At 40.4% G+C, this 144179-nt stretch overlaps 3 protein-coding genes and 1 long non-coding RNA gene across 6 annotated transcripts in view; 3 read left to right on the forward strand and 1 right to left on the reverse strand.

Annotated features, from left to right (window-relative positions):
• The first annotated feature begins 1187 nt into the window (after positions 1 to 1187).
• LOC122643674 (sister chromatid cohesion protein PDS5 homolog B-like) lies at positions 1188 to 79068 on the forward strand. The gene is made up of 33 exons (XM_043837275.1): positions 1188 to 1340; positions 12065 to 12268; positions 12381 to 12562; positions 19510 to 19636; positions 19799 to 20017; positions 27392 to 27608; positions 27715 to 27860; positions 27959 to 28104; positions 32793 to 32942; positions 33074 to 33122; positions 33200 to 33391; positions 33503 to 33685; positions 42261 to 42415; positions 42499 to 42625; positions 42835 to 42984; positions 43079 to 43138; positions 43359 to 43495; positions 43623 to 43740; positions 44060 to 44194; positions 44282 to 44478; positions 45896 to 46052; positions 46166 to 46309; positions 59635 to 59715; positions 59827 to 60492; positions 60589 to 60699; positions 62154 to 62233; positions 75535 to 75586; positions 75680 to 75766; positions 75880 to 75929; positions 76127 to 76195; positions 76292 to 76446; positions 78132 to 78520; positions 78621 to 79068. Exons 1-33 carry the CDS (start codon positions 1248 to 1250, stop codon positions 78654 to 78656), a joined length of 5064 nt encoding a protein of 1687 aa, XP_043693210.1. The 5' UTR covers positions 1188 to 1247; the 3' UTR covers positions 78657 to 79068.
• An 8396-nt stretch (positions 79069 to 87464) lies between these two features.
• LOC122644031 (probable ribosomal RNA small subunit methyltransferase B) lies at positions 87465 to 104227 on the reverse strand. 2 transcript variants are annotated; one of them, XM_043837626.1, is made up of 18 exons: positions 103961 to 104227; positions 103542 to 103589; positions 103106 to 103260; positions 102518 to 102631; positions 102134 to 102199; positions 101470 to 101553; positions 101288 to 101374; positions 93759 to 93850; positions 93604 to 93664; positions 92130 to 92189; positions 91462 to 91522; positions 90161 to 90268; positions 89097 to 89215; positions 88939 to 89010; positions 88716 to 88801; positions 88315 to 88411; positions 87723 to 87862; positions 87465 to 87606 (listed from the first exon to the last, which is right to left on the reverse strand). In XM_043837626.1, exons 1-17 carry the CDS (start codon positions 104187 to 104189, stop codon positions 87731 to 87733), a joined length of 1671 nt encoding a protein of 556 aa, XP_043693561.1. In that variant the 5' UTR covers positions 104190 to 104227; the 3' UTR covers positions 87465 to 87606; positions 87723 to 87730. The 2 variants fall into 2 exon arrangements, with proteins under 2 accessions (XP_043693561.1, XP_043693560.1); XM_043837625.1 differs by having other exon boundaries at positions 87465 to 87577; positions 103542 to 103601.
• Positions 88313 to 95648, forward strand: LOC122644032. Its single transcript, XR_006330218.1, has 3 exons — positions 88313 to 88440; positions 90424 to 90426; positions 95636 to 95648. It is a non-coding gene; the product is annotated as an uncharacterized LOC122644032 (long non-coding RNA).
• A 19419-nt stretch (positions 104228 to 123646) lies between the features above and the next one.
• Positions 123647 to 144179, forward strand: part of LOC122641797 (E3 ubiquitin-protein ligase UPL1-like) — a 20957-nt gene continuing 424 nt past the window's right edge. The window contains exons 1-16 of one of the 2 annotated variants that reach the window (XM_043835097.1): positions 123647 to 123767; positions 129014 to 129109; positions 129194 to 129400; positions 129777 to 137822; positions 137895 to 138212; positions 138825 to 139026; positions 139121 to 139407; positions 139493 to 139785; positions 140030 to 141167; positions 141261 to 141407; positions 141653 to 141733; positions 141940 to 142165; positions 142245 to 142384; positions 143325 to 143431; positions 143548 to 143733; positions 144087 to 144179. The exon at positions 144087 to 144179 is cut by the window's right edge and continues 424 nt beyond it. In XM_043835097.1, coding sequence (XP_043691032.1) covers positions 123735 to 123767; positions 129014 to 129109; positions 129194 to 129400; positions 129777 to 137822; positions 137895 to 138212; positions 138825 to 139026; positions 139121 to 139407; positions 139493 to 139785; positions 140030 to 141167; positions 141261 to 141407; positions 141653 to 141733; positions 141940 to 142165; positions 142245 to 142384; positions 143325 to 143431; positions 143548 to 143650 — 11424 coding nt within the window. In that variant the 5' untranslated portion in view covers positions 123647 to 123734 and the 3' untranslated portion in view covers positions 143651 to 143733; positions 144087 to 144179. The remainder of the gene's footprint in view (positions 123768 to 129013; positions 129110 to 129193; positions 129401 to 129776; positions 137823 to 137894; positions 138213 to 138824; positions 139027 to 139120; positions 139408 to 139492; positions 139786 to 140029; positions 141168 to 141260; positions 141408 to 141652; positions 141734 to 141939; positions 142166 to 142244; positions 142385 to 143324; positions 143432 to 143547; positions 143734 to 144086) is intronic. The other variant, XM_043835098.1, reaches the window with a different exon arrangement.

A 144179-nucleotide genomic window follows, 5' to 3' on the forward strand; every position in this document is an offset into this window, starting at 1 on the left:
GTTGGATTAGGCTGTATATTTTTATGACATTAACTTTTTGTTGGGTTGGGCTTGATGTATTGGGTATATTTTTATGAATTTTTTTAGCTTAAATTTATATCATGGGACAGGTGCCAGCATGAGTTGCACTATTTCAGTGTATGTCTAATGATACGGTCATGTTCGAATGGTTGAAATATTCAATTTAATGGAGAAAGACAGAAAAGGGTGGCAAGATAGTGCAACTCTTTGTAAAATTAAAGTATTCAGTTTTAACAGGCTGCATCATTTAAAGCCCATTTATATCTAAACAGGCCCATAGTCCGGGTGTGCACCGTTTAAGGCCCGGCTAAGGACCGATTATATGACATGATTATAGCCCGAAGCCCGACCAGGGCCGATCCAAATACTTAAACTGGTAATCATGATGTAGGCTTTAAGCACCGTGAAACCCGGTTAAGCCCGACCAAACCCGACCGGTTAACACCACTAACCATTCCTAACAGATTCCGTTTACTTAAATCATGCGATAAGCATAGAAAATGCGTGGTGTGGTTCCTCTACATGAATTCACTAGAGTCTAAAATCTTAGGCTGCACTTGGTATGCATTTTGAGATGATAAAAACATCATAAAATTGATCTTATGATGTATTCCAAAAAGGTATAACAAACACAGCCACTTATGTCTAATTAAACACGACACCCCAATGATGTGTTCGTGTAGTAAGTACAGGTAGACTAGCGAAATAGGCGGCCATCTTCTCCAAAGTCCAATCATTTTCTGAATGCCACGTGGATAGAAAAGGGCGTTGAGCTGACTAAATTTTGGTAACTAAACTTTTTGGGTAATTCAGCTAAATTCGGGTGGCTATGTGTAGTTTTTAAGTTTTGAACTCAGAAACTCAAATTGATAGCGTCGGTTGTCGAGTTCCGACAAGGTGAAGCCCTATAAAATACAAATAGAACTGCACGGTGGCGCACCTGACTACCTGACTCATGAGATGAGACCGTTCTTCCGTTATTGTTTCAGAAACCTGGATTTTGGATAAACTTCTCACTTCTCCCTCTTTATAACTTCAATCCAAGTAGTAAATTTCATTTTAATTTCACCTCATTTCGATTTCAGTTCGCCCCTTCTTTCAAAACCTGCGAACATCCCAAGCCTTCTCGCAAGCTTCGCTTGGTTTAACTTTTAGGCTCCGTTTCAATCAGATGCTTCTCCGAGAAATCTCCGAGTGTTGAGTCAAGTTGCGTTTCAGCTACGGATATGGCGACGAAGCTTCAGCAGCAGCTGAGGGAAGTCGGATCCAAGCTCGAAAACCCTCCGACTTCGAAGGATGTTCTAATTAAGCTCTTGAAGGTTGGCATTTTTTTCCTTGTCTGCTTGATTGAACAGTCAATTCACTGGAAAAATCTTCCAGAGCTCTCTCCCTGCCATCTCTTTCTTACTTCTGCATATGTGCTGGCACTCTAGCTCAAAGTGTTTTGTCTTGTTGAACTCAGACGAATATGCTACGTTAGAAAATTTGATTTGTTTTTTTCTTTTCTAGGGATACTGTATCCTCCAATTTCCTTTCTTGTTGAGAATTCGAGTGAATTTGTCTGTCCCCGTGCGTGTGCTTATGTGTCTTGGGTGGGAGGTGATGGCGGAAGTTGCTTTTCGCAGCTAGATTGGTTTTGACCCTCCTCTCCCCCCCTTTTAAAAATTTCTTCTTGTTTGGAGCTTCGTCTAGTTTATTTTAAGTGTTTTGGGAGAAGTGTTCATTTGAGGGTTGCTGTTGCCTGTTTCATTCTGATTAGAAAGAGGAATTGATTGAAGTCTGTTAGTTGAGCTTACGCGTAATGGATAAACCACAGGTTTAGTATTTCCGTAAATGATCCTGACTCTAGCCTGTAGGGCTCTAGGCTTGGGAATATTATAAAGTTTCATTGAATCAGGAACACGTATACCATGGATGAGTGATGACTTACCAATCATCACATTCTGAACTCGGAAAGGTTAGCAATTACTTGCTTAATTGGATTGAATTAGGACGGTTTGTACTGCTATATGGATGGTGGTCACAGTTGAGCAGAATGTACCCATTCTGGCTTCGTATGTTGAAGAATGGATGTCCTCGGTATGTTTGATTCTACAATTCAGAAGATCATGCTTGCACTAGTTAAAAAACTGTCTAAAAATCTTCTTTGTGGAACCCCTTCTCTCTCTCTCTGTTGTGTGTGTGTGTGTGTGTGTCTCACTTTCTCTTTGAATTGAGTGGAGGATTGTAGAGTGGCTTCAAAGAGAGTTGCATGAACAGGGTTTTAGATGAACTAATTATATGCTAAAAAAGAGCTGGACTAGTCCAAAAGTTAATGGTTTTGATTGGAGTTGTTTTAGACTTTATTGATTTTGTTGCGAAGTTCCATAGGTAAGGGTAAAGGGCTCCGTCCATGGCTTGCATGTGGTTCCAACTTCCAAGGACTGTTTTATCATTCTGGTTTATGGTGAACCGAAGTAGTGGGTAATGGGACCTGTCCATGGGGTTATGTAAACGGGTCTAAGATCTGATATAGAGTCTTCAGAACAAACAATAATTGAACACAAGAAGAGAAACCCTAGTGAAAGTGGGATGGAGATTTTGAGTCGCCCGATTGGAGCTAGGGGTGGGAGTGTTCCCAAGTTTTGGGCCATCTAGAAAAAGGGCATCCACCATCCATGCAGTTTGGAGACCTGAAAGAACTGTATCCTTTCTTTTATGTAAATTGGGGTGTCCAGAGTGTGCATAGATATGCAAGTCAAATAACCAAAATTTTGAAAATTTGGCTTAAAAAAGTGGAGTTTCTTAAATATGTCATCAATTCGCTTTTTGAATATCAATCTGATTAGCATCTTGGAACTATTAAATGCGAATAAAGGCTAACTATTAATTCTGTTCAGAAATTTCTCTTCATAGCTCTCACTTAGGTTAGCTCCTAACCTCACAAATTCATATCTCAACTGTGGGATAGGCTATATATTATACGCAAGGTGCTGACCCCACATAACAGTCCTTTATGTGGTATTGCAATGTGAAGTGGGGGAAAATGGAAGGGTTTGATGTATTTTGATTACAGGATCTAAGGTAAAGTAGGAAAGGCGGGTGGCAGGATCCATACTCTTAGCTGGAGACCCAAAGGCATAGGCTGTGGGTCATGGGCTTCTAAGGCCAACTGCCATATGCTTTCATGTTCTCATCCAACTGCAATGCTTTTGTGATGTTATCTTTGTGAGATGCTAAAGGGGAACAGATTGTTCAGCATAACTGATTACGATCTTGGTTAGTAAGAACATTGTTTTGATGGGGCTCCAACTCTAATGTTCTTATTGTACTTCCATGCAATGGTGATATTGGATGGAGGTAATAGGTGCATGATCAATATTCTGCTGAAGCAGGTAACGCAGGATGATGCAGTAGAACTAAAGAGTAAGGGAGGATAGAAAGATTAAAAATAAGGAAGCACAAAGACTAAACATTTTGGAGTACAGTTTAATGTGCTTGATATTTTTCCTTAGAATTGAGAATAATGGCTTGTGACTTTATGATCACAGCCCCTCTTTATTTATAATAGACGAGAGAACATTCTAGAATAGGTACAAGGTCAGAAATACCTCTAGGACAAAAATACACTTGAACCCATTTTACAACACTCCCCCTCAAGTTGGTGCATAAATGTCAAACATGCCCAATTTGCTAACAATAGATACAAAATTTTTACTAGTAATACTCTTAGTAAGATTATCAGCTAACTGATCACCAGACTGAACATATAGGATGCATATTACTCCTTGCTCCAGCTTCTCCTTGATGAAATGATGATTGATCTCAATATGCTTAGTACGATCGTGTTGCATTGGGTTATGAGAAATACTTATTGCTGATTTGCTATCACAGTATAGACGCATAGGCAGCTCAATAGGAACACATAAATCATGAAGAAGTCCTTGCAGCCAAAGGAGCTCACAAATACCACATTACCATGGGCCATAACTTGAAATTCCGCTTCTGCACTGGATTGGGCAACAACAACTTGCTCTTTGCTTCGCCAAGTCACTAAATTCCCACCAACAAAGGTACAATATCCCGAGGTAGACCTCCTGTCATCCAGACATCCTGCCCCATTTGCATTAAGGTAGGCCTCAACTCGTAAGTGACCCTAAGGAGAAGAGAGGACACCTTTCCCGGGATCAGACTTCAAATATCTCAAGATCCTATATGCTGCCTCTAGATGAGTAGAATGAGGATCATGCATATACTAGCTCACCACACTAACTACAAATGCTATATCGGACCGTGTGTGGGATAAGTATATCAAATGACTAACCATTCTCTGATAGCTGCCTTTATCCACAGGATCTCCATCTTTACCCTTTAGGTGAGTATTTGGCTCCAAAGGAGTATCTGCAAGCTTACATCCCAATATTACTGTTTCAGATAACAGATCAAGGGTAAACTTCCATTGTGAGAGGAAGATACCTTGAGCTGAATGAGCGACCTCGATCCCAAGGAAATATCTGAGTTTTCCTAGATCCTTGATCTCAAATTCTGTCCCCAAATAGGTCTTCAATGTACTTATCTACCTCTCTTCTTGATTAACAAAGTGTGATCAACATTACTTTATTTGCAGCCAATCGACACCATAGCTCTATGGAAATGTCCAAACCAAGCTCTTGGGGACTGTCTTAGTCCATATAGAGCCTTCTTGAGGCGATTTACCTTGCCCTGGGTTTCTTTAGTGGCAAAACCCGGAGGGATGTCCATGTATACCTCCTCTTCAAGCTCCCCATGAAGAAAGACATTCTTCACATTCAGTTGTTAAAGATCCCAACCTTAGTTAGCTGCACAAGAGATGATGACTCTGATAGTATTCATCTTTGCTACTGGGGCAAAGGTTTCTTGATAGTCGATTCCATGTGTCGTAGTGAATCCTCTAGCAACCAATCTTGCTTTATATCATTCCATTGTTCCATCTGCCTTATGTTTGAGTGTGAAGACCCACTTGCAATGAACCAATTTCTTTCCTGGAGGGAGACTCATCGAGTCCCACATGTCATTTTTTCTCACTGCCCTCATTTCATCATTCATTGCGTCTTTCCATCTTGAATTGGCCATTGCTTTCTTTTAGGTGTTAGGGATGGAAACAGAAGACAAGGTGGATACAAAATCATGGAAAGATGGGGAAAGATAATCATAAGAAACGACATTAGAAAAGGGATGCTCAGTACAAGTTCTACAAGGTTTACGAATAGCAATCGGTAAATCCAGATTAGGATCCAAAGGAGACTTACTAGGAGAAATAGGTGAAGAACTTAGATCAGAGAGCAACGACTGGTTAGGTGCAGTGGTGGTGGTGTTGTCAACTTGCTTCTGTTTATGCCTCATTCCTTTGGTAAAAAACCTTCAAGGTGTCAGATTTCCAGTCTCCCCTTGGACCTGAGATTGCTCCTGTTCCTGCCCCGTTATTCCATCCTTGAGTTCAACCGATGTGTCTTCTACCATGGGAACATCTAGAGAAGTAATCAAATACACCTCTTCATTGGTAAACTCTCTCGGAAGAGGAGCATGAGATGGAAGATACGCCTGTCTCCCGAACAACAACATCCTTGGTGACAATCAATTTTCTGGAGGAAGGATGATAATACTTATATCCCTTCTGGGTAGCAAAATAACCAAAAAAATGCAACGGAAAAACCACGCACCCAAAAACTTTGGGAGGCATCACAAAGTCGATGAGCCCAATAACACTTCAGTAGGGCAGCGGGATGCCAACACCCTAGAGGGCAACTGATTAATAAGGTATGCTGCTAGCAGTACAACATCACCCCAAAACCAAGGTGGAACAGTCATGGCAAACATTAGGGATCTTGCCACTTCCAAGAGATGTCGATTCTTCCTTTCGGCGATGCCATTTTGAGCTGGAGTGTCCACACAACTTGTTTGGTGGATAATACCATGGGTGGACAAATATGCCTGAAAAGATCCATCAATATATTCCTTCTGATTGTCAGACCGGAGAATCTTCACCTTTACATCAAATTGGGTTTGGACCATTTTGTGGAACAATTGATAACAAGAAAATACATCACTCTTTTGTTGCATAAGGTATACCCAAGTGGTACAACTAAAACAATAAATGAAAGTTACAAACCATCGATAACTAGAAATAGAAACACAACGGGCAAGACCCCATACATCAGAGTGAATTAAACTAAAAGAAACCAAACTTCGATTATCAGAAATAGGATAAATTGTCGAGTTTGTTTTGTAAAAGTACAAGCATCACAAACAAAGTTGGGGTTACAAGTCTTCACTGAACTGGGAAATAAAATAGATAAAATGCCTAAAGAGGGGTGGCCCAAACAACAATGTCACCGATGTCATTCAGCTAATGCAGATGCAGACGAATTAGCTTGGGAAATCAATGCTGATGGAGAACTATCAAGCAAGTAAAGACCACCAGCTAGCTTACCATAGCCAATTGTATTTCTTGTCACCAAGTCCTGAAAAAGACAATGATCAGGAAAAAAGTTCCTTTGCAATTTAGGCCCCGTGTAAGACTACTAATAGAAAGTAAATTAGTAGAAAACTTGGGAACATGCAAAACAGAAGAGAGGGACAATGAGGGAGTGCATTTGATGTTGCCCTTCCTAGAAACAGAAGTGAGGGAACCATCATCCACTTGCACTTTGGTATTACCTGACAAAGGAGAGTATTGGGAAAATTGAGTAGGAGAACCGGTCATATGATCAGTAGCCCCTGAGTCAATTATCCAGGAATCAGATATGACAGAGGAACTATGGCCACAAAAAATACTTGGATGGTTAGACGAAGAAGAAGAAGGTGGTTCAGAGGTTCTTGGCAGGGAGGTGGCCGAGGCTGTAGATGGAGCCGGGGAAGAAGATGAGTCCAACCGAGTCACCAAACTACACAGAGTATGGAGAGCCTCTTGAGAAAGAAATTGGTCTGCAGCAGTGTCTTCAGATGAAGTATGATGTGCTCTGGCAGAAGAGGGATGACTTTGTCCATGACCCCAAGTATCAGCGGGACGCCCATGCAATTTCCAACACTTTTCACGGGTGTACCGTTCCTTGCCACAATAGTCGCACTTCACTAGAGCCTGATCAGAAGCAGGACGATCACTAGTTCCACGAGAGAGTCCACCATAAGATGAATTTTGCGAACTAGTGGACATGGCTGATCGTTCCTGAGAAACTGGGTGAACCATGGCATTACGACGACTGTCCTCTGATTGTACCATGGCATAAGCCTGCTCAAGGGTTGGAAAGGGTTCCCGATTCAGTACATAAGCCCGAATCTGATCAAACTCAATGATAAGTCCTGCGAGAAAATCGAAGACACAAAGACCATCTTTCTATTTTTTTAAATGCAGTAGCATCAGTATCACATGTAGCGGTAAAGGACCCATAAAAATCTAACTGTTGCGACATGCTACGCAGAGTTGAATAATACTGGGAAAGAGATAACTCCCGTTGTTTTGTAGCATGGATTTTCTGTCGAAGTTCATAACACTGGGCAGCATTACTGACCTGGGAATACATGTCTTTGGCTGTCTTCCAAGTTTTGGCAGCAGTGTGAAGAACTAAATAGCCCCCGGCTATGGTAGCCTGGTAGGATCCATGGAGTTGATGAGATAGGACATCACAAGAAAATTAGATGTCATCTATTTGTCTTGGGCAGGACCAGCAGCAGTAGGCATAACAACAGCTCCGGTAAGGTAGCTGGAAAGACTACGAGCACCAACGGTAAGGAAGCAAGATCACGCTCACATCAAATAATTGCTCCCATTTAATTTAAAGGAGCTAACAGGGAATGGAAGAAGATCGTGTTGATTGACTCCTTCCTGTCCAGTAGATGCAGAGGAGATCTCGGAATTCCTCATGGTTGTTGGTCAGAGAAAAATCACCAATACATCAACACGACGTGGATCCGAAAGAGAACATCAACCTCTTAGGGTCAAAAGAGAATCAGACCATGGAATGGTCAAAAAATCCCCTTGGTGGGAGAAAAACTCACCACAAAGGGTGAAATCGAGAGAGAGTCGAGAGTGGTGGAGCAGCTAGAAGAGGTGGGAGGCAAAGGCGGTGGTTGTTGTAGGTGGTGGAAGCGGTGAAAGGTGTAGGTGGAGGAGGCGGTGGTTGTTGGAGGTGGCGGTGGTCGTGGCTAAAACCGAGAAGAGAAGGGAGAGAGAGAGATGATGATGGTGGTGATTGGTGCTTGCGGCGCAGAAACCGAGAAGGGAAAGAGAAAGAGAGACTAGGATTTCAAGATGAGAACCATTAGGGTTCGGATCCCCAAGTGGATCCCTGCTCTGATACCATATGGAGAATTGAGAATAATGGCTTGTTACCTTATGATCACAGCCCCTCTTTATTTATAATAGACAAGAGAACATTCTAGAATGGGTACAAGGACAGAAATACCCCTAGGACAAAAATACCCTTGAACCCATTTTACAACAAAATTGAATTACAGTAATGATTATACTAATACGTTCCCATAAGAACTTCCATCTCAAATTCTGGCTATGATATGGAGTTTCTACCTACCAGTACTATCTTGGGAAAATAGGCTAATTCCTGGGCTAAACTTGTATGGTCAAATGGTTACAATTTTCGAATAGATGCTCATATTGACCTCGTCTGCAATTAGGAAACTACTCGTATGAAAACCAATCTAGTCTCATCCGAATTGGGCACAATCCTAACCATATGGTATACCCTCCAGTCAGACCCACTGGTCAGAGTGAAGGTTAATCAACTGAAATTTTGAATCAAAATGGGAGTCCAGTTTGTTGATAATATTGCTTTCAGCTTAAAGAGAATTCTAAACATATTGTGTCCTCCTTGTGGATCCTTTGGAAAAATCCAAGTCAATTGGGTTTGGTTTTTGAATGATGATGAGAGTCTGGTTTGTCGACTGTATTGAAAGCCACTTATAGAAGTCCAATTCTAAATGCTGGGAATAAATTCCGATTAATTGAATATTTTTACATTCATAAATTAGCTTCATAACTCTTAAGGGTTTAGATACTTCACAATTGAATAGGTGGTAGGTGTTGGATTAGTCAGTGCTTGTTATTGTAATGAATAAAGCTGAGGCTTGGGAGCTTATCCTGATTCCTGATCACCTTTGGGTTTGTAGTAAGCCGTTATAATCACTAAAAACTTAATGTTGATAAAATTAGGATGACGAATCAAAGTTTCCATAAATGCATGTGGTGGCAGGAAAATGTGAGGTTGATTATGTAGGTGACTGAAATAGAGTTGAATCAGCTGATGGAAGAGAGCCTGAAGTGGTTCTCATGGATAAAAATATTTAAATAGCAGACCATGACTATGTGTGAGAAAAGTGAAATCTGTTACTGTGGGTTTTGACCTGTTCTTCTTCAATAGTGGCTGTTAGAGTCACAGCTACGGGGTATCATTATGTTGGTCTGGCTTACTACATTGATGATTTGGGGTCTTCAGAAGAGAACTCATCAAACCTATTAGTTTGTAGCTTGCTTCCTTTTTGGTGTGCTGGAGGCCTGGAACCTTCAGAAAGAATGGAAAACGAATATTCAGATGACATTTTTTCTATACTAGGGTGGTGATCTATACTTTTCCTCTTCTATTATTATTGCTGTCATTCTTAAGGAGTTTGAAGTATCAAGGCCTTATGGAAACTTGGGTAAGAGTTGTAAATGCCACGACTGGCATTGTTCCAGGATACTTGAGGTGCTTTCTTCTCTCTTCTCATCTTTCCCTCCCCCTTTTTGAGTGGGGTGGTACCTTCTTTTTCTGCAGTGGGGTATCTCTGTCCTGTTTTATCGTTGAATTTTTAAAAAATAAAAAAAATAAAAAAAATAAATTTCCTTCCTCTTTTTGCGGATTGAAGAAAAAGTAAAAGAAGAGGTAAAGATTTGAACCAGTAGATGGACTTGCGATCTGCATGAGCATACAGTTACTGGTTCGCAGTTTGCTTCTGATGATTTGAACTGATGGATTTTAGTACATTCCTTGCTGGATTTGGGGTGAGAACTGCAAACTGGCAGGCTGGTGCTGAGGTCATGTGACCCTTTGGAGATGGTGTTCTTGTTTGCATGGGGTGTTTCAATAGACTGCACATAGAACCATTACTGAAGTAGAGAGAACACTGTAGTTGGGCCACTAAATCAGAATGTCGATATATAGGATATTTAATAGGAAATATGTTCCAGCGTACCCTCACCTGAAAGTAGATCAGCATTCCCTGTGTTCTTAACCACGTGGAAGAGTGGTGTGGCAATGCTGACTGTTGGTGGTTTTAAAAATGAAGTGGATTAACCACAAGTCAAATTTCATACCAAAATTTTAGTTCAGTACATCCTATCATATGCAGGCATTCCCTTATGTGTATGTCCATGCAACCTGTAGTAGTCCTTTGGTATTCCCTGATTTTTCAATATTTTCTTTTGCCACTTGGGAAACTTGGATTAGACTGAAACTTGACACGTGAGCACAGAGGACCTTATGGTTCACCTGTAGAGAAAATTTCAGCCCAACCTGTTGTCCTGAACTGCCATGTGGCAGTTATTAGAGGGCATCCTGTTCTACTTCCAAGAGGGCATGCCAAGCCCCCACTCCAATATTTAATAACAAAATGTGGATATAAATAATTGTGAGAGGACCAGGTTAAACGATGGAATGTCATAAACAGTTCCTCGTGTGTTCTTCAATGCTTTAGTGTCCAGCCTTCTGTTACCTTTAGTTGATAATTTGCCCATTGCGTAAGGGCATTATTACTGGATACTCATCGCAAAAGCTTGCAAGTCTGCAGGTGGCCATTCATGAAAACTTATAGTTAAATGTTACCATGCAGTACCTTATGAGCAATTAATTCAGCTCATGGGAGTCTGGAGTCCTTCTGTTGAGCATCTCGGTATAAAGCCTGTTATACTCAGTGTTTTGCTGGAATGCCTTGACAGTCTCCTGGTTGTTGTTTGGGACACTTAGGTGGAATGATCCCCGAGTTAATTAGTGGCTTCTTGAAGAAAATGGTCTCTTTTTGCTTGGATGGGTAACCTGGGCGTTTCAGATGGTAGACTGTTCAAAACACCTTATAAGCGTGGAGGGGGCTGTATTTCCCTTTCTAGTGTCCACTTATCCAGTGCTGCGCTGGGGGAGATGTTGGGATTGCCAAACCCTGAAGGTTATCTTGGCACAGGAACTCAGCGATAGAAAAGAAAAGATTGGATTTGAGTTAGCGAGAGATGTGTGAGTGTATGGACCAACCGAGTTGGAGTGCATCAGTTTGTAATCAGTTGAGCTCCTTCACAACAATCAAACCCTCTTTCCTAATCTCATCACGTTTAGTGTCAAATCCTCCTTTCTCATTTCTTTTTTCTTAAAATTCTTCTACCTGCAATTCCTCCATTACCCCTGAGCTGTTTTTTCTTTTTATCAAAATTTTAAATTGTTCTATTGCATCACCATCTTTGAAATTGTTGGGATGTAGTTTGAGATTGTGGGACTTCGTATAGCACCCTTGAAATTTGAATCTTGTGGGGTGATTCTGTTTACAGAACTGGTTACACGTTTTCTATGTGCTACAATAAAGCCTCTTTTTTTTCCAAAATATTTATAGATTTTGATTACCTTTTTGTTGGTAAAGAAAGCTGCTAATATTGTGAAATGTGCTATGTCAACCAAATTGAAAACTTATTCGTTTAAATCTGGCTTTTGAGTTAAATGTGGGTTTCTTGACATGTCATTACACCCTCTTGCATGGGCTTCTCCTATTTGGCTCCTATCATAGTCTATGGGAGTTATTACTTTCCTGTTTCTGTTTTGGAACAGAAGTTGCTGACTTTTGGTTTAAAACCGTGCTTTGATGATTATTTCCTCTTCAATTTCATGTTCTGAAACCTTTCCCACCCCCTGTTGACAACCATGTCAGCCTTATGCTTATAGTTAACAATGATTGTTATTTTTCTTTGAAGAAAAATCTTGGTTTTAACTGTTTTGAATAATACAAGCTTATATTTTGTGTAAAGTTGTTTATATGCAATCTTTTGGACATGCAGCAAGCTGCAAATTGTCTTTCTGAGTTGGATCAATCACCATTGCCGCCAATGTTGGAGTCGATGCAGCCTTGTCTTAATGCCATAGGGAAGCCTGAACTGCTGAAGCATCAAGATAGAGATGTCAAACTTCTAGTGGCAACCTGTATTTGTGAGATTACCCGAATTACTGCACCAGAGGCTCCATACAGTGATGATGTTCTAAGGGTACCTTTCTTTCTTGCCATTTGGCCTTATTTATGTGGTGCATCACATTTTAAATCATCTTTGAAATTGAAAAATGCACCTCCATCTGATTGGAGTGGAATCTGTTATGCAGGATATCTTCCACTTGATTGTTGGTACCTTTGGTGGATTACGTGACATTAGTGGTCCAGCATTTGGGAGGATAGTTGTCATATTGGAGACTCTTGCGAGATATCGGTCATGCATTGTGATGTTGGATCTTGAATGTGATGACTTAGTGAATGAAATGTTCAATACATTTTTTGCTGTAGCCAGGTGGGTTTGTTTCCCCCTAATCTTTGGCAATTTATGTGATTTAATTGATGCAAGATTTGTTTCTGTTGGTTGTTGGCCTTATGTTCCTGCACACCTTTCGTTCCTCTTGGTTGTAGCTAGCTTCTATGCCTTATTTTATCACTTTGTCTTGGTTTGCTGCCAGGCTCTCTCAGCCTTTCTTTTATTTTGTTCTTCTTTAGAAAATAAAATCTTTTGATCTTTGAATAAAAATGATTTTCCTTTGAAGTTGTCAGTATTTTCATCACTGATTTTAAAATATTACTCCTGTTTTTCAAATCAAAATATTAATCCTAGTCATTCTCTAATCTCTATACTCTTATTTATCCAAAGAAAAATTTACCTATATTCTTGATTTCTGTATGATTAAACTTCTTCTAGAAACCCCTAGAGGTTGCAGCCTGTAATAAAAACTAAAAAAAGGCACATTTGATTGCATGCTGTTGTTTTCAGTTATGCAACCACCTCTTGAGAGGTTTTGTAATACCTGGCTTATGTATCTCTGTGTGTGTGTGTGTGTGTCTTTTCCCTCCCCTACCAAAATTGTTGTTGAAGAAAGGTATTCTTGTCATGAAATTACAAAACCTTTGATGGCTTCCTTTGAAATGCTGGTATAGATACTTTAGTAACAGATAAGGTGTTCAGATTTCTCACTCTCTCTCTCTCTCCCTTTCATTTTCTTCTCCTTGCCAATAACAGGGTTATCTCAGTAAGTTGAATAATGTACGAGATAATGTATAGTTCCAATATGCATGCCTTTACATGCTGTAGATGCTGATTCTGTTTTTTGTTTAACCCTTCAATCCTTCGTTGCCTGGTTACTTGCAAAGTGTGATGCTATAGGGAATTTAATGTTTTCTGTACTTTGCCCAGTGAATTTTTGGGCTTATGAGTAATTTGAAGGATCTATGTCTTGGCTCTAAAGGAAAAGCTGTTGTAACTGGTTCGGGTGGCAGTAAATTGAAGTTTGTAAAAATAAAAGCCAGGACTTTTCATGAATGCGCAGAACTGCTTTTGCATTTTTTGAGAGTGGCAGGCAAAGTATATTTAATCTAGCCCTTGGTTTTACTTGGCACTTCTACATGGTCTTGGAGACTATGTTGTGGTGAGCTTTTGTCTTCTGCCCTTGTCCAAGGTCAAGTTCCTACTTCTTTAAAGATTAAGCCAAGTGAAAAGGTGGTTGATTGGATGTCTTGGTTGTCAATTTGACATGCCGCAATATGGTCAGCAAATTATTTCCAGTCACTGTTTTTGTAATTTTTTTCCTATTATTTTTACCTATGCTGTTCTGCATTATTTCATCTTCACATGTGGAATTGGGTTGGGTTGGGGGGGGGGGTTAGTGCAAAGACACCCAATAACCCCTTACCCAACTGTTGGAGGGTCTGAGCATCCGACCCTAAACCTTAAGGCATTAGGTGGAGCTAGCTCCTCAAGTATATGGAGGCACCAAGGACAAGGACCAGAAAAAAAACGATGTGAGGCAATAACTCTATAACTCCCCACATCTCAACACTCCTCCTCACGTGTAGCTTTGGCATATCTGGCTCTACACGTGGACAGGCAACTAAGGGAGGTTAAGAAAGGGTCCTGGGCTCTGATTCCATGTTGGAGGGTCCAGCCCAAAACCTTAAGGCAACGGTGGAGATAGCCTAAGGGTATATTAAGGCACATCCAAGGTCCCAGATAACCGATATCAGACTATACCTCTATAACTTGCAATATCTCAACATTCCGCAAGTTTAGCTTCGGCATACACGTGGATATACATCTTAAGGAGGACAACAAGTGGACCTGTCTCTGATGCCATGTTGAAGGGTCCAACCCAAAACCTTAAGGCATTAGGTGGAGGGAGCTCCTCAAGTAAATGAATGCACTAAGGACCAAAACAAACTAATGCTTTTGGTGCCACTAATCACCATATTTGGATGGAGCGTAACCTCAGAAGATTAACCTCCAGTTCTAGATCCTTCCAACAGATTTGGGACTCTATTCTCTTTGATGTCATAAGCAAGTTGTCTATTCTCTCTAGTGGGGCCTGTTGGATTTATGTGTCCATCAAATCCGGTTCGGTCCCGTTCAATCCGGTTTTACTTTGTATTGAATCTTTATATATTTTGGTTTAATATTATCACATGCGATATAAACTTTTTGAGCATTATGTGTCCGTAAGTATTACTTAAAATGGTAGTCACAACTAGGGTTTGGGCTAGGCACCCTTATCATATGGTCGTCGCATTGGGTATGCCTAGACATGTGATGTCAGGGTACGAATGTGAGTACTCACATGATCGATGTGTGTATTGGTGAAGAATCTACTTTGTCGATTCCTTCATGTATTACTGCCAGATGTAGGAAGGGATAGACATGTGTCACCGAGGCCCTGTACCTGAGGGGACCCTGTCACTACAAAGTGTGACCGCATTCTTTGGTTCATCAATGACTGCGGCTCAAGTGAGTCAAAGCCGGTGTTCTGGGAATGCGTGAACACTTTGTGAGTGAAAGAGTTACTCAACATGGTCACCACTGCCTGATTGGGGAACACCGAGATTGAAGTTGTCCGTGTATGGTCGGATCGGAATCTGGATCTAGTGCTGTTTTGGAAATGGTTTTTGCAAAACCTATTTTACATAAAATAATAGATTATATACAGTTATTTGGTTAAAGTGTTTTATCGAGTTTTGCGGGACCCGATCAATTACACAGACACTCTTATATGGACATGTACTATGGAATGGGGTTTGGCAGTACAAGTGTACATGCCCTAGATTCCATAATGATGGTGTTGATTAGTAGGGGGGTTGTACATGATAATTTATTATCATGTAGGGAGTTATTTGGAATTTGCTAAAATAATTAGTTCTTTATTTAATTAATGGATATGGTGCTAATTGTAATTATTCATAAATTAAAATAATTAATTAATTATAACATTCCCTATTAGATTCTGCTTCTTCACCAATTAGAAGCACTTTGAGTTTAAACAGGACAACCAAACAAGGAGAGAGAGAGTCTGACTCTTACTGGGATTTCTTTTTCCCATCTAGGGTTTTTGGAAACCCTAGTATTATTTAATAACCACAAACGCAGAGGGGGGCAGCAATGCTCCATGTTTTTGGCTGCCCCCCCTCTTGGATGGTTTTTTTTCCCCTCTCTCTCTCGTGATCTCTTCTTCTCCTTCTTCTTCCTCTCTACTTTGTTTGAGAGTTAGGGTTTTGGAAACCCAGATTTATGCTTAAAGAACTGAAGAGCATCTAGGATTGGCTTGAAGAACCTTGGCTGCACCATTGGAGGTTCGGATCTGTTTGCTTGGAGTGCTCATCGGAGGAAGAACCATTGTCTATTGGAGGAGCAACACTTGAGGCTCATCAGGTTAGCAATTCTATGTTAATTCCTGTTGATTTAATTATATTGATTATTCATGGGATGTGAAAGTAACCCGAATCGATTATTTTCCGCTGCGCATTCGGGTGTGGGATGGATCCCTCTATCCATGAGATGGAATAGGGATGATTATTCTCTATGACATGGATCCCAATAATTTTATGGGACATCAAAGAGATGGACTGGGCATTGGTTTGTCATACCAAACCCTAATAGGGTTCTAGTAGGGCACCATGGGCAACCATGGAAAACCCTAAAATTGAAAATAGGATGCCCTAGGGACAACCCTGGAGTTCCCTAAAACAGGGAACTCGAACTTATATTATTATTGGTTTTCCAAGGTGAACCACCATGATCCCATAGACTGTAGGATCGACCTACAGGGCCTCCCCCACTGGTGCTTCTTTTGTTTTTTGTTCCCCCTTCGGTAATGAATTTTTACTCACCCTCTCAAAATCTCAATACCAACCCAATAATCTGGTGTGAACTGCAAGGAACTTTACCACCAGGCTGAGGTTGGCACCCCACGTGTGGAATATTTGATTCAAATTGTTATAGAGTGTACCGTGGGGGTACAATATTTATGTACCATGGGGGTACAACAGTTGATGTGTAACTAACGACGATAGGGGGAGTGTCCCTGTTGTGTTATATCTTATGTAGTGGATGCATAAGTTGAAGCTCCTAGCGGTCCTTGATAATCTTCAGGAAGGTCCTACTGCCACATGACATCATATTGTAGACATGGTCTTTCATCATGTCCACAACGACATACAATTATGGTCGTCTGTGCTCACATGAATCTATCATGGTTCAGCTCCTTCTTCTCTCCTCCTATCCTTCAAGCTCTTGTGCTGATTGGTTGTTAGTTTCTTCATTGGCACAAATGATCCTAACATTGAACTTTCAATTATAGAGTGATGGAGAGATAGACTTGGCTAACCAGGATTCTTGTATTTCTATATGGAAATGCTGTCAAATGTAAAAGAGTTCATATTTATTGGAGAAAATATGGATTTACTGGAGGAAAATCTGTTCCTCCATACTGGAATATATTTGCGTGTAGAATAAGCTCTTGGTTGCTTCTTTATGCAAAACTGCATGTACAGATTAAGAACTAATATGACCTCTGAAATGTGCTACGGTTTCTTGATTTGTTGTCTTTTTTCTTTTTAAAAGTTAAAATGAAAACCATCTTTGAAGTTGTTAGGATCAATTCTATCTTCTAGATTTGAAAAGTGGAGGCTTGTGTCTGGTCTGTCTTTGAAGGCTAAAAAGAATCCACCTAGAGATTGTTATTTTATTTGCTTATTGATTTTTCTGGATCTATGTGTTGTACTTAAATACATGCATGAAAGCTTCTCTTAAATGGTTTCGCGTCGAAGGTTGAAACCATGGTCCATTGGCATAGGTGCTCCTTGTTATCGGTTGAGATCTTGAGAATTTCGAGTATCTTGACCTTCTCGAAACGAAATGCAACTTCTAAACCAAAAAATGCAATATTTCGACCAATATTTCGGTCATTTTGCGAAATTTCGAGTTTTTGTAACATCTCGCCGAAATATCGGCAAGATGTTACAAAGTCACGTTATAAATATACAATGTCTTGTGACTCTCGGTCAAAATTTTGACCTAGAGCTCACAAGACTGCATTTTTTGGAGTTTTTGGTCATTTTGCTTCATTCTTTACTCATTTTTGGTGATTTTTGGTTTGTTCTTCGAATCTTCGCCGCATCTATGCCAGAAGCACTTGGAGAACACAAGATTGAACCTTCTTAGCACATTTGTGAAGCCTTTCCACTATTTCAGGTAAAACCATTTTGGGTACGACTCCCACTCATAGGGATGTAGTGGATCGTCTTTTGTTGATGACATCTTCTCTTACCCAATCCACCAGCAATACCCGTACATACTCTCAGAGCCGTCATATCACAGTGGATCAGTGGGTAGTCGTGGTTCTTCATAGTTTGGTAACCCATATCCTAGGATAGGTTACGTTCAACATGTTGATGATGCAATTTAAATGGCAACTACAAATGACTACACTCGTTTCTTCTCCCAGACTATGATGTGGCATTCATATGTTCTACAGTCGGAGAACAATGCACGTCGGCTCTATCGGACTATGAGTGGGGTTGATCCTGGATGGCGGAGTAATTATTATTAGAATATTTGTAAACATATGAGTCACTTGATGACTATTTGACTTGTATTGGGAATTTGGGATATTGATATCATATTGTTATTGACTTATTGTACTTAATATTATGACTTACGTTATGAGTCATTGACTTTATGTTTCCAAGTGAATTTACTTGTTTAAATTTCTTATTAATTATTAACTTATTATGTCCTCTAGTACTTAAAGTCTTAAACAATGTGTATGCGTAATTGACTAAGTTATACATTAGGATTCGACCGTATACTACCAATCAATGGTGCAAATCCAAAACACCACTTTGGGTGACTATATTTGCAATTTGAACATTTACATGTGTTTATATAGCCTAAAATAGGATTTCTATGAAGTTTCAGGCCTTAACTTGGCCTAAAACCCACCAAAATGACCTACCGAAACCTTGCAGAAAAGTACAATATTTCGACCAAAATACTGAAACAAAATGAGATTTTAAACCTTGCTTTTAAGTGATGGTAATGTATTGGGGCTGAGTGTCAAACAGGGTCAACGCCTTACTCCTATGAGAGGATAAAGATGGCCGATATCTTAAATTTAGTGGTTAATGGTCATTCTAATATTGTTTGCTTTTCTTGCAAGAGTTGGTGCTCTTAGAATCTGTTCAAAAAAAGGGCATACCCAGTGCACGAGGCTCCCGCCACTGCGGGGTCTGGGGAGGGTCATAATGTACTCAGCCTTACCCCTATTTTCACGGAGGCTGTTTCCAGACTCAAACCTGTTCAAAAAAAGGGCGTATCCAGTGCACGAGGCTCCCGCCACTGCAGGGTCTGGGGAGGGTCATAATGTACTTAACATTACCCCTGCTCTTAGAACCTGTTCATATTATCATAATAAAACTGGGCTTCGTGTCTTTCTTTACCATCTCTTTCTTGGAAGTACCAAGGTTAATTCATAATGTGGTTAATTTGTAGCCAAGAGTTGAGTTAGCAGGATTCTCTATTATGATGTGAGTTTGCCTTGATTTTATGTCCTCTTTCTTCATTTTGTCCAAATAATTTTTCTTTCGTTTTGGATAAGGCTCCTCTACCAAAATAAAAAGGAACTCTTACTGACAGTTTGCAGGTAGGAAGCTTGGAAAAGGGCAGGTTGGATATCAGGTTTTTGTGTTGTATGTGGTTATGTGTCATTGATGTGGCTGAGGGACTGTGATATGTTTTTTGGCTTAGGTGTCATACATTTCACAGCTCCTGGAATAGAACTATTTCTTTTTTCATTTTAACAGTAATTATTTTTCAATTTCCTGCTATGGTGGGATGTTTTTTCACTATTAGGAGGCCCCCTTCCGGCAGATTCGGTGATTGTGTTGTCTTTATCTTCACTCTATATATTGATACTTTCTTATGTGCAGTGATGACCATTCAGAAAGTGTAATAACATCAATGCAGACAATCATGGTACTTCTGATAGAAGAGAGTGAGGATGTTCAAGAGAATCTGTTACTTGTTTTGTTGTCTGTTTTAGGCCGGGGAAAAAGTGTGAGTATCTGCTCACTTTGCTGATAATGTCCCTTGTCTTCTCATCATTGCCTAGGTGCAGTGCCAGTGGCTCATGTTTCTCTTTCTGTTTCCATCATGTCGACTTTACTTTGCTGCACCATTTTTTTTCAAGAGTTGATTTTTTGGAATTTCTGACGCTAGGATGTTTCTATGGCTGCACGGAGGCTTGCTATGAATGTTATAGAACATTGTGCAGGAAAACTTGAACCTGGCATAAAGCAGTTTCTCATATCATCAATGTCAGGAGATAAGAGTTCTTTGAGTAGTCAACTTGACTATCATGAAGTTATCTATGATCTTTATCGCTGTGCTCCTCAGATCCTCTCTGGAATCATCCCATACCTTACAGGAGAACTATTGGTAACTAAACCTTCCCTAATTTCCATTTCTTCCTTTTTCCTGGTAACATTGTGGTTATTATTCATTAAACTTGAATCAATATTCTTATACCTGTTACTATTGGTAGCTAAACCTTCCCTAATTTCCATTTCTTCCTTTTTCCTGGTAACATTGTGGTTATTATTCATTAAACTTGAATCAATATTCTTAAGTAGTTCCTGTGAATTTATCTGGACAATAATGTTATGTATGCATGTCTCTGATCTCTATGGGTCAGGTCTGGAAATGCCCAACTGAACTCCACTTGCATTGCTCTGTCCCACCCCCCCCCCCTCCCCAAAAAAAAAAAAAAAAAAAAAAGAAGAAGAAGATGCTGTGTGGGTATGATTGGAGACGACACCAACCTGAATCCGGCCCTAATTGAAACTGCATTGGGTTTGTCCAACTGAAACACAAGGAGGACCAATATGTTGGGGTGGTTAGGCATGTTGAGCCATGAATTGTGCCCTGGTGGGCTGTTAGTTTCTTATCCATAGGCATCTAAAGCAAATCTAAAGCACTTTCTGGAAATGCAGGTCCGAAAAATTTTCTTTTCCCTTGAATGCAAATAGAATAGTTTGTCATCTCTATTTCTTTAAACTCAACTCAGCATTATCCCAACTAAATGGAGTTGGCTACATGGATCCTTTTCCATCAATTAGCTCTATTCAAAGTCATAATTGATACAAGGCCTAAGCTATGCATGTCTTTCCCCCACCATTTCTCCCAAAGTCATTTTAGTGCTACTCCTGTCTCTTTGAGCTTTTTCTCGTAGCGTATTATGTATTGGAGCTACTACCAAATCAGCTCTAATCTATTTATTCCTTACTTTATCATTCCTAGTTTTACCACACTTCCATCTCAGTTCCAGCTCCACTGAGTTTACCTATATAGTGTTTCTTAACTGCCCAACATTCCGTACCATTCATCATAGCCAGTCGGTTCTTTTTTTGGCTAAAAGATCATATGTATTAAGAAAAAGAAGAGGGAAAAAAGAATATGCAAGCTGGGCCAGACACCAGAACCGTAAACAAAGATGCAAGCAGAATGAGGCTACCCCCCACCTTTGCACTAGGCCATCAGCAGGGGTAGGACTCACCTACCACAACAACAAAACTACAAAAAGCGAAATCTTGGTCTACACTGAGCATCGACCCACAGCTCCATTGTGACCAGCCTGTTTTGCCAAAAAATCGGCTATGGGATTAGCCTTCCTGTAGCAGTGAGTAATTTTCCAACGAATATGATGGAGAATCTAGGAGGGATTCTTGCAGGATCGATTCTGGAGGACAACCAGATTAAGGTCAGGTTGTGTAGGACCAAAGAGGGATAGAAGGGTTGCAAGCTAGGGAAGATGAAGAGGCACCTAGCCGCAGTTTGAGTTTAAGGTGGTTTGATGGAAGGTTGAAGATGATGGAGATGATGGTGATTGATGGAGTTGAAATTAAGAGAAAGAAGATAAACAGAGAATAAAAGATAGCTTTGGCAGTCTAGAGTCCCACTAGTTGCCCAACTGTCGGAGTTCCACCGAGGTCACGATTGAAGGAGTCCCACCTTGATGCCACTTGAGTCTCACAAGCAAAAGTTCTATATATGGAATTCCCAACACCTAGAAACCAAACCTAATACATAGGAAATAAGTCCTAGACATAGAAACTAACCCCAAGAAATAGAAAATTTTCCCTAGACTTAGGAACTACAAAACAAGATTGAATAATGGAAAATATTTAATACTGCTTAGGAATACGAAAAGACACAAGACTAAAAGAATAATTAATACTACCTACCTAGGAAAATAAATCCCACTACATTAATTAACCTAGGAATGAAAATAAGCTACTACTAAACCTAATCCCGTATGCCTTCTTTGTACCCACATTGTAGGCCCATTAAAGTGGCCCATTACAAAGAAAACACATGGAATCAAAGGCCCAATGTATACATAACCCCACCCAAGGCTTATTTCCAATAAAACAAGCCCATTATGTGACTTATCTGCATCAGAATATCAGCTAGATAAGGCTGCATAAACCGCCAATTTTGCATGACACACCAAGGAATCCTATCACTGTAGATTGCAAATGTCACAGCCAGCGAATTGATTCAATCCAAAGATTTTGGATTCCCAGATGATTTGCAGTCAGAATACCTTTAATCAAACTCTGGAACTCTGTCTCAGTTTGTTTTTATTCCAATGAAATCACTAAAACATGAGACAATTCTCGAATCATGGTCGTGAATCACGTCGCCAGCCCCCATTCTTCCCGGGTTTCCAAGCGAACACCCATCCATATTTAATTTAAACCATGGATAAGAAGGAGCACACCAGAATATTTCCAGGATTCTTTGCGCCCTATAGGTGCGAATAGGGACCCCCAAGCTTACAAAAAGGCAATTGTTCCTTTAACACACATAGCACCTGCCGCATAACTAATTCCGCCCGCATCATCTTACCCTCGAATCTTCTTGAGTTTCTTTGCAACCAAAGGAAAAAAAAAGGAACTAAAATTAGGCCTGCAAGTCAAACTTCTTTGAGCCGAACCTTAGCCTTCCACCAAACCACAAACAGAATCCTGGGGCTGCCATACAACATCGAAAAGAGAAACATACTCCCTCCAAACTGCTACGGAAAAGCAACATTCCATGAAGCAGTGCTGCATCGACTCTGCTGAATTTCTGCATAAATCACATCTAGAGGCAAGCTGGATACCTTTAGATTGAACCACCTCATCAGTAGCAAGTCTACCACACATCTACTTCCACCCAAATAAAGGTTGACGAGGAAGCAGGTTATTTTTCCAGATCAATGCAAACCAAGGGACAATTGTATTTTTCCTACGAATCTCCTCCCAAGCCGACTTGATCAAAAAAGTTCCTGACAGATCCGGGCTCCAACATCACGTCCTCAACCTGATTTGGTGGAAATTTAACTTCCCTCACCTTATCAAAAAAATATCTCGCATTGAGATAGATTGAACCTGCGGCAAAACCCAAGAAGAATTCCCAATAAAATCTTTAACCAACCTATCCAAAGGAAACAAAGATGACTCAACACCCAATTGTTCTTCAATGGATCGGTCCTCTATCCACCTATCCTTCCAGAAACGAATGCAATCACCTTTCCTTGGAGGCAGTGAACTCTCACACTTTTTTAATTCCAAGCCAGATAGAAGAAGATTTATATGTTCCTCTATTCTCACTTGACTTTGGTAAAAATCTTGTGCAGAAAAAATTCCCCATCAGATAATCCTCATGCTTAACTTGCCAGGCCTACTTACTGAGGAAAGCTTTATTAACATCCCAAAGTCATCCATGACCCAAACCCCCCTCTTTCTTAGGTCTGCAAACCATGTCCCAGTTTACAGTGATCTTTTTGGTCGTATCAACGTCCCCTGTCCAAATAAAATTCCGCATCCACCTCTCTATAAGCACAATCATTGAGGAAGGCCATTAGTAAATCACAAAATTATGCAAGGGAATGCTAGCGATCACAGAGCGCACCAACTCAACCCTACCAGCTATAGATTTTTCTTTCCAGCCAAAAATGCGCCCTTTAATTTTATCCATTAGGGGTAGGAGAGGGTCTCTCCTCACCCTTCCCTTAAAATTTCCATCCCTAAATAACGGGTAGGAAAACTGCAACTGGGAATCCCCAACTCTAGAGAAATCCACTCCCTTCTCATCGACACCACCTTCCCAAAGAAAATTTTGCTTTTTTCAAGACTTATTCTCTACCTTGAATAATCTTGATACTTCTCAAGAAAATCTTTCAACTGCTTAACATATCGGATTGACCTGTTCATAAAAATAAAAATATCGTCTACGAACAGAAGATAGCTTGGTATCTTCACATCACGAGGACCGGGGAGGCTTAATTTTTCCAGAATCTACTAACTTTTGAAGCTCTCTACATAAAACCTCTTCAGCCAAACTAAATAGGAGGGGGGGGGGGAAGAGGATCACCTTGCTGAAGACTTTTAGCAATAAATATATATATATATATATATATATATTTTTTTTTGGATGAATAAAAATTTAAATTACGAAGAAAGGGGTTTTTAGCAATGTTTTACCATATTAAAATTTATAGAATTTTTAGATTTGAGAAAAACCCCAACGTTTAAAAGTTGAAAATTGCACCTATTGCTGAAAATCCAGTTTTTGTTCTTGAATTGGGGGTTGACTTTTTATCCTTTTGGAATTTTTTTTTTTAAACTATTTTTATTGGATTCAAATAGGGGGCATTTGCTTAATTATGAATAATATCTTAAAACATTACTTAAATGATATCTGTCTTGGTTTCTGGCATAAATAACTGTCTGTCCTGGTTTCGAGCCAGGTTTCCTCAAGTTTCGATGAGCATGAGTGTCGAAACTTGCGAAATATGGCTTGTTTCTGTCGAAATTGGTCGAAACCCATCGAAACCTGTGACTTTTTAAACTCCACTCATATCTCATCTCGGTATCTTGCGAAACCAAGATTTAGAACCATGGTTATTGCATTTCTAAACATCACCTTTATTTTTATACCATAGTGCTTCTCCTCCATTTATCTGGCATTTTCCTTGTGTTCATAATCATATTAAAAATCTTGGTTTGCCCAGATAAACCACATATTCTTAAGCTCTTCCACAGTTCTATTGGACCCCATTTGGACTTTTAGTACCTTACCTACTTCTATACGAAAAATTAAGACCTTCATTTTTCGTATATATCTACGACATGTGGTGTCTTGAAGGGTAATGCAGCCTTCCAGGAGACTATTACTCAAAAATGTCTTCATTTAGTATGCTGTAAAAATAATTTTTCCATCTCTCTTAAATGTTTTCCGCCCTTATTAGTACTTTGTCATCTTCAATTTTAATACATCGAACGTTGTCGAAGTCTTTAATCTTCATTTCCCTCATTTTAGTTATCTTATAGATAGCCCTTTCCCATTCCTTTGTTCTCAAATTGTTATAAAGATCCTCATTTTTTTGCACCTTGCTTTTCCCATAATCTTCTTAACTTCGTTTCTGGCAAACTCTACCAATGTTTTGCTGCCGGTCCCAAGCCTGGATAAAAGAGGAGGATTGGTGCATCAGATTGGCACTTGGCACCATAAAAACTTTAGCCAAACCCTTTTTGCATGGATCTCTACAACAACAGTAACAAACTCAGCCTTATCCCAACTAAATGAGGTTGGCTTTCTAGATCCTTTTCAAAACAAAGTAGGGAAAATTGAGGACCTCACAAAGGAACACAAAAGTAAGGGGATGAAGAAATGACATAGGAAAAGTGAGAAATGGGAAATGAAAGATGAAAAATCAAACATAAAAAATCAAAGTAAGTGGAAAGAGGATAGCCCAGGAAATCAGGAAAATCTCAGCTAATGGTGTCGACAACATGGATCCTTGCCCTCCAATAGGTTTTATGCCCCTAGCTCTTTTAGCTCCTTCAATCGGGATCAGATTGGTCCTCCTTACTGGGGGCATCCCTAGGCCTCCGTTGCACATGGCCAATCCACCTTAGACGACATTCTCGGAGCTTGTCGTTGATCGGTGTAACTCCCACATCAGCTCTAATACGCTCGCTCCTCACTTTATCCTTCCTAGTTTTTCCGCACATCCACCTTAGCATCCTCATTTCGCAACACATGGCTTCGCTATATGGCACTTCTTGACTGCCCAACATTTCGCCCCATGCATTATAGCTGGCCGGACAAAAATCCTGTAGAATTTTCCTTTTAAGTTTTGAAGGAATGTATTGGTCACACTACTCCGGTCGCACCTCTCCACTTCAACCACCCCACTTTAAATCTTTGTGAAACATCATCATCTATATCACCTTCTTTGTTTATGGTAGACCCTAGATATCTAAAGTAGTCACTTGGCGGTATCTCTCTCTCCTCAATTTTCACCATGTCGTGATCCATCAAAGAGTGACTTACACATCATATACTCCGTCCTTGATCTACTAATCTTAAAGCCTCTTGTTTCCAAGGTTGATCCCCAGATCTCTAACTTAGCATTAATCCCTACTTTTGTCTCATCCACCAAAATGATATCATCGGTGAAGAACATACACCATGGTACATCGTCTTGGATGTTCTGGGTTTATTCATCCATGATAAACGCAAACAAATAAGGGCTTAGGGCTGATCCTTGATGTAACCCAACCATAATTGAGAATTCCTTGCCTTGGCCTCCCACAGTTCTCACACTAGTCGCCACACCCTCATACATATCTTTAATTACATCAATATATTTACTCGACACCCCTCTCTTCGCAAGAACATGCTGGATTAAATCTCTAGGGACTCTATCATAGGCTTTCTCCAGGTCAATAAAGACCATATGGAGATCTTTTTTGCTAGCTCTATATCTTTCCATGAGCCTCCTCAGTAGGTAGATAGTTTCTGTCGTGGATCTACCTGGCATAAAACCAAATTGATTCTTCGAGATATAATTCTCTCTTCTCAGACGGGCTTCAATAACCTTCTCCCAAAGTTTCATAGTATGACTCATTAATTTTATGTTTCTATAGTTATTGCAGCTCTAGACATCACCCTTTTTTTTGTAGATCAGAACTACAATACTTCTCCTCCATTTGTCTGGAATTTTCCTTGTGATCATAATCTTGTTAAATAACATGGTTAACCAATATACCCCACATACTCCTAGGGCCTTCCACATTTCTATTGGGATCTCATCCAGGCCTAGTGTCTTGCCTACATTCATCTTTCTTAAGGCTTCTTTAACTTCCGGCACACCAACCTTTCATACATTTCCATGATGTGTTGTGTCATGATGAATAATGCAATTAACCGATTCAATCATACCTGAACTATCTCCTTTTAGTAATTCACAAATATAGTCATCCCATCTCATCACAATGTCCTCATCCCTTATCAACACTCTTCTATCGCCCCTTTTATACATCTCACTTGGTCGAAATCTCTACTCTACCTTTCTCTCATTTTAACTATTTTATGAATAGCTTTTTCCGCTTCCTTTTTGTTTAAATTAATATAGAGCTCTTCATATTTCCTCGCCCTAGCCATCCCCACCATCTTCTTGGCCTCGTTTTCTGCCTCAATATACCTCTTTTTATCTTCTGTTTCTTTAGTCTGTTGCCATGTCTTAAACCTCTCTTTGTTGGTCTTGATGGCTGCTTGGACCTCCTCATCCCACCACCAAGTCTTCCTAGGGGCCTGACGCTTACCCTTTGCTTCCCCTAGAACTTCTTTTGCGTGTATCTCTATTTCTTTAAAATGATTAAAAAAAAAAAAAAAAAATTCTTATGTTTTCTACTTCTGACTTCAAGAATTGTGAGGTTGGATTAGCAGGTTCTTACTTTGAAGTTTCAACTTCTGCAGACAGATCAAGCTGATATTCGTCTCAAGGCAGTCAGGTTACTTGGAGACCTGTTTGCTCTTCCAGTTTCTGTTATCACTGAAGCATTTCAGCCACTCTTTTCTGAATTTCTTAAAAGGTTGACTGATAGAGTGATAGAGATTCGCATGTCTGTTATTGAATACGTTAAGAGCTGTTTGCTGTCAGATCCTTTCAGACCTGAAGCTCATCAAATCGTAGGTAAAGATGTTCCGAGTACTTGGGTAGTGCATATTACTTGACATTTAGGTTGCTAGGCAGTACGGGACATATATACTAACCTTTGAGGTGAATGAATATTTTGTAGCTGCCCTCTCTGACCGGCTGTTAGATTATGATGAAAATGTTCGGAAACAAGTTGTTGCCACAGTTTGTGATGTGGCGTGTCATTCCTTGAAATCTATTCCAGTTGAAACTACAAGACTTGTTGCAGATCGCCTTTGGGACACATCTGTACTTTCACCTCCCTCCCCTCCTCCCTGTGAGTGTGTTGCTTTCTTTTGCTAATTAATTTACCAGCTATTAACTTAATCCTGATAATTCTTTTCCAGCTTCTTGTTAGAAGATATACAATGGAGAGGCTAGCTGAACTTTACAAATTTTACTACTTGAAGTCTTCTGATGATTCAAGCAACTCCAATGAATATGACTGGATCCCTGGGAAAATTTTGAGATGTTTCTTTGGCATAGATTTCAGGTAAAATATTTTTGTAGCTCAAGTTACACAAGATTCACTATTGTAGTTCATGCATATATTGTCATTATTCCAAATTTCGAAGCAAGAATCATATGACTTCTCCCTTTGGTTTTTTGTTTTGTTTTGTTTTGTTTTGGGAGCTATCATTGCATCATTTATTTTGGGTCTGTTTTTGAATGGTCAGAAGTCACCTGTTTGGCGTGATTTAGGTGCCATTTGGAAGCTTATTGAGTTATCTTCCCTACAAGAGCAAGATCTTGCCAATTTATTGGGATGGTGACAGTCTGTGATGGGATTTTTATTCCAACAAGCCTTGTTGGAGTTTCTAAAATTTTACTTCGAATCAAAATAGTAAGTTTTAGTGTAGGTTCAAGAACCATAAACAGGTTTCTAGTTTGACTGTAAGGAAGTTTAGTACTTTAGGATTTTATAAATTCTCTGTTTTTCTCGTAATAGTTGGGCTCAACATGTTTTTGGGGAATTACTAATTAAGGGATTATCAATGTTCAAAACATTGTAGCTTATAGAAAGACAAGGGGGTTGGGTAAGTAGTTATTTTATTTGCTACATTGAATTGAAGTTGATTTGTCGCAGTGCTGTGCTACTCTTGTGGTTCTGGTTCTACTTGTACTTTGTACTAAATCCTCAATCCTCAATCACGTATTATTTATTATCTCTGTTTTCTAGTTGTTTTTTGTCTTTATTTTCTAATATGCCATCCCATACTGTACCCATATCCAGCCTTCATTCTTTCATATTCTGTCTGTTAAATCACCAGTAAAACCTCACCCATAACCAGCATATCCAAGCCATAAAGAACCCTTATAGCCATCTTCTACCTTTAGTCCTTTATAGAGCCCTGGCTCAATCATCATTAGCAAAACCCTAATCCTATTTTCACCTTCACTAGATATTTTACTTTATCTTTGGCATTTGCTTGCATGTAAACAGAACCTTTTCATTGAAAGCCATGTAGCACCGGCTAGCCAGGCTAGGAATTAGCTTTTATGCTTTGTTAGTCTTTTTATAGTGATCGTTCTGTTTATCCAAATACTGCTTCCACCTGGAAAGCTATCTTAAGAAAGATTTTTCTCATCAATAGAGAAGTTTTCACAAAGAAATTTGAGTTCCAGTTTGATACTTTGTCCTTATACTGGTCGGCTGAAATAGAAGTTGAGTGGAAGAGCTATTTTGAAGGTCTTCTTTGGCCTTCACTTTGATAAACAAGGCTTGATGAAATTTCATTGTCTTTGGTACACATATAGATGTTGAAGAGATTATTTTATGTCATCTTTTAGCCCATCAATTTGGGCTGGGGCAACATGGGGGTGATCCGTGATCGAGCCAAAACTGATTTTCAATCGGGCTGGGTTAAGGGTGTGGCCTTGGTTCAGCCCAATCCAAGCCTGCTTATATATGTTTTATAACAGTAGATATATGATATAGGATATTTTATAAATTATTTTTAGTATAAATTTCATGTTCATGGGTCATTTCATCCATATCATTACATTGTAAATCATGCTGACCGAACTCAATTTGGAAAAATTGGGTTTCTCAGATTGCTCAAGGCAAGGCCTGCCTGATTGGGCTGTTGGGCTAGTGAAGTAGATCAAAGCATGAAGAAGAGAAGAGTCAGGAATTACTGTTTATATGGTACTGTTCACGTGAACAGTGTCACAGCCCGTAATGCCTTGATGGGAATCCTTCTAGAAGACCCAAGTTGAAGACTAAAACACTGTTCACGTGAACAGTGTCAGCCAAAATTTGCCTTGTTTGGGATTGATTTTTAGAAGATCTTGTGGGCCCATCAAGTGGAGAAAGATCCTATCCTAATGGTGCCAAAGTTTAGTTTCTATTTTCAGTTTTTGAAAGTTTATTTTATTTCATTTAGGTAGCTTCTAATTTTAGTTAGTTTCTAATTTTGATCCTTGCATGTTGGCTGACCTATAAAGCCTAGTTTCTATTTTCAGTAGGTTTCTATTTTTAGAAGTTGCTATTTCTTTTAGAAAGTATTTTCTAAGTTTCTAATTTTGTAAGCTGACCTATTCCATTAAATAAGCAGCCCCTTTTGTAATAGAAACAGATTTTAAAGAATAGAATTTTCTGGCCAAGCTTGCCATTGATTGTGAGAGTAATTCCTTGTTTCAACAGCTGGGATGGTTGTGGTGAGAGACCCAGGCTGAGAAGGCCATTCCCCTACCCCCTTTCTTCTATCTTCTTCTCTTTATCTTCCTATTCTTCCTACCCTGTTCTATCCCCTTTATTGCTGCTGCCATTCGAAGGTTATTACAAGTGCTGTGAGGACCTCTTGAAGATCAGAATCAAGTGACAAACAAGGTCCAGATCTGTTGTTGTTGTGACCAATCGATTAAAGAGCCCTGTGCTGCTCCTGCGAGTTGAAGGTTGCTGCAATATCTGAGTCTCATAATTTCACATCCATCCACCAGAACCTGTTGAGAGTGCCAAATCACAACACCAATCATCCCACTCGATCCCTGTTGCAGGCCATTCTTTTGGATGGATTGCTCCATACCACCAAACCTTCTAATTTCATTCGCATCCCATAACTCCACCTCTGTCCATCAGAATTGTTTCATATTTGCAGCAAAGCCTCACCTCTACAAGGCCTACACTCGATCCAAGGTTAGGAAACCCGAACTGGGGCCATATTGCAATTGCATGTTTGCAATCCTGAGTTGGGCTGAGCCCATGGTACAAGATCTCGGCGAGATCTCGCCTACATCTCAAAATTATCTTGGTGTCGTAACTTTCGTTAGGACTTGAGACAAGACCAGTGACGATACAGAAAAATGACAATATCTTGGTCGAGATCTCGGCACTTATCTGGGTCTCGATTCGACTCAGGACCAAACTAAGCTATAAAAAAGCACCCTCTCGGCGAGATTTCAACCTCAACTCGAAATCTCGCCTTTGTCTTGCTTCTTTTGCTCTGCTGTGAAGGAAAAACACTTGGAGATGAGGGTTTTGGTGTTTTTTTTTTTTTTTTTGGGAAATCTCACCTCTACTGAAGATTAAAGTTTGGAGATTCAAGATTGAAGCTTCAACATCAAAAGAGGGAGCTGCATTGCATCTCAAGAACAGTTTTAAGTACACTTGTATTTGTTTAATCTATGTCTCTTTCCAAGTTTCTAACCATTTTTAACAAACCATCACCATGTGTGATTATGAATATGATGCCTAATGCTTAAATGGTTTGCGGTTTGATGTTTTTAATTCGTAATGCTTATTTGAGTTGTTTTACACCTCTACTTTAATTATATGTGTTCTAAATATTGTGTGGAATAGCCTAGGGTAGACCTCACGTACGTCGTAGACTACCAACCTAAGGTCTGAAGTCAAAGTACCACTTTGGGTTTGAATTTGTAAAAATTAATGTTTCCATTGTGTTTAGAAGGCCAGACTTTGGGGGGATGTCAAGTTTCAGGACCTACCTTGGCCATATGGCCACTGAAACCCACCACCGAGTTGAGACAGGAAAAAATACACCATCTCGCCGAGATCTCGGCAGAACTCGGTTTTCTGGCTTGGCGAAACCAGGGGCAAAACTGAGATCTAAAACCTTGGCTGAGGTTGACACCAACCTAGCATAACTCATTGATGTTAATGAGCTACATTACTTTTTTTTAATGGTGCATTTTTGTTTTCTTCACTGGCTTCATAATTTTGAAATGAAGTTGGGGGAGCATTTAGTCTTTTCTTTATTTTCCTGTTTCCGTATTGCCTGCAATTAATCCACTGTCATCTGGAAAAAGGATGTTGTAATATGGGTTCAAAGAAAGGGATCCTACCACATTAAAATCTCCAAAAAACTGTAGGAGGAGATTTAGATCATAGGAATGGATAGAGCCCTTGGGGGGAAAGAGAGCACCACCAAGGGAAAAAGAGACAGGAGGGCAAGGCGGTAGCAGCGGCTAGCAGCAGCGGCAGAAGAAGGTGGCGGTTGTGGCTGGCAGTAAAACCGAAGGAGAAGGAGGCGGCGGTGGAGTGAAACTGAGAGGCCGAGAGAGAGAGAGAGGGTGTCGGTGGTGAGTGGTGGCGCTGAAACCAAGAGGGAGAGAGAAGGTGGAGGCGGAAGAGAGAGAGGTGGCGGTGAGTTTAGGGTTTCATTATGGTTCGGATCCCAATGTCAATTCTCGCTCTGATACCATGATGGATTTGGGGAATTGAACTTATGTCCATGAGATACAAGCCCTCTTTATTTATAATAAACCTTATGAAGTACAAGTTACAAATATACCCTTAGGGCAACACCAACTAAACCCTAATGGACAAATATACTCTTGTACCCATATTACAACAAAGGAAAATATTGAGAAGGGATTTTTTTTTTTTGGGGGGGGGGGGGGATGGTGGGGGTGGGGTGTTGGAAAACAAGAAGGAACCATGGTGGATCTCACTGTGATTGTAGTTATACATTGAAGCTGTGCTATTTTTCAGAACTTTTCCATGTTGGACATTCTTGTCTGTGTTGGATAAGTGCACCAATATTAAGCCTTAAGATGTACACTCCAATAGAAACTGGAACTAGTAACTACCAAGCTTCACATCTCTTTTGAAGATTCTCCAGATGTAGTGATCAGTAATTAGTTATGATAGTCTGTCTACTTTTCCCTATAGCAGATATGGGATTTGGAAACAGTTTGAGTTTGAAATGCTTTCTGCAGATCAGAGACAATTGAGGTTATTCTGTGTGGGTCTCTATTTCCCGCTGAGTTCTCTATTAAAGACAAGGTGAGACATTGGGTTAGAGTCTTCTCAGGGTTCAACAAGTTTGAGGTAAAGGGACTTGAGAAGATACTGGAGCAGAAGCAAAGGTTTGTTGATGCTTCATTTTGACATCATGCATTTCTTAATGATGTTTTGTTGAACAATTTTTTTATCTTTTTTCCCTAAATATTTTTGATAGATTTGAACAAAGTTTCAGGGGATTTCGTCTTGATTGCAGGTTACAGCTAGAAATGCAGAAGTATCTGTCTCTTAGACAAACGTGCCAGGTTTGTACGTTCTGAAAAGGTTCTGCTTGTACTAATTTCAATTGTGAAACCCTCACGCAATTTGACCTACAATGCAGGATACTGATACCCCCGAGTTTCAAAAGAAGGTTTTCATTTGTTTTAGGACCATGTCCCGCTGGTTTAGTGACCTTGAAGAGGCTGAGGAGAGTTTCCAAATTCTTGATCAGCTAAAGGATGCTAATATTTGGAAGATATTGACTACTCTACTTGATCCCAACACTAGTTTCCAGCAAGCGTGGCTGTGTCGGGTACTTCTTTTATGTGTTCCCATCTCCCTTCAGGGTTGAATTTTGCCTGTGTGTAAAATGGATATGGTTGAGGAGAATATTTTAGAGAACATTGTTCTTGTTATTTTTCAGGAGGATTTGCTTAGGATCCTTGGTGAAAAGCACAGACTTCATGATTTTCTGAGTGCTCTCTCCGTGAAGTGCTCTTATTTACTATTCAACAAGGAGCATGTGAAAGAAATTCTTTTGGAGGTTTCCAGACATAATGCTGCAGGAAATACTCAATCTATCCTTTCGTGCATGAATCTACTAGTGGTAAATAAAACATGTTTCCCGTTCCATTCTTTATTTTCTGTACTATATCATATATCTAGTATACTTTTTCTGTTACTCGAATTGCATCATTTATTGTTTCATCTTATCTTGGGTTACGTCATGATTTGAGAGTTTTTTAAATAAATAATTGGTATGACATGGTTTACATTTATCATAGTTGTTCTAAATCTACTCTATTAAGGCTTAACTTGTCAGTGATTGGCTTAGTGCTCATTAAAGGAAATTTTCTTTTTTTGATGTTATAAACTTTTCTGTGACTTGTTTTGAATCTTTAAAATTTCAGCATGTTGATTCTTATTCAGTGTCAAGCTTTTCTGATAGCATATTAAGGTATGCTACTTCCATGAAAATGGGCTGAAGGATGGAAGGATGTGAAAATTTCTTCTTTTGAAAGGAAATTACAAATGCTAGTGTAGACACTGAATTTTGGCACCCCCCCCCCCCCAGGCAATGATGACAACAGGACGTGGATGGAAAATATCGTACCCACAACCCCTGAAAAGCCCAAGAAAAGAAACCTAACAGGCCCAAACAAGCCCAAAAGCCCAAAAAACCCACTTTTATCCAAAAAGCACTAGATGATGTCACCTCCTAGGCATGGCGCCGTGTAAAGCCTCCACGGCGAGGTGAGGAATTTCTACATGTTAAGATATGCCAGAATACTAACCGTAGGGGTATTCTGGTCTTTTTATACTCTATTTTATATTTATTATTCTGTTTTATGTATTCTTAGATTCCTAGTAATATTTCGGCTATGACTAGGGCTATTTTGGACTTTTGATTGTGTTTTTCATTCTATAAATAAAGGACTTGACTGATCTGATCGATCATTCAAGTATTCTCCTAATTCTCTCTTCTAATATGGTATCAGAGCAGGTCTCTCTGATCTAGCCTGGTTCCTAGCCCCCCCCCTTCTTCCATTGTTCTCTTTTCCATCTTTTTTCCATTCAATATCCATTCCCCTCCCGTCCCACTCGAATTTCTTCAGTTTTTTTCTGTTTTTCTTCTCCAATTAGGGCAGATCCAATGAGGTGATCTATGAGATAGATGCTGCCCTAATTTATCACCTCAACAATTGATGATTTAAGAAGGTTTTTTGGTTCGATAGCTGCCGCCCACACTTCTGCGATTTTTTTTGGAGGTCTCCCCTGTTGAAGATCAGTCTCCCCTTGCAATTAAAGCTGGTTTTTCTCTTGGGATCAATCACTGCAGGTTTTCTGGACAGCTGCTGTCTCTGTTTCTCTTCCCCACCATTGAAGCATCTACCCATATCGATTTCCTCTCAAGGTTTTTTTGAAAAAACCCTGACAATTCTCGATCTGGTTTTTTTCTGCTCTCTGCGTGGGCTGTTGGTTTTTGCACACATCTGCATCAACTTTCAAGGCTGGTTCTGCAGTATTTTATCACTGTTTGAAGACCCCTAAATCTCAATTGATTTTTCTCTTCTAGGGTTTTCCTCAAAACCCTAACTATCGATTTTTGGATTTAGGGCTGCTTGTTGCTGTCTTTCTAATCCCTGTAATTTGCTGCCAAAGGGATTCATTCATCTATCAAATTTTTTATTTCTGTTTTGCTGCCACTGTTTTGTCTACCATATGGGGGACTCAGAAGTGACCACGGCCAACTCTGGAGGTGATTCTCAGCCGCGGACAGAATTCCTCCCTTATGCTGCATCTATTAAACTTGATGGATCAAATTACCTCATATGGGCCAGATCTCTCTCCTTGATTGTGGCTGGTAGGGGACTCAGTGGGCATCTTAATGGCACCTCCAAACAGCCTACTGAAGAAGGCACTGCCAGGACCCGATGGGCTGCCAATGAGGCTATGGTTATGTCTTTTGTCTTGAACTCCATGCCACAAGAGCTTTCCAGCCAGTATCTTCTTCTTGACACGGCTGCACAAATATGGGCTGCTGCTAAGGGCACTTATGCACAATTGGAGAATGATGCACAGGTGTATGACATTCGGAAGACATTCCATTCTACTACCCAAAAGGAGCTGTCCGTGACTAAGTACTATACTATCCTCAAAAGTCTGTAGCAACAATTGGATCACTATTCCCCCTTTCAGCCCACCACAGCTGCTGATGTTACTGCTTATTCAGCCTATGTGGATAAGTTTCGTGTTTATGACTTCCTGGCTGGTCTTAATGCTGATTATGATCCCATCCGTGTGCAAGTCCTTGGTAGGGTGCCTTTCCCTACATTGGAGCAGGCCTTCTCTTATGTTCTTACTGAGGAAACACGTCAGGCTGCAATGATGTTGGGTCCTTCTATTGAAAGATCAGCCCTACAGGCTGCTGGTTCTAAGGCCACTTCTTCTGACTCTACTGCTACTGCCACTGCTACTGTTGCTGCCCCTCCAAAGGAGCCTGTCAAGTGTGAACATTACAATAAACTATATCACACTAAGGCTCAGTACTGGAAATTACATGGGAAGCCTGCTGATTTTGAGACTAAACGTGGCCGTGCTAAACCTAAAAACAAAGCCAATCACACTGAAAGTGTAGCTCCGGCACCCACTGCTGACAATAGTTTCTCCCAGGAGGAGTTCCAAGCTCTCCGGCGTATGTTACAGTCTTCCACTACATCTGTTCCTGCCGGTTATTCCACACCATCAAGTTCCCACTTTGCCCACTTAGGTATCCCTTTTGTTGGTCACTGTGCATCGGTTGTCTCCGCTCCCTGGATTATAGACTCCGGTGCCACTGATCACATGCCAGGTTCTTCTAACCTTTTTTATAAATATTCCCCTTCTTCTGGGAAAGACAAAGTTCGGGTGGCTGATGGTTCCCTCTCCTCTGTTTCAGGCAAGGGGTCCATCAGTTGCTCTCCTTCACTTACTCTATCCTCTGTTTTGCACATTCCAAGGTTTACTACTAACCTTCTCTCTATTAGTAGTATTACCAAAAATTTAAATTGCAAAGTGACTTTTTTTCCTATTCATTGTGTCTTTCAGGACCTGGACTCGGGGAGGACGATTGGATCGGGTAGGCTGTATAGTGGATTGTATCTCCTTGATGATGGACCGCCACAAGCTTTGCCTTCCCAATTATGTCAGTCATCTTCTTTTTCTTCTGAATTGCACCAATGGCATTCTAGATTAGGACACCCCTCTTTGGGCACTTTAGCTCTTTTGTTTCCTACTTTGTTTAAAGATTGTAATAAGGAAGAATTTTTTTGTGAGCCTTGTGTCTTGGCCAAACAGACACGATCCATTTATCCTATATCTAATAAGAGAAGTTCTTCCTTATTTCACTTAATTCATTATGATGTGTGGGGACCTAGTCGTAAGACCTCTCTTCATGGCCAGCGATGGTTTGTTACCTTCATTGACTGTCATTCCCGTTTCACTTGGGTATACCTTATGCATAACAGGAGTAAAGTCTTCTCTTGTTTTCAGCATTTTCATAAAATGATCCAGACTCAGTTTAATGCCTCTCTCAAGATTTTGAGGAATGACAATGGGACAGAATATATGGAAGGTCAGTTCCAAAAATACCTTTCTGCCCATAGCATTTTACACCAAACCAGTTGTGTTGATACTCCAGCCCAAAATGGTGTGGCTGAGAGAAAAAATCGCCATCTCTTGGAGGTGGCCCAGGCCCTAATGTTTGCCCATCATGTTCCATCCTTCTATTGGGGGGATGTTGTCCTTACTGTAGCCTATTTGATTAATAGGCTGCCGACTCGGGTTCTTGCTTCCAAGTCCCCTATTGAGCGTTTACATGGCTCTTCCTTTTATATTGTTCCCCCTAAGGTGTTAGGGTGTGTATGTTATGCTAGGGATACTAGATCTCCTGGCAAACTTGAGCCCCGCAGTCTCCGCTGCATTTTCTTGGGTTACTCTGCCACCCAAAAAGGGTACAAATGTTATTATCCTCCTGCCCGCCGTACCATGGTCAGTATGGATGTTATCTTTCACGAAACTCTCTCCTATTATTCGACCCCACCTCTTCAGGGGGAGAGTTCTAGTGAAGATGTGTTGACCATAGACCCTCCTCTTAGGCATGGTTATGAGGAGTCTACTCCTGCTGTCCCTGATGTTCAGCCGACTGTCCCTGCTGTTCCGCATATACCTACCCCTACACAGGGGGAGGATCTCCATTCTCCTTCAGGGGGAGTTGTTCCTGCACAGGGGGAGGTTTCCACCATTCCTGCTCAAGGGGAGGTCACCCCAGTCCAGAGAACCATTGGTGAATTTTAGCGGAGGATTGATGCGACATTGAAGGTTTTTTCAAGGAACAGGACCAGACCTAGGGGGCTTCAATCCATTGTGACACCTGTTCCCGTCCAATTGCCAACTCCGGATCTGGAACCTACTTCTTCTTTGGATCTCCCCATTGTTGTTCGCAAAGGTGTGAGAACTTGCACTCAACACCCTTTATCTCATGTTGTTTCTTATGATTCTTTGTCTCCACTCTCCATCCTTTTGTGCATTTGTTTCCTCGCTTTCTTCTGTTCGTATTCCTCAAAATTGGTAGGAAGCTCTTACAGATGGAAAGTAGAAGGCTGCAATGATGGAGGAAATGGACGCCTTGAAAAAAAATAACACATGGGAACTTATGACTCTTCCACTAGGGAAGCGAACTATTGGATGCAAGTGGGTGTTTGTAGTGAAACAGAAGGTGGATGGAACTGTGGATAGGTATAAGGCACGCCTCGTGGCCAAAGGATTTACTCAGACATATGGGATAGATTACCAGGAGACCTTTGCTCCTGTTGCTAAGCTGAATACTGTCCGAGTACTATTATCTTATGCAGTTAATCTTGGATGGGACTTACAACAGCTTGATGTGAAGAATGCTTTCCTCAATGGGGAACTCGATGAAGAGGTAAACATGAACATTCCACCAGGGTTTTCTTGTGACAGCAATCAAGGCAAGGTATGTAGATTGAAACGTGCTCTCTATGGGTTGAAACAGTTCCCCCGAGCATGGTTTGGCCATTTTCACAAAGCAATGGTTTCTGTAGGCTATAAGCAGAGTAATGCAGATCACACTCTCTTTGTCAAGAGAGTTGGTGAAAAACTCACGATCTTAATAGTCTACGTTGATGATATTGTGGTCACTGGCAATGATGGTGTTGAGATCAGCAGGTTGAAGACATTTCTTGGCCAAAAGTTCGAGATTAAGGATCTAGGAAAACTAAGGTATTTTCTTGGGATTGAAGTTGCCAGATCTTCAAAAGGCATCTTTCTTTCCCAACGAAAGTATGTCCTAGACCTACTGACCGAGGCTGGTTTGTTAGGATGCAGTCCTTCAGATACTCCTATGGATGCAAATGTTCGTCTCAAGGAAAAGGAGGGTGATCCAGTTGATAAAGGGCGACATCAAAGACAGGTGGGAAAGTTGATTTATCTTTCTCATAATCGTCCCGATATTGCTGTTGCGGTTAGTCTTGTCAGTCAGTTTATGCATGATCCCTACACTTCACATATGGAGGCTGTTCTTCGGATTCTTCACTACTTGAAGTCCGCTCCTAGGAAAGGAATTCTCTTGTCTCCCCATGGTCACCTACGCATTAAGGCGTATACTGATGCTGATTGGGCAGGTTCTCCAGACCGTAAGTCCATTTCTGGTTACTGTTCTTTTGTGGGTGGTAATCTTGTCACCTGGCGTAGCAAGAAGCAGAATGTGGTGGCTCGTTCTAGTGCTGAGGCAGAATTTCGTATTATGGCACAAGGTATTTGTGAGTACTCTGGTTAAAAGGTTTGCTACAAGATCTTGGTGTTGCTATTCGCCTTCCTATGATGCGGTATTGTGATAACAAGGCTGCCATTAGTATTGCACATAATCCGGTACAGCATGATCGCACAAAGCATGTTGAGGTGGATCGGCATTTCATCAAGGAAAAGTTAGAGGAAGGCCTTATTTGTGTTCCTTATGTGAAGTCTGCTGATCAGCTTGTTGATATATTCACCAAAGGACTGCCTAGAAGAGTTTTTCATCCTAGCCTAGTCAAGTTGGGCATGAGTGATATCTTTGCTCCAACTTGAGGGGGAGTGTTAAGATATGCCAGAATACTAACTATAGGGGTATTCTGGTCTTTTTATACTCTATTTTATATTTATTATTCTGTTTTATGTATTCTTAGATTCCTAGTCATATTTCGGCTATGACTAGGGCTATTTTGGACTTTTGATTGTGTTTTTCATTCTATAAATAAAGGACTTGACTGATTTGATCGATCATTCAAGTATTCTCCTAATTCTCTCTTCTAATACTACATCGCCGTGGAGGGCTGTGACATCACTAGGATGACGTCATCCACGGTGCCGTGGATAGGTCTACCTCGCCGTGGACGGTGGGGTACCCCTATAAATAGGAAATTCCCCCTCCCCCATAAAAAGGGACGAAGGAGCTTGGGGAGAGGGTCCTAATCCGTTTTCTTGGTCTTTTTGCCTCCTTGAAGCCATTCTTGAATGAGGGTCCTCCTTAGCCTCGGGTAGATCCTTCGATTACCCCAAAACAAGGTGGAAAGGATCCTTTTCCCAGTTTGTCTTTTCCGAGAGTAGGGAATCACTCTGGCGATGGCGATGGCGATGGCGATGGTTAGATCCTTCGATTACCTTGCCTAAGAAGTGATCCTACTAACTACCTCTCCCAGCCGTTATTCTGTCTTCATACAAATAACAAGGAAGTCTTCATCACAACCGTTATTCTGTCTGTATACAGATAACGAGGATCCCTTATACAGTCGTTACTCTGCCCGAAGTCTGAGTAACGAAACCCATCTCATATGGTCCTTACTCTGTCCGATAAGAGAGAGGCAAGCCGATCATCTGTCTCCACCTGAGCCGTGGGACAACACATATTTCGCATTTGGTACATTTTCATTCATTTCTTTTATTGCTTGATAGGTATTTGTCTCTTTCCTTCTTATTATTTTTTGCATAATGTAGACCATTAAAGTAGTTCACTTTAGTGTACATAGTAAATGACTTTTTCCTTTCTTTGTCATGTTTATTGCATCATAATTTAGCCTTGCATGTTGGAATATGATATATTATTAAGGGAGAACTTTCGAAGTCTTGCCTCTAGTAGAAAGACCAGTTTTACCGGGCGAGATGGGTGCCTAATACCTTCCCACGCTCGTAACCTGACCACTTACCCATAATCTCTGATCAGACCATATGGAATCACGTAGTCCATTTCCTCTCATCCAGGATAGGGCTACACCCATTGGGTCCAAGGCCCTAATCCTAGGTGGCGACTTCATTTATTTTAATCTATGAAGCATGATCCCAATCCCCCATGATGATGTATCGAAATGATACACAACAATCCATGGAAGGCAATTCCTGTCGCCATAAGGCCGAGGAAACCTCCTCCCTACGAGGACTGCGGTACTTACAGCTAGAAAAATTGAAGGTGTATCTAATGAAGGTTGTAACAAATCCAGAATCTGGAACCTGTACCTGCCAAAGAGGAGAGAAATTGAGAGAGAAAAAGAAATGAGACTGCAAGAAGAGGAGCAGCCGATTGATTTAGCTAGCTCCCTCTATTGTATATTAATAATAGCAATGAAAAAATACTTACAATGCATAGAGTCGTTGCTGAAATAGAAAGTAAAATACTAATCTAACTAGGAATGAGACACTAGTCTATCTAGGAAAGCAATACAATTAGGAAACTAAAAATATGCCACAATAGGGACACTCCCACTATCATGGTAGGCTAAAAAGCTAATTGTACCGCTGTGGGTTGACTAGAATACCCCCCATAAAAGGTAAATGCTCTCTCTCTCTCTCTCCCTCCTTGCCTTTGGTGACTAGCGCAAACTGTTTGCCTTCAGTGACAAGTCTAGTGACTGTCGGAAACTCATTATTATTTTCTTTCTAACTTTTAATCACAAATATAGTAAATGTATCTCGTGTCAAACTTCCTTCAATTGATGTGCCTTAAATGTGTTTAGTACTTGTTGAATTAGTGTGTTTTTATCTTTTTATTCTCTCGTGTGGGGTATTCTGGTCTTTTTCCTTTATTTGTTTAATTTCTGTTTTTCTATATGTAAACCAGAATTCGTGGGGAATTCTGGAATGGGTAGACTTCTGTAAATATTGTACTCTAACTTGGAGTACAGGTGTAGTTTTAATAGGATTCCTACTTAGAGTAGGAATCCCTCCTTCAGTTCATAGTTTGATTGTTCTCTTTTTAGTAATAAATAGAGGCTTGCGATGGGACTCAGCTGATCCAAGCATTATGTTCTCAATCTGATGTTCGAACAGTACTTTATGCTTTTGTGTAAACAAGGTCTACCCACTGTAGCAGTACCATTTGAAGAGAAGGTCTACCCACTGTAGCAGTACTCTTTGAAGTTAAATTTGGGTTTAAAAGAAATTCTTAAGCATCATTATGGTTTAATTCATGACCTACATGGCTACATCTAAAAAACTGTTATGCATCATTGTGGTTGAACTTAGATGTTATGATATCAAGTGAATTTCCTGCACTCTTCGTCAGGATGTAAAAGCTTGAAGTAGTCTCATTTATGTTTCATTGTGTTTTGCCTCATGGTTTTTACTCTAAATAGCTTGACATTGAGTTTCAGATTCTTGCACGTTTCTCTCCTTCCTTACTGAGTGGTACAGAAGAAGATCTGGTGCGCTTTCTTAAAGATGACAATGAAGGGATTAAAGAAGGTGTTTTGCATATTCTGGCTAGGGCTGGTGGAGTAATTCGAGAACAATTAGCCACAGTTTCTAGGTAAAACCCTTGAAGTTTTTGATTTGTGGGCTCGAAGCTTCTAAAAATTGGATTGCTTTTATCATGATCATTTGTAAGTGCAGCTCAGTGGATCTTATATTGGAGAGGTTATGTCTGGAGGGTAGTCGGAAGCAGGCCAAGTATGCAGTACATGCTTTAGCAGCGATAACGAAGGACGACGGTCTCAAATCACTCTCTGTTCTATACAAGGTTTTTCTTTTTTCTGTTTGGGTGGGGGAGATGGGTCGATAATTCTTTTAAATGTCCTTGCTGCTTCTGTTTAAATTTGGGACTGCCCTACTTATTGTAATGATCATGATGTTTTCTTTTTTGTGTGGTGATGCATAACTCTGCTACTTGTCGTGTAAATATATAAAATTTATTTTTGTTTTGAGCTGATGCATCTTACTGGATTGCAGAGGCTTGTGGATATGTTGAACGAGAGAACTCATTTGCCTGCTGTCCTGCAATCTTTGGGATGCATAGCACAGACTGCAATGCCGGTTTTTGAAACCAGAGAGGGTGAAATTGTAGAGTTTATAACAAGCAAAATCTTAAAGTGCAGTGATGTATGCCTTCTGCTTCTGTCACGATTTAAACATGCTATCTTATGTTTCATAGGTACTGATCATTATAACACATTTTAAAATCTCTTTTCTTCAGAAAGCAGAAGATAACACTAGAGCTTACTGGGATGACCGAAGTGAACTTTGTTCTTTGAAGGTCAGTCAGGGTAATGGGGAGTTGTATTGTTTTAGTTTTTTCAAAGTTACTGTTCATGACATGCAAGATTATGTTGAGAAAAATTGATAAAGAAGCATATGTTGGAATTTCTCTCGGATCTTAGACATTCTTGTCATCTTTGATCTTCTGTTTTTTGTTTTTCACAACATGTTATGGTGATTATCCTTTTACATTAACATGATTTGTTGGTACCCTACAGATCTTTGGTTTAAAAGCATTGGTGAAGAGCTACTTGCCTGTAAAAGATGCTCATTTGCGTCCTGGGATTGAGAGCCTTGTTGGAATTCTTAAAAGCATGCTTTCTTTTGGAGAGATTTCAAAAGAAATAGTATCCAGGTAATTCAAAAAAGGCATTTGCTGAGATCTGTATTTTTCTAGGATGAGAAATCGAATTGGTTGTTTATTTTAAGTCTTTCTTTTAATTTTTTGGACATTTATTCCAATGTTGTTTACTATCTTGCAGTCCTGTTGATAAGGCTCATATGAGGCTTGCTTCCGCAAAAGCAATTCTGCGTCTGTCAAAGAATTGGGATCATAAGATATCAATTGATGTCTTTCACTTGACCTTAATAACATCAGAGGTTGGGCTTTCCTGCTGAAATTTTTCTTAGAATTGTAATTTAATTTGCGTTTGTTTGAATCTTAAGGCAAGCCTTGGCGCAAAGGTTAAGTTGCGCTATTGCAACCATCAGGTTGCAGATTCGAAACATGGAAACAGCCTCTCCGCAAAGTGGGGTAAGGCTGCGTACATTTGCCCCTTCCAGACCCTGCAATAGCAGGAGCCTCATGCACTGGAACACTACTGTCTGAATCTTAATAGTAGAAATGACTGCTATAATTGATCCTCCATTTTACATATTTTAACAAGTACTCCATTGTTGCTGGCTTTCTGATTTACAGGATACTTACCCGCAAGTAAAGAAACTATTCCATAGCAAAGTACATCAATATATAAAAGATAGGCTTCTGGATGCAAAGTATGCTTGTGCCTTTGTATTTAACACAGTCGGAACCCAACAACTAGAATTTAAAGAGGTCAGCCTTGTAGTCACTTTGTATTGGATCAAATGCTTCACAGCATTTCCTCTTAGCAGAGCTCCTTATTCATGTTTTGTTCTGCAGGATAAACTCAACCTTGTTGAAATTATTCAGATGTGTCACCAATTGAGGGGACCTTTTTCTAGGCTTTGTGATGGAAACCCGCTGATGGTTTATCCCGAATACATTCTTCCATTCTTGGTCCATACCCTTGCACATCATTCCTCATGTCCTGAAATTGATGACTGCAAGGACGTTAAAGCATTTGAACCAGTATACAGGTATTGCTTTTATCTACATTTACTTTGTGTTAAAGCGTGTATTGTGGAGTAGTGTTAGGTGGATGTTCCATTAAACAATGTACTGTGGGATCAGGTCTAATGGCTTAGTTGTAGTTGGTTGTTATGTCTCTTTAGTTGTTTCCTTTCTATTGTAATTAGTCTTACTTAATCTTACATTCTTAGTAGGATTCCTACTAAGGGTTAGTTATTGGTTAATATAAAAGAGATAGCTAGTCACGATAGAGAATTTACTCCATCGTATTCTAGCGCACCAACTGTCTCAGTTCATCTCTCTCTTCTCTTCAGTTCTTCTTTTCTTTTCTTCACTACTGTTTCTTTAAAGTTTGATATAATTACATGGTACTCTCTTAATCAATTTCTGGTTTGATGGTTCAAAAAGGATCTTCATCTTTGGTTTGCAGCAGCCTATGCTGCCATACCTAATTAATGAAACTCTAGTTTGATTACATGTAAATAAACTAGGGTTTCCTTCCAACATTCTACCTACAACAGTAAATCCATGGACCCATCTACTTACAAGGATCGAGATACATCACAATGGCTGCTGCTGATACTCGGTTTTCTGGAGTTCTTTTGGCGGGGTGTAGATCTATTCATATCAGTGCATTCAACCAGCAGATCCATTTCAAGTTTTAGGTCATTATTTCCCTCTTGGTAAGGAACATTTGATCCTCTTTTGGGGCTAATGCAAGCCTCAAATCAGTTAGAGAAACAGCATACGAAACAGGAGACTATCATTGTTTAGACCGAAATTTCAGCAAATATTCTTAAATAATTAAAATCAATGTTATGTTCCTTCATCCATTGGTGCATAATTTACTTGTTTTACTTCCCAATTATGTCTTATGGTACTAAAACAATGTGTAGAATAAGCAAAATTACATAAGGTATACAACAGGGGTCGACGTTTACTGCCAACCAAGGGTGCAAATCCAAAACACCACTTTTTTTTTTTTTCTGCAATTTGAAGATTTACGAATGTTTATTTATCCTGAAACAAGGTTTCTCTAAAGTTTCGGTGCCTACTATGGCCATTTGCTCACTGAAACATCAAAACAAAATAAGCTGAGAAAAATGCAAGGTTTTGGCGAAATTTGGCCAAAATGTCAGTGTTTCAGTGGTTTCGACCTGACCGAAGCACCGAAACGTGACAAGTTTTAAAACCTTGGTTAAAGAATATCATCTCCATATATTGGCGGAACCCCTGTTTTTCAGGGTTTTTTTTACTGATCAAAATTCTCCTTAAATATCAATCTGTCCATTCGATGTTACTTAGTTTTTGGGATTTATTTCTCCCATATGATAGGCCCCTTCGGTGGTAGGTGGATGAACTAAATTGGCAACAGCATCATTTTCTACTTATATGTTGGTCTACTTAATTCTTTCTATCTTTCAGGCAACTGTATTTATTTCTTTCATTGCTGCTGCATGGAGATGAAGATGCAAAGCTGAAGTTTACTGCTGGCAAAGATGAGGAGAGTGTTACTACAGTAATCTCCATCTTCCGAAGTATCAAATTTTCAAAAGATGTCATTGATGTAATGAAGACAAAGGTAGGATAATCTTATTTCTTCAGATTCTTCTGCAGTTTCCCTTGAATCTCTGTAGTGATCAGTTCTGAGCCTATAAATATACTTATTTACTTTTGCCATTTTGAAATTCGCAGAACTCTCATGCAATCTGTGACCTTGGACTGTCAATCACTAAACAATTAGTGAAAAAGAAAGATGATATGATGGGGTCAATAACATTAGTTCCACTACCTCCGGCGCTTTATAAAACACAAGAAAAAGAAGATGTTGAATCTTTGGTGAGTAATTTCTGTTTGGAAACTTGTTTCCTTTTTGGAACTTCAGTAATGCATTGGAAACCAGTTGAAAGGAAGAGTTCTGAGTGGGCTAACCAACAAAATTTATGACTAGAAGAGTACATTCTTTGGAGTGGGGGTTTTTTAAAGCAACTTGAAGAAGTGTCTCTTATACATAGTATACGCATACTTTTGTGAATTAGTCATCACAACTTAACTTGACTCGACTAGGGATCTGCTTTCCGGGGTGGACTACACAAATCCTTTTTTGTCATTTCACTTTATTCAAAGCCAATAACAGCTGTTAACTTGAAAGTATTCATATCCCTTTCCCTCCTCAACCTTCAAATCATCGGAATCTCTTATGGCTGCTTTCCTTTGGACAGCCTCTGAATCTTCTAGGTTCCTTTATCCCATCAGCTGGACTTCTGTCTGTCTTCCCAAAGAGGAGGGTGGTTTTGGTCTCCGCTGTATAAAAGATGTAAATTCTGCCAGCATCATCAAACTGATTTGGAAGATTGCCTCCAAAAAACGCAGCATTTGGGTTGGCTGGGTCTATTCTGGGCCTCTCTGCTCTGATTCTATTTGGACTGTCACCGTCCCTTCTAATGCTTCCTGGGTCTGGTGTAAGATTCTTGCTCTTAGATCTACTGTCCTCGGAGCTATCCGCTCCAAGATTGGTGACGGCAACTCTACAACTCTTTGGTTGGATCACTAGCACCCAAGGGGAATTCTTCTTCACTCGGTCAGCTCAAGAGCTATCTATAGTTGTGGGTTGAACAGGCAATCTTTGGTAGCAGATATTATCTCCAACAACGATTGGGATCACCCCCCCTCTCTCTCTCTCTCTCTCTCCACCCAGTGCTTAATGAAGTTTGGAATGCCCTGCCATCCATCCCCAGGCAACCGTTTGGGAGGGGTGATTGTGTTACTTGGGCCCCTTCCACTATTGGTCTTTTCAGCTCTAAAGCTGCCTTGAACCTTATTAGACCCAACGGTCCCCTGGTCCCTTAGAGGAAGCTTGTCTAGTTCAAGTTTCATATTTCTCGCCATTGCTTCACAGTCTGGCGTGTCTTCACAAACTGCCTTCCTACACAGTCCTTTCTTAGCCACTGCTAGATCCATGTCTCTCCTTTGTGCTGCCTATGCAGGAATGTTGTAGAAGACTTAAACCACCTTTTCTTTGCTTGCCCTCTCTCTGCTTCCATCTGGAATGGCATTCTTGCAAAAAGTTGGCCTCGGAGGCGGAGAATTCTTCCCTTCTCCAGGGAGTGGATTTGGGTAGACATGTGTTAAGAGGACCAGATTTAGAACTCGATACTTGGATGAGTTAGTCATCCCAAGCACATCTTTATTTATAATCATAATGAAGGATGAAACAATTGTACATTAGCAATGTGGGACTAAACCACATGTACGAAATAAATAAAATAACAAAAGAAAGAGGACCAGAATACTCCCACGGTATTTTGGCCATATAGCTAACACTCCCCCTCAAGTTGGTGCATATATATCATGCATGCCCAACTTGACTAAGATAGGATGAAACAGCTTGCTACTCAACCCCTTAGTGAACACATCAGTCAGTTGATCAGTGGTCTTCACAAAGGGAAAACAAATGAGGCCAGCTTCAAGCTTCTCCTTGATGAAATGACGGTCAACCTCCATGTGTTTAGTATGATCATGCTGGACAGGGTTATGAGCAATGCTAATGGCTCATGGGAAGATGGACAACAACACCAATATCCTGCAATAATCCTCTAAGCCACAGAAGTTCACAAATTCCTTGTGCCATTGCGCGGAATTCGGCTTCAGCATTAGACCTTGCCACAACATTCTGCTTTTTGCTACGCCATGTGACAAAGTTCCCACCCACAAAGGAACAGTAGCCAGAGATAGATTTCATGTCAGGAGAACCAGCCCAATCGGCATCAGTATAGGCTTCAATCTTCAAGTGACCATTGGGAGATAGAAGGATTCCCTTTCCCAGAGTAGACTTCAAATACCTCAAAATACGACGGACTGCATCCATATGAGAGGAATAGGGATCATGCATGAACTGACTCACCAAACTTACAGCAACTGCAATGTCAAGGCGTGTGTGAGAATGGTAGATTAGTTTGCCCACTAACCGCTGATAAGCACCCTTGTCAACAGGCTCACCCTCTTTCTCCCTAAGTTTTGTAGTAGCTTCCATAGGAGTATCTGAAGGATGACAACCACGTAGCCCTGTCTCAGTCAATAGATCAAGGACATATTTTCTTTGAGAAAGAAAGATGCCCTTTGAAGATCGAGCAACTTCTATCCCTAGAAAATATTTTAGGAGACCAAGATCTTTGACCTCAAACTCACGGCCAAGAAGAATTTTCAAATCCCTGATTGCAGCATCATCATTACCCGTGACCACAATATCTTCCACATAGACTATGAGAAGAGTAACCTTGTTACCAAGCCGTCTGATAAACAAAGTGTGATCAGCATTGCTCTGCTTGTAACCTACTGAAATCATAGCCTTATGAAATCTGCCAAACCAGGCCCTAGGTGACTGCTTCAAATCATAAAGGGCACGCTTCAATTTACAAACCTTGCTCTTAGTTGTGTCATCAGAAAAACCTGGTAGAATGTCCATATATACCTCCTCCTCAAGCTCTCCATGGAGGAAGGCATTTTTGACATTTAACTGCTAAAGATCCCACCCAAGATTTGCAGCACAAGATAATAACACCCTAACGGTGTTGAGCTTTGCCACTGGTGCAAAGGTCTCCTGATAGTCAACTCCATAAGTCTGAGTGAACCCCTTTGCAACCAGACGTGCCTTATACCTATCCACCGAGCCATCAGCTTTTTGTTTAACCACGAAGACCCATCTACATCCCACTGGTTTTTTCCCTGGAGGAAGAGCCACAAGATCCCACGTATTATTTTTGTGTAGTGCTCTCATTTCTTCCAACATTGCTGCCTTGCACTTTCCATCTGTAGATGCTTCCTGCCAATTTCTAAGAATCGAGATAGAGGTAAGAGAAGATACAAATGCACGAAAAGAGGGAGAAAGAGAGTTATAAGAAACAAAATGAGATATGGGATGTAAAATGCAAGTCCTAGTACCTTTGCGAAGTGCAATAGGTAGGTCGGAAGGAGATGGATTACCAGGAGATGTAGGATCTGTGTCTGGAGCCGGCAATTGGATGGGTACTGGTGCTACAGTGGGATGCAACTGCCCTCTGGTGGATCTGCCCCTTGTATAGGTGATCATGTTGGAGTTGTCAATTCTCTTCTGAAATTCACCAATAGTTCTCTGGTCTGGAGTCAGCTCCCCCTGAATAGGAATATTAACAACACTATTTTCTAGGGTCTCCCCCTGTAAAGGATTCCCATTAGGTGAGGGAGGAACAGCCAAAGGTTGTTGGGCAGTCTCCAAAGTAGGATGGGTAGCAGCCGTGGGTGGTAAAGGGGGCTGGACAACAGCCGAGGGTGGTAAAGATGGCTGGGCAGCAGCCAGAGGCACCTCAGGTAAAGGAATTTCGAAAGCCACATCTTCACCAGCACTCTCACCCTGAAGAGGTGGTGAAGAATAATAAGAAATGGACTTATGGAAAATAACATCCATACTAACCACGGTACGGCGGGAAGGGGGATGGTAGCGTTTATAGCCTTTCTGGATTGGAGAATAACCCAAAAAAATACAACGGAGCCCTCGAGGTTCAAGTTTGCCTGGAGATTTGGTATCTCTAGCATAACACACCAACCAAACACCTTGGGAGGCAAAATAAAGGAGGAATTACCAATCAAAATATCAGAGGGGCTACGGGAGTTAAGTACCCTAAAGGGCAACCTATTGATGAGATAGGCTGCCATAAGAACTGCATCCCCCCAATATTGAGACGGGACATTTTTTGCAAACATCAAAGCTCTGGCCATTTCTAACAAATGACGGTTTTTCCTTTCTGCCACACCATTCTGGGCAGGGGTATCAACACAACTAGTTTGATGAATGATTCCATGGTCAGCCAAATATTTTTGAAATTGTGATTCTTTATACTCTGTCCCATTATCACTTCTCAATATTTTTAGAGTAGCCTGGAACTGAGTTTGGACCATTTTATGAAAGTGCTGAAAACATGAAAAAACCTGATTTTTTGTGTGCAAAAGATACACCCATGTGTTCCTAGAATGACAATCAATGAAAGAGACAAACCACCGATGACCAAAAATAGAGGGTTTACGATTAGGGCCCCAAACATCAGAGTGCACTAATTGAAAGCAAGAAGAACTTCTTTTATTTAAAATAGGATAATTTGAACGTGTCTGCTTGGCCAAAACACACGCCTCACAAAAAAAGACATCCTTAGTGCGAAGGGTAACCAAACTAGGAAATAAATGTGCTAAAATTCCTAAAGAGGGGTGACCTAACCTAGAGTGCCACTGGTAGAGTTCAGAAGAGACCATGGAGTTCTGGTGTAGTGGAGAAGGCAATGGTGGTGGAGAGAAGCAACCATCATCAAGCAGGTACAGCCCACCGTGCACTTTACCCAATCCAATCGTCCTCCCAGTGTCCAGATCCTGAAACACACAATGAGAAGGAAAGAAAGTGACTTTGCAGTTAAGATCACGAGTGATACTACTAATGGAAAGAAGGTTAGTAGTAAAATTAGGAATATGCAAAACAGAAGTTAATGGAAGAGAGGAAGTGCAGTTGATGATTCCTTTTCCAGATATAGAAGAAAGGGAACCATCAGCTACCTTGACCTTGTCTTTCCCAGAAATGAGAGAATATCTATGAAACAAACCGAAGGAACCGGTCATATGATCTGTAGCCCCAGAATCTATGATCCAAGGATGTGAAGCTACAGAAGCACAATGACCCCCAAATGGAATACCTGACCGGGCAAAGTGGGAACCCGAAGTAGCAGAAGAATTGGCAGTAGCTGATGTAGTAGAGGCAGCAGCAGTGGAAGACCTCAGCATACGAAGGAGTGCCTGTAGATCATCCTGGGATAGACCAGGGTCAGTAGCAGGGGCCACAGTAACAGTCTCAGTCTGATGGGCCTTGGTCTTAGTCTTTGTCTTAGTCTTGGCAGCCCTTTTAGCTTCAAAGTCAGCCAATTTCCCATGAAGTTTCCAGCACTTCTCCTTGGTGTGGTAAGGTTTGTGACAGTACTCACAAACAACAGACCCAGTAGTAGAATCACCAAGAGAAGCAGTGCCACTAGGTGCAGGACTGGCAGGGGCAGCAGCCAGGAGTGCCGATCTGTCAGTAACAGGAAGATGCAACATGGCAGCCCGACGGTTCTCTTCAGAGGACACCAAGGCATAAGATTGTTCAAGTGTGGGAAAAGGCTTATGGCCCAACACTTGAACACGAATCTGATCATACTCCACATTTAAGCTAGCCAGAAAATCGTAGACCCTAATCTTGTCCACATGCTTCTTATAGGAGGCAACATCAATAGCTGTACTCGGGTGAAAGTCAGAGAAATGGTCCAGTTGTTGCCAAAGGCTGCGCAAGGTAGCATAATATTTGGAGACTGTCAACACTCCCTGAGTAGTGTGAAGGACCTTCTTCCTGATTTCATAGACCTAGGCATCATTGCCAAGTTGTCCATAAGTCTCCTTGCAAGCAGCCCAAATTTCCACGGCTGTGTCAAGGAGAAGAAAATTGTGCTGTAGCTCTGTAGTCATAGAACCGATCAGATAGGACATAAGAGCTCCATTGTTGGCAAGCCACTTGTCCTGAGCAGCTCCAACCTCAGTAGGCATAGCAGTGGTTCCCCTAATATGACCAGTAAGGCCACGGTCTGCAATGGCAAAGGAGGCAGACCTAGACCAAAGTAGGTAATTTGTGCCATCCAACTTGATTGGATTAGGGGAAATAGTAAGGTAATCTGGTTTGCTGTTTCCATTACCCACAGAAGTAGCAATCGAATCTACAGAGTCACCCATGACAACAGTGAAGAATTCCAAATCGTAGATAAAGGCTGTTGTGAAGAGAAACCCAAGAAAATCTCCACGATGAGGGCTGCAACAATGATGAAAGCCTTCTAATAATGAAGGAATAAATATCTCCAAAAATCAGCAATACCAGACAGAGGAAACCTTGAGATCGATTTTTGCAGGGTTTTGAACAAAACCCTGAAAGTGCTGAAATCGATAAGAGGAGAAGATGCCCAACCAGTGAGTGGATTGAGGCTGAAATTGCAGTCGAATCAGTCTAGGCCAGACGCGAATCACTCCTCAAAAATTCAGAATCATCTGATATATAAAACCCCAATGTCGACTATTGTCAGGGTTTTGAAAAACCCTGAAATCTTGAAAAAAATATCGACCTTGAGAGGCTGCAGGAGCTGGAATAATAAATTGCTGCAAGTCTGGAGCTCCAATATAGTGAACAAATCCCTTGTTGTATAGAGGGTTTCTGTCCAACGAAGGCTGAAGTCTTCAATATTCGCAGCAAAGAGAGAGCAGCACCCAATCGATCAAATCTTCATATCATGGGATGAGGTAAAGGAGGGCAGCAGCTGGATCAATTGATCACCTCATCAGTGCTGCCCTATGGGACAAAGAAGAACAAAACGAAACAAAGGGAAGAAGAGAAGAGAAAGGGAGAAAGATCGAGAATTAGAGAAGGAAGGAGATCGTGAATTGCAATCTGAGTTCTAATCCAGCTCTGATACCATGTTAAGAGGACCAGATTTAGAACTTGATGCTTGGATGAGTTAGTCATCCCAAGCACATCTTTATTTATAATCATAATGAAGGATGAAACAATTGTACATTAGCAATGTGGGACTAAACCACATGTACGAAATAAATAAAATAACAAAAGAAAGAGGACCAGAATACCCCCACGGTATTCTGGCCATATAGCTAACATGACTTTTGGTGGCTCCCCTATTTGTGACACAGTCGGAAAGCTGGCCTTTTGTGCAACCATAAATCATATTCGGGTGGAATGTAACATCAGGAAATGGACCTCCAATTCTCGGCCTCATCGTCAGATTTGGGATTCCATTTCCTTTGACATCAATGCCAAGCTATCTGTTGTTTCTTCTTCCTGTAATGACACCCCAAGGAACAAACATATTGTTGTATCATGGGGTCTCCCCACCCACCCCCCCTCTTCTTTCCAGCACCCCGCCTCCCCTGTTTGAGGCTGGGTCTGCTTGTGCAATTGTATATTTTCCTTCTCTCCTCTTTTTCGGGGGCTTCTGTATTCCTCTTTCTCTTTGGTAATGAATTTTTATTCACCAAAAAAAAAAAAAAACTATGAAGAGAGGATGGATGATGAGACATAGAAACAAAGTTATCAATAGGATAGGCAACTATAGAACGCTATGTACAAGAACGTTTACCCTTGTGTAAACGCAATGAGCAAGTCATCGGGTGAAGAGGAGGGACCAGGAACTTCATCCAAGGGAGCTAAGAGTAGAGGGCAGCGGAGAAGTAGAATTAGGAACAAGAGCAGACAACTTCGGGCCTCGCTAGTAGACTTGTAGTGGCGCTGACCGGGATAAGGTCAAAATATCTGAAAAATGTCTGTTGCTAGCTTTTGACCCTCAACAGAAAATTCGGTGTATGCTCAAAAACTATAACACTAGCACCTACAAACGGTTGCCGAGTAATAGGATCACAACAGTGATAACCCTTTTGAGTACATGAGTACCCAAGAAAAACACATTTAATTGCACAGGGAGATAATTTATCAGTACCCTGTCGTAACACATGAACAAAACAAGTGCAGCCAAAAACACGAGGCAGTAAGGAAAATAAAGTTGATTGAGGAAAAACAATGCTAATGGGAGACTTAATCTGAAGAACAGAAGAAGGCATGTGATTAATCAGATAACAAGCGATTAACATAGCATCCCTTCCCCCCCCCCCCCCACCCACCAAAAAAAAATTGGGAACATTCATGTGAAACAACAAGGAACGAGCAATTTATAATAAGTGTTGATTTTTCCTTTAAACTACATCATTCTGCTGAGGGGTATAAGAGCAACTAGTTTGATTTAAATTACCATGCTCAAAGCAAAAAAGAAGATATGGCAATTTGAGTATATTCAAATGTATTTTCTATTGCATGGGGAGATAATTTATCAATACCCAGTCATAAAAAATGAACAGAATAAGTGTAGTCAAAAGCACGAGGCTGTAAGGAAACTAAAGTTGATTGAGGAAAAACAGTGCTAATAGGAGACTTATTCAGAACAGAAGAAGGCATGCGATTAATCTGATAACGCGATTAACATAGCATCCCCCCCCCCCCCCACCCACACACAAAAATTGGAAACATTCATGTCAAACAACAAGGAACGAGCAATATCTAATAAGTATCGATTTTTCCTTTCAGCTACACCATTCTGCTGAGGGGTACAAGAGCAACTAGTTTGATGTAAAATATCATGCTCAAAGCAAAAAAAGAAAAAGATATTCCAATGCATTGTTTGGATGTAAATTTTTTAAGTACCACATCGAACAGTTTTTTTTTTTTATTGTAAAAGGCTTTAAATACAGCTAAAAACTCGGAATGATCCTTCAACAAATATTAGTAAGTTAAGCGAGAATGATTATCTACAAAAGTAACAACATGATTAGGACTCCACATATCTAAATGGCCTAAAGAAAACAAAGACAGACTCGTAGACATCTCGTGTAGAGAAAGAAGCATGCTGATGTTTGCCAAATTTGAAAGCTTCACACTCCATTATGGATGTAGATTTGAACCCAGGAACCATCTATTGGAGCTTGGAGGGTGACAAATGACAACTGATAATGCCAATCAAAAGAAGAAACTGAACCAGAAGAAGCAGATGCAACATTAGAAAAAGAATCATCAGACATAATATTTACCACCTTTTTCATGTCCTCCACCCATCTTCCTCCCGGTTTGAAGATTTTGGAAGACATAATAAGGGGTAGAAGTAAATAGAGCAATTTAAAGCTTTAGTAGTTAGACAAACAGGTAATAAAGTTAATGGTAACTGTGGAACATGAAAAACCGTAGATAATGATAAAGATAAGATGGGAGAAACAACACCAAACCTGAGTTGAAGAACCATTAGTAAGAAAAACCCGAGAAGGATGGCTAGTTTTATGGAAGAGAAAATATCTGACTTAGATCATGTGATCGGATGCACCAGAGTCAATCACCCAAGTGGTAGAAGAGGATGAAGAGGTGAAGGCCTCAAGTTGCTGAAGACGTTTAAGGAGTTGATTATAATCATCTCGAGACAGAGCTTGAAGGACCAGCTCCAAATGTAGACACAGTATTGATGTCATTAGATGGCACCACATCAGAAGACCCGTTAGTCACTATTGAATTTGGTAACTACTGGTTCCACTCAGGTTTACCATATTTCGCCCAACACTTGTCAGTGATTGGGCTTACCACAGGTCCACAATGAGAGAACTGACGCAGAGGATGATTTGATTGTTGTCCTCCTCGACCACCAACACTACGTCCTCTCCATCCCCCTGAACTGCGACCTCATCCACAACCGCCGCTATTAGAAACAAATGCAGAACTATCCTTGGTTAAAGAGGCGGGGACAGACTTTGCCGCTATTGATTCTGAGGCAGTTAGGGACAGCATCAGGCTAGGGGACTTTGCGCTTTCAAACAGAGAAGATGTGTTGATCTGGACTCCTACGTGTGATGGCCGGTTCTCTTCTAGATCAGCATGGAATGAGGTCCGGCATAGGGGCCCCGATAGGTAGTTTTCGAAGTGGATCTGGAATCAAGCGGTGCCCCTGAAAGTGGCTTTCTTTTCATGGCAGCTTCTGATGGGCAAGATCCCCACTGACGATTCTCTAATGGCCCTTGGCATCCCCCTGGCTTCTAGATGCAAATGTTGTGGACAGCCAAGGAGGGAGACCACGGATCACTGCTTGGGCTCTGGCGGTACGGCCTCGAAGGTTTGGGAGTTCTTCTCCCGGCTTTTGGACATCCCCTTTCTGCCCTCTCACGATGTCAGAAGTCGGGTTTTGCTCTGGCAAGGTGCAAGGAGCTGCAAGAACCTTAGTGCTTACATCATTGGTATTTTGCCTGCTTTGATTGTTTGGGAACTTTGGAAAGAGAGAAACAGCAGAAGGCATGAGGAGAGGCATTGTAGTGCTACCTCCATCATTGAGCGCATCAAAGGATGGGTAAGAGAGATTCAGTTGCCCTCCAAGATTGGCAGGCTGGAATCCCCTAGGAATACCTTAATTCTACAATGTGTTGGCCTTGTGACTCCAGCTGCAAAGCTGAAACGGCCCCTCCCTATCTATTGGTGTCCCCCATTTCTATCTGTGAAGCTTAATGTAGATGGAGCCTACAAAGGAAACCTCGGACATGGTGGTGGAGGAGGGGTGATTAGGGATCAGAGTGGCATGGTCTAGCAGCTTTTGCAAATTCCTATGGGGAGTGCACTAATTCCATAGCGGAACTCAGAGCGTTAAGGGACGGCTTGGAATTATGCCAGGAGCTCGGCCTTACGGAGGTGGTGGTAAACTTTGACTCGGCTACTACGGTTAGTATGGTCAACTTCAAGAGATGTAACTTATGGAAGGGATGGTACTGGTTCCAAGATGTTTTGGCACTTCGTCTCTTGGAGTCGGGCCACTGTGTCTTTTGCCTTTCGGGAAAGCAACAAAGCGGCAGACTGGCTGGCTAAACACGCTTGTGATACGGGCGCTTCTTTCACCTACCACCAGGACAGCCTGCCTGGGGGGGGGGGGGGATTTGCAAGTATTATTAGGGAAGACAAGGCTGGTATGCCGGTCTTCAGGTTCTAGCATACAGGCTTGCTTGTATGGGGAGCTTCACTAAGAGAGTCTCTGAGCGATTAAGTGATCTGGTTTGGGGTAAGGTGGGATGTCCCCCCCTTGTATTCTTTGATTCTTTTTGGTTAATTACTAAAATGCTAGGGGCTGCCCCGGGACCCAGATAAATTAAAAAAAATAAAAAAAAGAGGCGGGGACAGACTTGTCAAGGTAAGGAGAGACAATTCTCTGAATCTGAAGGCTTCATTCACCAATGACACCCTTTCTCCAATGTGGAGCTGACTTTTAATATGGAAATTCAGGATATAAACCACCGAGGAATTTAGCAGCTTGGAACTCCTCACGTTGGGACTTGAGCATTTCAAGATCAGTTGATACAGGTCGATAAACACTCAATTCTTCCCACATGCCTTTAAGGGGGCAATGTGGTATTCATTTACTGATTGCCCACTCTGTTTGAAAGAGAATCTTTTCATATAAATCATAAGTCCGAGACAAATTTTTATAATGGGAGTAACTCTCTCAAGTTATCCCAGACACCTTTAATAGTGGTGTGGAACATTAAATTAGCAGCCACTGACATTTCCATACTGTTCCAACAATAAGAGAATAAATTTTACAGCAAATCCATGTATCAGATGATACCACAAGTTTACTCAAATGGAGTGCAGTATATGAAGAATAATGCCCCAAAAAATTAGGGCAATCCAACGGCTAGATGGTAAGATATGATAGAGGCAGCAAAATAGAAACTTAAGAATTACTGAATTAGTAACTATCAACATACAGAAATCTTCATAGTTGATCGGCACCAAACTTGGAGTATAGAGCAGTCTTGTCCACATGAATGACCCCCAAAATATCTCAAGCATCTGCCAGATACATGTAGAGATAAAATCACTTGAATATTGCAGCCAAAGGGAGACAAAGCAGCCATGCCGCAAGGAGCATATAGCAGCTGCAGATCTTCATGTGTAATGCAGGTCATCAATGTACCAATCAATATTGGAATCAGGAACCCCAGTTTTTTGTGTTCCAATAGCTAGGGTTTTGCATACAATCCAATACAGCAAAGCCACAGGAACAAGAAACCCAAAGAAGACTCGCAAAACAGAATATGGATCAAATCTATTGTTTGTTCAGAGCTCTGATACCATGTTGCAGTTTCAGACCTGGATCTATCAATAAGAAGAAGAAAGAAGATACTAGGGCAGAAAGGTACTGGCAAGAGAAAAAGGGAGAAGAAACTGCCGAGTGGAGAAAAGAAGAGAATAGTCCCACCAGCAGTCCCCCATCTGACTATGTAATAGGTCATTACAATATTTAAAGGACAAGTGTGTCCTTTACCCCATGTGTAGCCTTAAATAAAAGAAACAAAGTACAACCACAGGGTATGACAAGAATGCCCCTGTGGTAGAATAAGTAAAACGCTACTTAAACTTTAACAGTCAAATGTGACAGCTTACCTAGAGTCCCAAGAGGGTTTCACTAGGTGAGATCATCCATTCCTCCTGTGGTATGTATCCGCCCAATAGCCCTCTCCCATGTTGCAACTGAAAGCCTCTTTTCTCCACAATAGATATTTTGAAACTTCACTGCCTAGCAATATGAGGGTGGAAAGCAAAACATGGTGAGAGCTATGGTTAATATTGATTGCGGATCATCTAGCACAGGAATTCAGATGATCTGCCAAGCCTATCGTGTTTTCTTACTAGAAAACCCGGAAAAGAAGCAAATCCAGAAGCTGAAACTCTGGGGGCAGAGAGAAGGCGAAAATAACTTTGTTACAAAGTACTAACTGAAATTTTGTGTTTCAACAGGTAGAGAAGGGTTCTATTTATAGAGTTTAGGCTTTGTTCAGAATTAGAAACTTAATGAAGAAACTCTAGTCAAAGAAAAATAGAAACTAAATCCTTGCTTAGATTTTAGAAAACTTCTTGAAACTTTATAAAGCTATTCCATTCATACAATTAGCAACCAAACTACATTTGTGAGTCCAAGTGGGGCCAAAATGATTCTACTAGTCCTAAATTTATGGACTTAAATCCTCAGAATAGTTGCTGGTATCAGAAATACTCCTTAACTGGCAGAATTTCTGGACTGACTTATGGTTGCTTAAAAACTAGTTGAACTTTCTCCTCTCTCTGATTCTGATCTTAAGCTACAAGGATGGCACCAAGGCTGCTGTTATATTCTAACATCTATTGCTCATTAGCAAACCATCACTTGAATTCTTTGAATGTTAAATAACAAAAGAAATGAAGAGAAAGGGAAAAGGATGCTAATGGCCTTCTTATTTTGTGTTTTTTATATCGTAAGCCAATTATGCACTGTAATGAACTCTGTTTTGAAGCCTTTTCTGATGCTGTTATTGGTCTTTCTTCTGCGAGGCAACCTGCTTCCTTCACCCTATGTATTGGGAAATCATATGTATTGTATAAAATTCTTGCCATTCCAGAAATTTACATTGTGTTTTTTGACTTGCCTTTGGCTTCAGAGTTGGTCTTTTGTCTCCCAGGCCTCTACCATAATGTTGGTGTTTAAGTAATTCTATTTCATATTCTTTAGGTCAGTGAGGGGAAAACGTGGTTGGCTAATGATGATGTTGTGGCTCATTTTGAGTCTCTTAAGTTGGACAGTAATGGATTGGTATGCTCTTCACTCATGGATTTCCATACTCACGATGTGACTAGCACTCTACAAATCTTCAGAGCCATCTTTCTTATGACTTCATTTTATGTGCCCTTGGTAATCCCACAGGTTCATTCTGGGATTCTTGAGGATGAGAAGGTTCTGAAAGCTAGTGATAGAGATGAGAATGAAGTACCTCTTGGGAAGATGATGAAACTTTTGAAATCTCAACAAACCAAGGCAAAAAAAGTGGTGAAGAATAAAGATTTGCCAGCTAAAACACAAAACCCAGAAATTGATATTGATATCTTGGGAATGGTGAGGGAAATAAATGTTGAAAATCTTGAAAAATCCAAGAATTTGGAATCAGAAAATGGTCATGGATGCTTTCTAGGTGAAGGAACAGAAGATGATCAAAGCATGGACGAGAAAATTCCAGTATCTCGTAAAAGAAAGAGAAGAAAACCTAATGGCACAACATCAATTGCCGTGCCAAAACGTAGGAGGTCTTCATCTCAGGGTGTTCAGAAATCATCTCAGTCAAGGAGTTCTTCAAAGGTTTTGGAAAAAGCTTCTACAGACAATTCTCATTGGACTGAAATATCCTCTTTGGAGCCTATTGAAATGGATGTGGATATGGACTCTGATTCAGAAGATAAAATCACTTTGGAGAAGGAAATGGTTAAACCAACCTTGCCTCCAAAGAAAAGCTCCTCGTCAAAACGTAAAGGCACTGGTCACCATTTGAATGACTCAGCACAAGTGTTTGGCCAAGCTGATGAATGCGAGCTGAAGGCAAGATTTTTATTGATCGGACTTCTCATATAGATATACGCATTCAACCCCCAATGATTTTTGAAAGTGAAGATTCTTTTATACCTGTGTTTTCAGAAGCCTGGTGTGCCGATGAAGACCGATAAGAATAATTTCACAGGTAATGCGAAATCCTCTGCTGGAAATATCAAGAAGCAAAAAAGAAGAAGCATTGCAGGATTGGCAAAGGTCTTTACTTCCACCTTGTTCTTTAACAGCATGCCACAATCTTCTAAATTTTTTTCAGTCTTATCTTTTTGGACTATAGACTGTTCTTAATATTAGTGGAAACCCATTAATGTGCATCATGCTGTTAGGTTGCACTTACCAATAATCAGCCTGCGTTACTGTGGGATACTTATTGTCCTCTTATCTTCTGCAGAACAACATAGGTGCTTTCATACTGATTATATTTTCTTAGTTGTTTATCTATGGTTAGAGTATTGTGATTCTCACATTTTGTTAAAGATGGGTTTCTATAAATGTTTAGGATTGGATCCGATTTGGATTGTTAGCGACTTAGCGTTATATTTTCTTGGTTTGGATAACTGATCTTTTTATTTTTCTTGGTTGAACCTATATACCAAAGTGATAGTTCTTTTGTCTTCTTAGGCATTTTATTTTAGGACAGGTAGAAGCACAACAATCATTGTGCTAGGGCCAGCACAAGGCCTATATTATAATTGCCACATGGTGGTTCTATAGGGACTCAAACTATGGGAATATGAAAACTGCACTGCCCCCTATTCACCTGTGAAATCTCTGCCCAAACGCAGTCTTCCAGTTGGCAAAAAGTAGGGTCAAAATTCAAAGACAGTAGCTAAAAAGATTAGTGCTTGAAAATACTGTGGGAAAATTCAAGACAAAGTGCGATGTATGGTTCAATTGAACCACCAAATCTGATACATGGCTAATCCAAAGGGCAGATCCAATAGTAGAAATCTGCCACATCATCCTCCATGTGGCAGAAAAGCACAGGGTTGTTATGCTTTAGCCTGGTACAATGATGGTTCTGCTACCTTTTGCCTTTATTTCTTTGAAAAAAAAAATTATAATCTGTTTCTTTTAACAGATAGAGGGTAACATGGCAATCCGGCTCGTCCATAATCCATATAATGCTGGGTCTGGGAATTCTGGATTGGCAAAATGTGCACTAATATCACCCGGCTCCCAGTAATCCCTGTACCCTACCGTGTGTCACATGTTTCCCCTTGTTGAACAGTTGACATTTTTATTTTGTCAAATGGAAAAAGAGTAAGTGAGCTTTCTCTTGGCCACATGGCAAAAAGTTGTTGAAATTATTTGACAAAGTAGAGCTTAAGGTGTCTACCAAATTTGGATTCCCTTGGAGCACCCCCTAAGCTGCCTTCTGTGAGATTCTGCCCTTCTTAACTCTCAGTGCACGTGTTGTGGGGAACTTATCCCTTTATTTATTTGATTTTTATTTTTTTATTTAATCAATGTATGCATGTTCATGTGCATCTGCATGTATGTATGCCATCTTGACTGATTCTTTTCTTTATGTTAACGAATGCGGCTGTATACTCAAATTGTTGGAGTATGGATTTGCTTTACTTCGATTTTTTAAATCCCTGGAATAGAATAGTCTGTAATTTTATCTTGGTTATTGTTATTCCCTGCAGTGTTCTTTGAAGGAACGTGATAATCGCAGCACAGACCTACTTGGATGCAGAATTAAAGTTTGGTGGCCATTGGATAAGCAGTAAGTGCTTCTGTTGATTTGCAAAAGCAAATGAAAAATAGACATGGATTGGTTGTCACCAAAGGAATATCACCTTTTTTGTGTCTTCTAGGATAGAAGAGTTGGACACATCTTTACAGAAGAATGTGGCACTTTTCTTGTTTGTGCCATTTATATTAAACCCTCTGCAATACAAAGGGAGTAAATATGAACAGAAACATGAAGTGGCCCGACTAACGAACTGTGGGATCAACAATGTTAACCAAAACAAATGCAGCTTTAGGTTGTTGCTTTAGATTTTTGGTTATTCAAGGACCCAATTCTTTGATGGTTAACATATCTAACTTGGAATAATTTTCTGCACTATTGAACTGATAAATTTAGCCTGCGCATTGCATAGATTATGCTGATAGGGTATGCACTTTTGTGTCATTAAGTATAAAAAGGACCGCAAATGGGTACTAGTAAGGATTTAAGTATTGGGATCGGTTATCATATCGGAAGGGTGATTTTAAGATGTATCATATTGTATCGAAGAGACGCAAGATATGCTAAATATACACATGGAAATGGTCAAGAAATGCATAAAATGAAAAGGATGTATGCAAAATACAGTTTCAAATCATATAACACTATAAACTTGGGGCCTATCTATCCCAAAAAAAAAAAACAATATGCAAAATATATCATGTATAAAAAAGAGAACAAAGTCCAACGATATAATTGTATTCAACTGATTATGTATAAATGCTGAGGTTTCTTGCATGTATTAATAGTCTAATACCATAGAGAGTTGCGGACTGGTTCAAACTCAGAGTTGGAAGTGATCTCAGGTAAAGGTGCAACCAAGATGATGTTGTGCACAGACCGAATGTATGCGCAATACAAAAAAGAAGCAATGTATTCATAATGCGAGTATATCAATTAGTATTGTATTGGGTCGAATCGATTGATTGACTGCAATTTTTTTTAATTAATAAGTATCGTATCTGTATCTTAACGATATGATACGTATTGATAAGTATCTGTGGATATTTAAAACCTTGGGTTCTATTCTGTAACTGTGAAATGTATGCCTCGTTCTTCGTTGAGATTTCAAATACACCAGTTTGGGAAGATTGAGAATGTTAAAATAAGTGTTTATAGGGGCAGATATGTCTTTCCACTCTTGTTTATTCCTGTCTTTTACTATTTCGGTTTATGTAGTGGCAATTCTGTCCCATCAGTATTATTGTTTTAAACATAATAAATTTAGTCAATGACCTGCGATAAAACATTCAGTTCTACCGCAGGCCCTTTTCCCTATTGGGGTTTGCGTGGTTTCCTTCCTCTCTTTTATTCTTCTGTCTTCTTCTTCTTCTACCTCTGGTCTGGTTAATTATTTTCTGATATTATAACCGAGAAATACAGATAACAGGATATTTGCTTTACTGGTTTGTTGCATCAAAGGTACTGTAAATTGAACTAATTTACAGTTTTAGCTTGGAATTTGGTTATGTCTTTGTTGAATATATGTACTCCAGAATACCGTAGGGGTATTCTGGTTCTTTTGGGGTATTTTTATGTTATTTAGTGTATTAAGTTTATGTTGGATGTGTGGGTTTTAGTCCCACATCGCCTAGCTTAGTTTATTTGTAACTTCCCCTCTATTATAAATAGAGGGACTTTTCTATCAATACAACAAGTCATTCCATTCTTTTATTCCCTCTTTCTGACCCATGGTTCTACCAACATAGTATCAGAGCTGGTCTGATCTTGGTTAGAGAGAGGAAAAAACCCTAATTCTCCCTACTTCTCCTCAATCGATCTCTCCCTTCTTCTTCTCCCTTTCTCGGTTTCTCCTTCTTCTCGGTTTTCTTCTTCTTACCATGGTATAAAATCTCGCGAAATATCGGCGATATATCGCGATATTTCGTGAATCTCGACATGACCGAGATACGAAACAAGGTCGAAATAAAAAGTACAATAACTCGCCGATATATCGAGATATTTCGACGATATATCGTGGAACTCACGATATATCGCGAGATATCACGATATATCGCGAGATATTGTAAAGTGACAATAGTGTCACATTCAAAATCCTTATAAATTTCATATTTCGCAGCTCTTGGTCGATATTTCGACCGAGAGCTGCTGAAAATGAAATTTTCTCTCTTCTTCCTCCCTTCCAAGCCTCATTGAAGCTCCTGTCGCGGGAAGACGTCGGAGGGTCATCTAAGCTCATCATCCAAGCCTAATTTCATTATTTAAGGTAAATTATATTTCTCTAAAACTATTTTTTTAAAAAACTTTGTACAAATGTTGTTGGATGTTGATGATATTAATATATGTTAGACACGAGGCCGATCTACAGCCTCACGGTGTCGAAATTTTTTCCCATATGTATTTTTTTATTTTTTTCTGGTTTTAAAAATTCATTTTCCTACAACTAAAATAGGAAATAATTAGGGTAATATGACTTAGATGGTAATGAATTAAATATATGTTAGACACCAATGGCCGATCTACGGCTTCACAAAGTCGGATTTATTTTTTTGCTCTTAAATAATTCTTTTAATTTTTGAAAATTAAGAAAAATATATAAAAATTAAAAAAACAGAAATAAATAAGGAAAAATATGAGTTTTAAGTTTAAAAATAATGAAAAATATGAAAGTTATTTCTATATGTTTTGAGATGCATTACATGTATATTATGTTTACTAATTCATAGTTTTGTTGTGTTAGGTCAATACTTATATTAACATTATATATAAAAAATTGGTTTTAATTTTGTGAAAAATATAAGGGTTAGGGAAAAATATTAAATAACTATAGCGTATTAGTAATCAAGCGTATTAGTAATCTAAAAGTGTCAACAAAGGGGGCGTGACGGAACAAAGAGATTGAAGTGCATCTACATTAAGTTTGTCCAAGACTTTAATTAGAAGAGTGGAAGGCCGACAAGCAAAGGATAAGAGAACAACTTCGAGGATACAGTGTTGAGGAGTTGATGGGAGGAGGAAGACGATACAATAGATGATGATGACTCCTCCTCCTCCTCCGATGATGACATTTGCAGAGTACTTGATGACATACAAACAACAGAGAGGAGGCTAGGGATTTTAGGCGGACTAAGCCAAGGAATAGAGGAAGTTTTCAAGATGATCAAAGCCAGAGACAAAAGTAGGGGGGAGGAGTCAAGGCGGAGGTCCTAAAACTTTGAATCCTTTTAAAAGATCACAAAGTGTGAGGGCAACCCAAACTTACTCTAGATGCAGTATTTTCACCATCAACATCCGATCCTAAATTGCATAAGAAGAAAGGAAGCTGATCCAACCCCGTAATCAAAGGAGTATGGAAGGGGATGAAAGGGATTGGTTAAAGAATCAATAGCTATGGATGGCTTTATACCATACCATCAAAGCTGAACATCGCACAAGGCCCCCATTATGATACCATGATGACAGATACCATTGCTGAGCAGGAGGCGCCCAGGATTCAAGGGCCCCACCCATATGAGGTAATGAATGTTTATCTACCTCAACAAAAGAGCGAGATTGATGAGTACATTAGTGAGATGAAGAATATGTGGGACATATGGGGTGACTATAATAGCGATGGATGGACCTGCCCTGAAGAAAGCTCCATCATCAATTTCATGATTTATGTGATGGGAGGACAAGTGTTCCTCAACCGTGGATGCATCCAAAGAGATAAAGGATGCAAAATATATTTACTGATTGTTAAAGGAAGTAGTGGAAAAAGATGTGGTATTGAGAATGTTGTCCGTGATTGTAACGACAATGGAAGTAACTTCCGGCCGTGAGAAGATGATGAACAATAATAAGTACCGCCTCTTCCGGACTCCTCAGTGCAGCCCATCGCATCGACTTAATGCTAAAAGATATGGGAAAGTTAAAGTTGGTGAAGATCGTGGTTGAAAGTGCAAGACAAGTCACCAACTTTGTATACAACCACTCCTATGCACTCAATCTATCGAGGGAAAAATGTGGGGGTGACTTGGTTAGGCCTGGCATCACAAGATTTGCCACCAACTACATTGCCCTCAAAAGCATCGGAGACAAAGAAGGTCGGGCCGAGAAGCATGTGCTTCCGAGGATGGTTTCAATGGAAGGGTTCCAAGACCGCAAATGGGAGGGAAGCACAAACAACGATGTCATCCGAGGACTTCTCTGACCAAACTAAGCAAAGTGGTGAAAGTTTAGAGCGCAATTCAAGTTCTACATGTTCCGACTCCGCCTCAAGGGCCCAACCATGCCAGCTCCCTATATGCCGCAATAGACTTGATGAAAGATAGCGTCTATAGCGTGGGTCCTCGCAGAGCAAACACTTCTTAGATATCATAAATGCTCATTGGAGAATCAACTTACGCATCCACCGCATAAGGTCAAGTGAGTAAATTTGTTTTATGTTTACTAATTCATAGTATTATTATTTACTAATTACCTATGCATTTGACAATACCTCTATTCTATATGTCATATTTCAAAGATACTACTTCAACCCTAAGTATCAATATAACAATAGGCTCGGGTTGGAAACTCAACTTATTGATGCCGTGAAACAAGTAGCTAAGAAGTTGGAGCCCGATGGTGACTACAAGCAATTTGCAACAACGGTGAGTTCATTTGGAAACTCAACTTATCGATGCTTTCAAATAAGTAGCGAAGAAGTACTTACTAATTTTCCACATGGGTATAGATCAAGGTATTTAGGGATGCATGGGAAGTTTTGAACCGAGGCTGCGATACAAGCGCAGCACGTGGTGATTTCGTAATTCTTTTAAGTTTTAAATTACATATGTATCAAATTTGAAAGTTGAAAGTTGAAACAACATTCGACACATGTCTTTTTGTTGTAAACTTGTAATGCAACAATGGTGGGTGTCAGATGGGAATCGGCATTGAAAACTTAAGAAGAATAGCAATTAAAGTCCTCGCCCAAACATGTTCTCATCCGGTTGTGAGAGGAACGGAGTACCTTTCGCACTCATCCACTCCAAGAGGCGCAACATGATCGGGGTCTCAACGCTTATCCGACATGGCGTATGCGCACTACAACTCGAGGCTGAAACCTCGCAACACATACGCACGGGACATGAGGGACAGAGGGGCACCATTGATCTAGCCGACATACATACAACAGAAGCGAGGGGTCGACAAACACAGCTTGCAACTCGATCAAATGGACATTGATAACCTATCTAGCTGTTGGTGGTTCGAGTATGGGCGATAGGAGGGAGGACCGACGGACATTGGCGTGCCCCATCTGACGCACATGCCACTCCATTGGCATCGGATTATGGTGCATCACAACCTTACGGTGGATATGGATATGGATCATCATCATATGGGCGTTTAGTGGGTAGGGGACTATGACTACTACGTCCATCCAGGGACATAATGGATCATCTTTTGTAGATAACATCTTTGCATACCCTAGCGGACCTAGATACCAACCTCACCAAACCATACATGCGCCCAATGCCATCGCCTCTTGCGGCGCCAACATCATATCACAATGGATCATCTTCTTCACGGATCGATCGATTGGTAACCCTAGTTTATATCCTAGGATAGGTTACCTACAGATCGTTGATGATTCCATTTACGTGACACTTGTGGGATGACTACACTCGTTTTTCTCCGATTCTATACCGTGGTCCACATATGTCATTCAAACAGAGAGCAATGGACGCGACTCGGCGAGGCATGAGTGGGATTGATCCAGGAGGCACAAAGAACTACTATTAGCAGTTTAGCACTTGTAATTTGTAACTTAAGTTGTGATTTCATTAATCTATGTGTATTTAACTATTTATACATTAAGGTCGGCGACCGTATGTCAATCAAGGGTGCAAGCCCAAAACACCAATTTGAATTCACATTTTTACAATTTTATGGTTTAAATGTGTTTATTAAGCTTAAATAAGGCTGTCCATGAAGTTTCGTGCCTAAATATGGCCAAATACCCCGAGATGGACCCCGAAATATTGCAGAAAAAATGCAATATTTCGGAATATTCGCGATATCTCGGATATTTCGGATATCTCAGAGGCCGAGATACCGATATATCGCGAGATATAGTACTATGCTTTTACCCTTGTAAGGGGGCAGACTAATGAGGTAAATAAAGTATCCAATGATTTAGTAGCTACCCTCCTCCATTCTATCCAATTTTTTTCATTAAAATTTTGTTGGAGCCATCTCTGCGATTTGGAGTTTCCCTCTTATTTGGAAGATCAGATCCCTATCAATGAAGACTGATCCGCCAATTTTGGAGCATCCTATGCAGCCTTTTCCAGCCCTCTTCTACCCTATTCCATAGCCTTACTTCCCTTTTTTCTTTCTCTCCATCTTTTATTAAGTTTTCCAGCCTCCATACCAAATCGATCTCACCTTGTTAGGGTTTTTTTCAAAACCCTGACTCCAATCGATTTTGGGGCTTCCCTTGTCAGATGTAGCTAATTTTTCAGGGATAATTCCCTACTACTACAAGCCTTAATCGACCTTAGTTTGGACACTTTCTGATGGCTAGATTTGTACCTACAACAAAACCTACTCAACCTGCTACTTTTGGTTACCTGTTAAAACCCTAACTCAAATCGAAATTAGGGCTACAGTTTTCAGTTTTTGCTGCCTTTTGGAGGGATGATTACTCCACCGAAAAGCATCACTCGACCTCAGTATTTGGCTCTTTCCAAGTGTTTGAAGACCCCTAACCCCAATCGATCCTCCTTTTTAGGGTTTTTTACAAAACCCTGACACATATCGACTTTAGGGTTAGGGTTGATTGCTGCTATTGGAGTTTTTTGGAGGTGTTTCTACCATCAAGGACATTCTACTTCAACTCTTCATGGCTTCAAGAAGGTCTATTGCACATGATAGTCTGTCCTTTTTTTCTGCACTTTTGGTATTTCTCCCACTTGAAGATCAAGTCTCAATTACCAAGGAGATTGGTTATTCGAATTGGAGATCCATTACTGCTAGTTTTGGTCAGCGTCTATTGCCAGAAGACATAACCTTTGACAAGTCATCATCACTTCTGTTGAAGCCCCCTTCCCTACAATCGATCTTCACTTTTAGGGTTTTTTACAAAACCTTGACTATAATCGATCTAAGGGTTAGGGCAGTCCACTATTGCTGATTTTTTTAGGAGAGTTTTATAACCATCAGAGGAGTATTCAGCCTATATTTCAGCATTATTCATCAGTTCTTTTTTTGAAGAAAATTCCAGTTCATTTTTATGGCTCAGTTTCTCCAATTATCAACCTGTTTTTCCCTAGTTCCTATATGGCTGGCTGCTTCAACTCCCTATGAATCTGTCTAGTTATTTATCTTATATTTGCTGGTTATTTTGAGCTTTCCTACCTACCTTGCTGGTTTTATTGATTGGCTTCTGTAAGCATGACTGGTTGACATGTTACTGCTGCCTTTATGTGGAATACTGCTGTCCTATTATTGTGACTGAGTTTCCTACTATTGGAGATCGAATTTCTTTCATTATTGAAGACTCAAATCTGCTACCCTGGAGATCAACTTATTTGGGACTACAACAGTGTGTTCCACGGTTATTGGTTGCAACTACGAACCTATTCAGTTATGTGAAGCTTTTCTGGTTCATATCCGGCTCACTTTGGAGCTTGAATCCTAGCATTGTTCACTAATTCAGATCTGATCCAATTTTGTTGAAGCTTCTTACATCCATTGCTGTCCAGATATCTTCGTCAGTTCTATTTAGCATGTGGGAGTTTATACATTGGAATTTTTTTGTTCACTTGTTCCTCCTTGTTTGAAGATTGATCAAGCCTTGAAGAATGGAGCCTTTCCTTACTTCAAATCAGATCTGTATACTTATCAGATTTGAATATTGGAGTTAGGAGTTTCTCCCCTGCAGGAGTTTCCATAAAAAATGATTGTTTGATCGTTTGAAGATGGTTGGAAATTTATATGTTGCATTATATACTCCGTACTTCATTGTCCCACTGCTCTTTTGCCTTCACCACTTCCCAAAACATACCTTTGGCATAACCAATAGCCACCTTGGAAGTTCATGGTATTCTCTTCTTTGCCATTTCTTATTTTTCCATTACCCTTGGCAGCTCTTGGAAAATTCTGGAATATTATGTTTTGCCCCATCTCTTTACATCATCTTTCTTATGTCCACGACTCCACGTGCACTACATGTGAGGGGGGGATTATATACAGTATACTTGCAGCCATTGCAGAAAGCAGAACTTGCAGGAACACTTGGTGCAAAACATAGAAGGTCAGAGGTTTCACCATTGCCAATGGGTATCTACTTTGTTATTGGGTTGAGTTTGCCATAAGGGGGAGGTTGGTCTTAAAGTTTTGAAGATGTTTGGTTATTGCCTGCCTATATGAGGTTCTACAGTTGGGTTGTGTTTTTTTTTTTTCCGCTGCTTGATCTTTACTGCTGCCTGATTCATCTGCTCACTACACTAGTTATTTATCTTCAAGATTATCAGTCCGAGATTCATCACTGGACAGCTGCTAAAGATTGGTGAAAGTTTACTGATCAAGTCTGCCCAAGTTTTGAAGATCTAATTTTTCAAGTTCTTGAAGGTTTATTTGGGAGCTGCATTCATCTTGAAGCTGGATTCTGCTACAACTTATCTTTTCCCTTTTTATTCAAGTTGGGCATTAGTACCTTGTATGCGCCAACTTGAGGGGGAGTGTTAGCATTGTTATGGAGTTATTTTTTTCTTTAGTCCAAGCTGGATCTTCTTTCTTTAATATTTGTATAATCTAGCTTGAGGGGGAGTGTTAGAATATATGTACTCCAGAATACCGTTCTTTTGGGGTATTTTTATGTTATTTAGTGTATTAAGTTTATGTTGGATGTGTGGGTTTTAGTCCCACATCGCCTAGCTTAGTTTATTTGTAACTTCCCCTCTATTAAAAATAGAGGGGCTTTTCTATCAATACAACAAGTCATTCCATTCTTTTATTCCCTCTTTCTGACCCATGGTTCTACCAACAGTCTTTTAATGAATTATTGATGTTATGATGATCATTATATTGTTTCTAAATCCAAGCCTGGAAAATTCCCAGTGGTTTATGGATAATTGTATGTTCAAAATTGTGAAACCCTGTGATGAGGTTGACAAACCTTACCAATAGGTGTTCGGGTACAACTCAATAGAGGATCACAAATCACAATAGCTACTTAAAAACAAGAATTATAGAAATTTAATAACTCAAAATCCAAGGGTCTAATCTCCCTCAAATTCTGAAGAATGTGGAGGTCTAACAGGGTGGAATGAATCCCCAAAATATGATAGAAATCTGATGGTTAGATTAGCTATCTAGAATATGTTTCAGAAATAGGAAGTAAAGCACCACAAATTTAGGAACTTAATTAACTTTCAATCTGAGAGCTTACAGGTTTAAATAGAAACTTAAAATCTTGAATCATATTGGCCATAGGAATGACTAGTAGCCATAATTGTCATGGTGACTAGGTGACCCAAGGCAATGGAGGGGCGCCTAGGGCGTGCAGTATACGACTATATGTAATATAGACTATAGCAATTATAATTTTATATAATTATGCTTATATACAACATAGAAGTCATATTAATGTGATGATATAATTATGCTAGTAATGACCTAATATGAGAAAACCAACATCCAGTAAACAAAGTATAGATAATGTAGTCTTAGGTAGGTAGAAGACCCACAAGGAACCAGTACTACAGTATCTGCTATGAACAGGCAGTCCGATTGGTGTAAAATATGGAATTAGGTCAAAATTAGGGTTAGGGTTGGTTATGATAGGCAGGTGTAGGGGAGTCTATTAGTGAAGGTCCAGTGATGGTTTGATAAACGGAAGTGTGAAAACTTTAATGGTAGCAAGTTAAGGTTTCAGGTTTCGGGTTTTTGAAAAGAGTGAAGTGAGGGATTCTAGGGTTTATAATGGGAATTAGGGTGAGAGTTTTGGATCGAGTTCTCCAGGGGTGGAGAGGAGCACTCGGCCAAAGTATGGAAGAGTTTTAATGGTTGGAATTGTCTAGACAGAATTTTAGAGTCTTGGGGATTTAATGGGAGATGAAGGGAACTTAGGGTTTTGAGGGCTGGATGGAGCAGAGGTCTGGATCGAGTGGAGGGGGTGTACTGGGGATGCTGTGGTTTGAATTTTAAGTGATTCTGATGATGGGTTAGGTCTGTGAGTGATTTAGGTTATGGGAATTTGAAGAAAACAATAGGGGAAAATTAGGGTTGGGCTGTAGAGGGTTTAGAAGAAGTATGGGGTTGGGGATGTCTCAGACTTACTGACTTACTTATAGTTGCAGAGAGTGATCGGCAGCAGCAGAACCTTGAGTAAAAATTGAATCTTGCAAAGTAAAACTTGAAGGAGAGGTTGTACGAACCACCCGGGCTTCACACCGCAAGGTATCGATTGGATCACACACCAATCCCACCTGCTTTGATCAGACACAAAGCAACTTCACAGTGGAAGAGAAGCAGCAGCAGCTTGCACAAGCAAATTTGAATTCAAAAGTGGAGAGTAATGAGCTCCACGAATTGCATTAATTTAAATAGGACTTAACAACCTTACACCTACTCAGCCTAGGAGTCTAAATAACCCCTAGCCAACTTATCTAATCCACACTCCTCTCTAAATCGTGGCAGTGTGGTGTGGACCCAAAAAAAAAAAAAAAAGGGTGACTGACCACTGGTTCAACCAAGTTAGGCCGGTTCAATTTAAAAACATAAAAACACTTAAAAAAAAACTAAGTATGGATAACACTTCTACTTGGACAGCAGCTTCTTGTTCTTCTTCTTCTTGCGGATGTAGCCTTGCCGTGTAGGTGTAGTCCTAAAACAACTAGGAATCCTACTTAAAAACTGACTTGGATTTGTTTAATGGTATTCCAGCCTTACAAGCAACCAATAAACAATAAAATAGATCCAGTAAAAGAGCCCCACGACCTGGTTGTGGTGGTGAACCAGAACACCTTCAACTGAGTCAACTCTCTGAGTTGTTGGCTCAGTTAACTAACTGAATTGGGACTCAGTGAGTTAAGCATTTCTCCTTCGTTGCTACTTAAAAAGTACCTATCCTGCTGCTGATCTGCATCACCCTGACGATAGAAAATTCTGAATTTCACTTTACTCCTGTTTGGTGTTCTCTGCCTCTTCCCAAGGAAGCTTATTGACATGTGGAGGAATGGAAAAACATCCCTATTGAATCTTGTGGGAGAATTATTTGGAAGTTGTTGCCCTTCATCATCAGATAGTTGCATCCTATCACTCCCAACTAGTGTGGCGATTTGTCTTACATTGCATGTGACAGGACCATATCAGTACAATTGGCTGCTTCTTTTTGTCTACCCCTGCTATCCCTTAGTTCCTGTGTACAATTCATTTTGATTATGTCATTTATTTTTGGATTTTCTTATTGACACTGCTTAAGATATCAAACAATTTGTAACCGTACTTTTTTTCTCTTTTAGTATAGCACACTTTTTTTTTATTTCAATGAGGGAAAATCCTGTCATTTCCACCTGTACTTGAATAATGTGCAAGACAATGACAGATTTTGATGATGATGTAATGATAAGTCACTTCAAATTATTTTTTGAAAATCTTTTTTCCCTTGAACTTTTAGGAATAAGACAAGGGGCAACAACAACAAAAGTGTCAAAAGTTCTATTAACCTATAGGGTGTCGTCTTGATAGCCCCTTTATTTTGTGTGACACTCTTCTATCGTCATCCTTAGGTCGGCTACATTATTCTTTGCATTTGTTATGCATTGTCATATCTTTATTTTGAGGATCTTACTCCTTATACATGGCTGGTTTTATTGCTGTCTCATGGGATTTCCCTTTGAATTTTAATTGCACATCAATAGAAGTACCTCACCCTTTCATGCAGTTTTCCCCTTGAAAATTGCAATCTGGGGAAAACTGCAATCTAATAATACTATTCATCAAAGTTTTTATCCCGAGATTGGTTTGAGATTTTGTTTTGAAACATTTTTCATTTTATATATAGTTTATGGGAGGGATTGTCCTTGTTTGGTGGAAAAGCAAGCCATTCCTTGTATCGAGTGAGTATATCCACCATGTGGCAGTATGGCTGTAAAGCTTTGTCCAGGTCACTCTCTACTCATATGTCAATTTTCAGATTGATTGGGCTTTAACGCATCAAAAAAAAGTTAAAAAATTCAAACAATTAATTTTCTTTGTAATATTTTGTTAAAAAATTTGCACTGATGAAAATAAAGGGTTAGAGTCCAATACGTGCTGGACCCTACAGTACAGATGTACCTCTAAATTTGACATTTTTGCGATTCTAGAGAATAACTAATCTATCCAATTATCCGAATGACCTAAGCAGCCCTGCACGTTGTAGGAAATAGTTTCCAGGTGATAAAACATTTTCCCTTAATTTACTATAATTAATTTTTTTTTTCAGATGTTGAAAACAAGGATAAACGCTTTTGTAGATTACTCTGTTTTGGTTTTTCTTTTTTCTTTAATTGGCCTTGTTCTTTCTTCTTAGGAACTTCTCATTCTCCTATAAAGGTTTGTGCATATTGAGCATTTCCTTGATTACAAAAGAAAAAAAAAATGAGATGGTGGACAAGAAGACTAGGCAAGGAGTGATGCGACTAAGAATATGTCATGTGTCTGAGCTTTCATTGTAGATTCAGGCTCCCGTTTACTTTGTCTTCTTTATACTCCTTGTGCTTTTGTGTTCATTAATTGGTATAATACACATTCTTTTCTCTATCTAATAAAATTTCTATTTATAGAAAGAGGTCAGATAAAAAAATAATAAGTATTTCTGAATGTTGTTTCTCTATGATTACAGGTTTCGGATTCTTGATTAATTGTTCTCTTCCATCTAAAAGTAGAAACAATTCATTGTAGCGGTCAGCATCTGTTGCCATTAATATCCAACAATGGCTCGAGTTTAACTATCTAGATGAAATTTAAAATAACTCATTGATTGCCTCTTCTCTCTTCATGTAAACTTGATTAAATTGTTGATACTGTTCTTCTGAAAACTAGTCCTAAATACCTGCTTGCATAATCAAATATTCTAATGCTATAGTGGCTTTAGGGTCTAAACTAATATCTTGTGGTTAATGTTTGTATTACCATAGTTGTCAAGGGGTCCAGGTGCCTTGGTCACCTTGTTGGTGTTGCCTTGTGTCCAGGCCCACCTCTAATGCCTTGGGTCGCCTAGACACCGTAACAACTATGCGTGATACACTTTCTTAATTTTCAGAAATGATCTATTTGGATGTTTCTTTTGTTGAAAGATATGTTGCTACTGTCCTCAGGTTTTATGAAGGTGTGGTACAATCTTATGATGCAGGAAAGAGAAAACATGTGGTAAGCTGTGCTTTTCTATTAGGTTGATATTTTCATATTCCTAGCTCTATCCTCTCTTTTGAGAGTTTTCCAACTTAATTATCTTGTTTGAAGATAATGTATGACGATGGAGATGTGGAAGTGCTCAATTTAGAGACGGAGCGGTGGGAGCTCATTCATGATGCTCACAAGCCTAGAGAGGTATAGTTTCTTGAGTACTGCTTATGGCAGCAACTATGTGGCTTTTGGCTTCAGTCAGGCATTAATGATCACACAAGTTTCTAATGCAATCATGTTTGTTAAACATTTTACAGCGGTTAAACTTGCCAAAGATATCCTCCTCTAAAGGAAGCTTTAAAGGAGTGTAAGTATCTTCTGAGTCCATTGATAAATTGTTCCCCTCTCTCCGGTCATTGAAAAAGGTGTTGTTGCTGTTGTTTTAGTTGTTCTCAAGCTGCTGCATCTAGGTTCTAGTGTACCTGCACTGTCCCTGATTGCCAAAAGATGCTAATTGGTTGGACAGCTAGTTCAGTACCTGATATAATATTATTCGCCTTACAGGTCAGCTCAGAAGAAACAGGATAAAAGGTTTCCAGGCGGACCAGGATGGAATAATATATCCGTTAAGAAGTAAGAGGAATCTTCTATCTGGGTATTTTATATAAAGTATTATTTTATTGCTTTATGAACTTTGACTTTGATGACATATCTTTTGTCTGTGGACAGACAGAAGAGAACGCCTAAGAAGACTTCGGGGCATAGACGAAGTCATATATCAGAAAGTAAAGTTGATGCTGACTCAGAAGTTGAGAGCAGAGATGCTTCTCACTCATCAAGTCCCGAGCATGTCATAACTGTAGAACCAAATGAAATGGATGCCGGTAACATCTCTCAGCTGTTGTCCTGTTGATTACAAAGTTAGCATCAGGAATGCTATATTTAGCTTTTAGTTAAAAAGGGGAGTAGAAATGGCATGGCATTTTTTGTGTATATGATATAATATGTTGGTAATAAAAGGTTCAATGGCTATAGTTCCTGAACGTTTTAGCAATCTTGAAGATCGGAAGCTCTGGTGCATTTCGATATATGATGGCTGAGGAAATTAAAATATGGCCTAATACTACTTATTAACAGTTGAAGTGAGAGAAGAAAGATCTGGAAAGTTTGTATTAAAGTTCAGTTCTGAGGCAATACATCTCGATAGATCAAGAATTTATGCTACTATCTGCTGTATGTCTAGCATTTGAAAATAAGATCTGGATATATCTATCAAATCAGATTTAGAAACCTCCACATTCATGGACATATGTCTGTCTCAGTGCAGATAAGATGACATGAAAACTATGTTGGGGGAAAGATGCAACAGAATGAGGGTTGCTTCAATAGGTTTAAACTCATGCATTCATTGGGATAAGAGGGGAGGGGAAACCCAGATGAAGAGAGCGTTGCTACCAAATGGCTCAAGGGTAGAATAAGATTTTTGAAAGGGGATATATGTTACTGGATTATCTACCAAAAGCTTGAGCTATTAGATGGAAAGGCCCAACTGGTTTATGAAGGCATCCAAGATCCTAGAGTTTTTCAATTTGGGATTATTCCCAACACTCCCCTCATGTGTTGCACCTCATTTGGGTGGCAGTCTCTCATGGCATGTGTGGCCTCTCTTTTGGGTGACCACAATATCATACATAGATCGATGTATTATTAGCGTAGTGATCCTGATGGTTTTTATACCATGTTGAATTTATCCAACCCAAAAGCTTAAGCTATTAGGTGGAAAGGTTCAACTGGTATAAGAAGGCATCCAAAGTCCCTCCCCAGTCCCCCCCTTGCCCCCCAAGAGTTTTCCAACCGAGGGATAATTCTCAATATGTGTAACTTTGTAACCTATATTATTGCACATTTTAAGAACAAATGGGATGGAGCCCAACTGTTAAACGCAAATCAGGTCATTGTCTGCCCCACGTTGAAATAGTTGCTATGCATGAATAACATAGAGGCTGCCTATCAGGTTGGTCTTTAGAGCATGACATCCTCATCATCATTTATGTGTTGCGCTTCGACAAAGCTAATCTCCACAGGAACCACTTGTGGAAACACTTCAACATTCTGATCAACCAGTGGACTACCCGTTTTGAGAACATCTATTTGAAAATCAAAGCAATCCCATCAGATGTCTGGACCAATTCAGTCAATGGATTGTCATCTCTCTTTTCATCTAATGAGAATTATCTATAATTTACTACCTGTATACAGCAGGCACAATTTGTAGTTATTCAAAGAGACATCCTTCACATCTGATGATCTTCCCTATTAATGAGAACCAGTCATTGCTTGAAATTGAGATTTGAAATGGTTTCTTTTTTACAGATATATAATTGAGATACCCAACCTACAAAACCCAAAATTGTTTAGGAACAGGCAGCCTGTATTAGGGAAGGATTAGGTCCTATTGTAATGTGGTGTGTGAGATAATATTTTTACTTATTGTTCGTACTACTTGTAAACATTTTTGTTTATCACAGTATTTTGACATCTTTGTTCTTTTTCATGCTGATTTTTTAAGGGAAACAGATAGATGTAACAGAGAAGAGCCTTGCAGAGGAATCCAGTGAAGGGAAGCCAGATTCTAGAGGGAAACTGGTGGAAGATGTGGGGATGTGCTCAACAGGTGCAGAGGAATCTGGTGAAGAAGAGAAGCCAGAGTCCGAAGGGGAGGAGCCGGTTCAAGATACAGCTAAGAACACGTCCAATATACAGGACAGTGACAAAGAAGAGGAATCAGATTCTGAAGAACGGGTAGGAGAAGCACAGAGTGGCCCAACTGATGATGAGGCATCCAATAGAGAAGAGCAATCAGATTCTGGAGGCAGCGCATCCGACAAGGATGAGAAATCAGGTCCTACCGAGTCTGGAGACACTGGAGATTCTGGAAATTCTGACAGTGAACCCCTTGTACTTGCCTTGTAGCCTTTTTCTGTTATTGGAAAACTTTTCTGAACAATATATTTTGCTTTGATCCAAAATCTGATTTTAACTGCTATAACCTATGCAGAGCATGTGGAAGCGCCGGGCAGGGAAATTAGTTTAAAAGCCAGTGAACTGATCTTCCATTTTAAGATACAGGCAGTGGCACTATGAGAAGTGTGAGATTGTTGCTGAAGCCTAAACAAGGGGAATTCTACCTTATGCAGGGGCACTAATAAACAGTGCTGAGCATGTCTCTCATTGGGGGCTCGTGTACTATGTATAGTACGAACTACTCTTAGCCATCCACTTTCATGTAAAATTGTTTCAGCGGTCCTGTGTATTAACAACCGTAGTAGGTACTTAGGGTTAATCTGTAAGTGTATGATAGGTGGATTTTATCCCCTTCAATAAACAGGCCACCATTGATTGAGCTGATCGGCAACATGTACAGTAAATGCTTGTAACTCTATTAGCTTACACTTCACCCCCTTCAACTCTATTTGCTAACTTAATCAATTATTGTATTATCATGTGTTCTATGTATGAGGTTGACAGATGAGTCGTCTTGATCTTATTGTCAGAGCATGATCCAGGGGGTATTTGATTGAATGAGATCTTGAAATTTGACATGTGGTTAATTCTATCTTGAGCAATCCAAGAATCAAATCAAAACTCTATATCATCGGTTTGTAGCTGAACCATTTCCGGTGAGAGATTTGGTCCACCGAGTCTAGTTATTCCAGTTACATATCAGTATCTATAAGTTCTGTTTTCGGAGGGTTGGCAAGAAATGGGAGCCTCAGCTCATTTATCGGCTTACCAAAATCACTCTCATTATCCCACTTCCTTCTATTCAAGGCAAGCAGCCCTTAAAAAGAAAAAGGCAGGATTCGGGTTCTTCTTATATATTTATTAATTAGCTACGTAATAAAAATTAGCCTTTAAGATTGAATTTAACATGGTGTCAGAGCACTAGATCTGTAATGTTAATTGAGCATCTATGTACAGTCATTCTGCCTACATGTCTGTCTCTTGTGCATCGTTCGACGGGTTCGTCAATTATGGCTACTTGTGAGAAGTTAGTATTAGAAATATCTCCTAGATTGCATATTGTGTAAAAAAGGCACCTCTCCTCCCCTTTCCCCCCACCTCTCTTAGTTGTAGATTGTTGGTTTGTCTTAGCTTTCCCTCTTAACGTGTAGTTGGCCTGTGGACCCTTAAGTAGGATAGACCCCAAAAAAAAAAGTATTAAAAATATCTTGCATCGGTTAATTTGGGACCTTGGGTACGTGTGTTCATATACTAGTTGGGAGTTTGGCAGCTCCACATAATAGATCGAGCTTATAGGATGGAATCTAATAATATACTCCAAATCCTAACCAACAAATGGTTAGCCAAATTCCCTCCCCATTGCAGGTATAAAAACATGCTCTGTGCCAACCGAATGAAAAGTGATCTTAATTAAGAACACATGCATCAACTCAACATGTGACTATGAAGGATCGCTGCTAGCATTCTGCTTGCTAGTTTTGAAGAAACCAAAAGCCCATCTCTCTCTCTCCCTCTCTCTTTCTCTCATTAATGGGGTAGAGGAGGGGACCTCTATTAGACCTCCGAATTGACGCTGACCAGAACCCACAGAGTAGAGGAGGTAGAGAGGGGGTGGGAACCCATGTCACTCCGGTGACAGAGGTTCTGCAAAACCTTAATGCGGCCATAGATCATGGAGAAGAAGAGGGGTAGAGAGAGAGAGAGAGAGAGAGAGAACAGTAGTTCGGGGGAATTTGTCATTAATGTGTCTCATGCAGGATCGGGATCGTCTACGGCCTGCTGCCCGTAGCAACCATAGCAGCGCACTAATGAGGCTTGGTGTAATGACTGTCTTACCCCTGCCGCTGCTACGGGAAGGCAGGCCGTAGACGATCTGGATTTGTCTCATGCATGGTTTAAAAACCAGGAATCAGGATCGGATCAGTCCCAGATCAATTAATGTGCATCGTCCTATCCAATCTGTGATTGAAAGCATTATACATCTATTCACCTACTATTTGGATTGTAAATTCCAATATACTTTTAGGGAGATTAATACAATAGCCTTTCTCCCTAACAAAGAAGGCATTATCGGCAATGAAAATGACAGTTTGCCAAATTCCACTTTGTGCTCGATAGAGCCTTGTAATTAAACCAGCAATTACAAGCTTTTCACGTATCAAATTACCAATGAATAATAAATAGATTGCTTTCTACAAACCAAAAAAAAAAAAGATTATCAATTTTGGTATCAGATCAGCTTCGGCTGACATTGTATCGGTATCGATTGTTATCTGATTAATATAAGAGAATAAAACTATCCAAAAAAACCCCCAAAAAAAAAATTTAAAGTATCAGTATTTTGAGGGGCAAAATAGTCTATTCCAACTTGATTTGTTTCGATATTGGTATCGGCGACAACTGTTATCGGTATCGGTCCGAAACTATGGTTCTGAAAGGGAGGGGGAAGTTGAATTCTGGCACATATAGTGGTTACACTGTGAAGAGACACGTGTCTCGCTGGTGGGACCCACATGGATAGTGAAAGTACAAGCAATCCTTGTCAAAAGGAAAAGAAAATTGAAAGGTAAACAGAAATAAGGAGAAAGGGTTTTGGAAGCAGTTTCAGCAGTTTCTGGTACAACTGTTGAGCTAATGGGGTCGTCATCTGTATCTATAGTTATTGTTAAACACCACTCCCCCAAGTCTCCCATGTTACCTTGTTCTTCTGTTCTTCACATGTCACTGATCACCATCTCACAGTGAAAGAGAGAGTGAGAGAGAGAGAGGAGTGGAGAACTCTAAAAGATTCCACGATCAATTAATCTTCCATAGTTAGCAAAGAAGAAATTAAAGCAGGTTCAGATCGATACTACTCAGATATTTATTAATGGAGCACTCTTAGATCGATATATACTCAAATAGATTAGATTAGTAGTATATGGTGGTGAAAGAAGAGAGTGAAAAGGGTAAGGTGAGAGCGAGTTTGTATTCTTGTCAGTTCACAGATGATGACCGTTATTAGACATGTGCACGGGCCAGTCGCATGGGCCAGTCTCATTCCAATCCGGATCTTCTACGGCGCGGGCTGCCCCAACGACCGTGCTGTGCAGACACAAGGTGGCGCGTAATGATCACTTTACCCCTGCCCGAGTGCTTTGCCCTAGAGGATCTGGATCCGTCTCATACAGGGTAATCTCTAATTTTAGGTTCTCTTATTGAACAATTTGGATCTCTACGGGCCGAGCAGTTGAGTGGTCATTGTGCGGCCTCAGACAGATAGGGCGTGGACCCCACCCAAGCAGGTTGCTCAGGCAATGGATAGGGCGGTCATTTCCCCCTTGCCCGTGTGAGGGCCGCACAATGACCGCTCGGCTGCCCGGCCATAGAGGATCAGGGTCTTGAAAGCGTTATAACTACATTTGTTTTTTCGCCTGCCCTCTCGCAATTAATGGTTTTCCGTTTAGTAATTCTTCCCATTTCACATAACTAATAAATATCATGACAAGCAAATTAGCTCATTTTACTCTCTCTCTCTCTCTCTCTCTCTCTCTCGGAATTTGCCACCTCAACCAACTTTTCCGGTCATTCTAGTCCTTTTACCGGTCATCCATAGTCCCAGAGATTCTTATAAATAAGGGCCTTGCGTTTCTCACAACAGTTACAGCTTAGAATTGCTCTCTCTCTCTCTCTCTCTCTCTCATTTGTGAACAGTTCATGTTTTCCTCAAAGGGAAGAAAAGCCTTCAACATGAAGGAAGGAGATTTCATTGGGAGCAATAACCCACAAGCAAGCATTTTTCCTCAGACAGATACATGCATACATGTATATGTTACACAACCCTTCACATGCATGCATGCAGATTCAGAAGGACATGTATGATCAGCTTGTGACTGGCATGCAGTCATGGTCACCTGATGATCTTTAGTTTTAGATATCCCCATGTATATCCTTCTGTTTTGATAACATCATCATATATATCAGTTTGTATTGCAGGGGCATTCATGTATACATCCATAGCAAAGGTATGGAAGAAGAGATGAGAGAAAAAATATAAATGTTGACAGAAGAAAGAGAGCACAACCCGTCATTGGCTAAAGAAAGTCTTGGCTCTTGCTGGGAGTGTGCTCTCTCTTCTTCTGTCATCGTCGTCGGTCAATCTCTCTCCCTCTCTCTCAACTGCACCATCTTCAGGATCTACGCGTTCTAAGTTTTATTTCAAGGCTGTGTTTGGTATCCATTATCGGAATAGATTCAGGGTCGTCTACAACATATTCTCAACCGATATAATAGAGAAGAATCGGGTTTCAAATGCATTGATCTAGACTCAGAATCTATTATGAGAATGCATATCAAACACAGCTCATTTTTTTAGGGTTTCCTTGTAAGCAAAAATAATAATAATAATTAAGTACTCATTCTTTAGTCTTTAATCCATACATCAATTATTATCTCCTCCATGCTCCATATATGGTTGTTATTTGTCAGATATTTTGGGTCTGGGTCTTGGGTTTTGAACAGTAATGGAAGTGGTGGACCTACTGACAGTGGTACACTGTACCCGTTGCTGCCATAGTCATATACAGTGAACGTGAGAGCTACTCTTATTATCTCTATATCTGTGAGGACTGAGGCCCGGCCCCTACTGCGGCTTACATAGCTACAGGGCCAAGTGAGAGTGTAAGGCTTTACAGGCTTCAACTGCACCTCAGCATATGCACTACAAATAGAGAAAGTCCCACTGATCAATTGTAGTAATCAGACCATGACAACAGTGAGGACATGACTGCGACAAGAAGATGAGGACTGAGGAGGCCACCACCACAATGACAGAATGAATGAATCTAAAAGGTAGTGAATATCGATCAATAGAATTCCACTTTTGATAGCTTCATAAGACATTATCAATTTCTATCTGTACTTCTTGCTTCCTCTAATTATATTATTGCCACATGATGGGTTAGAGTGTGTGTGTGTGTGTGTGTGTGTGTGTGTGTGTGTGTGTGTTTAGCTGGAGATCTCAGTTTCATTACTATATATAGTAATAGAACTAAGCAGGAATATATACAAGTTTCATTTGCTTGTATATGATGAATTGATACAAGTATTTTCATTGTTCAGAGTGTGATATTCCCACGGTGAGGTGAGGAACATGGTTTCAAGAATCGAGATCAGATTGGTCAACTCAGCTGATTTTTGTGCAGAATAACCCTAGATGTCAAGAATACTAACTGATTTCAGGGCTGATCCAGACCGACACCGATTCATATTCCAATTCTGTGTTTTGAATCCCTGGTGGGGAAGGAAGGAAGCAAGGTGGAAGGGCTGCATGTGGCTGTGCTCCAACAGAATTATATATGACAGACATGGCCAACATGTTCCACACTCAGAACATGTATGGATTTCTTGAATGACTAGTCAATTCTTATAAAAAAAGATGTTGATCATTGTGTCCTAAGAACTCTTTAACTATTTTATGTTGTGATGTAGAACTCTTTTTTTCTTAAATGCTGACCTTACAGATTATGTTAATTAAGCCTCATGAGCCTAACAACTCAAATTAAAATAATTAACAAAATATGTGAGGTAGGTTTTTCACCATTTTAATGCAAACAAGTCACATGTGATTCTTTGGCAGCACAAAAGCCATAACATTAGGGTAATGGAAAATAAAAGTTATTTTTCCTTCAGTGATTGGAGTAGTGAGACTCCATGAGATTACCATAATATGTGAGGTTAGTACCCTCAAATTTTTATATTTCATTCTTCTTATTTTATAGGGTTACCAATGACTAAGGATCCCATGTGACATGTTTCTATTGAGTTGTGACCAACCTGCCTCACATATTCTGTGATATTACAAAAGCCCTTTTCATCTAATTCTCATGAGGATCATAGATTTGGGAGGTTAACATTTTTTTTTTTAATTCTATAATTTTTGGTGGTCCCCAGTCTTTAAAATATTAAGGAGACAAAACCTGTTATATTTCCCGCTATCACCAGACTCATTTACCCCTTACACAACACTCACACCACTCATGCACAAACCTGTTAGATTTCCTAATATCACTTTAGGATTATTTCGTGGTTTGATGTTTAACTTTCAAGATTTTCTTTTGTTTTTTGACTCTTTTGCTAAAGAATGCAACATGACTTTCAAACTTTAAAAAAGAAAGATGGTCCAAATCTATTTGTGTCCAAGATAAATGCAATATCAATATATCAGAAATATTTGTAATTTTAACACTAATATGGATATGGATCTGGATCTTGGATGCCCATGCCCCACCAATTCCCAGTTGATAATCGAAATCATTCTTTAGCTGTACTTTGGACACTCAGTTCACAGAAGCTCATTGCTGGATCCTCGGGATCATTTTTTTGTTGTCTCAAGACTCTTTTACCATTGACAATGAAGAGGCCGCAAATGAACAGTTAAGCCATATAGCACATGTACAAGTGATATAAAAAGACTGCATATGCTTGATGAGAATTCAAGAATTTCAATCTTCAAAAAAAAAACCAAAACACAAGAAGATCGAGTAATGAAAGGATATAAGATTTAACAAATGCTGCAACTTAGGTATAGATATCATAATTTAGTAGTCCAAATCCGCTGCACAAGCTGAGATTTCACAATATACTAGGCATCCCTCATTCTTGATACTAATATTCAGAAGATCTCCATTCACTCGGATTCGAAGCTGCTCATACATATATTGAAGAGAATGAATGCATACCTGGGACTGTGCAACATTTGAAAAGTCTGATTTAGGCCGTCTTGGAGGGAGATAACTCTCTTGGAGGGAGTATGATCAAAGTTGGTGAGAGCTTAATCAACCAGTGAATTACATTGCCTCTATACCTTCAGGAGATGTGGAAACTACCATTTACCTTTCTCATTTTCCAGATGAGCTTTGTAAAATTGTAAAAGATGATTTTGACCCATATATCTATTGCCGAACTTAAAATCTTCTTGTTCAATGAAACTATCTTTATCTATCAAAAACAAAAATGACTGGGTTGGGGAAGGTTATTTCGGACAATTCATCCAATAGGGAGGAGTATTTGACCATTGCTTGCTCCCGATCATGTCTTGGCAGAGCAGAAAATCTTTCTCCAAATAAAAATATACATAACATTCCACTAATCCACTGTAATGTATACTGTTTAGGAGGGTGATATAAAGAGCTGGAGTAGTCTCCATACTGTTTCTTTAAATTTCAATCATCTTTAATTATTTCGTAAAACCACAATTTGATCGATTAAAACTGGATCGAACCAAAATTGAGCCTCTTTTCAGTTTTAATTCAGGTTTAGGTTTTAAAATTGTGATTCTTACTATTGGATTAGCTAGAGCATGGTCTAGATTGATCATGTGTCATGCTTTATAGTAAAATCATATACTCTCTAATGTATATGCATTTTCCCTTGAATTGTTTTGTCTTTCATTTGTTTTCAACCATTAATAGTTTCATTCACTTTAAGCATTTCCAATGTTTTAGTTTGCAACATTACCAAGGAAGGAACCTTAGGCCCACTTAGTTTCCCTAAATGGGTCATTCAAGAAATACTTACCAAAACTGTTAAGTTGAATTCACAATTAAAGTAGGCCAAAGGTTTTCAAATTAACCACACAGGAAGTTATTCTTGTATGGTCCACAGAATTGTGCCAAATGGAAAAGTAATGTCGCAATACAGACCATTGGATACAGAAAAGCCAAATGCATCATATATCAACCCCTCCCCCCTTTTGTATTTGAAAACCACTTTTCATATATCATTTTCTTGACAGAATATCTAAACTTCATTTGGGCTGAACAACCGTAAGCGGGAAATTGTTACAATCTCATATCAGTCATATGGGGGCTGGGGCTGATCCCACAATTGTTAACGAAAGAGAATTGACATGGGCTGATATGATCTTGAATTCCCTCACCTTATAAGCTAGATAATAGAGTTAATTCTCTTAAGATTGTATAAATGGTATCAGAGCAACCGATCCTCGATCCCAACCCTTGCACGGAAGGGACAACTTAGTTCCAGGCAAAGACCCTAGAGCAAAGTGGAGTTCTTAGAAAGAGCTACCTTATCTGGAGTGGGCCACTGTGGGCATCAGTTCGGAAGTGTGGAAGGGCCAGATCTCTCCACAAAATCTGAACCCATCTAACGTGCATTTATGTGACAGAGATTAAGCCATAGAATAAGCCCTTCCTATATGGCCATGCATGAAAACATGGCCTTTACTCACTACAATATTTATTATTTCTTTATTCTCAAATACTTTGCATAGACCACCATGAAGAATTTTTCCCTCACATAAAAGTCTTGGCTTCAATTGATCCTGTTCTTCAGACATTTAACATTTTCAAATAACTTTCAAAGAATAGCATTGACACATGACAAAAACAATTAATTATAACTAGATGATGACATGGACAACATGATCACTTAAATTAAGCACTAGTTGAACTACGATTTGGCATTTATAGCTATGTACCACAATGGCTTCCAAAATTGTTCATGAGACATTGACTTACCGACTTACAATTTCACCACTTAGACCGCTTAATCAATGGGCAGAACATGGAAGATAAGTCGATAAAGTGACTCATTAACTGTCCTCAAGAAGGGGAAAAAATATGATAAGCAATAAAATAAAGTTTGAACGGCTAGAAAAATCATGCCTCACTATTTCCAATACCTGGCATTCTAGCAACTGGCCAAAGAAGGATTTCAATTCACTCGCAGCAAGCCAGCAAATTTAGGAATTGATGGCAATACAATGCTCGTCAAGCTGTCAGATATTACTTTTGCAGATGGAGCTTGTCATACGGCAGCAGGCCTCCATCTGCCTGCTTTCACCTTCTCTGTCTTGTCTTCAGATCAATTCTGTTCATGTGGAATACCAATCTTTCCGTTTCTAATCACATGAAGCATTTCTCAAACAGTAGTCCCAAGTATATCTTCATGATGACCCACTCACTTTGCTTCGGGCATGTTGTGCATCACCTGCAAGAGCCTTCTGTTAGGCACTCATTCTGAAAGACAAGTGTTTATGTGGCTTTAAAAGAACATCAACCTCATGTCGTCGAAAATATGAAAAGCAAAACCCAACCAAAATTCAGTCTTTATAATAGTAGAATTTAAATCTTACATGCTATTCTACAAGGACCGTAACAGACGAGCTGCAAAGGATCCATCAAGAGAATGTTTCACAGGGTTCGAGAAATAGAAGCCTTTATCTGTTACAAACTCGAGTGGAACATATCCATCAACAGGATCTATGTGAAATTCCTGCAAAAGAATAAAGAAGAGAAATCATTAAGTGGTGCCTCACCAAAACTAAAACACTGCTCCATTTGCCATCGGTTAGGACTTTTTAGCCCAAAATATTTATCGTAAGCCATTAGCCATGATCATATAATCCTGACCACTCAAGCAACTGCATTCTGTTGGTAATTCAGAAACATGATGAACAGATTTCTGCTGCTTTGGTCATCACATATTGCAATATTCTGGGCTTTATCAGTCTAAAAAGTATAGAAAATGAATTGTCCAGATAAATAACGTGGTTCGTCAATTTCTGAGTTTCTACATATAATATTTGTCCTTGCTGTCTTACATACAACAGAGACAACAATCAGTTCAAATTTCCCCTTGGAATCATCTTCGCTCTTCTAGGGACACAAAACAGCGAGGAATAAAGCACATAAACAGTTTACAGATCTCCAGTAAGGAGCTTTTACCGGATGCCTAAGAAGAAATGCAGTCACTCGCTCCTCATTTTCTTCAGGATCTATGGAACAAGTACTGTAAACCAATACTCCACCAGGCTTTACCAACCTATGGATGCCATTGCAGTAAATAACAAAGTCAAGCACTTGTATAGTACAGGAACAGACTTCAATAAAAATAATCAAAGACAATCCTTCACATGCCTTCCCTGCCAATATACATAGTCAATTAAGATTTAGGACAAAAAAGCTATGTAGAATCTTTGTATGCAATACCAAAAATAACTATCAAATATAATATACAGGTTGAGGTTCTCATAACACAAGGCGGCATGAGAATTCAGTTATTGAGGCAAAGTATCAGGATTGGACACATCCCCGGAGGGAGGGAAAAGAGTATTTTGGATTCTCACATTGAAGCAGCATTGAGTAGATCATCCTGTAAATTCTTCAGTTGCTCCATATCCTCGAATTTCCTATTCCACCGCAAGTCCGCTCTCTTGAACATTGGCAATGATGAAAGAAATATTTAGACAGAACTTCTAACCTGGCTTTAAAGCTGCAAGCATCTGTGTTTATATTGTTATATCTGTGGAGGCACAACCAGTCTATAAAGTGGCCCTATGGAAGAAATACCTTGGAAAGAACACCCAGGCCCGAACAGGGAGCATCCAACAACACTTTGTCAACCTTCAATGGTTTCTCTTCCTATGAAGAAAAAGAACTGCAAGTAAGAAACACCAAATGTCCCATTTTATTCTATCCTTTTCTTTTGGCATGCAGTGGTAACTTACAGCAAAGATACGAAGATCAGAATGGAAAGTGGTGACGACACCATCAACTTCATGCAACTTGGCAGTCTCTTTTAGAATTCTTAACCGACCTTTGTTTATATCAATTGCATATACCATACCTGCAATTCGGTAAAGCATCTCTGGAATTATTCCAAACCGCAAATTGCATCACTCAAGAACATAACCAATGCTATCATGAAGATTGCAAGAGATCAAAATCCAAAACCACTGGTAAAACGAAAGACACTTAAGATGTGGATTAGTCACTTTGTCAGGTCATCTTTCAGCAGGAACTGAAGGGAAAATTTGAAGGAAATAGATGAGTAGTAGACATCTTCTTTGCAACAAAAGTAGGACATATGTAACACATGCACGAACATCTCAATCTGACACATTGCATCAAGAAAAAACATAATTCCAAAATTCAACCAGAATATGCAATCGAATCCATAGGGATTTCTGTGCTGAGCATATATTCCTCTAAAACACTGGCAAGGATGCAATAAATCAGATGGTTGGGTTCATTATCAGGTTGAATACAAGCATAGTTACATTTTTCTTAGGTGGAACCTGCCATGCTGCTGCAAACCACCATCATTTTACAGATTGAGAAGAAAGGAAACAGATAAGAACTTAAATCATCCAGTAGAGTGAAAACAAACAAACTCTTCTAACATAGGGGTCCAGTGTCCATAAAAGTAAATCACACTGAATAATAAAGATATATTTTGGCTACTTTCAAAAAGAAAGTCAAGGCCCCTTCTTCACTGTAGTATAGATGGGTTATTACTTTTCAGTAGTCCAACCAAAACAAACGTTTTAATCACACGTAACTGCAGGCCACCACTACAATGTAACCACAATAACATTGTTTCACCCAATAGTTTATTTTGGTAGGGGTACTTATGTTATTATGGAACAATATCATTTTTTTCCCTCCTTTTGCTTATAAAGTAACAGCACATTTAAGGAATGATGTAATACTCTTATATGAATCCCATACTTTTAGACAGCAAAACAAAGCATTTTGAAGGAAACATAGATATTCACTGTCCAATGATCACCTTGGCCACCCAAACATAATGCCATGAAAAGAGTCTTGCCTCCCGGTGCTGCACAACAGTCAATAATGGTGTCTCCAGGTTGTGGATCCACAACAGATACAACGAGACCTATAGCCAAATAAACAAAGATTGATTTAAAACATATGCCTACAGAAGGTGCCACATGTTATATCAAATGATTATAAGAAAGTATTAAGACACTAATCCGTCTCTACCTTGTACCTGTTGAATTAAATCAAAACATAGAATATAATAGAATCCAGTCTGTATGACATGCATCACGTAACTGTTCATAGATTATAACTACCATACAAAGGAGTCAGAGAAGAAATTTACCCCAGTATTGGTTCATGAGAAGAAATGTATTTTCCTATTGCCACTAATGCCACCAAAGTAACCGGTAAATATTGAAGGTTATTATATGTGTGAACAGAAAGCGGAACACTACAATCAGATTCTTATTTCTTAACCTCTTGGTGTATATTATATATTGACTAAAAAAGATATGAGAAAAAGAAAAGCTTGGGATTGAAACTTTGAATTTGAGATTCTTGCTTCGATTATCTTGGGCATGTCTCACTTGAATAACCTGAGAAAACTGAATTCTTAGATTCAGCAGGATATTTTCATTGATGTTCCATTTTGCAAGGAAAAGAGTTCTGAAGAAGGGATATTGGTCGGATATCCAATGGATTCCATCACATGCAATACATATTACTACAAATATGGGTAGCTGATTCAGTAAATACCACAGCCTTATATTGATCATGTCCTCCATGAATTCATATTAACTAATGCAACTTCAAGTACCCAATCATATAGAAGAACATTTCCCATAAATACGACATCAGTGTCCCAAATAGAAACAAATATTGAACAGGCTACCTAATCTTGGGCATATTTCTCACTTGAATAACCTGAGAAAACTGAATTCTTAGATTCAGCAGGATATTTTCATAGATGTTCTATTTTGCAAGGAAAAGAGTTCTGAAGAAGGGATATTGGTTGGATATCCAATGGAATCCATCTCATGCAATACATATTACTACAAATATGGGTAGGTGATTCAGTAATTACCACAGCCTTATATTGATCATGTCCACCATGATTTCATATTAATTAATGCAACTTCAAGTACCCAATCATATAGAAGAACATTTCCCATAAATACGACATCAGTGTCCCAAAAAGAAACAAATATTGAACATGCTACCTATTTGATAAGCCTAGTTGGAGTCAACACCTACATGTCTTTACACTAAAGACCATGCCCTGGCCAAAGTTAGGGAAAAAGAACTGACCTGCACTCTCATCCTGAACTGAACATAGACCTTCTTTCAGTAATCCAGCTTGTATGACACCCTGAGGAAATATGGAACATTTATGGGCCCATTGAATACTTTGAAGATGGTTCAAAATCAATCAGCCAAAAGACATAGCCTATACAATCCACTTTGAATTACATTTCACAATGTCTATTCACAACCAAGTAGAAAGATTAGAGTAGCAAGAAGATTGTGGTTGGTTTCCAACTGAATGAAATCATCTCTTTTTGAATTCCCACAGCATTTGAATGCACAAGTATGCCCTAGAAACAGGAGCCACCTAATGTCATCCTGATTTCTGATACAAGTCATTAAGGTTCATAGGACACAAATTATTATTTTATTTATCCATTTTTTTAGTGACAAAGGAAATTAGTTCATTTTATGCTAAGACTACAACCGTGTTATAATTAGTATTTTTTCTTATTGGTGAGTTGAAATGTTAAATATACAACCCCAAGGCTGCAATAATGCACCACTCAATTTTTCCACACACTCAACCTTCGACAACAATAACAGTTCTGACTACAACTGGGTACAAAGATAACAGAGATGACCAAAAAGAAAAATATGATGTTTACTCCCACACCACTGACATATGTCAAGGAATGAAACTGATTTGGTGCCTTGAGTGCATCACTTACCTGCATGCCAGTTTTAAGACGGACAAAATCATCCAGATGCAAAGAAGTCTCATACGGAACCTGAAATTAAAAAATATATAATTAAACTTAAGGGGAAAAAAGAACATATATAACTTATTAGGCCGTTAATTGGTCCAAACCTTAATACTGAATTTCAATGGAAGGGGCAGCCTCTAGTAAAAAAGACAACAAAACCCAGTTGCATTCACCACAGAATTCTTTGTAATTATGATATCATAGGGGTGTTATCTCCCTCATGTGCACAAACTATTGTGAAGGACTAGACAAAACCTAATTGCATTCACCACATCAATATTTGAAAAGGCCAAAAGGGCACCTGAAAGTGGTGATTTTGTCTTTTTTACTCATGCATCCGCTAAGAACTGAAGACAACATAAATGGGCAAAACAGAAAAATAACATTCTACCAGCAGCGAACATCATTGTTTGAAATAAAACCTCCAAAATCTGTACGTCCAATAAGGGAATGTGTAAAAATTTCAAACACACGCTATTCTTATCAGTTAGGCCTTGAAGAGGCATCCTATATATACACGGACAGACAAATTACTTTCTTCGGAAAGGAAAATCTAACATCAGTGTGTCAAAGTGAAAGTTAATGGTTCATGATCTGCCACATGGCGGTACATGGGTGGATCGTTGTGATAGAGCACCTCACACCAATCCCACTGGTAAGTTTTGGCCCAGAAAGAGGAGATGAAGGGATTCAAAGTTGAACCTAAAGTTTCAAAAAATGACGTAACTGCAAAATTCTGTAATTCCCCTCTTTGTGGCATTCTTGTAATTTTGTACAAAAATGAACAACATTTTGAGCCACTGCCTCACTAAGTTAAGGCTGGAATTTTACCAGTGAGAAGGGTGTGGCTTCTGCTATCACATAGACATGCACCAGGCTGTGAAGAATTAATATTCACTGGGCATACCAAATATTAGGACCAAAACTTAAATGTTTTACAATTTTAAATTTATTCCTACGGAAACATGGCAGCATTCCTATAGGCTTTCATTGCAGAATTCTTCTAATCAAAGTGCCACTCTAACTCAGATTTCAAGGATATATACATGTAGGGGGGGGTCTAGGTCAAGGATTTGGCTGAGGTTCGGGTATTGGATCAGCAACGGCAGATCCCAATATGATCCCGAGTCAATCAACATAAAAATCAGCAGGAGCACTCCAAAGAACATCAGATCTGTTTCAACTGAATTTTGAGGAGGGATTAACGAGTCAACTGTGATCTGTCCAGGCCAATACGGCTGATCCCAAGTCAACTCAGCTGATACAACAGATCCAAACCCAGTCACTAAATGAGTAATCTAGGAAACTGATTCTCAAATTTAAGCTTCTTCAGTACAACAGGCAACATGTCATTTCTGCTAAATTTAGCCATTTTGTGAGTGTGTGCATGTGATTTTGTACCCTCAGCAGATTCATATAGCAAGCAAACACTCGGCACCTTCAACATGTTAAGCTGCTTCACAAGGTCAGCTCTTGTATAACCTTTCTTCCTGTTTGCCCTGACATTAGAATCAGAAAAGGTGGCAGCAAATCAGCCATATTGTAAAACATGGTTTAGTAGCATTGACTAAAGGAAACATTGTGATTCAAAACCTGAGACTGAAACTGGGTTCACTGTTATTCCACGTCATCAGCTGCACTGCTTCTTCTTCCCCAATAGACTTTGTCCATCGCCTTACCATCCACTATATAAATAGAATCATAAGCATAAGAAATTGTATCACAGATTCAAGGAATTTACCTTATTCACATGAGTTACTAACAAGCAAAACTGATTCTTTTTCAATTAAAGAATATTAACCTCATTAGAATATAAGGCATCATTCATTACTAAAGTTGCACTTTCAAACAAAATGGATAAGACAGCACAACAAGAAACAGCCCAGTTACATCGACCATGTAATAGTTCATCTGGAGCATCCAATCAACTGGCATTGTTTGCATATAACATGAAAGATATGCTAATCTAATAATTTTTACCTAAGCAACCGTCCAGAATAAATGTTCCCTACTTTCTTCCTGGTTTTGTTCTGCAGGAGTTGATTACAGCACCTTGGATCACATGGGAGCACCCAAAAGCATTACACCTTGTCGGCTCACACATACATGGATTGGACACTCAGTACATCAGAAGAAAACTTCATGGAAAGGAATTTCAATTCCATTTAACCACCCCCTTCCCTCTTTTGATATTTGTGCAAGCAATTTTCACTCTCACCATTATAATTTCTTCAGAAAGGATTTGCATGTTGTTAGTTATACAGTGAAAGAGAGAGTCCCAGTGCACGAGAGTCCCACTACTGCAGGGCCTGGGAGGGGCAAATGTACCCAACCTTACCCCGACTTCGCAGAGAGGCTGTTTCCATGTTTCAAACCTGCAACCAGATGGTTGCAATAGTGCAACTTAACCGTTGCGCTAAGGCTCGCTCACTGTAGTTAGTTATACAGTCTTGCCATTTAAAGGGAAAGGGAATTTTTTTTCTTTTGAAAGCAAAATAATGGTGAACTTGCTCCATCTCTAGCCAGGCTGCACAGACCTGGCTAAAAGCACCTGCTGCAACAGGTATATTTGCATGCCTTTTGCTTGAGACCTCGAAGCATACAGCTTACTCAACTACTCAAGTCCGACAACTGGGTACTTGATTCAATTTCCATAGGCCTTTTTAGGGTAACTTTAAATTTTTTCCCTTTTGTTTGGTGTCTTGTGTATAGTTATATGTGTTTTCCTTGTGTACGGCTGATGCAGTTCAAGGGAGAAAAATTGTTCATGTGTTGCTGTTCACGTGTTACAGTTCATGTGGTACTGTTTACAAGAACAGTGATCATGGTACTGTTCAGGCCCATGTATTGGTGGTGAGGGGTAGGTTGAAACAAGTCTAAAACCCTCCCTGAAAGGATCCTAAGTCAAAACCCCACTCAGAACCCAAAAATTGACTGAAAACTCAAACGTCTCAGAATAACACCAAACTCTAAGAAACAATAGTGAATAGGAAGAATAAGGACCCCTCAAAAGAGGGGAATGATCCGATGAGCGGTTTGGGAGTAATTTAGGAAACAGTGATCTCACGGGCGGAGATCTCAGGAACAGAAAAACTCAAATTAAATTCAATCAAGCCAACGGATTTGTCTGAAATTCGGGACAGACCACAAGTTCAATGATTTAAACAAAAGCCCCAAGGTTCCAATGCAAAACAAAGACTAGATTAAATGTAATTTTGAAAACCCAAATTCTAAAACAGAGAAAACTAGGAAAAGAGTGAACTTTAGGTAACTCACAAACCTCAAATCAAAACAGCACCAAAGTTGGGTTGAGTTAGGCTCTAGGGTAGGCCTGTTACTAGGGATTGTTTGGGTATTGAAGGACAATGTTCCATGCTGAAATCAGGTAAGAGATCTTCCCGATAAGAACTTGATGTCGAACAGCAACCCAAAACAGCAGGTAGTTGGTGGAAGAACAGAGAAAGAAGAAGAAGAAAACCTATCTCAGGTCTAGGGTATCCCACCCTGGTGCAGCCTAATGGAAGTTGCTGATCGGGAGATCGAGAACGCTTTAATTAGTCATGGAATTGATCAATCGGACAAGTACTCACAGTTGCAGGGGGTAACTCTTCTTGAGTTCCAAAGACTAAAAGTCTCAATTCAATATTCAACTTTCACTACTCTCACTGTCCAAACAAACTACATTTAAATAGAAACAGAAAACCCTAAATCTCAAGCCTCATCTAATCCTATGGTTGAGATTGAACACAATAAAAGAAAATTAACTAATCTAAGGTAAACTAGCTAACCCAAGGTAACCCCTAAACATATTGGGTTCCTTGGCACAAAATAATACCAAAAATAAATAACAAACTAAAGAGGAAAGGAGACTGTTGAAGAGTCTGTGAGCTTAATGGCCTTCAACCTCAATCGTGCTCTCATGCTCTTCTCTCACCTCCAAATCATCTCAATGATGGCTGCCTTCATAAATTCATCCCAAGTGGGGTGAAATGGTAGTATTCCAAAAATAAGACAAGATTGAGAATGTGCTGCCCATATGTTAGTCAAACACTTGCTGAAAATAGAGTATTGAAGATATTCTTCAATATTGGCTTTGATCATCCTTCATGCCTTCCAATTACAAACCTTTCAAAATTTAAATCTTCTAACAACAAGATTGGAGTATGAATATAGATCTCTAATGATGGATATGGAATGCCAATCTTCTTTTAACTAGAAATTGGAAATAATTTCAGATTCAAATCTTCCATGTATAGATCGTCATCCAATAGGAAATAATTCTATAGAAGATTCAATGCTTCAATATTAAGAACCGCTTTAATTAGGAAACTATGTGAACCAAGGTTTCCATTAAAATCCCGTTCCAATTAGGAAAGTGTATCTCCATAGCAGATCCCGTACTTTCCATAATAGGAACCTTCCAATTAATGTAGGGTATTGCTAAGATGGCTGATAGGAACTTCCAACAATAGAATATGCAAAGCTGTCATTCCCTTCAGGTTGAAAAAGAGTTCGTCCTCGAACTCTTGGCCTATCAATGGTGGTCGTCGGCCACCGGGGTTGAATGGGAACCAAGCAAATTTATTGTTGTTGTCTCCAATTGAATAAAACAATAGTTTCATATCAATTTCAGATTCGACAAAGATATCAAATGAGGTACTCACGGCTCGAATGAATGATGTGTTCAAATATGGATTGTTGGTGACACTCATATTTTGAACAAATTGAGATAGAGACGTGAAATTGATAAATGCCAAATACGGATCATCATACTTACTGATAATGTCGAACCACTTGAACGAGAGGGTCCCATGGGTTGTGAGATCATTTTGATGTGGGTACAAATACTGTTGTGCTTTCGAAACGAAATCTGATTCAAGACTTTCGAAAACTCCATGTTCTTCGTCGTACTCATTTTGGTACTCGTCGAATATTGGGGGTTTACTCAAATCAACCTGGGTGACGAATTGATCGCCATTGTTGTCAACTTGTGAAGCCAAACTAGTAATTTTTGGTTCATTGTCTTTGAAGCTCATATCTCATATTGGTGGAGTCCAATCGGGATAGCTGTGTCGATGAGTACTCCTCATTCGAATAGATTTTCGACTCTTTAAAGACGAAGAGTAAGCAGCGGACGTCTCCTCATTCGAAATCGGACGTTGCAAAGCTTTCCTCAAACGTTCATTCTCGAGGCGAAGTTCAGCAAGTTCTTCTTGAAGTTCTTGCTAAACGCGCAAAAGTTCGTCTCTTGCATTGATATCCTCAACATGAACGGTATGACCTCCTTGTCGCCTTGGTGCCATTTCCGTCTCTCGTTCTCCTCCAAGAGCTCTAATACCAAAATGGTGCAGCCTAATGGAAGTTGCTGATCAGGAGAATCGACATCGCTTTAATTAGTCATGGAGTTGATCAATCGGACAAGTACTCACAGTTGCAGGGGGTAACTCTTCTTGAGTTCCAAAGACTAAAAGTCTCAATTCAATATTCAACTTTCACTACTCTCACTGTCCAAACAAACTACATTTAAATAGAAACAGAAAACCCTAAATCTCAAGCCTCATCTAATCCTATGGTTGAGATTGAACACAATAAAAGAAAATTAATTAATCTAAGGTAAACTAGCTAGCCCAAGGTAACCCCTTAATATATTGGGTTCCTTGGCACAAAATAATACCAAAAATAAATAAAAAACTAAAGAGGAAAGGAGACTGTTGAAGAGTCCGTGAGCTTAAAGGCCTTCAACCTCAATCGTGCTCTCATGCTCTTCTCTCACCTCCAAATCATCTCAACGATGGCTGCCTTCATAAATTCATCCCAAGTGGGGTGAAATGGTAGTATTCCAAAAATAAGACAAGATTGAGAATGTGCTGTCCATATGTTAGTCAAACACTTGCTGAAAATACAGTATTGAAGATATTCTTCAATATTGGCTTTGATCATCCTTCATGCCTTCCAATTACAAACCTTTCAAAATTTAAATCTTCTAACGACAGGATTGGAGCATGAATATAGATCTCTAATGATGGATATGGAATGCCAACCTTCTTTTAAATAGAAATTCCCCGATCAGCAAGTTTGACACACTGTTGGAAATTTCAAATTCAAACCTTCCATTTATAGATCATCATCCAATAGAAAGTAATTCTATAGAAGATTCAATGTTTCAATAATAAGAACCGCTTTAATTAGGAAAATATGTGAACCAAGGTTTCCATTAAAATCCCATTCCAATTAGGAAAGTATATCTCCATAGCAGATCCCGTACTTTCCATAATAGGAACCTTTCAATTAATGTAGGGTATTGCTGAGATGGCTGATAGGAACTTCCAACAATAGAAGATGCAAAGCTAGCCTGCATCACACCCAATCCGTCTCTCACTGATTCTTAAGGCTAAACAGTACTCAATAACTTCAATTCATTCAATCATCTCTGGCCTTGTGAGCGCTACATTGTATTAATAGACTGAAAATAAACTCCTAATCAAGCTATGAAATTGAAAACCAACTCCCAGTATGAATAGGAGTATTACAATGTTGCTGAAATAAAAAACAACTAATAACTAACTATTCCTACTTGAACTAGGAATGAAATTAAGCTACTACTAAGCCTAATCCCGTATGCCTACCTTATACCCACATTTTAGGCCCACTAAAGTGGCCCATTACAAAGAAAACACATTGAATCAAAGGCCCAATGCATACATAACCCAACCCAAGGTTTATTTCCACTAAAATAAGCCCTCTAGGTGACTTATCTGCATCAATTAGTCATGTTTAAGCTCACTGTTCCAGCCTTATTCTGCCCCCAAAGTGACCATCGAGCAACCGTATTAGATGATGATTTTGACAGTTATGATAGGCCTCAGGAAGGCAGGAACTGCTTGCATGGAGAAGATTTTGTAGAATATTTATTAGATTTGGGGGGGCCCATCATTGGTCACTGCATGGGAAATAATTCAGGAGTTTCTGCCTTGCGAGAAGATCAAGTTTAAAAGATATTTGTTGGCCCCAATTGGAGGTATTCATTGGAACATCTTATTGATGTCATTATCTAGTTTCTATTTTCAGTTTTAGAAAGTAGATTTTATTTCATTGTAATAGAATATTAGGAGTACCTATTTCCTTGTAATGTTGGAGTTAGTTTCTTAGCCTTCAAGTAGTCCATGCACACTATGGCTATGTTTGGATGCCAAGAAAAGAAAAGAAAAAACATAATGAGACAAAAATTATGATGATGCAAATATTGATTTATGTGTCAATCTCTCTCAAATTCAACATTTTTTAATTTTTTTCTTTTCTTGGCATCCAAGCATAGCCTCGGGGTTACAAATTTTGTAATTTGAGTTTACATTATTATAAATACAAGAAAGGGGAATTCTCCCCCACCAATTTTGGATGTTGAAAACTTGGCTTCACCATTGAATGTTGAGGGATTCAGTTACTGTGAAAGATAGTTATGATGTGAGACCATGGGTGAGAGGCCCTTCCCTATCCCTTCTTCGTCTTCCTATCTTTTCTTTTCTTTTTTTGCTCTGTGACTGTTATTCTGGTTCAGTGAAGTCCAGCAAGCATCCTTACTGTCGTGGGTTTTATATCCATGTCATACAGTGCTGTTTTATTGTTTATTCAACTGAATATTACCGTTGTTCATAATATTAGTCTGTTCTGATATTCTCCTGCTCTGGTTGAGTGTCTGCGATAGGTTGGCATAACCTGAACTTCAGTCATTAATTTTGGATATCTAACCATCAATTTGTACTGAGTTTTTGATATGCTGTCCCTATCCTTGTTGGCTCCCTTCAATCCAAGTCTGGACTTCATCAGACTATTGGATTGAGAGTTGCATTAGTCTCTTGTTACTTTCTATTCTTGATCTGTTTTACCTTCTATTTTCTTAATCTGTTTGTTTCTTCCTATTCCACCATTGGATGAGAGTGAAATTTTGAGCACATATTCAGCCCAACAGAACCTTCCTTTGACTGTAAAACCAGGCCCATCTAATGGTTTGATTTGAAGTTATCAATCTTTTCTAATCTGTCCAAAGAGACTGTGTAATGGCTCACTGTGATTCTGACCTGTGAGGTATTGTAGTCCATTAATCTGTCCTACAGGCTATTGGTTTACATCAATGGCCCTCTTCATTTTGAAGGATTTTCACCTGCTCTACTAAAACGTCTTTACTTGTCAAAAAGAAGGGAGAGAGGCAGGAAGAAAAAAGATGCACTTCCATCATGACAATGATGTTGATATTTCAGCAGTCTACATCATTTCAACTAGATCTCCAACCTACTTTATATCCAAGCCATGTTTGAGTTAGCCACCTCAGACCTAACCAGACTACAAGAACGCAAGTAATGAACGTGGAGCCATTTGACTTTTGACCAGCTTCAGATTGACTAATCTTGACGTGGTTTAAATCTGGATTAGGTTCTGCTAAGGGTGTCACTCAGCCAGATCGGTCTGGTACTGGGCCAAGCTGAAGCCGATCAGTAGGTAGATTTTGGTTTCGGCCTGGTTCCATTTTGTTTCAGTTTTCCTTAATGTGTTCGTATGGGTCCGATACTGGTTTCAGCCCGGTTTGGTTTCATTTTCCTTATATATATATATATATGGAAGAAAAAAAATCTTTTCCGGTTTTTTTTAGCAGGTTTGTTTGTTTTGGGGCATTTCTACCAGTTCCTAAAACCAAACCGAAGCCGAACCAGTAAGCATTCTGTTTGGTTCAGGCTGAACATTCATTTTCGGTTGGTCCAGGGTCTGGAATTCGACACCCCTAGGTTTTGGTATTCCATTTCTCAGGACATTCTTGTACCATTACCACATGTACCATGTTCCTATTGGCTGGATGGTCCATAACAGCACATGCAGTGTGCAATTATTGGGGAAATAGGGTTACTACGAATTAATAATAATGGTCTCTCACATGGACTCTTATTCCCAAAAGCCCTTTGATAATAAGATGACAACTTTTACAAGAACCACCCAGGCAGGCACAGCATACTCGATTACTTTGCCCCCAACGAGAAGATTTTGATGCCTAAGTATCTTATGACTTCCTCCTACTGTAAACAAAAATAGTTAAGCACCAGATTTTGGGTAGGAAATTGTAATTGCAGACTTACAACTGGATGGGAATAAAGAGTGGCAAGCGCACGTGCTCGTGAACGATCATCACCTTCCACTTTGGGCAGAGGAAGAAAATTCTTGTCCTGCATACAAAAGATATTGAAAGGCTAAGCCATTGAAACCCAGTTACAAGTAACCACTTGATTAAGCAAAGCATGTCTTGCAGAAAATGAAAAACCTTGAGCAAGGCCAACTTCCGCAAAATCCCGTTCACCATATTACCTGCACCAGGCCTGAGAGCAACCTTTGCAATCCTAACACACTGAAATGTGCCAAACAAAAATCATAAATAGATGGAAGTCGAAGGCACAACCAAAGCAAAACAGCTGAAAGAAGATTCTAGCTATAAATTATGACCAGAAGAACTGACTGTGCACAAGAAAGTACAACAAATATTGGATTCAAGATGTCTGACCTCACCAAAGGTCGGCTTGTGATATACACATGTCATGCATCCAGAGTCCAAGCCATAGTTCAACTAGCCCCTGCTCAAGGGATCTCTGGGGTCAAAATGGGCAAGTCTGGATATTCTATTAACCAATCTATTCTCATTTTCCTGAGGGATCTCGCATTTTTGTTTTCTCAATAGAAAATGACGAGGAATTATTATGATAAGCAGATTGGGTTGATTAGTGGTGAAGCAGCAAACTCCAGCAAGGGAACATGCAATGATCATCCGTAAAGCCTCAACAAGGAAGACAAATGTCCAAAGCAGATAAACTCCATAGTTCGTACATGCCAATATGCCATAGAAAGTCATATTTGGCCTTTAAAACAAGAATTCCACGGTATGGTCTATTAGAATTGTAACCACGTAATCTCAGGAGAACAACTAACTTTACCTCATCCACAGCAGCATATGGCGGTATACCTAACTTGTCAATCTCATAGCAACCAATTCGTAGGATCTAAATACAAAAAGACAAATATTTTAGTTTAAGAAATTGAATTATATCACAATTAAAGTTCCAACATCTGAATAATTAATAAGCTATATTTAAACCAACAAGAATGTTTTTAAATAGTTCAAGTTCTTCCATTTACATTCAATAGGAACTAAATTATCCAACTACATAATGATAAGGTAAAAGATTAACACTCAAAAATAAGCAAATTAAATGATCAATTTATAAAGATTTACATATATCAAGTGGTTTAAGTGTCATTAAATGTGAATACTATCACCTTATAATAACTTTAGTGAATACTGAATAGAGCAAGTTGACCTGCAGGAGAAGAGGCTCCATGCCTCTAAATGCTCTCTCGTCGTGGCATAATGACGTTATCAGATGATCCAGATACCGTTTCCAACGAATAGTACCTCCTACAATCTCTGTCACCTAAAATAGAGAGTAGTAAGAATTCAGAGCTATAAAAGAAGAATAGGAATTCCTTTCATGAATACCAACCTTCAACCTCCCTAAGCATGGAAGAAACCCTAAGAAAGAAACCATAAATAAATTTTGACAAGAGAAATATTCAGACCACTAACCTTGGGTAAGTTTCCTTGTCCAACTTAGTGCATATTTGGGTAATCTTATTGGGCTTCTGCTTTTGAACTTCCAGAAGCCACCTTCTCAGGCTTCTCAGGTTTATGCGGTAAATCTCAAATGCTAATTTTGGTTGGCCACACATTTTTAAATCTGCACAAGCTCTAGTAGCTGGCTTCTTAGAAGCTGCGTGAGAAGCTTACCCAAACATGCATGTACTGCCTTTGAAAAGGAATTTGAAAGTTGAAACTATTACCAACTTTTGGAGGTCCAAAATGGTGGTTCTTTAGAGAGAGAGAGAGAGAGAGGGAGAGAGAGTAATACCAATCTGAGATCTCTATCATCCAAGTCCCGAGTGCGAAATCCAAGGGTCCTTTCAATGTATGCCATCTCATTTTTCGCAGAACCCTTTCCTTTCTCATTCAGAAGGTCAGCAAAAGCACCCCCAAACTCTATTCTCATCAATCTCACTGCAGACACTATTGTGCAGGTAGGGAAAGAATAAAAAAAAATTGGGGGAGGGAAAGAATAACAGATTAGGAGATATCAAATCAATGTTAAAATCTGATATCTGTTCATAACAAAATATTGAAGCAGCCATAGACGAGCTGAACCATTAATTGGAAACAGCAGCCTCATTCAAACCACCCCAGTTACCCACATGATTGAATGATAATGTAAATTAATGAACCAATTCATCACATCAAAGCCCTGGAATACAGATGAAAACCAACTAAAAGAAGAAATAATTTAACTTTACCAGCTCTGTGGGGTGAAACCTCCAAATTCAGATTCTGAGTCTTGCCAGCTGCATTCAGAACTACTATGAATTAAAATCTGAAAAACCCTTCTGGAGAGGGGGAAAGAGGATCACCAGCATTTATCAGTAGAGAATTCATGTTCGTACTACTTATTTATCCTCTCCCCCCCCCCCCCCCCAATTTCGTCTTCTTTTTTTTTGTCTTTTATAATTCTGTTTAAAAGGCAAATTTTCTGCAATTTATAACAATAACATGTAGTCATGAACTACTGCCGACAAGAAAACAAACATAATCAAAAGAAAGTCAGAAAAGGCTCCACTGGAAAAGGGAATTCCCGCGATCTTCGACAGAACTGAAACTAGTTGGACTAAATCCGGACAAAAATGCAACTGAAGAGAGGGTGATGGAATAGGCTTACCTGCTCGACGACGAGAACTCTCTAAGTCGTAGTCCCTAGTCCTTTTAGCGAAATTAAGAGTTCTTAAAGAAACGGTACACCTCTCTCCATGATAAATCATTCGACATGAAAGTAAACAGTTCGATAATGGCGATTTCGCAGGCTGCAACTGGGACTTCTCACATAGATAGAAATTTGAATAAGAAATGGAAAAGCGGGAATAAACGCGGGTGAGAGTACTTCCCTCCATTCTCGCGGAAGGAGAAAAAATCTCCACAGAGAGAAGAGATAATTCGTGGATACCGTGAAACTACCGTGTTATATGTTTTATCTTTACTTTTTTTGTTTTTTTTCATTCCTTTCTCTCCAACCAAACAGATCCTTATCCCTTGGAAGAAAAACTAGAAAATTCAAAAGACAAGAAAATAAGAGGAGGTTTGTTCGATTGGTATGATTTTTATTTCAATTTCGGATTTGCTTTTACGATAAAGTCAACAAATATATTTTTTTTCAATAAATTGAAATTGTTTTTGTTGTATCTTCTGACATATTTCAAAAATAAAAAATGGTGGTGGTGGTGACAACGAAGGCAGTGATGGTGATGATAGTGGGGTGGTGACAGTGGTGGTGGTGAGACCATTAGAAGAAGAAAGAGAGCGGTGTTTTATTTTTAACATAAAATTACTATTTTGCCTATCAAATTAACCATGTGGTCATTAAAAAGCAAGAGTGAAATTAAATAAAATTGAAATTTTTTGAAACAGCTCGTCAACTATTTCAGAATTTCTATTCCAATTGATTTCTATTTCACTAAAATAAGGTGCAAAAATCAAGCCATACAATTTTCGAAATCCCTCTGCAATTGAAATATAATTAATACCAAATCAGGCCTCGATTTCTAGGAATAAATTTTCAATATTTCTTTGGGAGATGGTAGCTGTCGTGGTGGTAGTGGCAATGGCGGAGGCAAGGCGGGGCCGAGAGGCGAGAAAGTGGTGGTGGTGGCGGTGGCGGGGCCGGGAGGGGGTGTGGTGTTGTTGTTGTTGGTGGTGGTGAGGTCGGGAAGGGGGATAGTGGTGGCGACAGCGATGGTGACCACAAGAAGAAGAAGAAGAAGAAGGGTGGTGTGTTAATTTTAACATGAATTACTGTTTTGTTCATCAAATTAGGACCTTTATCTCCTCAAGTACAGTACACTGTCAAGTGCACCAAAAGGTACATCTAACAGTGCACATGCACTTGGGGGAGTGTTTTAAACAAAAGCACTTTAAGGTGTATCGTCAAATGTACTTTTTTTGTGCACTTGAGGTGTACTGTACTTGAGGTGATAAAAATTCATCAAATTAACCATATTCTCATTTAAAAGCAAGATTAAAATTAATTTCAAATTCAAAATTGAAACAACTTTAATCATCACTTGTTTCAAATTTTATATTCCATTTTATTTATATTTCATTGAAATTGAGAGCAAAAATCAAACCAAACAATTTCCGAAATGAAAATAACCCCATGAAATTAAAATATAAAGTATACCAAATCAAGCCTAAGGACCATAGATGGCAACAAGTGGAGATTTGGAGATATGGCTTATGAAATGCAACCGATTGGCCTTTGGAGTTATTTCCGTTATTGGATGATATTACTAATTTTATGACTATTGTGGATGGTGTTACAATTGTTAAGAAGGATAGGCAATATATTTCAATAGCTCAGCTCAAATGGCTAAGATGCAGAAACATAAAACCAATATCAATATGGATGTAATTATGTTTTTTACCTCTTTAATCTATTATTATATTTCCATAAAAAAAGAATGGTGAATTATTATTATCACAAAGGTTTGTTATTTTTTCAAACGTCACAAAGCATCTATTCTGTCACGTGAACAAATGTCCTGTCCACTATGACCGTTGAATAGAGAGGACATGGTCTAGATTAGTCACATGTCAAATTTTAAATTCTAATTCAATTAAATACCCCTTTTTTGTATTGGCACACATTCCGTATATGTCCATGCATGTGTACTAGTGCTCTAGAAATTACTATGCACTTTTCTCAACTCTGGGTGATAATAGACACTTTAGATTAGAAAAAAGGAGAGAGAACGTTGATTGGTCGTGTGGCCCTTGCGCTAGTGTGGGGGGCCAATGGGATTGCACGCCTAGGCATTCAACATGGGGGTGGGATGGTAATTTTGCCAACCTTGTGTCTAGGCATTGGGGAGCACGACCAAGCAACGCTTTTTCCCCTTAAGAAAATAGATGATTCATATTTGTCTTATGATTTTTTAGAAATTTCACCTTCCCATTGTTACGTGGATTACTACCCCCAAAAATATATTTTTCTATTTAGTTTTAATTTGTAATGTTCTACAACGACACAAAACATAGCAATATAGCCAACAAAAAATAGTAAACAAATGATACAATAAGCCCCAAATAATTAATGCAGGCACATCACGAACTCAATTGCACTACCTCGATTTTTATAGGGTTCCTAGGTAGAGTATACAGAACCCGTGCAAAAGCATGGGGTAAACAGCCGCTAGCTCAGTTGGTTGGAGGCTTGCCAGTTGAAGTGCATGCCCCCCTCCAGGAGGTCAAGGGTTCAACTCTCCTAGTCACATTTGTGTCATTAAAAAAAAAGGCACCATTTCCCTTCCCCCCCCCCTCCCCTTGGTACTTGTAGGTTCTATTGTCTTGTCTTAACTTTCCCTTTGCAGTTCGTAGTTAGCGGTTGGCCTATTGGGCCCTATCCCCTAGATTATAATAGACAAAAAAAAAAAAAAAAAAAAAAAAGCCTTGGGAAACTAAAGCTATTCCTATTACCCAAATTTTCAGTTCTTCCTGTGGTGGGTTTCAATTTATAGTAATTATACGAGGTAGGGGTGTCGACTACTCCGGCTTGGTCAGTATTTGTCAGGCTTAATCGGTCCTAAACAATTTGTGCTCCACACGGACCACATTGTTACCGACTGTTTATGTCACGCCCCTATTCCAGACAAGGAATATAATATCATATAAAGGGTGACTAGGACGACGCGTGTCATCCTACTAAACCGCCCGGATCACTGACACAGTGTCCCAACGCACAGTCATATCCAATATTAACACAATGTAACATTAGAATGCAGAAAAGAGGAATATTACATTCCAAGGATCGTAGTATTGCGGAAGCGTATAAATCGAATAGTTACAAGATGTTCAAAGCTAGATGATAAAATAGAATTAGTTACATTTCCAATGATCATCTAATAACTATCAAAAATGGTATTACAAGAAGTATTTCACCATAGGCCTTAGCCTCAAAAGTAATCAAAGGGGATCGAGTCCCGAATATCCTCACGGCCCGTAGGCACAATCATCGCAAGGACACCCGCCGCCATGTTCTCAAACACGGCCTCCGGTTCCTCCTCACCGATCTCATCGTATCCCGAGGGCTGAACTCCAAGTCCCGCGAGATATCCGTCACCGCACCATAATCTAAAAAATGTGCGCACGAGGGGTTAGCTCCACCGAGCCAGTGAGGGGATGGGAATGCACAACACACAATTCACATAGTCCAATGATGCATGCACATGTTAAGTCCATTTTTCCACCTAACAAACAACTAAGTCAATGGCATATGCTTCCGTGACAACTCGGAGACACGTGGGTCACTTAACTTATCGCCACAATGAAACCTCAATTGTCACGTGGGACCTACGCCGATCGAAGCCTCCAAGACCACTCGGTGGCGACCCCGATAACCAATACTACCATGATCGCCTCTCCCACCTCCACGAATCCGGTGTCGATTACCCAACACCTAAACCCCTGTTGGTAAGGGTCGTAGCATAAGGGTGTGAAATCCTAGCCACAAATATACTACATGCAAGTCCTATCATCCCGAGAGGTAATCCGGCGCATCAACTTTTCATCCGGTTTAGTGCTGGTTACCAAGACGGACGGCAGCGCATCTGATTCAACATGACATTCAACATAATTTCTTCATAAATGTTTATAGAGTTCGGGTTCCGCACCGTACTCCACCGCACCGAGACCCATCAAGATACAACATTACCAATCAACATTATAACAAATAGATATAAAATTATGCAATATGTGCAATCATGCTTATTAATTGTAATGAGTACATAATATATAATGCAATAATAATAACAAGCTCATACAACCAAACCCACTCACAACGTATACGCCAAGCACCAGTTTATCGCTTGTCGCCTCGATCAAGCAATAAGCCACAAAAGTGAATATTTTAACCTATACAAAGAGTGGAATAAGGTTAAACGAGCGAAAGGAACGGATCCCCAAAGATCTCCCATAAACACTTAAGTATAAGGTTTCGAGACGAAGTGGTTGCAGGAGTGGTTTCATGCCCAAATTACGCAACCACATGTAAATCCTAGGAAAGGGGTTCGGGACGAGTTTTAGTCAAGGTCGGATGCGAGATGTGGTTTCGAAAAACTGAATCCAAGTGTAAATCCGAGCTTCACGGGGCTCGGGACAATTTTTGTCAAGGTCGGATGCGAGATGTGGTTTGGAAAAACGAATCCGAGTGTAAATCCGACCTTCACAGAATCCTTCTCGGGAAGGTAGTTTCGGGGGTTTCTTGCGGTCGAAGTCACATGTAACCTCACACCTTCAGTCCAAAATCCGAAGGATTCCCCTCCAAGGACCCCACTTCAAGTGGTTTTAAAGCACAAGGACTTCTAGAAAACTCTATCCCAAGCTCATTAGGGTCCAACCTTAAATTTCCCAAATGGCAATGAGAACCCTCACATTAGAGCTCATAATGGAGTGAACTAACTCCACCATAGCTTGGCTTTAAAGCTCCATCTACTCCCTAGGTTCCAAGAGAGATCTAGGTCAATCTCTCCCATTACCCAACCCCTTTTTGAAATCCAAAATAGAAGAAGGAAGAAGCTTACCTACCCCCAAGATGAGAGCTCCACGATTTCGCCCAAGAGATGGGGTCTCCACCTTCCTCCAAGCCTCTCTCTCCTTCCTCTTTCTCTTTCTCTCCTCTTTCTCTCCTCTTTCTCTCCTCCACGATTTAGGGTAGAAGAGGATGTTGAAGAAGAAGTAATGTTCTCTCCCCCTCCTCCTCTCTTTTATAATAAATGGGTATTTGGGGTACCTCAAGTCAAATGGGTCATGAGGCCTAATGGGTCAACCCATTAGTCCTATTTGGGTAAGTGGATGGAATAACCCATCATTGGGCCAATAGGTTAAATGGGCCTGCCCACAACCTTAATTAGGGAAAAGCCCATTCTTAGATGGGCTCAAATGAGATGGGTATAAGTACCCAATGTTCTTCCTAAAGGTACGCGGGACCCGAACTTAAATTATTCCCTTCTCTCATGAAATAGCTCGAGCGGTTCAAGCCCGGACCCGCACTTCGAGGTTACCAAATGAAAAATAATTAGTAAGACTTGAGGCTAGAACTTACCTTTTCCCCTGTCATGGTTTATTACCCATGACCCCGAACAGCTTCACCACGGCAATGCTAAGCTCATCACCGAACGAAATATCCAGTGAGGTGACGGTCGGGATGCTCTCTCTGAACTCCTCGCTTCCGGGCTGGTACTTGGAGGGTAGTCGCGAAGTCGCCGTCAACGAACTTTCCCCACTGGCGGTTGAGGAATCTTTCCTCCACAGGCAAACCCGTCTTGTGGTCAACGATTTTGTAGCTAGGTTTGACCATCATGGAGAGCAGTCACCAGCATACATGGCGGTATCTACACGTCACGAGAAGAAATGATATTTAATTATATCCCGGTACAGGTATAACATCCCCCACCTTATAAGAAATTTCGTCCTCGAAATTTGACGTACCTTGTAGATAGGCAAGAAAAGGGTATTTGCCCGCATTTCTACCTCTGCCTCCCAAGAAGCTTCCTCTTGGATGGTTGCACCATTTTATCTTCACATAATGAATGGGCGGTTGCGAAGATGAACAACCTTGTTTGTCCAAAATCTTTTCAGCAGCTCTTTATAGGACATGTCGCCGCAAGTTCGGTGGTTCATGCGTCAATACATGGCTTGGATCATGGACATACTTCCTCAACATGGATACGTGGAAGGCGTCGTGCACACCTTCTAAAGATGGAGGGAGTGCTAACCGATATGCCACCGGTCCAATCCGTGCAAGGATCTCAAAGGTCCTATAAATCTCGGACTCGGCTTGCCCTTCTTTAAACGCATCACCCCTTTGGAGGGTGATACCTTAAGGAACACTTTATCGCCAACGGTGAACTCAAGGTCCTTCCGTCTCAAGTCCGCATAACCCTACTGCTGGGTGAGCCGCCTTGATCCGCTCACGAATCAAGTCCACCTTCTCGCATGTTGCCTGAATCAACTCGGGTCAAGAATACGCCGTTCACCTACTTCGTCCCAATATAACGGTGTCCGACACTTCTTCCCATCTGAGCCTCAAACGGTGCCATGCCTATAGTAGCACAGTAAGCTGTTATTGTAAGCAAACTCAATAAGTGAGAGATGCTCGCCCATCGCTGCCTTGCATATCAATGGCACAGGCTGAGCATATCTTCTAATGTCCGAATAGTCCTCTCCGATCGTCCGTCGGTTTGAGGGTGGAAGGCTGTACTAAAACTCAACATGTACCCATTGCCTTGAAACCCTCCCCGAACTTAGATGTAAATCGGGATCCCGATCGGAGATGATGCGATAGGAACTCCGTGTAGACGAACTACATTATCAATGTACAAGCGAGCCAGCTTGTCCATCGAATAGGTAATCTTCATGGGGATGAAGTGAGCCGTCTTTGTCAATCGTCAACGACAACCCATATGGTATCGACACCTCTAGGCGTGCGGGGCAACCCGGTGACAAAATCCATGGTAACATGCTCCCACTTCCACTCGGAACAGGCAATGACTGTAAGAGGCCATGAGGTCATTGTCTATCCGCCTTCACTGTGACAAGTAAGACATTTTGCCACATACTCAGCCACATCCCTCTTCATTCCACTCCACCGATAATATTCCTTGAGATCTCTATACATCTTCGTACTACCTGGATGAATAGAATAGGGAGAGTCATGGGCCTCGGCTAACACTTCCTTCCTCAACCGAGGGTTACTAGGAACACATAGCCGTTGTCCGAACATGAGAACACCACTCTGTTAAAGTAAAATCCAGTTCCGCATTGCGTGTCCCCCTTGATAGCCTCAATAACCTTTTGAATCTCCTCATCGAAGCCTGGGCTGATTGAATTCGCCCTACCGGTGTGGATTGTATTGATAAAGCCGATAGAGATAAGGTAACACCATCAACCAGTAATTCCGGTCCATCCTTCTAGCTTCCTCGATGAGTTTCTCCTTGGCTGCTAGTGATGCCAGTGACAAGGACGAGATTTCGGCTCGGCGCATCCGCTACTACATTTGCCTTGCACAGGTGGTAATGGATAGTACAATCATAATCTTTCAACAACTCCAACCACCTCGCTGCCTCATATTGAGCTCCTTTTGTGTAAAGAAGTATTTGAGGCTCTTGTGATCCTTGTATATTTCGCTCTTCTCACCATATAAATAATGTCTCCGGATCTTGAGCGAAAACCACAGCGGTAAGCTCCAAATCATGGGTCGGGTAGTTCTTCTCATAGTCCTTCAATTGCCGAGAAGCATAGGCCACTACCTTCCCATCTTGCATTAGAACACAACCCAAGCCCATTTTAGATGCATCATCAGACTACCATCCCTCCATACCATTAGGAATGGTAAGTCTTGGAGCGAAACCGATCTGCTTGAGCTCTTGGAAGCTCTTTTCACGCTATCGGACCACTCGAACTTCACTCCCTTTCGGGTCAGTCGTGTCATAGGAGCGGAGAGCCTTGAGAAGTTCTCAATAAATCTCCTGTAATAGCACTAGTCCCAGGAAACTACGAATGTCTGCCACATTCTTGGGTATCGCGATCAACTCGACTTCACCTTGCCGGTCAACCTCTATACCCTTACCGAGAAACAAGGTGTCCGCAAATGCCACTGGTGTAGCCAAAACTCACACTTTGAATTTGGCATACAACTGTTTTCTCTTAGGCGTTGCAATACTAGGCGAAGATGGTCGCGTGCTCCTCCTCGCTCTTGGAATAGACTAAGATGTCATCAATGAAAACAATGACATACTTGTCTAGAACATCGTGGAACACCCGGTTCATCAACTCCATAAAGGCGTAGGGCATTGGTCAGCCGAAGGACATGACCAAGAACTCATAATGACCATAGCGAGATCGAATCTTTGTCTTGCTGATATCACTATTTCGATCTTCAATCGATGGTACCCTGACCGGAGATCAATTTTCGAGAACACCTTCGCACCTGTAGTTGATCGAATAGATCATCGATCCTAGGCAAAGGATACCGGTTCTTGATTGTCAATTTGTTGAGTTCACGGTAGTCAATGCATGACGCATACTACCGTCCTTCTTTTTCACAAACAACACAGTGCTCCCAAGGAGATACACTGGGTCTAATGAAACCCTTCTTCAACGAGGTCCTTCAAGCTGCTCTTGTAGCTCCTTTAACTCGGTTGGGGCCATCCTGTAAGGTGCCTTGAATCGGGGCTGCACCAGGAATGAGATCTATCATGAACTCGTCTCGCGATCACGGTGGCAACCGCGTTAGATCCTCGGGAAAGACATCCGGAAAGTCTTTCACCACGTACAACTCTTCAAAGGCCTGCCTTTGGCTTGTGTCTATCACGGATGCTAGATAACATTGACATCCCTCTCGCCAACAACTCGTACTTGGAGGCGAGATGATAACTTTCTTGGGTCTCTCCGCTTAGTACCCATAAACACAAACTCTTCACCTTTGGTGGTTTGAATAGAACCTTCCTCTCGAGCAGATTAGCTGGCTTTGTGAGTTGATAGCCAATCCATTCCCAAAATCACATCAAAGTCTTTCATATCCAGCAGTACTAAGCTTGCTTCGAGTCCGTGACCACCCACACATACCGGGCAAGGATCACAAACCGAGTTAAGTTCAACCTTGCTACCCGTTGGTGTCGACTATCAGTTCGGGCCATTAGCTTTGGTTCAATGGACATCTTCTTAGCAAAACTAGGGGACACAAAAGAGTGTGATGCCCCGAATCAAATAAAGCATAAGCAGCTAAGAGCAAACAAAACGACACTGACAAGCAGCAGACAACCAATCATAGAAACAAAAGCTATAATATGCACATCTTAAGAGTAGAGTGCATTACCTGTAATAACACTTGGGGTCGGCTGGGCCTCTTCATTTGTCGAATACACCCGACCTTGAGATCTATGGGCGGAGCGGAAGAAGAGAACGCACAACTGCCTTGGCTTGGGGTGCCTTCGGTAGCTACACTGGAGAACCTATCATCCGCGGATGAGGACAGTCTCGAACCATATGCCCGGACTCCTTGCAATTGTAACATATAAGAGTCCGGGAACCATAGTGAGGAGTTGATGTAGGCCGGGTGCTTGCACGCATCTGGCCTCCGGGATTGGACCGGAAAAGTAGTAGTGTAGGACCCTCTCTTTTGGAATTTTGTGGATCCCCTAGGTTCATGAGAGGTCATGGGCCTTTTACCGGCTGAATGGCCCTGTAATTCTCTCTCTGCTGGTCCTCAATCACCTTAAGCGGCTTGGACCGTCTCAGCATAAGTAGGGTACTTGTGTAGCACCACAGTACTAATGCTAGGTCTAAGCCCCTTCTCAAACTTCCTAGCCTTCACATTCTCGGCCTTCATGTGTACCGGGGCGAAGTAAAACAGCTCCTCAAAAGCTTGCTGGTACTCAAGGACCGATTTGGATCCATGAAAGAAGCTCATAAACTCAGACTCCTTCCTATCACGGAAGTTTTGAGGGAAGAAATTTTTGAAGAAGACTTCCTTGAATTGAGCCCAAGTTGCCTCTGGGTGAGTTGCCCAAAAATGGTCTTTAGAGGAGAGCCACCACGCATCAGAATCACCCCGGAGCTGGTAGGTAGCACACCGGATCTTGTCCGTGTCATTGCACTGTATCACTTCAAAGATTCTCTCAAGATCCCTTATAAATGTTGCTGGGAAAAAGGAATCATGGGCCATCTTGTAGAAGGTTGGAGGACGATGTTTCTGAAATCTCTCCGATAACCTAGCAAGCATCCACCCAAGCCGGAGTCACCAGCTTGGACCGAAGGAGCCACGAAGTGGAAGGTAGAATAGGTGTGGCACCTCGGTGGCAAAGGAATTCGGCATGGCTTGAGCCAGGAGGAACACTAGGCAGCAGAACCCACAGGTGGGGGAGGATTGACTTGCACGGGAGGAGGCACTGGCTGCCTTTCCCTAACAAAGGCTTGGAACATAGCCGTCATGTTTTGCATAAATTGGCGCTGCTCTTGTTGCGCCTCCCTATGCTCTCGTTCCATGGATTGCAACCTATTGCTCAACAACGCGGCGACATCCGCATTATTACTAATTGCGGTGCTACGGTAGAACCGTATTGAAGCCTCACCAGCCTCTTCCCTAGCAGGAGAACGGTTGGCATTTGACCGTGTATTAACCATGGTTCACACCGGTTCTGATCAACACCACATTATAGGCACAATAGCAATATTAAGCAAACCAATCAAAAATCGATTTGCAAAGGTAAACATAGGTTACACGAGGGGTAAGGGAAGCAATTATGAGGGTAATAAACATTAGAAACAAGTTGGTTAAGCAAAACGGCCAAAAACCTTTTTCAGCGTGGTCGGATTTACATGCGGTTTCACTAGGCGCATCCGAGTGTAAATCCGACCTTCACAGACCAAAGGCTGGTCTCGGGAATCAGCGGATTCACGATCGGATTCAAAATCTTGCATCCGAGTGTAAAACCGCATGGTCCAAAAACAGCAATTTCTCACTCGAAACTCCCTTTCAAAACCCAAATTTCTTTTTCCAAACACCCCTACGCTCTGGAGAACCCAAAACCGCACTTTCGTTCCTTGCTCCCTCTCCCTTCTAGGTGGATTTTTGGCACTCAATCCACGCACAACAGATCCGATCGAGTTCGGGTATGCCCTCTTCCCTCTCTATCGATCTATCTCTTTCTCCTTTCGACTTCTATTATGGAGAAACCCCAAAATCCATTTCGGGTTTACAAGATTTGGGTTTTTTTGTTTTCTCCTAGCTATTTAGATGGATTTTTGTCCATCCTACCTTCGCTTCCCTTCATATGCAACCTAGTTGGGGCATTTCCCCAATCTTGCACCATCACCAAGGGTTTGGGTTGGATTTTGGAGAAATCCCAAAACCCTAACCGAAAAAATTTTTTCTATTTTCTTATTGCCCAAATTAAATTCGATTTTTTTGCTAGGTAGGCTTGGTGTATATACATTTGGGGTGTCCCTATGATTTAAAATCCTTGTACTATATCAGAATTTTCCTTTCTTATGATGTTCCAAGCATGATTTACCACAAGTTAGCTCCATATATATTGCTTGAACTAAGTATTGGGTAAAAACTTCATGTTCTAGGTATACTATGGCCATGTATATATATTGTGTACTATATCATTCAACTTCCAACCAAATTCTGAAAATTTCCTCTTTGGGTTTCATGGTATAATTTTTATCAATTCAGTCCAATTTTGTTTGAACTAATTGCTTGTATAATGCTCTCTAAGCATAAATGTGGCCATGTACATTTACCCTCTATGATTGCATCTACATGTTGGCCATGCATTCCCCTTTTCCCTAACTCCTTAGACCATTCACAACAAACTTTTCCTAGTACATTCCCTGCTGTAATTTGGTTAACGTTGTAGAAATCAAGGTCTAGGTTCTAACTCCTTGTCTCGTTTCATTGTATATCTGCTTAGGCCTTAATATTCACGCATTGATTTAATATGTTTCTATATTCTTGGCCTTCCTTGGTTGCAGGTTAGGGAATCTAAATGGCTCCTAGAACAAGGCGTGCACGGGCCGAACAAGCTGCCCCAGTTGCTTTGGATACGCAATGGTTCCAAGACCTAGAGAAACAGGAGATGTACCAAGACCACTTTCGCTTTAAGAGTATCTTGGAGGGAAGAGATGTGGTACTTGAAGACCTCAAGGCCTATAAAGTAGGGCCGAGATTTGAAGCACGGGGTGGTCCAACCTCCTCAACCTTCCAGAGCCATTCTATCCCAAGCTCGTTCGTCACTTCTACGCCAACTCGCACACCGAGAACCTAGGCACGCGAGATTATCGGATCCTCTCTTATGTCAAGGAGTCACCATATCCTTCACGAGGCACGTTGTGGGGCATCCTCAATGTAGCTATCCGGGAGAGAAGACCTCTCGCACCATGGAAGAATCCCTACTCCTTTCTCGGGAGAGAGGCATACAGGGAGTTATACGGGGAGCTTACACGTGGGGCATTCGAGAAGAAAGTGCTCGAGACTTCTTTTGCCAATTCTCCCGGATATCGAGCGGATTGTGCAAGACAACATCGTGCCTATAGCAGTCACCGCACCATGCCTTCCATCTTCGTAGGCTATGTGGCCTATCACCTCTACAAAGGCATTCCCATCTGCGCCGCCTACATTATCATGCGGACCATGGATCATGCGGGCGAAATCCCAGGAGGAACTTAGATTTACCCTATGGGAGGTTGCTCACCACTATTTTCCAAGCATTTTGGAGTTGACTAGTGAGGAGGATCAAGACTTAACCGAAGATCCACCTCTAGATCGTAACGCAGCGATGGCGAGGATGCGAAGTGCGATGGATGCATATAGTGATGGGGAGCCATTGGTCCCGCCAGAGGGTCACGGCCCGAGCCTCAGTGCAGGAGCCTCCTCCTCGCCGGCTGTGCATGCGGCCTCTTCATCCAAGACTGCTCCTAGTGGGTCGACATCGACAGATTCTTGCAACTCTGGGCCGATGAGCACCAAGATGGCTCGGGGTTTGAAGGAGTGAACACTAGGCTCGATGCATCGATGCACGCATGGAGAGCCTCGAGCGCGAGATGGAGGACTTGCACTCCTACCTCCATGATGAGGGCACCAGGACGAGCCCAAGAGTGATGATGAGATGGAGCAAGAGACCTCCGTCCATTCCCACCATGCTCTCAATGGACCCCTAGCTTTTTGTCTTACCATGCGGCAAATTTATTTTTCTTTTTCTTGGTTGTAAGAATTTGAAGTCTACGATTCATGAATTTTGTTGTAATCCTCGTTTGGCTTATGGAAATGTTTCACAATTGGAATTAAGGAATATATATATAAATATAAACACATGTCTTTTCCTTCCACGTTGTGCCTATTATTTGCTATTGTCTTGGCTTTCTCCCTAAGCTAGTCTTCTCCCTAGCATTCACACACATTCCAATTATGCATTGTTGGAAGCTTTTAACTTAACAACCTATTGTGGAGAGTAAATCACAAACGCTAGATCATGGTGCGAGCATCTCGCTCGATACCACGCTATCACGCCCTATTCCGAGATAAGGAATATAATATCATATAAAGGGTGACTAGACGACGCGTGTCATCCTACTAAACCGCCCGGATCACGACACGGTGTCCCAACGCATACCATATCCAATATTAACACAATGTAACATTAGAATGCGTAAAAGAGGAATATTACATTCCAAGGATCGTAGTATTGGGAAGCGTATAAATCGAATAGTTACAAGATGTTCAAAGCTAGATGATAAATACAGTAATTAGTTACATTTCCAATGATCATCTAATAACTATCAAAAATGGTATTACAGTAAGTATTTCACCATAGGCCTTAGCCTCAAAAGTAATCAAAAGGGGATCGAGTCCCGAATATCCTCACGGCCCGTAGGCACAATCATCGCAAGGACACCCGTCGCCATGTTCCTCAAACACGGCCTCCGGTTCCTCCTCACCGATCTCATCGTATCCCGAGGGCTGAACTCCAAGTCCCGCGAGATATCCGTCACCTGCACCATAATCTAAAAATGTGCGCACGAGGGGTTAGCTCCACCGAGCCAGTGAGGGGATGGGAATGCACAACACACAATTCACATAGTCCAATGATGCATGCACATGTTAAGTCCATTTTTCCACCTAACAAACAACTAAGTCAATGGCATATGCTATGTGACAACTCGGGAGACACTGTGGGTCACTTAACTTATCGCCACAATGAAACCTCAATTGTCACGTGGGACCTACGCCGATCGAAGCCTCAAGACCACTCGGTGGCGGACCTCGATAACCAATACTACCATGATGGCCTCTCCCACCTCCACAGAATCCGGTGTCTGATTACCCAACACCTAAACCCCTGTTGGTAAGGGTCGTAGCATAAGGGTGTGAAATCCTAGCCACAAATATACTACATGCAAGTCCTATCGCCCGAGAGGTAATCCGGCGCATCAACTTTTCATCTCGGTTTAGTGCCCGGTTCACAAGACGGCACGGCGCATACATTCAACATGACATTCAACATAATTTCTTCATAAATGTTTATAGAGTTCGGGAGTTACGACGACTCCACCGCACCGAGACCCATCAAGATACAACATTACCAATCAACATTATAACAAATAGATATAAAATTATGCAATATGTGCAATCATGCTTATTAATTGTAATGAGTACATAATATATAATGCAATAATAATAACAAGCCCATACAACCAAACCCACTCACAACGTATACGCCTAAGCACCCGTTTATCGCTTGTCGCCTCGATCAAGCAATAAGCCACAAAAGTGAATATTTTAACCTATACAAAGAGTGGAATAAGGTTAAACGAGCGAAAGGAACGGATCCCCAAAAGATCTCCCATAAACACTTAAGTATAAGGTTTGAGACGAAGTGGTTCGAGAGTGGTTTCATGCCCAAATTTGCAACCACATGTAAATCCTAGGAAACCGGGGTTCGGACGTTTTAGTCAAGGTCGGATGCGGATGTGGTTTGAAAAACTGAATCCAAGTGTAAATCCGAGCTTCACAGGCTCGGGACAATTTTTGTCAAGGTCGGATGCGATGTGGTTTCGAAAATCGAATCCGAGTGTAAATCCGACCTTCACAGTAATCCTTCTCGGGAAGGTAGTTTGGGGGGTTTCTTGCAGTGCAAGTCACATGTAACCCTCACACCTTCAGGTCCAAAATCCGAAGGATTCCCCTCCAAGGACCCCACTTCAAGTGGTTTTTAAAGCACAAGGACTTCTAGAAAACTCTATCCCAAGCTCATTAGGGTCCAACCTTAAATTTCCCAAATGGCAATGAGAACCCTCACATTAGAGCTCATAATGGAGTGAACTAACTCCACCATAGCTTGGCTTTAAAGCTCCATCTACTCCCTAGGTTCCAAGAGAGATCTAGGTCAATCTCTCCCATTACCCAACCCCTTTTTGAAATCCAAAATAGAAGAAGGAAGAAGCTTACCTACCCCCAAGATGAGAGCTCCACGATTTCTGCCCAAGAGATGGGGTCTCCACCTTCCTCCAAGCCTCTCTCTCCTTCCTCTTTCTCTTTCTCTCCTCTTTCTCTCCTCTTTCTCTCCTCCACGATTTAGGGTAGAAGAGGATGTTGAAGAAGAAGTAATGTTCTCTCCCCCTCCTCCTCTCTTTTATAATAAATGGGTATTTGGGGTACCTCAAGTCAAATGGGTCATGAGGCCTAATGGGTCAACCCATTAGTCCTATTTGGGTAAGTGGATGGAATAACCCATCATTGGGCCAATAGGTTAAATGGGCCTGCCCACAACCTTAATTAGGGAAAAGCCCATTCTTAGATGGGCTCAAATGAGATGGGTATAAGTACCCAATGTTCTTCCTAAAGGCACGCGGGACCCGAACTTAAATTATTCCCTCTCTCATGAAATAGCTCGAGCGGTTCAAGCCTAGGACCCGCACTTCGAGGTTACCAAATGAAAAATAATTAGTAAGACTTGAGGCTAGAACTTACCTTTTCCCCGTCATGGTTTATTACCCATGACCCGAACAACCTTTCGCCACGGCAATGCTAAGCTCATCACGAACGAAATATCCAACGAGGTGACGGTCCGGATGCTCTCTCTGAACTCCTCGCTTCCCGGCTGGTACTTGGAGGGTAGTCGACGAAGTCGCCACAACGAACTTTCCCACCGGCGTTGAGGAATCTTTCCTCCACAGCAAACCCGCGTCTTGTGGTCAACGATTTTGTAGCTAGGTTTGACCATCATGGAGAACAGGTCACCAGCATACATGGCAGCGGTATCTACACGTCACGAGAAGAAATGATATTTAATTATATCCCGGGGTACGGGTATAACAGTTTAGGTAATCTGGCCTCATAGGCTAGGGCATGAACACACTTCTATTCATCAATCAGTTGCTAGTCCATAATTGGGATCATGCTAATTGGTCTTTAAACGGGCTACTTGGGCTCTAAACAGATAATTGTTAGTATGAATTGGCTTAAATGGACTAATCAATATCTAAATGGTTGGCTAAAGATTGGTTATCGGTGTCGGCTAAGTGCCCATCAGACTACAACCAAACACAATTTTTTATTCTTCTCCAAAATGTTTACTAATTGGTTAGTCCAATGTCGGTTTTCAATCAGTGTAGACTAGCATTTGACACCCCTAGTACAAGGGGTGGGGTATATATATATATATATATATATATATATAGGGAGTTCCATACGCATCAGCGTGAGGGGAACCATGTGGACCCAATTTAGTTTCCGATTCATACAATATTCCTACACCACCGTGCTAATCCAAGTATCCAACTTTCACTAGACACTAGACATCACAACCACATAAAAGGCCATGATCATTTATGGTTTCGTGGGCTTGTTGCCAATGCCCATAGTATGGCGATCAAAGAGCTTGTGTTTGTTATTTTGACTCCCGACTGGACATTGAGATGGCTTGGATTAAGAGGGAGAGGCTGAGGGAAGGTGCAATAGAGGATTATTGAGGAAAGTCAAAATCTGTTGAACCCACTTTGCAAGCCTCGTTTTCCATTACTTTCTCATCTCCGACTCTCCCTCCTTCTACATTCAAATTAGGCATCAACTTCCGTAGTTGGCGCACTTCTCATTTTGTTTCCAAGATGGGCATTTCAGACACCCAAGACCACCATGGGTAGTCGACACACCTCTACTGCCGAGGTAACTCTACAACAAGCTATCCGCTTTGTCGAGGACACCAACACCCTCAATATATGTTTCCTTGAGCTTCAAAATCAAGCTTTTGGTGACCATGTAGATGTGTAACTTGTCCATTGTAGAGATGTGGTTCAATTTAGGGGTGCAAGTTTGCTGTTGTGAGCTTGAGCCCGACGAGACCTATGTTGGGCTTTTCAGCTCATAGACTGGGCCAAGGCTGAGATTTCTACAAGTCGGGTCGGACCAAGCCTGAGTTGAAGCCTTGAGGTAAGCTTGGCCCAACCCGACTCTCTCTCTCTATATATATATAACTGTATATGAATATGGGGTGATGTTCTATGCCTAGGAATGCACGGGGCGTAGGCTGCTTCTAGACACATGGGGCAAGACGAGGCGGTCATCTCGCCCACCCCTTGTGTCTGGGCGCATCTTGCGCCCCCAATGCATAAAACTTTTTTCCCCTATGAATATATATAAAGGGAAAAGGTTCTCTGAGCTGTTGGAGCGGAATATGTTAGCACCTCTATGTGTATCTCTCTCATCACATGAAATGACCTTGCCCTCTGATGTACGATACTATTTTGTTGCACCTTGTTTATGCCCTCCCCTATGTCGCTTGTTCAGAGAACCCTCTCCCATATACAAATATAAGTGAAGTATTCTTTGTCCGGGAGTGCGGCTCCTATGCCTGTGCAAGGGCCAATAGGAGCACACACAAAAACATCAACATGGGAGGCAAGATGGTCATTTAGCTTCCCCATGTGTCTAGACGCATAGGGGAGCACATTAACAAAATTTTACTTCATTGAAGCGTGTTATACTAGAAGGGCAACAAAGTAAGGTTACAATTATTTTTCACCAATATATTACATGGCAAAACAAACCCTTGCACCTATACACAGGAGCACGCAAAATTAATACTCCACCCCTGTGAAAGGAATCTCATCCATGTTAATGTCCCTATACGCACTCTCATTGGTAATGGTTGATGAAGCAACTATCTCTTGCACATATATTTATATTTTTATATTTCATGTATCAATATACATAATTACATTAGGGTTGCAAATGTCAATCAGGACCAACTTGGCCCAACATAGTCAATTGAGGCTTGGCTAGAGTGTTGGACTGAAATATACCAGCTGGACCTTGGGCTGGGTTGGACCTAGTATGAGTTAAAGGGACTTGGGGTTTTAAACAAGCCAGCCCAGTGGCCTGGTTGCAGCCCTAGATCAGTTATAATACACTATCTCTCTCGTCTTGGGTTCAATTCTACTAGTTCACATCTCCCCTTCTCCCATAGAATAGGATAAAGCAGAATCGATAAAAAAAATAAAATTATAGACATCGATCGGATTAGGCACTCCGAATCAATTGGGCTAGGATGGTCCGCTCCACAAGTGGGACTGGAGAACCGGTAGGAATAAGAATGGGATGATATATTCACCAAAAAAAAAAAAAACAAAGAATGGAATGATACCAATTTCGATTCGAATCGACCGATTCATCCGATCCAATTCCAATTCCTAAAACCAATAGCTGGGACTTGGGGTGCATGGACTTGAATCCGACCCATTGATAATGTGGGGCTGGCATGCAGAGGTATATTGTTGTTTTGGGGCAACAACCTACGTTGTGTGTTTTATTTAAGTATTGAACTATCCATGGAAAAACAACTTGGTAGTCAAGTAATTGGCTGGACCGGTTTGGTTCATAAACTTCTGTAAAAAAAAAAAAAACAAGAATGGAATGATACCAATTTTGATTCGAATCGACCGATTCATCCAATCCAATTCCAATTCCTAAAACCAAGAGCTGGGACTTGGGGTGCAGGGACTTGAATCCGACCCATTGATAATGTGGGGCTGGCATGCAGAGGTATATTGTTTTTTTGGGGCAACAACCTATGTTGTGTGTTTTATTGAAGTATTGAACTATCCATGGAAAAACAACTTGGTAGTCAAGTAATTGGCTGGACCGGTTTGGTTCATAAACTTCTGGAAAAAAAGAAGAAAAAAGAATGGAATGATACCAATTTCGATTCGAATCGACCGATTCATCCGATCCAATTCCAATTTCTAAAATCAAGAGCTGGGACTTGGGGTGCATGGACTTGAATCCGACCCATTGATAATGTGGGGCTGGCATGCAGAGGTATATTGTTTTTTTGGGACAACAGCCTACGTTGTGTGTTTTATTGAAATATTGGACTATCCATGGAAAAACAACTTGGTAGTCATGTAATTGGTTGGACCGGTTTGGTTCATAAACTTTTGTAAAAAATAAAAAAAAAACCCTGTAGATTTTGCGTGTTGCAAGGGCATCTCAAAAGCAAATGTATTTATTTGATTTTTTTTTTAATATGGTTTTTTCATGCATATAATTCTATTTTTATCTCTCTCCTCGTTGTTCCGTGCTTTTCTTCATCTCTTCCCCTATAAACATGTTATTCCTTAGTTCTTCATCTTAGTTAGAATGCCTCCGTCTCTCGGATCGACAATCAAAACCCTAAATTCGTTGGAGAGTATATATATTCTTCTAATATACCAGTCTTTTTTCTTACTCACTACTACGAGGATCCGATCGGAGAAAGGAAGAAAGCCGTGCTTCAATTTTTTTTTGTCGACTATCGGTTTCCAATTCTAAACGATTATTCGCAGAGAAGGATCTTTTTTCTGCCTTGCCTCCGCTTTTAGCAATGCTATCCTCTGGTTAATTCAAGATGAAGTTAAAGAGGAGAAGAGTTTTGGAAGTGGTATGGTATTTCTAATTTTTTTTTTCATTGCCTCTTTGATTTCACCATATGAAAGCACTTTTAAATTGCAGTTAAACATTGTTAGAGTTTATGTTTTTTTTTATTTTATTTGATTGACATCCTGGTTAATTTGTTTTTTGGGTCGCATGAAATTTAGAGCTTTAATTGTTTTGGAATAAGTGGGTTTTCCTATATCATGTGGAGTTCAAGTAGTGGTTTTAGGAATTGGAGTTGAGGTTTTGTTTAATTTCCCTCCAAGAATTTTACAGTATTCGATGGTATTTTTGAAAGCTCTTCGTATTATACGATTAGATATAGTTAAGTTATAGGCTCACTGACGGTTTGGTGGATGCTTGTGTATTGTTTGAGGTTACCACATCTAAATTTATACAATTATGTCACTCAAGGAAATAAATTAATGCACTATCTGTTTAATAACTTGTTCTCTAAACATGAAGTTAATAGTTCATTGGTGTTCTAGAGGAATTCTGTTGATTCATATATGTTTAATAAAGGATATTAGAATAGCTCAAGACTGCAGCTTGTGTATTTTGTTGTTGTCATTGGCCTTGTTGAATTTTCATTTATGATTTTCTTCTTCTTTAGTCCTTGGTTGCTAATCCTCGTGTCCCAAGAAGATTTTACAAAGAAACTGATTTTGCTGAGGACCTGCTTGTTCATTTGGACACCAGAGACTTTTATCTGATTCCCAACAGGAAACGTGTTTTTGAATTGCCATTGCAAAATGGTTGGAGTTTTCTTCAAATTTAAGATATCTTTAGTCCTTGCTCAATTGGGGAAATACCCTCATGGAATCTGTAATGAGGTCCCCCCCCCCTCTTTGAATCCAGAATTTATGAAGAGTTTGTGCGTTCTTGAAAGTGAGTTGGTAATCCTAGTAAGCTATTGTCTTAGTGGATGATACACCACAAATTTGTGATCCCTTAACTTCTTAGTAGTTTATATGTACTCTGTGAGCACTGATTGATTATATGTGCTCAGGGAGAATTGCAACTTTAATTATGGGATCATTAAATTGGTATAGGTTGTGTCCTTGAGTAACATGTGAACTGGGTAATTTGAGTTAGAAACTGATCTCTCATCTCATCCCCATAAAAAAAATTAAATAAAATAAAAATTTAGAAAAACAAAAGAAGAGCAGTGTTGTGAAACTGGGTTAGTTGGTGTAGTGAAATAGCGTGAAAACCGAGGTTGATGGATCCTGAAGTTATTTTTTGTATTACCATCGTTTAGAGATTTATGCAGTTCAATGATTTTTTGTTGGAAATTAGGGAACCTGTCATGAACCATATAAATTTAAGGGAAAAAGAACTCTGTCTAGGAGTGTGGCCTATGCCAGCACTCCTATGAGTCTCTCTCTCCTCCCCATATGAAAAGACACTTCTGCCCCCTTGTTTTGAGGAGGAGAGAGATAGGCACATGGGAGTGCTGGTGTAGGACACACTCCCGGATAGAAAACTACTTCCCTAAATTTAAATATAAAAAATCAGCATTATAGAGATGAAGAATTGAAGATTGTTACAGCTAACAGTTCATATGAGAGTAGTACTTCACAGCAAGTTCATTGAGCCCTCTCATCTTGATGGACATTACAAGTTTAAGGATTGCAAGCTTGTCCGGTACTTGTGCCTTGGGCCTTGGGGATGGCTGCAAATTCTGTTTTGTGGTTCCAACTTGTTTAAAGCTATGACAATATAACAAAATCCAAGCACCATTATAAAAGCTTTCACTTTAGGCATTTGGATGGTTGTTACAACATTATGCATCCAGCTTCCCTTATCCAATGCTTGAAACTGGATGTGACAGTGATTACCGCAGAATCCCATAACATCTAATCTAATACCTACTAACTATATTTTTTTATTATTTTAATAATATTTTGTTGCTTCTGTCCTGTCCTTGTAATTTAAAAAAAAAAATAATATTAGTTATTATAATACTATTTCTATTACTAATGTTTATATATATGCATTTGCGGTGCTATAATCTGTATGTTGTTAGGTTTGTTGTATTCTTTATAATACATACATACAGTTAGGGCTTAGGGGTGTCAAGTGTCAACAGGTCGGGTCCATTTATGATAAAGCTTAAATTTTAATCAAACAAATCAAAATGGCAGACTTGAGTCAGATAACAGAATCATAGTAATGGATAATTTAATATGAAAGGGGCACTGTCTTCCTAGTGTGTGACCTTTATGTCTTGCTGCTATTCTGCTGTTTCGCCATGGAAGTATGGGTGGATATTATGATGACTGTTATATTGACAGGCAGAATCCTAGGATTGTCTGTTCTTGGTTTCTTTACCTTTAGCTATTTGAATCGCTTTTCTGATGCAAGATAGGAATCACGCAAACCCTAGAGCTGTTGGTAATTTCCCAATACGTTAAGTCAAAGACAATCACTTCAGACGAATACCCGAAGCCTACAATAGGTCAATAGTACAATGGAACTAAAAAGTAATATACAAGGATTAAGTTTTAACAAGACTACCTTTCTGAAATTAAAAGAAGCAGTAGACCAATTCAGCCTCTTCTAACAAAATTTATCATAATATAATGGTCTAATAGATATAATTAGCTGTCAAACCACCAAATATGACATCATCAACTATCCTAATTTACCGGGGTTGATTACAGCTCCAAAATCTAGAATTTTCCAGACCCATTAATATCGTATTTTTAAATCCTTAATTGAGAATGTATACTAGACAATATCTGATATAACAATAGCACTTCCAATCTAGACTTCAGTTATATACTAGATATTATGTGACATATGTGCAGCTCTTCTGATCTACTAATGATATCCCAAAATCAAACTTGGGGAAAACCTGGGTGTACCATTCAGTGGAATCCACCAATGTGGTCCGATGATGTGATAATGTTAGTGACCTAATTTCAATTTCCAAAAAGTAATAAAGGGATACTTATATGCGCTAGGAAAACCTGACTTCACTAGAAGTCTTCTCCAACACTTTGCATATAACCAGCAAACCCTTGGTAAAAAGTTAATCATGTGAGCAAGGACTAATGGAAAAGTTCGTGGCTATTAGCAATGGGATATGAAGGGAAAAGTTCGTGGCTATCCAACAAATCCAAAACTGCTTAAATCTGATTTATATTGAAGGAGTAAAGCACCGATCAAGCTTAATTTGGTGTGCGCGAATGCTGTCAAAATCGCTCTGATTGAAAATATTTTTTTGGACATCAAAACAAATGAATACTTTACCGCACTTTTGGTTTTTAGCAATGTTTTACCATATTAAGGTTTATTAAATTTTTAGATTTGAGAAAAACTCCAGCATTGGAAAGTTGAATATTGCATCTATCGCTGAAAATCCAATTTTTGTTCTTGAACTGGGGGGGTTGACTTTTTTTTTTCCCCTTTGGAATTTGATTTTTTAACTATTTTATTGAATTCAAATAGGGGGTATTTGCTTATTTATGAATAATATCTTAAGTAAATGAATTATTAGGTATAAATAAGTGTTTGTCCTGTGTCTGTCCTAGTTTTTGGCATAAGTATCTGTCCTAGTTTCCCACTAAGTGAAACTCTTATTTGGACTTTGTTTTTGCAAGCCATTGTGTTTAAATGGCCTAAAATAGGCTGAGTACCAAGTTTTAGACCCAAACTAGGTCTAAAACCCATCGAAACCAGGTTTCGAGTTGAAAAAAAAAAATGCACCTACTCGACCGAGATCCCGAGTATCTCGAGTCAACTCGGTTTTTCTCAGGGTCGAGTTGGGGTTGAGTTCCGAGTTTTAGTTCCATGATTTGTAGGCTGTAGCGTACGATACGTCTCTTAAATCACCCTTTTGATACGTTACCCGATACCGATACTTTAAACCGTGACCAAAACCACGGGTAGAGCCAACCATACTAATTCAATTTTATATTTAATTTGAGTTTCAACTATTGCTCACATTGGACCCCTTTATACTTTTGTTAAATCCATAGTTCTTGGTCTCGCCGAGATCTCGGTAAAAACTCGGTATTTCAAGCTACCAAGTCGAAACCAGCCAGGAAACAAGAAAAGAATATAGTCTCGACCAAAATTTTGGTATCTCGTCAAAATTTTGATCGAGATTTCGTATCGGGTCACGTTATATTAATACCAAGGCGTTGAACTTGTAGGTAAAACATTTGGAGGAGATTTGCTGCCCAACAACATTTGGAAGAGATTTGTGTGGAATATGCCATGTCAGTAATTCAGTATACACACACCTACCCACCCATATATATATATATATAGTACACTGACAACCTAGGGCCCTCAGCCAAAGTATGATTTTAAAAAAATTAAGGGTAACACTGTTTATAGGGCCTAACAAAACAACATCATCTCAACAAAGATCTCGGTTTCTTGCCATGACAACTCGGTTTTTGGGCTGGCCGAAACCATGCTCGAGACCGCGACCTCGAACCTTGGTTAAATCTTACTTGGCTAGCTAGAGACTAGAGTGAAGATATAATAGAAGTGTTATGAAGCTCCTGCCGAGGTCCCTTTTTGTTTTACTAAGAAAAATGCCACTCACAATAAACAACAACTACTCAGCCTTATCCCAACCAAATGGGGTTGGCTACATGGATCCTTTCAAAACAAAGTAGAGAATCAGCTACATGGTGTCGGTAACGTGGATCCTTGCCCTCCAATAGGCTCTATCTGAGGTCATACTTGGCACAAGACCCATACTATGCATGTCATTCTTTACAACCTCACCTATGGTCATTTTAGGCCTGCCCCTAGCTCTTTTAGCTCTTTTGATTGGCATCAGATCACTCCTCCTTACTGGGCCGTCCCCAGGCCTCTGTTGCACATGGCCAAACCACCTTAGTGACATTCTTGGAGCTTGTCGCTGATCGGGGCAACACCCACTCAACATGAAGTAATACCAAATTAAATGTTATCTTTCAAAATGCCACAATTGCCATGTAAAGTGATAAGAGTTATTATATAAGTTAGATTTATTAATCAAAGCCACCCTAGGAGTGATTTTTTAAAAGATCAATATAATTACTCAAAATCCAAAAGTAACTTATTTTTTGGTGGTTCATGTGTGATGGCTGGAAACTTCTTCTGGGGCACTTTTGATCCTCAAAATTGTTCTAGTATTGCTGCAGCATTATTTCCACTCAGTTCACACTTTTACTATATACTAATTTATTTACCTTTAAAGATTTCATTTTTTCCAATATGTGTACTAATATTTTTATTTGATTCCAGCCTCCAAAAATCCGATCCTTTATCAACAGTGTTACTGCTGTTCCACTTGAGAACGTCGAAGAGCCCTTGAAAGGCTTCGTTTGGGAGTATGACAAGGTGTGTTTTCTTAATTTTTAGTTGTTAGAGTTGTTGAAGCTAAATGCAGTTTCATTGATTCTTTTTCAAATTTTCTTGGTGCAGGGGGATTTTCATCACTGGGTTGATCTTTTCAATCATTTTGACTCATTCTTTGAGAAGTACATAAAATCAAGGAAAGATCTACAGTTAGAGGATAACTTTTTGGCTGCTGATCCTCCCTTTCCAAAGGAAGCTGTTCTGCAAATTCTTCGTGTCATTCGAATTATTTTGGAGAACTGTACAAACAAGCACTTCTACAGCTCATATGAAGTATGTTTCCTTTTCTCAAGGAATACCTTGTTTTTTTCAATTATGCCATATGAATTATTTTTCCTTTTTGTGTTCCATTTTTTTTTGGTCTTTGCAAGGATCCATGTAGCTGGCCCCATTTAGTTGGGATAAGGCTGAGTTGTTGTTGTTGAAGTATGTTTCCTTTTCTCAAGGAATACCTTATTTTTGTCAATTATGATAGATGACGGGAATTTCTACTGGGGTTTAATTTGGTCATTTCCTACCAACTTGCATCTGGCATTTGGTTACTAAATAGGACAAATCAATTAGTTTTGCCTATCTGCTGTTTATTAATTTTTACCACTATTTATCTTGTTTTTTTTATTCTAATTTTGCTGTACTTGTGGCAATGCAGCAGCATCTTTCATCTCTTCTTGGTTCCACTGATCCGGATGTCGTTGAGGCTAGCCTGCAGACTTTGGCTGCATTCTTGAAGAAAACAATTGGGAAGTGCTCCATACGAGATGCGTCTCTGAGTTCAAAGTTATTTGCTTTTTCGCAAGGTTGGGGAGGCAAGGAAGAAGGCCTTGGATTAATTTCGTGCTCTGTAGAGAATGCTTGTGACTCAGTTGCATATGAGTTAGGTTGCATCCTCCATTTTGAATTTTATGCAGTTAATGATTCGTCGGAGGAGTCTACAACTTCTGAACAATCGACCCAAGGTCTGCAAGTTATTCATTTGCCTGACATTAACACTCATCAAGAGAGTGATCTTAAGCTCCTGAATAAGTTAGTGAGAGAGTACAATGTACCTCCTAGTTTAAGGTTTTCACTTTTGACGCGATTGCGATTTGCAAGGGCTTTTGGTTCTTTAGCCTCTAGGCAGCAGTATATATGCATTCGCTTGTATGCCTTTGTAGTTCTCGTTCAAGCTAGCAATGATGCTGATGACTTGACTGCTTTTTTCAACAACGAACCTGAGTTCATCAATGAACTGGTAACATTATTAAGTTTTGAAGATGCAGTTCCTGAAAAGATCCGGATTCTGGGTATTCTATCATTGGTTGCTCTTTGCCAAGACCGGTCCCGTCAACCAAGTGTACTGACAGCTGTGACATCTGGTGGGCATCGTGGAATCCTACCCAGTCTTATGCAGAAGGCCATTGATTCTATTACCAGTGACTCCTCAAAATGGTCTGTTGTTTTCGCTGAGGCTCTTTTATCACTTGTCACTGTTTTGGTCTCATCTTCTTCAGGTTGTTCTGCTCTGCGGGAAGCAGGATTTATACCTACTCTTCTTCCTCTTCTTAAAGATACCGATCCCCAGCATCTGCATTTGGTCAGCACCGCGGTTCATGTTCTTGAAGCTTTTATGGACTACAGTAACCCAGCTGCTGCATTGTTCCGAGACCTGGGTGGTTTAGATGATACTATTGCACGCCTGAAAGTGGAAGTGTCATATGTGGAAAAGGGTTCAAAGAAACATGGTGAAGACTCTCAATGTGGTAAGAAAGGCAAAGAAGTCGTCTTAAGTACTTCCAATGATGTAGATAATATGCAGCCCCTCTACTCTGAAGCTTTAGTTGCTTATCATCGGCGATTGTTGATGAAAGCTTTACTCCGTGCTATATCTCTTGGAACATATGCCCCTGGAAGCACAGCTCGCATTTATGGTTCAGAGGAAAGTTTATTACCACACTGTTTATGCATTATTTTCAGAAGAGCAAAGGATTTTGGTGGTGGTGTGTTTTCACTTGCAGCAACTGTGATGAGCGATCTCATTCACAAAGATCCTACATGTTTTCCCATGTTAGAGGCAGCTGATCTGCCTTCTGCCTTTTTGGATGCTATAATGGGGGGCATTCTTTGCTCTGCTGAAGCAGTGACTTGCATTCCACAGTGCTTGGACGCCTTGTGCCTAAACAATAATGGCCTCCAGGCTGTGAAGGATCGTAATGCATTGAGGTGCTTTGTCAAAATATTTACTTCCAAAACATATTTGCGCGCACTTACTGGTGACACTCCAGGATCCTTGTCTACTGGACTGGATGAACTAATGCGCCACGCTTCCTCATTGCGTGGGCCTGGAGTAGAGATGCTGATTGAGATTTTGAATGCTATAGTGAAGATTGGATCTGGAGTGGTAGCTCCTGCATCCACCGATACTATTTGTTCTTCCACGCCTGTTCCTATGGAAACTGATGCGGAAGAGAAGAACTTGATGTCATCAGATGATGGAGAGTCATCCAAGATGGAATGTGCTGAGAGTACAACTGAGCCTTCTTCTGATGGTTCATTCGTGAATGTTGAATCTTTTCTTCCTGAATGCATAAGCAATGCTGCTCGCCTTCTCGAAACAATTCTTCAAAATGCTGACACAAGCCGAATATTTATTGAGAAGAAGGGTATTGAAGCTGTTCTGCAGCTATTTACTTTGCCGTTGATGCCTCTTTCGGTATCTGTTGGGCAGAGTATATCTGTTGCTTTTAAGAATTTCTCACCTCAGCAATCTGCTGCTCTGGCTCGGGCTGTATGCACGTTCCTGAGGGATCATCTGAAGTTAACTGATGAACTATTAACATCTGTAGGAGGGACTCAGCTTGCAGAGCTGGAATCTACAAAACAAACAAAGGTTTTGAGATGCCTTTCCAGTCTGGAAGGTATTCTGTCTCTTTCCAATTTTTTGTTGAAGGGGACTACTACTATGGTATCTGAATTGGGTGCGACAGATGCTGATGTCTTGAAGGATCTTGGAAAGGCTTACAGGGAAATACTGTGGCATATTTCTTTGTGTAGTGACACCAAGGTGGATGAGAAACGGGATGCTGATCAAGAAAGTGGTCCTGCGGATGTTGCATTATCTAATGCTGCAGGAAGGGAGAGTGATGATGATGCAAACCTCGTTCCACCTGTGAGATACATGAATCCTGTCTCTGTAAGCAATGGTTCTCAGTCCCACTGGACTGGGGAACAGGAGTTTCTGTCAATGGTTCGAAGTGGGGACGGTGTACATCGTCATAGTAGGCAGGGGTTGTCACGGTTGCGGGGTGGAAGGTCCAGTCGACAGTTGGAGATTGCAAACATTGATTCAGAAGGTTCTGGAAATGTATCTGAGACTTCCTCTGCCCAAGATGTTAAAAGGAAAAGTCCTGATGTTGTTGTCATGGAAAATCTGAATAAGCTTGCATTTGCTATGCGCTCTTTCTATGCAACTCTAGTTAAGGGCTTTACATCTCCAAACCGTCGTAGAGCAGACTCTGGTTCACTGAATTCTGCTTCTAAGAGCCTTGCAACTGCACTGGCTAAAATTTTCCATGAGGCTCTCAGTTTCCCTGGGCATTCTACATCTGCTGGTCTTGAAACTTCGTTATCGGTGAAGTGCCGGTATCTAGGAAAGGTTGTGGATGACATGGCTGCACTAACATTTGATAGCAGAAGACGTGCATGCAATAATGCCTTGGTAAATAACTTTTATGTAAATGGAACCTTCAAGGAGCTTCTGACAACATTTGAGGCTACAAGCCAGTTGCTCTGGACGCTTCCTTATTCTATACCTCCATCTGGTATTGATCAAGAAAAGGCAGTTGAAGGGAGCAAGTTGTCTCACAGTACATGGTTGCTTGATACATTACAGAATTACTGTAGAATGCTTGAGTATTTTGTTAATTCTACTTTTCTCTTGTCTCCGACTTCTGCATCTCAATCTCAGCTACTTGTTCAGCCTGTTGCAGCAGGACTGTCAATTGGGTTATTCCCTGTTCCGAGAGACCCAGAAGTGTTCGTACGTATGTTACAATCTCAGGTTCTGGATGTGATACTTCCTGTATGGAACCATCCAATGTTTCCTAATTGCAGTCCAGCTTCTATCTCGTCAATGGTCTCGCTTGTTACTCATATATATTCTGGTGTTGGAGATGTAAAACGGGGTCGGAATGGTGTTGGAGGAAGCACAAGCCAACGCTTCATGGGTCCCCCGCCAGATGAAGCTACTATTGCTACTATAGTTGAGATGGGTTTTAGTAGAGCAAGAGCAGAGGAAGCACTGAGACGGGTAGAAACAAATAGTGTTGAGATGGCTATGGAGTGGTTGTTTAGTCATGCTGACGATCCTGTGCAGGAAGATGATGAGCTGGCTAGGGCACTTGCTTTGTCATTGGGCAATTCATCAGAAACAACAAAAGAGGATAGCACTGATAAGTCACGAGACATATTGGCAGAAGATAAAGGAGCAGAACCACCTCCTATTGATGATGTTCTTGCTGCATCTATGAGGTTGTTCCAAAGCACCGATTCAGTGGCCTTCCCTTTGACAGATTTGCTTGTGACTCTTTGCCATCGGAACAAAGGAGAAGATCGTCCGAAGGTGGTGTCTTATCTTATTCAGCAGTTGAAGCTTTGTCCATCAGATTTTTCTAGGGACACCAACGCATTGTGTACAATATCGCATATTCTGGCCCTGCTTCTTTCTGAAGATGGCAGTGCACGAGAAATTGCTGCAAAAAATGGTCTTGTCTCCACTGCAATAGATATATTGACAAATATCAAGGTGAAAAATGAATCAGGAGAAGTGGTTCTTGCCCCAAAATGTCTGAGTGCTTTGCTTCTTATCATAGACAACATGTTACAGTCCAAACCCAGAGTTTCTTCTCAAAGTGCTGAGGGAATTGTTTCAGAATCTTTAGTCGATTCATCTGAAGAGAATGCTTCCTCATTGCTGCCTACAGATAAAAAATGTGCTTCAGATACCAATGAAAAACAATCTGGCAATGCGTTTGAGAAGATCCTTGGGAAATCTGCTGGTTATATTACTTGTGACGAGTGTCGCAGGGCTCTAGCACTTTCTTGTGAGTTTATAAAGCAACATGTTCCTGCGCTGGTAATGCAGGCTGTTCTACAGTTATGTGCTCGTTTGACAAAAACACATGCTATGGCTTTGCAATTCCTTGAGAATGGAGGATTGGCTGCACTTTTTAGTCTTCCAAGAAGTTGTTTCTTTCCTGGGTATGACAGTGTGGCATCTGCTATTATTAGGCATCTCCTTGAAGATCCACAGACCTTACAAACAGCTATGGAGTTGGAGATACGACAAACACTGACTGGCGTCCTCAGCCGGCATGCTGGTCGTCTTTCACCTAGGACATTTTTGACATCCATGGCACCCGTTATATCCAGAGATCCTGTGATCTTTATGAAAGCAGCAGCTGCTGTTTGTCAGTTGGAATCTTCTGGAGGGAGGACTAACATTATCTTATCAAAGGAAAAAGAAAAGGAGAAGGACAAAATGAAAGCATCTGGTGTGGAGGTTGGGTCTTCCCATGAATGTGTTCGGCTTCCTGAAAATAAGCTCCATGATGGACCGGTTAAATGTTCTAAAGGACACAAAAGGATTCCTGCAAATCTTACTCAAGTAATTGACCAGCTTCTAGAAATAATAATGAGTTACCCATTGCCAAAGAAACAGGATGAGTGTACGAGCTTTCTATCTCCTATGGAGGTAGATGAACCTGCTACCAAGGAGAAGAAGGGAAAGTCAAAGGTTGATGACACAAAGAAAATGGAATCTGATAACCTCTCAGAGAGATCAGCCATGCTAGCTCAGGTTACTTTTGTGCTCAAGTTGATGAGTGATATTCTTCTAATGTATGTTCATGCTGTTGGTGTTATTCTGAGAAGAGATATGGAGACATGTCAACTCCGTGGATCCAGTCAAGTAGATGGACCTGGACATGGTGGGATACTTTATCATATTTTGCATTGGCTTCTACCTCTATCGTCAGACAAAAAAACAGAAGCAACTGAAGAATGGAGAGATAAGCTGTCTGAAAAGGCTTCATGGTTTTTGGTAGTGCTATGTGGTCGTTCTGGTGAAGGGCGCAGACGAGTGATTGGTGAAATAGTGAGAGCATTTTCGTCATTCTCAACCTCTGGAAGCAATTCTTCCAAAAACTTTTTATTGCCAAATGGAAAGGTCTTAGCTTTTGCTGACTTGGTTAATTCCATTTTGTCAAAAAATTCATCATCCAGCAACTTGCCTGGTCCCGGTTGCTCACCAGACATAGCAAAAACCATGATAGATGGAGAAATGGTCCAATCTCTTACTGGTATTCTTCAGATAATTGACTTGGATCATCCTCATGCTCCAAAAGTCGTAAATCTAATAGTCAAGGCTTTGGAGAGCTTAACAAGGGCTGCTAATGCTAGCGAGCAAGCATACAAATCAGATGGGGCCAACAAGAAGAGGTCTACAGGAACAAATGGAAGAACAGAAGATCAGACAAATACTTTTTCTTCCAGAGAAGCTGTGGAAAATGACCAGAACCGGAGCAGTCAACAGGAAGCCAGAGATACCACGCAGACTGAACAGCAGCAGCAGCAGGGAACTTCTCATAGTGCAGGGGATCATGATGGGAATCTAAACCAGACAGTGGAGCATGATATGGGAATAGAAGTGGAGGCTACAACCGCTAACCCACCTATGGGGCACGAGTTGGAGTTTCCACAAGAAGAGATGGTAGAAGGTGGTGTTTTACGCACTACAGATGGGGTTGAAATGACTTTCCGAGTTGAGCATAGAGCAGATGATGATATGGGTGATGAAGATGATGAAGACATGGGGGATAATGGTGAGGATGATGATGAGGACGATGATGAAGATGATGATGAAGATGAGGATCTAGTGGAAGAGGGTGCTGCCTTGATGTCTCTTGCTGATACAGAGGAGGACCATGATGATAATGGCCTAGGAGATGATTACAATGATGATATCATGGATGAAGAAGATGATGATTTTCATGAGAATCGTGTTATAGAAGTGAGATGGAGGGAAGGCCTGGATGGTTTAGATCATTTGCAGGTTCTTGGGCGACCCGGAGCTGCAAGTGGGCTGATTGATGTTGCATCCGAGCCTTTCCAAGGGGTTAATGTTGATGACATTTTTGGTCTTCGTCGGTCCTCAGGTGCTGAGCGCCGCCGTCAAAATAATAACAGGACTTTACTTGAGCGATCTGGTCTAGATGGAAGTGGTTTCCAACATCCACTTCTCCTAAGGCCATCCCAGTCGGGGGATCCGGCTTCCTTGTGGTCTTTGAGTGGAAACTCATCAAGAGATTTAGAAGCTCTGTCAGCTGGAAGTTTTGATGTGGCCCATTTCTATATGTTTGATGCTCCTGTTCTTCCATCTGAACATGGATCAGCTTCTCTCTTTGGTGATCGCTTGGTAGGTGCAGCACCTCCACCTCTGATTGATTTTTCGCTGGGTATGGATCCCTTACATCTGGCAGGGCGAAGAGGACTAGGTGATTGTCGTTGGACTGATGATGGTCAGCCACAGGCTGGTGGTCAAGCTGCTGCCATTGCACAGGCAGTGGAGGAACTGTTCATTTCTCAGTTGCGTAGTGTGTCTCCTGCAAACAGTCCTCCAGCTCAAAGGCAGTCCGATAACTCAGAGCCACAGGACAAACAACAATCTGATGTCCCAATAAATGTTGGTGGTCAACCACCAGTAGTAGGTGACAATGCCACCAGCCAACAGAATGAAGCTCAGTGTCACGAAATTGGGGGAGAATCAGCACATCATCAAGAGAATCCTGTGGATGAAAGTGATTTGCGTCTTCCTGAAACATTTAATGGACTAGCCAATGCAGATTCTACCGCGCATGAATCGGATGAGGGTCTACTAGCACAGGAATCTATGTCAAGACAACCAATTATGTCTCCAAATGGTAATGGAAGTATGGAAATTGGTGATGTTGGTGCTACTGCTGAGCAGTCGGAGGCAATCCCTGAGCTTGTTACACCAGCCACTGACTTACATGATGATCCTCAGACTCAGAGTCAAGATGGAGTTTCGCTGCATGCAAATTCCCGGGATGCAGAACTTCAAAATGCATGTTGTGATGGGCTTCCAAGAACAGATAGCCAGTCCAGTAACCATGTCGTGGTGGATTCTGGTTCAGAATTGCCTGATGTAGGTGATGGTCATACTTCTCCGGTTCATGTGAATGCTGATGTTGATATGGATGGTGCAGACACTGCAGACACCGAAGGAAATCAAACCGAGTATCACTTGCCTATTTCTGATAATGGTGCCGATGATGCATCAGCTATGCGAAGCCCTGTAATTGCACAAGATGCTAATCATGCAGATCAAACCAGTATTAATGATGAGGATTCTAGTGCAAACACTATTGATCCAACCTTCTTGGATGCACTACCTGAAGATCTACGGGCTGAAGTTTTAGCTTCCCAACAAGCCCAGTCTGTTCAGGCTCCTACTTTTTTACCTCCATCTGCAGAAGATATTGACCCCGAGTTTTTAGCTGCCCTCCCTCCAGATATCCAAGCAGAAGTTTTAGCACAACAACGAGCACAAAGGGTACAATCTCAGCAAGCTGAAGGACAACCAGTTGACATGGACAATGCCTCTATAATTGCTACCTTCCCTGCGGATTTGCGTGAGGAGGTGAGTATCTATTCCTATCTCTTGTTAGTTAGTTATTAAATTGTATTGAAATGCTCCTTTGCTTCTATCCAGGTTCTTTTAACCTCTTCTGAAGCAGTTTTGTCTGCACTCCCTTCTCCATTACTTGCTGAAGCTCAAATGCTTAGAGACAGAGCTATGAGTCATTATCAGGCTCGTAGTCTTTTTGGAAGCAGCCACAGGCTTAATGGTAGGAGGAATAGCCTTGCATTTGATAGGCAGACAGTTATGGATAGGGGAGTTGGAGTTTCAATAGGTCGGAGGGCAGTTTCTGCCATTGCAGACAGCTTGAAGGTGAAGGAAGTTGAAGGTGCACCTCTTTTGGATGCCAATGCTTTGAAAGCATTGATTCGGCTCCTACGGTTAGCACAGGTAATGGTTTAGTCCACTGAAAATCAGTGAATCAAGGTGTTTCACTTTAAGTTTGGAAATCTTTGGTAATTTTTGTTAGTAAAATGTCTTCATATGGTTAAAAGTATTTTTGAATTTGAAAAGATGAGATTTATGGATTGGGAAAATGAAGGAAAAGGTGGGACACTTGGAGATCATGGTGGATGGCAAACCATGAAAGATGGATGTTGAAATAATTGACATGAAATAGTGAAGCGTAGTTACCGGTATAATTTGAAACATTACCGGCAGACAGATTAGTCGGGTGCCAGCCAGAATAGTTGGATCATATGGATGCGTTTGAAGTAGTGTATGTTCTAATGAAATAATTCTAAATACATGGACGATGCTTAGCGTAAAAAAATTAGTTTCTGTTTATTAGATTGAATGTGTTTTGTAACATGTGGAATCTAGACGTTTAATGAGTACAACTTGCTTTGGACAGAGCTAATGTCATCACTGACCAGATTAAGATTATTATATTTACTTCCTCATTAAATTATTTCTTTGATAGATCATTTTTTTTCCGGTAAATTGTATTGTAACATTGTTGTCCTCACTCCTACCTTTTTCTTCTTTCCTTTGCATGTGAAGCCCCTTGGTAAAGGTCTTCTGCAAAGGCTCTTGTTGAACCTATGTGCGCATAGTGTTACACGTGCAGTTCTACTTCGTCTTCTGCTTGATATGATCAAACCTGAGGCTGAAGGTTTTGATAGGGGATCAACACTAGCTATTTCTCAGAGGCTGTATGGTTGTCAATGGAATGTTGTTTATGGTCGACCACAGCTATCGGATGGTATTACTTTTGACTGATGTGATCATTAATTACTTTGAACTCTTTTATTTCTAAGCATAGATTTTTAATTTTGGATTTTGTTGATCTTATGTAGGTCTTCCACCACTTGTATCGCGTCGACTTCTTGAGATTCTGACATATCTGGCAACCAATCATTCTGCTGTAGCAAATATCCTTTTCTATTTTGATCCTTCATTGATCCCTGAATCTCCAAGTCACGATTCAGAAGCCAAGAAGGAGAAAGGTAAACAGAAAATTTGTGAAGCAATGGATTCATCAAACCAACTGGAAACCTCTAAGGAAGGGAATATACCTCTAATATTGTTCCTGAAGCTCTTAAATCAACCTCTGTTCTTACGCAGTAGTGCACATCTTGAGCAGGTACTAATAAGGTCCTGAAAGACTTCAGTTTTCCCATTTCCCATTTCCATTCTCTTGGTAATTGGTTACGAAATATTTTATGCAGGTCATGAGCCTACTTCAAGTAGTTGTTTATACTGCAGCATCGAAGGTCGAGTGTCAGCCTCATACTGGACAGGTTACGGCATATTCACAGAATGTACCTGTTGATGGAGCCTCAGGTGATATAGAGAAAAATCCACCACTATCTGAACCTGATCCCAATCAACAATTGGATAAAAGTGCCAGTGCTGAGGTTTCCACTTCTGATGAAAAGAAAACTTTCAGTCCATATGATGTCTTCTTGCAGCTCCCAGAGTCTGACTTGGGTAATCTGTGTAGCCTTCTTTCTCACGAGGGGTAATTTTCGTATACTGATCCTTAGTTCTGGATGTTGTATTTGCTTAATGAGTTTGCTTCTGGGTTTTATGAGTTCAATTTGTTTATAAATCGATTCCTCTCTCCTCTCTCTCTCTCTCTCTCTCTCTCTCTCTCTCACACACACACACACACACACACAGTCCCACACAACCCCCTGTGCACATTCAGTGCATCTCTATTTATGGTAGATTATCATTATGACTACTTTGTTACAATTTACTAGGCTCTCAGACAAAGTCTATTTGCTTGCGGCCGAAGTACTGAAGAAGTTGGCCTTTGTAGCTGCACCACACCGGAAAATCTTTACTTCAGAGTTAGCAGGTTTAGCTCATGGTTTGAGTAGTTCGGCGGTTGGTGAACTTGTTACCCTGAGGAGTACACAGATGCTGGGGTTGAGTGCTGGCTCAATGGCCGGTGCTGCAATCCTACGTGTGCTTCAAGCACTTAGCACTCTCACTTCCCCTGTCATTGATGCTAATAAGGGTCAAGATGATGATGATGATGAATGGGAGGAACAAAGCATCATGTGGAAGTTAAATGTTGCACTTGAACCGTTGTGGCAAGAATTGAGCGACTGTATTAGCACAACAGAAACAAAACTAGGCCAGAGCTCCTCCTCTTCTCCAATGCCAAATACAAACGTTGCAGATCATGTTGGAGGCGCCTCCTCCTCTCTTTCCCCTTCTCTTCCTCCTGGAACTCAGAGACTTTTGCCATTTATTGAGGCTTTTTTCTTTTTATGTGAGAAGCTACAAGCAAATCAGTCTATCATGCAGCAAGATAATTTCAATGTTACTGCAAGAGAAGTGAAAGAATCTGCTGGAAGTTCCTCAGCGGTGTCCACTAAATGTGGTGTGGCTGCTCAGAGACGACCTGATGGTGCCATCACCTTCACAAGGTTCACTGAGAAGCACCGCCGCCTGTTGAATGCTTTCATTAGACAGAATCCTGGGTTGCTGGAGAAATCACTATCGTTGATGTTGAAAACACCGAGGTTGATTGACTTTGATAACAAGAGAGCATATTTCCGCTCAAGAATCAGGCAACAGCATGAGCAACACCCTTCTGCCCCTCTGCGCATAAGTGTTCGCCGGGCTTATGTCCTAGAGGACTCCTATAATCAATTGCGAATGCGTCCAAGTCAAGAGCTCAAGGGACGATTGACTGTTCAATTTCAAGGTGAAGAAGGGATTGATGCTGGTGGTCTGACAAGAGAATGGTATCAGTTGCTTTCGAGGGTCATATTTGATAAAGGAGCTTTGCTTTTCACAACTGTGGGAAACAATTCAACATTTCAACCAAACCCCAATTCTGTGTACCAAACTGAACATCTTTCCTACTTCAAATTTGTGGGCCGTGTGGTATTTTCCATCAACCTGTTTACATTTTAATATCCTTCAACTTTGTTGTGGTTGATCATTCTGATGTGGGACTTTTATCTGGCCTTTCTACAGGTGGCTAAGGCACTTTTTGATGGTCAACTTTTAGATGTTTACTTCACTCGCTCCTTCTACAAGCACATTCTTGGTGTCAAGGTGACTTATCATGATATAGAAGCAGTTGATCCTGATTACTATAAGAACTTGAAATGGATGTTGGAGGTAAGTGAAATCGGTAATGTAAAATCTATTTTTTGTTTGGTAGTGTTTACATCATGGTTTTAGGAATCAGGAGCGGATCGGCCGAATCTGGCTAATTTTAGGGCTTTCTGACCGCTTCCAGCTGTGGATCGGAATCAAAATCGGAATTGGAATTGGTGGAGGCCGATCTCATTGCTGATTCTGCTTCCTTGAACCATGGTTTACGTGGGAAATGCTAACTTTTTTTTTTGTTTCTGTTAAATCAGAATGATGTGACTGATATACCTGACCTGACATTTAGCATGGATGCTGACGAGGAGAAGCACATACTTTATGAAAAGACTGAGGTATGAAGATTGCCAAAGTTTACAGTATACCAGCAATTTCTCTTTTCAGGCTTTTCAAACTTCTATGCTGTTCTGAATTTTGATGCCCATAAGTACATAACTGCATCTCACCATCTATTGAGCTAATATGCATTTGTGCTACATATATTTCCAATTTTATGTTTACTCTCTTCAATTCTCATTGCATTGGTCATACTTTTGGAAAGGTCACCGATTATGAGCTTATTCCTGGAGGAAGAAATATCAGAGTTACAGAAGAAACAAAGCATGAGTATGTAGACCTTGTGGCCGACCACATTCTGACAAATGCCATCCGTCCTCAAATTAACTCCTTCCTAGATGGTTTTAATGAATTGGTTCCTCGAGATCTTATTGCAATTTTTAATGATAAAGAACTTGAGCTTCTGATCAGTGGACTTCCAGAAATCGACTGTGAGTTTACTTACCATAACACGTTACATGTAACTATCAGCATTCTCAGATTTTTAACATTTTTTCTTTGCCCGTACAGTGGATGATTTGAAGGCCAATACCGAGTATACTGGATATACAGCGGCTTCTAGTATTGTACAGTGGTTTTGGGAGGTTGTCAAAGCCTTTAACAAGGAGGATATGGCCAGGTTGTTGCAGTTTGTCACTGGAACATCAAAGGTATTTACTGTGTCAATCGATCTATTTGCATGTCGTCATAAATTGACAGACTTATAATTCAAAAAGCTACACCTTGGCCTCTGTTTTTTAGGTTTTTTTATTACCCAAAACTTTCAGGAAATAAAGACCTGTGAATGGGAAAGAACACCACCCGGTCGCGCAGCGCATGCCGCCCCTGCACCCTGACACTGGGGCACGCGAAATGACCGCCACACAATCCTGGAGCCACGGAAATTACCAGGGTTGCAGCGGTCATTTTGAGTGCCCCTGTGTCAGGGCGCAGGGGTGGCGTGCGCTGCGCAACCGTGGGGCATTCTTTCTCCCTGTCGTTATTTATGTACAAAGTGATTTATTGAGCTCCCTATGTCCTTTGGGATGCCTGTGGTGATGAGAAAGGTGCGTTAAATGTTTTGTTAATCTTGACATGCCTTCCATCACTCATTGGTTTCTCCCTTGGAGTTGTAGAATCTGGTGCATCATTCCTCCTGAGGAGCTCAAACTTGGTGTATGGCTCAGTGGCGCTCGCCTATGTGAATGCACCTTTGTAGTCATCATCTTGATTTGCGTCTGTATTAGATTTAGGGACTCAAGTCCTGCTTTATCATTTGACTGTAGCTTGCGTTTTACTTCTTAGACCCTTTCCCCTTATTATTTGGCTTTCTCAATCTCCTTGCTTTCATCATGCATCTGGCCGTCCTCACCTTAGTTGTCATTATTCTGTTGTTCCTCAACTTAGTTGTCATTATTCTGTTGTATGACTTCTTGGTATCTGTGTGCAACACGCCAGCTGCTTATTATTTTGATCTGTGGTAGGGGATGTTGGAAAGGTTCTGCATATTTTGATCCATTAGCTTGCTCAAAAATCTTGGAATGTAATCAAATTAATGCCATCAATGCTATTGAAATAAAACTCAAAGAACTGTTTGTTCGATGGAATCAGGTTCCCTTGGAGGGTTTTAAAGCACTGCAAGGCATCTCTGGTCCTCAACGGTTTCAGATCCACAAAGCATATGGTGCTCCAGAGAGGCTACCTTCGGCTCATACCTGGTTAGTGTTTTAAATAACTTTGCAAGTGTGATGCAGTTGTCAAGTGGTTACTATTTTTCTGGTTGCAACTTGGTTCCTAATAGACATGCTTCCGTTAATGGTTCTGTCTCTCTCAGCTTCAATCAGCTAGACCTCCCGGAATATTCCTCCAAGGAGCAGCTTCAGGAACGCCTGCTGCTTGCGATCCATGAAGCGAGTGAAGGTTTTGGCTTTGGTTGATGTAAGTTTCTCTATGATCACTTTCTCCAACATGATATTACTGCGACAACACCAGCAGCCTCTCTTTATGTTGTCATGTACAGGTTAGCTGCACATCTCTCGTGTGATTTTCTTCTTTATCAATCAACTTGCTTCCTATACCAATTTTTTGGGTTGCTGTTTCCATCTATCTGGTCTAGTGTCCTGTATCAAGTGTTTGAGATTTCGCTTCCTTTCTGCTATCTCTGCTATTCAAACTAATAGAACAAAACTTCGGATGAGTAAATAGAGATACCGGGTTGTCTCTTATTAACTTCATGACAAATTACTGCTCCTGTGATTTGGAGTAGAATTTCTAGTAAAGTAATATAATTGTAATAATTTTAATTCCTTTATCAATTGCATGAAATTTCCCAAATGTAAGCTCACTTCTGACTGCTAATGATGGTGTCTGCAGATAGAGAGCAACTGATTTGAGGCAAAAGAAATGGATAATCATTTAATGAGTAGCTGAATCTCGGAAAAGAGATATTTTTGAAATCTTCTTGAT

Source organism: Telopea speciosissima, chromosome 10 (assembly GCF_018873765.1).
Source record: "Telopea speciosissima isolate NSW1024214 ecotype Mountain lineage chromosome 10, Tspe_v1, whole genome shotgun sequence".
Classification (NCBI taxonomy): domain Eukaryota; kingdom Viridiplantae; phylum Streptophyta; class Magnoliopsida; order Proteales; family Proteaceae; genus Telopea; species Telopea speciosissima.

What these genes read in the sequence shown, in the direction of transcription:
- LOC122643674 (XM_043837275.1), top strand. Translation starts at nt 1,248, where the DNA reads ATGGCGACGAAGCTTCAGCAGCAGCTGAGGGAAGTCGGATCCAAGCTC. An exon ending in ACCTTACAGGAGAACTATTG is followed by an intron (nt 20,018 to 27,391) that starts GTAACTAAACCT and finishes CAACTTCTGCAG; the next exon opens with ACAGATCAAGCTGATATTCG. An exon ending in CTCTTAGACAAACGTGCCAG is followed by an intron (nt 33,123 to 33,199) that starts GTTTGTACGTTC and finishes CCTACAATGCAG; the next exon opens with GATACTGATACCCCCGAGTT.
- LOC122644031 (XM_043837625.1), bottom strand. Translation starts at nt 104,189, where the DNA reads ATGGAGGGAAGTACTCTCACCCGCGTTTATTCCCGCTTTTCCATTTCT. An exon ending in GAACCCAGTTTCAGTCTCAG is followed by an intron (nt 93,665 to 93,758) that starts GTTTTGAATCAC and finishes TTCTAATGTCAG; the next exon opens with GGCAAACAGGAAGAAAGGTT. An exon ending in CTACTCAATGCTGCTTCAAT is followed by an intron (nt 88,412 to 88,715) that starts GTGAGAATCCAA and finishes TGGCATCCATAG; the next exon opens with GTTGGTAAAGCCTGGTGGAG.